This window comes from Lottia gigantea (genome assembly GCF_000327385.1).
Source record: "Lottia gigantea unplaced genomic scaffold LOTGIsca_62, whole genome shotgun sequence".
Classification (NCBI taxonomy): Eukaryota; Metazoa; Mollusca; class Gastropoda; family Lottiidae; genus Lottia; species Lottia gigantea.
Genome location: NW_008710115.1, coordinates 173501 through 317679, shown reverse-complemented (window position 1 = coordinate 317679; position 144179 = coordinate 173501). Strand labels below are relative to the sequence as shown.

General features: G+C 30.5%; 7 protein-coding genes across 7 annotated transcripts in view; 4 read left to right on the top strand and 3 right to left on the bottom strand.

Annotated features, from left to right (window-relative positions):
• Window positions 1-264, bottom strand: part of LOTGIDRAFT_166892 (hypothetical protein) — a gene marked incomplete at both ends in the record, with an annotated part of 1098 nt that extends 834 nt beyond the window's left edge. The window contains one exon of the mRNA XM_009064360.1: window positions 260-264. Coding sequence (XP_009062608.1) covers window positions 260-264 — 5 coding nt within the window. The remainder of the gene's footprint in view (window positions 1-259) is intronic.
• Window positions 265-677: 413 nt separating this feature from the next.
• On the top strand, window positions 678-3652 carry LOTGIDRAFT_166891 (hypothetical protein; the record flags this gene model as incomplete). The annotated part of the gene is made up of 6 exons (XM_009064359.1): window positions 678-741; window positions 1056-1169; window positions 1380-1580; window positions 2360-2698; window positions 2878-3034; window positions 3301-3652. The coding sequence occupies 6 exons, from the start codon at window positions 678-680 to the stop codon at window positions 3650-3652; spliced, it is 1227 nt and encodes a 408-aa protein (XP_009062607.1).
• Window positions 3653-4927: 1275 nt separating this feature from the next.
• On the top strand, window positions 4928-16466 carry LOTGIDRAFT_235252 (hypothetical protein). Its single transcript, XM_009064358.1, has 16 exons — window positions 4928-5155; window positions 5785-5972; window positions 7014-7121; window positions 8478-8614; window positions 8958-9053; window positions 9272-9364; window positions 11019-11093; window positions 11309-11392; window positions 11604-11741; window positions 12163-12276; window positions 12604-12678; window positions 13239-13374; window positions 14239-14319; window positions 14900-14953; window positions 15170-15346; window positions 15706-16466. Exons 1-16 carry the CDS (start codon window positions 5028-5030, stop codon window positions 15732-15734), a joined length of 1713 nt encoding a protein of 570 aa, XP_009062606.1. The 5' UTR covers window positions 4928-5027; the 3' UTR covers window positions 15735-16466.
• A 2893-nt stretch (window positions 16467-19359) lies between these two features.
• LOTGIDRAFT_235251 (hypothetical protein) lies at window positions 19360-21679 on the top strand. The gene has a single exon (XM_009064357.1). The coding sequence runs from the start codon at window positions 19629-19631 to the stop codon at window positions 21477-21479; it is 1851 nt and encodes a 616-aa protein (XP_009062605.1). The 5' UTR covers window positions 19360-19628; the 3' UTR covers window positions 21480-21679.
• Window positions 21680-40672: 18993 nt separating this feature from the next.
• LOTGIDRAFT_128647 (hypothetical protein) lies at window positions 40673-43474 on the top strand (the record flags this gene model as incomplete). Its single annotated transcript, XM_009064356.1, has 9 exons — window positions 40673-40736; window positions 41284-41414; window positions 41593-41713; window positions 41953-42052; window positions 42382-42468; window positions 42644-42727; window positions 42923-43013; window positions 43178-43252; window positions 43403-43474. 9 exons carry the CDS (start codon window positions 40673-40675, stop codon window positions 43472-43474), a joined length of 825 nt encoding a protein of 274 aa, XP_009062604.1.
• A 2625-nt stretch (window positions 43475-46099) lies between these two features.
• LOTGIDRAFT_128725 (hypothetical protein) lies at window positions 46100-47014 on the bottom strand (the record flags this gene model as incomplete). The annotated part of the gene is made up of 3 exons (XM_009064355.1): window positions 46100-46231; window positions 46543-46635; window positions 46931-47014. Coding segments are annotated over 3 exons (309 nt in total), but the record flags the coding sequence as incomplete, so codon positions are not given.
• Window positions 47015-52943: 5929 nt separating this feature from the next.
• On the bottom strand, window positions 52944-115190 carry LOTGIDRAFT_128794 (hypothetical protein; the record flags this gene model as incomplete). Its single annotated transcript, XM_009064354.1, has 31 exons — window positions 52944-53012; window positions 53405-53540; window positions 53862-54016; window positions 54256-54381; window positions 54582-54716; window positions 54867-54943; window positions 55139-55232; window positions 55430-55715; window positions 55929-56083; window positions 56361-56480; window positions 56831-56929; window positions 57240-57538; window positions 57885-58000; window positions 58232-58437; window positions 58815-59003; window positions 59328-59471; window positions 59984-60190; window positions 60400-60488; window positions 62296-62583; window positions 63016-63108; window positions 63447-63641; window positions 63878-64183; window positions 65614-65922; window positions 67318-67602; window positions 70150-70348; window positions 71973-72073; window positions 97074-97361; window positions 98915-99184; window positions 108607-108717; window positions 109116-109292; window positions 114890-115190. Coding segments are annotated over 31 exons (5625 nt in total), but the record flags the coding sequence as incomplete, so codon positions are not given.
• Between the last annotated feature and the right edge of the window lie 28989 nt (window positions 115191-144179).

The window sequence follows — 144179 nt, the reverse complement described above, 5'->3', positions numbered from 1 at the left end:
TTGTCTAAATGGTAAGTGTAATAAATCCGTGTTTGCTAGTTTTGTTACTGATCCTTTCATCCTCTATCATCTCCACCTCCCTTGGTTCGTAATGGTCTCTACCATTCACAAGGTACCCCAGGTCCTTCGTCTATCGGTGACCTTGACCGTTTACTATCTGTCCCAACATTTAATACTCCTTCCCATAAGTTCCTGCTCAATACCCTGAATATCTTCCCCATCCCATTGATCTCTCTTTGTGCTTCACCAGATGTCCCACCCCATCTTTCTTCCTTTTGATATTCTTCTGAAATATCTACAATATAGTCTCCAAATTTAGATAAATTTAATTTGAACCAGGGCCCGTAAAACAGTAACGGGCATCAAAATGATTCATAGAGAGGTCTCAGAATGCAGGTGAGCATATGTTTAACAAAAATAATTCTCTGAGCCCTCATTCATCTAGTTGGCCCTTGTGTGATCGTACAATTTACCAACTATTTACTCAATTGTGCAACAATCAAATAAAGTACTGCCGTTTTTTTTAAAAAGATACTGATACTATTTTAACAACTTATCTCATACATCCTGATGAATTATTATAACACACCTAAGTTGAGAATATCTATAAATTAGCTTTATCTTTAATCATATCTATATTAATAATAATCGCAAATTGATAACATGCCATTAGAAAGATGGCCACCGGTTTGTATTTTATCCTGTCGATTGTTACATGTATTATAAACAACTGTGTCATTGGTAAGTATCTTGTAAGTAACCAAACTAATGGTATGATGCTGCGAGGATGTTTCTGATACATGCACATTTAAGTATAAAAATGTATTCTCCCTGGTGTATAGTGTATGGTTGTTCTTTTATCAAATCTTTTCATAACGTTAACCTCTCAATAAATAAGCAGTTCCACAGAAAAATTAAAATCATTAAATGGGTTTGCTCTTTCTGTGCTTTTCCCTAATTAATGCCAATGGTTCAACAGCTTCTCCGATCAAAGTTTGTTAATACGTGTACTTCTTATGTCGTATGTCAACAAGTACATCCTGGTTCAATTTAAGGTTTGGAAATCTGTGAAGATCATTATGTAAGTTGTCCATCTCAAGACTGTGGTATCTTTCCATTGGAGCCATTATTTAGATTACATTGTATGAAAACTTGCGGAGTTTGTACAGGTGGGAATATTATTCTATACCCTATTTATGAGGAACCCGGTCTGAAAACCTATAAACAATGTCATATGGCAACTTCTTTCTGTCCAAAATGTGTTTGATATTTACCCAGTGGTGTTTCTGTTAGGTCGGAGAGAATAGTCTGTATCCTAATGATTCCTAGAAACGCCATGTACCACGAACAGATGGCAGTGTTTCTTTTTGTCATTGTAGATGTGAACAGAGCATCAAGGAAACCGACAGCTCAAAGCTCTGTTGATGTCAATGGTATGGCTTCTCATGCTGTTGATGGAAATACAGATCTGAATATCTGTAGTAAAACTAACAGTTCTCAACCAGATACTCAATGGTGGTGTTCAGACTTACAACAAGTGTATGAAATTGATGCCATCAAAATATATAGCCCTGTAATTGGTGGGTAATTAAAATAATCAAAAGGGGCATGATGGACCATTTAAACACTTTCGTGTTTTACTTTCCCGCGCTTTTTCAAAAACCTTAATGTACCAATAGGATCTCAAATTTTTGCACGACGACTAGATGCTTCTTTTCAAATGTTCTTATCCAGTGGCCCCTCTGAAATCTTAATGTATTATTGTCTTATCAATAATTGTTAAATCTTTCGTTTCAAAGAACTACATTACTTTCCATTTCAAGCTCAAGAACGTCTGCATGGATTCCAAATAAGTCTTGGATTATCAGGTACATGTGATCAGGCTGGCTTTGAAATGTCAACAACTTGTTACACTGGCCCAAAACAAAGTTCTCAATCTATCTACACCATTACTGGATGCAACAGCGGTTCTACCATACCATTATTTGGCAGATTTGTTTATATCAGCATCCCTTATGAGGAAACAGTGCCGAGACCGCTGGCTTTGTGTGAAGTGGGGATCTTTACAGGTCAGCTGTGGTCTATATATCTATATATGTATGGTAACAGAGGCTCGCCAATGATAACGTACATGTATTTAAAAAATATATATTATAGATTATGTTTTGTAACATTTAGTAATTCAGTCATAACCACTTCGTGATCGAGTCACAGATTAGGATGGTGGTTAGCATTTAACCTATAAAACCTGATCTACTCAGCATTGAGCTTTCAGGCTATAGTAGAGTCAGACAATTTGTTTGTCGGAGATGATCTCTGTCGATAAAGCAGATCTATTCAGTCGTGTTCTCACTTTCAGGGACAAAGTGTAATACAGGTTATTACAGTCAAAGTTCGACATCATGCTCACCATGCGATACGTGTTCAGAAAACTCTTGTGAACCTACAAATGGTATGTGCTGGGATGGGTGTAAACAAGGTTTTAAAGGCGAGACCTGTCGCCAATGTGAGGATGGTCTCTTTGGACCTACTTGTAGATTTGCTTGTAATACAACTAAATGCCAAAGTAACTGTGACAGACTAACTGGTATTTGTTCAGAATGTGATACGGGATATTATGGGAAGAACTGTGAATTAGTTTGTGATAAAGATTGTAGAGAAGGGAAATGTCTTAAAACTGATGGTTCTTGCACAACAGGTTTGTAGTACATTTCGTTTTGAAATTAGTTATCAAATAGATACCAAGGTAAAAATGCTTAATGATGGAGGAACACAAGATAAGAGGTCAAGATAAGCATTCGATGTAACCCACAGTTCATTGTTGTCCCACACTAAGCCAGAGCTGCAAGACAAGTTACTTTGTAGTCTTTATTACAGATGGAAAGGGGTCGGTGGTATCAACTGAACGTGCACCAGTACAACACTACACTGAAAACATTAATAAATATTTAGTTGGTGTTATTGGTACATTTATTGGTATTGTTGTAACCATTCTCCTTGTATTAACGTACAGATGTTTTAAGAAACGCAGAAGGTATCCAGCACTGAGCAGAACAAATAATTTTAATTCAGAAAACTGAAACACTTAAAGTCAGTATATAATATTAGATAAAATATAGTGATATCGTCTGTTCTTTTTTGAACAAACTATCGTACACGTATATAGATATGTCTAAACTATTTGGTGGTAAAGAACATCGTGTCAAGATAAGATATATTGTTGCTTTTTCCAAGAAAAGAAGGGTATGTTTTCAGAAAATCTATTCTTCTCGAACTGAACATTCATTATCTGTATTTCAGTGACACAATCTATGAATTACCGACCAGACCACCGTCAAAGCAGGAACTCGACTTCCCATTGGATCCACAATACATTTCTAGTGGTGTATCAACAACCAGCTCCAGATATACAGAGGTTCATCCCGATTCCGGAAGTAGTCATGGAAGCCATTATTTGGCAAGAAGAAATTTGTCACAATATACACATAAGCTCAGACCACCGGCTGAACTTCCAGAGAATGAAAAGAGAAGACTTCAAGCTGAGATGCGTCAGTCAAAAATCAGTGGCCCAAGAGGAAAATACATGGAGTATCCTAATGATGCATATGATAGGGATGGTTCGGATTATGAGGCAGTGAAAACAGAAATTTGATTATCAGATAATTATATGAATATAATATAAAACTTCTGATCATAAAATGTTTTGTTGAATAATATAGTACATGGTTATTTAATGTCATCTCTTACTCAACCTATAATTTTTAAACTGCAACTGAAAATCGTAAACATGAATATTGGGATTTCAGATATGAACAGCAAGCGGAATACTTGTAATATGGAAATATTATGCCATTATGGCATATCTTATAAATAACAAATAAACTCATTCGCAATATCTAGTTTCTCTGTATTAGAAATTTTACGTGACGACTAATAATTATGCCTTTATAAATAATGTACGTCAGAGGTTAGACTGTATTCCCCATTGTTTTCATTTAAACATGCAATTCGTTGGATCGAAATTGAAAAGTTTTAAATTATACGCTTTTAAATCAAGTGTATACCTTGTATCCTATAATATAATTTATGGGGAGTTTAAAATTATTAGCTTAACATTTTATATTCCACCAAACGGATATTATAAGGGACTTTGGTTGACAAGTCTGAAAATTGGAATGGTACAAATCATTTCATTCTGTGTCTCTGAGTGATATAGCCTACTCATACAAAGTTCAGAAAGCCTCTTTACATTCCCTTTAAGAAGAATGGAAATGGAAGAAGAGCAAAGATTTGACTTTTCCTCGTATCCTCAAACTCTACAGGGCTATAGAGTGGGACTGAAAGCAAAGAATTATATCTATACATCGGGACATGCAAGAAAAAGCTGCTTCGGCTATTAAAGGAGCTGATGACAAGATCAAAATTGTATTTCAATCCATCCGACACATTTCCTCGCCTGGAGTAGAATCTGCAGTTTTTTTTTTTTTTTTTTACATTACACTGGTTTTCATAAACTTAAGTGAAAGCGTCGCTCAATGAGAAAGTTCGTGTTATTAGCGTGTTTTGGCTGATAAACTATTAATGACTTTTTCATTATTGATTACCACTATAGTTTCAAAAGTTTTGAAATAACTGATCTTATCGATTGTAATTTTGCTGTGGTCTGAATTCCAATAACTTAAAAATAAATTAGTTGTGGTCTTAGTCCAAAAATAAGGAGCAGTCGATAAATTAGAAATAGATTTTATTCCTCTGTATCACCAGATTCTGAAAAGAATAACATTATTGTACTGCAGTTCGAAGATGATTATAATTTAATTTTTCATTACATATCATGACCATTGAATTAACTCTACAAATAAATATACAACTAACTATGTATTCTCTGATCACGAATTCAATAAATGGTCTAAACTACTTTTAGGACGTCACGGCAAAAACTTTTCCGGAAGAAAATGTGGACTAAAAACCTTGTTGTTGCTTAAATAACGGTTAATTTGTGTTAGGAATTTTAAGAAAAGTTCAGGATGAAGCCCAAAAATGGAAGAACCAAAAATCAGGATTATGTAAATCTGCTATATTCAGAATCGGATAGTGATGATCCACCAGATCTCAAGCTTCCTTCTTTCAACAACAAACCGAAAAAGTCGAGAAAGTGAGTATTTATTTCGCTATTTTGTAACCATTGTATATTTTGGGAAGTTTACTGTCAAGTTTATTTGTTATAAAAGTTATATTTCAATGGGTCATTAGTCTAGTGGATTACCGTATTTCAAATCTCAATTTCAATCTAGGTCATATTTGTGAATATAACAGGATCATCGTAAACAGTGATGACGTTAGAGTGTGGTTATCTCTCTGCAGTACCGTAGTGTATATAAAGTCAGATCTATCACACAAAACGATCTTCAGTAAGCTTTTATTTGATTCAGATGCATGAGAATCATTTTAAACTTCATTTAAACTTACTGTTGTACCTGCAATGCAAATTATGGAAGGATATGACAGCATAGCATAGCTAAATGTATTTGATTAGCACTGGGAGGGGGGTCTGAATGTTGCTTAATATGAAAATAAATACACTGTTGCTGATGAAAATGATATAACAGCAGGCCTATATTGACCCACATCTAAGTCAAATATGATTTGCTTTTCAGTTGGGAGATTTTGCTAGGAATTAAACTTGGACTACATTTAGCCATATCAATTACTGTACTGAATGTTAATTTGAGCATTTTTTCCATTAAATGAAGCTCTTAAAGTGAAAACATATTTTTTTTTCAGAAAAAGAAGCAGTTTATCTTTAAGATCTTCAACAGATCAAATCAGTGACTTTAAAAGCTCCTGTACAGGCCATTCAATTTTGAAATTTTTTATAGTGATAGTTATATTGTTAGCTTTATCTGTGCTAGGTTTCATGACATTTTGGTTATTAGGCAAAGTAACTGAGCTCAGAGATCAAATAGAAGCTGGTAAGTTATGGGCTATTAAAACTTTCACTTACAGCATAATATAAGCGTACTATTTTGTATCATAATATACTTCAAATAATTTCACCATTAATTGTGGAGTGCACATACAATGGTATGTACGGTCTATTCAGCCGCTTCTAAGAGAGATAACTCGGAATATATTGCCATTTAACTGTCCTTTTTCTTCTCAATCATTGCCAAAATTCCATTTTTGTAAATTGTCGACTAAATTGTCGAATAAGTTAAATTCCTCTTTAGTATTTATAATTTCAAGATTTTTGACTTGATTTGATATATATTTTCTACCTCGGCTACGAAATATCGATCGTGTATTGCTTCTCGCGTCACGATTTATCCATTTCCGGTTCTGTCTGCGAGAGGTTTTGGTTAAAATTTGTGTTGTTTTTGATGAGATTTACTCATTCTAACAAGTTTTCATGACGGCTAACTCATAAATTAATCAAACTGGAGCCGACAACGAAAGTCGATGTCGATTTTAAACCTGGGAAAAGGATGAAAAAACGGCGACAGTTGGATGCATTGGTGAGCAATGGAAAATTGCCAAGAAGAAAAAGTAAAAGTGGACATGAGCTTTTGAGATCCAACGATTCAGATTCATCAGAAATCGAGGAATTTTCGCAAACATTTGAAAAGAAAGGCTGTTTTAGGTAAATAATCATGTTGCTAATCTGCAAATATAAGCTCAGAATTTTTCTCAATTTATAAATTTTAAATACATTTTCACTTTCAGGACACACTCTCACAGACATAAGAAATATGGACAAATTGATCTGACACTGTTCTGAATTGTCGAATTATGAATTCTCTGATTATCAATCACTTATTTTTGGAGTTTATGATACTTGTTTTACATGAAAAATATCAAAAATAGAGGATCCATTGAAATAAGCATATGTGTTTTTCTGATCAAATGCTGTATTTGTGTGATAAGCCTAGTATTTGTCATATTTTTTCACTTGCAAATTGTCTTTTGTTTCAGATCCATCAACTGTTCTAACTGTTCATCATGTTTGATATTAGTTGTCCTGATTACACTAATTGCGTGTATAGTGGCATCAGCTGGATTAATATGGATGCACTTTGAATTAAAGAGAGATTTAGATAATCTACGTGATAGATTGGTATCAGGTAATGTAATGTTAGATGATACAAGATACATTGTTATTTATTGTTATTCATTTCAATCTTTAAATATAACTTTTAATCAAGGTATTTTTTAATAATACCTGAGATATAACTTATTTTTGGTCATTTATTTTTATGTTCTTCGGATATTATATATTCTTAATTGTTATTTGATTTATTTGAACATCTGTAACATGTAAAGAACACAAGGCATATATAATGGTATTACTTTTTTGATAACTGTGCACATAACGCTTCCTCACAAGTTACACTAAGAATGAAGAGTAAAAAGATAGGAGCAGAGATTATTGTCTTGTGTTTGCAAGTCCATATTATATTCCTAGTGTTCTGTATGTTTATGGGAAATGTTATTTTCAACCAATCAAATCACATCAAATATTAGTTCATAGTTCACAATTCCTTTCCTCAATTTTTGTTTCACATCTTGGGTATACATGTATAAACTTAACCATTAAAGAATAAAATTTATTTAGTTAAAATTTATTTATGTTTGTTGTTTATGCCCCATTATTTTTACCTTTTGTTTGTAAGATTAATGTATGGAATGTATTTATAAAATCAATTTTGGTACAATATAGGGCAAAAAAGATTCAAAGAATTTAAAACATTAACAATTGAACTTGAGGTAGAATAAGTAGTTATTGTAATTACATATCGTGGGTGACCACTTGAAACCTTGTATAACGATATCTAACGCGGAATTACTTTTCGAGAAAAATGCAAAAAACTATTTGTACTCGTATTTCATTCTTTGAAAATATATTCCTTGTATAACAATTTGAGATCTCCGGCCTATTGAACCAAAAACTTGTATAATAATATAGTATACAAGGTTTTTCATTTTCATCCGCAGAAAAGGAACATTGAACCTTGTACAATATAATATTTGACGAGGTTTTAAATCTGACTGTTTATATAGGTGTTATTTAATTGGCTCTTTTTGAGTTATTTACAATCAAGCTAAGAATACGATTTGATCACAAGATCACGCGCTTTCGAACGGTACCAAAAAGTCAAAATGACCAAATATGGCATATACGCGGTCACCCACGATATGTCAGATTTAAATTATTCTTACTTAAATACCTTAATATCATGTTAATGTCTTAAATTATTTTCATGTGCACCCAAATATATTTGGTCGAATCTATGCATATTGATTGAGATAGTGATGTTTGAAGGGATTGATGAGTTATTGCCCTTGACCCATAAAAATTGTATTTCTGATGTTATAAAGAAATAAAGGATGTTAAAAACTGTAATGGTCACTATTGATACACAATTTTAATCCATCTTATTTGTAGAAAGTTTATTTGATGTAAAGTTTCATCATTTCAGTTGAGTTTGAGTCAAAAAAAGACAACGAAGAATTCATCAAGATACAGTCAGATGTCAAGTCTTTGAACAAGACTGTACAAATAATCAAACAAGAAAATTTAGTTTTTAAGAAAAATTTATCCCAGCTTGCTTTAAGAGTAAGCCATCTTCTTTATTTTCAGTATCTAACAGAACATTTTATGTTCATTAAGCATGATTTACTTTCATAGATGGTTATACCTCTGAGACCTCTTCTATGATTTTGTGAACTGTAGAAAAAAAAAACTAAGGCTAAGTCAAAGGACTGACATTAGTACACAGCATTTGTTGGTGAATTGAAATACTTAAAGCTGAGGCAAACTCCCAAAAAGCATTTTGAACCTAAGAAACAGGAATATTCTTTCTTTTAAACTTTTCCACTTCACCCAAAAAATTTTAAAACAGCACCTACTGATACTCAGTGATATAATGCAAATTATATATGGTTTTATATCATTTCAGTTTAAAAACATCACAGACCAGTCAAGTAAATTAACAGAAAATTTGAAATCAATCCAAAATCTGAATAAATTGTCACAAATTGACACTTTATCGAATGTAAGTATGGAATTAATTGATTAATTTAGTATCATGTATATTATTCAGAAAGAACCTTCCTGAAAAGATAAATTGAAAAAGAAAGTAGAAAGCCTTTCCAAGCACTTCATTATCAAGGAGATCAAATAGTGCCCTAAAAGATTGATATTCTGTGATATCTACCAGATTAATACAAAAATTCAAAGCACAAAAGATTAGTTTTTTTCTTTTATTTTCAGACTTTTGCAGCCTTAGGAAGTGATTTTAAAACTTTTCAAAAATCTATTTCTCCAACAGTAGATGATTTGAAGAAGAGAGTTGCAGCATTAGAGGTAAAACAGGGCTGATTGGGGTTGAGACTACCTTCAATGCTTCCTCTGGCATTTTTTATACTCCCACATGAATATGTGGTCGTATATTGTCGTCGCCCCTGTCCGTCCGTCCGTCTGTCAACATTTCTTGTGAGCACTATAGAGACTACAGTTTTTATCTGATTTTGATAAAACTTGGTGTGATGCTTTAGATTGATAAGATCTCGGTCAAGTTCGAATTTGACATATTTTCGATAAACGGTTTTTGAGATAATACCCTTGACTTAGAACGCCTTGAAATTTGTTAAAAATAGTTCGTGAGCAGAATTGAAGCTACAGTTTTCAACCGATTCTGATGAAACTTGGTGTGATCATTGGAATTGATAAGATCTGAGACAATTTCGAACTTGACGCATTTTCGATGAACGGTTTTTGAGTTATTGGCCTTGACTTTGTTAAAACGCGTCGAAATTTGTTAAAAATAGTTTGTGAGCAGGATTGAAGCTACAGTTTTCAACCGATTCTGATGAAACTTGGTGTGACCATTTGAATTGATAAGATCTCGGACAAGTTTTAATTTGACTCATTTTCGAAGAACGGTTTTTGAGTTATTGCCCTTGACTTTGTAAAAACACTTCAAAATTTGTTAAAAATAGTTTGTGAGCAGGATTGAAGCTACAGTTTTTAACTAATTCTGATGAAACTTGGTGTGATCATTGAAATTGATAAGATCTCGGACAAGTTCTAACTTGACGCATTATCGATGAACAGTTTTTGAGTTATTGCCCTTGACTTTGTTAAAACGTGTTGAAATTTGTTAAAAATAGTTCGTGAGCAGGATCGAAGCTACAGTTTTCAACCGATTCTGATGAAACTTGGTGTGATCTTTAGAATTGATAAGATCTCGGACAAGTTCTAACTTGACGTATTTTCGATGAACGGTTTTTGAGTTATTGCCCTTGACTTTGTAAAAATGCGACAAAATTTGTTAAAAATAGTTCGTGAGCAAGATTGACGCTACAGTTTTCAACCGATTCTGATGAAACTTGGTGTGATCATTGGAATTGATAAGATCTCGGACAAGTTCTAACTTGACGCATTTTCGATGAAATGTTTTTGAGTTAATGCCATTAACTTACGAAAAACGCGTCTAAATTTGTTTGTGAGCACAATAGAAGCTACAGTTTTCAACCGATTTATTAGTTATTATGAGTTATTGCCCTTGACTTTGTAAACACGCGTCAAAAGTTGTTTTTTGCCCTTGATTAGAGCTGTGTGATTGAATTGTTTGTTGTATTTGGGTTATTGATATTGATTTTAAAAAATTTTGTGGAATTATTCAGCATAAATAATTTCTTCAATATGAGAAAATTTGTACTTTAGTCACTAAAGACTGTTTTATTATTTCTGACAGCTGCCAGTGGGCATATGTTATCTTGCAACGCAAGCTATCTTTTGACTTGATTGTAGACAAACTAGGCCTCAAATTTCAATCTCAAAAGTGAATTCGCTAAATGAGTAGAAGTTGTGAAAACTGTTTAAACAAATATTTAAACTATATCTGTTTATGGTTCAATTCTTGGTTTCTGTGAGATCTTCTCTTATATTTTTTGGTTATGTTGAGATAAGTCATAATGTCAGGATATTGATATTTATATTTTGATAATATTTTTAGAATAAAGGTGGTAGAGAAGTAGATACACCTGTGGACTCAAAAGATGGAGAAAGTAAATTGGTATCTGTCAGACAGGTGAGAAACCTGGATTCCTTTCAGTTGTTTGTCTTCTCAAAACAATTTTCATAAAACTCACAGTATTACATTACAACAGAGCGATATTTTTAGAAAGATAAAATGATAAAACAGTTTAAGAGAGATTTGCTGGCTGGACAAAGCCAATGTTTCCATTTTTGATTTGTAACTTATTTTTTACAGAATCTCACATTTTTTGATGATCTATTTTTCAGACTTTTATAGAATTACATGAAGATATAGATTCTCTTAATAAAACTATACTTAATACAGTCAACAATTTAAAAACTAATATTTCTGTAAGTTCAATTTCTGTGTTTTTCATTAATTTCATCTTTATAAAGGTGTTGAGCTTTTCTTTTATGATTGATTTAATTGGATCATATTGCTTTTGTTGTGTCTGTAAAAAACAGTAACATTAATTTTTGTTTGGAATTGATGTTTTAATCAATAAATAAGATACAGTTCTACACGTTCGGCTACTAGAAACTCTAGAACTTGTTATTTCAGAACCGAGTGAAACTGTTAGAGAATTCAGTGACTAATGTTTTAGAAAATATAAGTTCTAATAAGACAAGTTCAGGCATGCTAGCTTCAGTTCCTACAGACAATATGAAAGAACAAATATCTGCAGTAATAAATGATATGGTGAGAATATTTCCATCTTGTTGATTGTTGTTTTTTTTTCTAAGTTCACATCATATTGCTGATGGTGTATCGGATATAAATATCTCATCAAGATATCTAGACTTTTAGTACAGTTGGCATAAGAATCAGGTGTACTGTGAATCCCGACATCTGAGTAGTAGTGTCCACTGTCTTAATAAACATATCTCCTACTCCTTAACTAACTCCATGTTTGGAACCAAATTGGGTGAACTTACTTATCATGTATGGTACTTAACTTAGCATTCATTAGTAAAACAGTAGTTGGTAAAGAATATGTATCTCACTTTCTTATAAGTTTCATTCTCATATTTAGCATTTTGCAACATTTCTCTGTTGCAAGAAGTTAATGTGATGAAGTAATATACCTGATGATTAGTAAATGATGTTTATTCTATTGTAGATAAAGAAGAAAGAGTTAACCATGTTATCTACTAATAATAATATGACATCACTACAACAACAAGTATCTAATTTAACCTCTATAGTACATGAAATAATGTCCAATCATTCCCAGGTACGTTTAATTGAATTATTTTTTATAAGATTCTCCTACAAAATAGAATGTCTAATTCAATTAGTCTCATCAGTTTGACTACATGCTCAGATTCCCAATTTTCATATTCATTTCACTTTCTTTTAGATGAATTATGTTTATTTTTTACTTATGAGTATAAATTTTCAATGTATGATGATAATGATGTATGTTATTATCATTTGAAGGCTTTTATAAACTTCCTAAAGTAAGGCATAAAAGACCCAAAAGATCAAAAAATCAATTGATCTGTTTTAAACCCAAATATGATTGAGATACCAATGACGAATGTATCTTGTTGTTTTGTAGATTATATCTGATCATTCTAATATGTTTGCCAATAGTCAATCATTAGATATAGAAGATATTGAACATCAGTATCAGGTATTACAACTTGAGTATTTTATTGTGAGCCGTAATTTCATTTAAGAAAGGATATATGTATTGGATTTAATAACTACAGAATTACCCTTTAAGACGTTTTTTATGGTGGCTTAGTGAGTTAAGACACATGCTGGCTAACCTAAAGCTTGAGGGTTCAATCCCGCCATTGGTCAAGATAACACCTGTGATTTTTCAACCCGGTTTCCTCTTGTCTGTACTACAAGTCAGAGTGACTGACATGTCAAAATTTTTTAGTCGTAACGAGTGGACAATAATCGGAGACCCTGTAGCGTCTACAGGTTGAGCACACCTAGATAGTTGAAAATCGAAAAAGAGTAGGCTTATGCCTCTTCCTCCAAATTTCTATTATTGCCCTTTAGTTCTTTAATTAAAGAAAAGTAAAACTCCATTCATTTATTTTCATTTACGTATTTTTGAACTTCGTTGTTAACAGCAATATTGTTGATATACTATGGTTGAGTATCGGCTGTTACTACTTCATGAGTTTCCATGACATGATCAGGATATGTGTATGAGTAAAAGTTTAATATATTTTGTAGATGTTAAATAAAACAGTAATAAAATTACATGATGATGTAGAAGTTTTAACCAGTAAATTAGTTGGTAATACTAATAAGTTACATGTAGTATCTACCACTGTTAATGCTTTGAAACAATATATTGCACATGAAGAAAGTAAGTTATGTTCTATTTAAATGTTTTTTTTAGAAATTACCTTAGTATTGCATGCAAGGTTAAAAATTATTGATTGATACACTGAACTGTGGATATTTTAATCTTTGTGTTAAAGATGTTATGTTTGTGTTAAGTGGTTTGTAAAGAGATATTCTAGCTTTTTTTATGTGTATCAGGACCATAAATGAATTTAATTTTTCTGTCACCTTATAGTTTATGTAATGCTGAATGTAATATGACTTCACTAATGCAAAAATTGTTATCTGAAGGCCAATAGTTATGTCACAAAATACTTAGTTTTAGTGGATGCAAGTACCACAGATGTTTGACGAAAAATTTGAATGGTGCAAATCAGTGTTCCTATGATATATAAAGAGTTAAGAAAAAGTCTTTACAATCCTTTAATTACATGTGTATGAATAGGCATTGTAACAGCGGAACTATATGTGCGCACGTGCAACACGCTATTTACTTTTTACGCCACAGGGTAAAAAAAATTAGGCTGAATTAACATGGCAGTCTATGGCAAGTGTTTGAAAAAGATACAATATAAAGGGTTGAATAAAATTGACAGTTATCCATTTCTCATTAGGAAAGTTGTGGAAAGCAACTTTTCTCAGTTAACAGCGTATATCACCAGTCTGATGATTGTGAATGAAGTAAACCCTTTGTATTTGTAGTTTATTGCCGTTAAAAATCAACATTGTTTACCCCAAGACAGAAGAAGGGAATAAGTGTGTTGCGCATACGCACTTATAGATCTGAATTGGCTTATGCTGTAATTTTTTGTACTTAATGTGCTTCAATATTATTTATAGTATTTTATTTGTTGACATAGTTCAGTTGTATTTGTGTATGTTGTAGATATAAGTTCAGTGTTAAATATGAATGTTTCTAGTTCAGTTAATCCCCTATCAATAACTACTACCCCAACCTCTCATACAGGTCATTGTATTTATTAGTACTGGATAATCATGATTCTTTTCCTGTCTATTTAAATTCAAAATGTAAGGTGTAAGAAGTAAAATAGAAGCCTACAAATAAGAAATAATGTAGGTCTTAGTAAGGTCATTTTCATAATGTCAATCTATTACGAACTGCATATCACAGAAGTTTATAAATGCAGCAATTTGAGTGGGTTGCACACTAGCAAATACAGCCGATCATAGCACCCGATTGCACATTTCTTACTCAGATCTTTAGAATATTTCTGTCGAGGGATCTGGTTGACTGATCCAGTCCAATCGGTCTATTTACAAACTTAAGAAATATAAGAAAGGTGGCTAATGCAGTCAAGGTATTGACATTGTGAAGATAAAGATAAAGGAAAATTGCAGAAAAAACTACCACTCCATATTATGGTGTCTCAATTATGCCAAATTTGTATTTCATCCAAAAAAGTCATGCGGTTTAAAATTACCGATATTTTTCCTAGATTTACTACTGTCTAACTAGTCTATGACTTAATATAACTAAGAGTAAAATTAAAGAATTGATACAATGAATTTTTATTTGTACATTTTAGAAACAAGTACTCAGTTTACACCAGTAGTCATTCCTACAGTGAAATCATATGAAGGTTAGAAAATATTTCATTTTTTTTACCATTATATATATATATATATCAGTCATGGCATTTTCATGATTTTCAAATATATTAATTTGGTTAATCCTTCCATAGAAAGGGACTATCATGAATAGAAAGGTAGCAGTTTGCAGGACATTTTCTCTTAAAATTAAATATATTTTTCCGAAAAGGGAATTGCAAAATTTTGATTGAATTTTGTTATTTTAGATTTAGTAAGTAAATATGAAATGTGGAAATCCAAATCGCCTGATGGTCATGTTGGTGAAAACGAACTCCAGAACTTTATGCATTCAAGTACTATTGAAGCACTAAAACCTTATGATGTAAATGGAAATGGTTTCAGTTTGGAAGAGCTTGTCAAGGCAACAGGCTTGAAAAAATCAGGTATATAAATATGAAATGGGATTATTTCAGCCATTGGTGTTTTAACACATGATTAATAAGAGCTGTCTGTATTCAAATTACAACATCAAACCTTTAACGTTTTATAGACCCACATATTAACATGGTAGAAGAACTTTTCTTTAGGACAACTTTGATCTGATCTGTTTGCGCGGGACCGTTTTGTTTCTTGTTAAACTTTGCAGGGGCAACTAAGCAAGAGTGAATTATTGACCTGTATTTATGTGGAGGCACTTCTTTCTCAATTGTATTACGAGTTGAAAATAGTCAAAATTAGATTCAAAAGTCTTTATCAATTATTTCAGACTATGACTTATTTATTTATGTTGTGTTATTTTCAGATGTTCCGAAAGACCTTCAGAACATGTAACTATCTAGGCCAAATTATACAAGAGAAAACTGAGTTAAGTTAAGTCGAGCAAAGATACAGATGCACATCTAGGTACTATTGAAATATATCAATTATCAGGGGCATATGGCCTCTATCATAGGCCCACAAGGTAAAACATTCAGAGGGTTTGACTAATCCTTGAACTGAATATTAACATTGGAACAAAAATATGTACAAATTGCATTATTTTAATAACATAAATTTAGCATGGTTCATTCTACATTTCTGAATTATAATTTATGAATTGATGATACTGGATATGCATGATTAGCCTTGTTCTATTATAAATTATTTAGTTATCTGAGAATGCCATTTGACTCCTTAACAATTTCAATCAATCCTGCCCTTTTACAAATCCATAATTGTACACTATGAAAAATACAAGCATTTGATGTCACATGCTTATTGATATTAAAATTCCATCCTGCTTCAAAATGGCTGTAAATTAGTTACTAAGAAGTGTGCTTATGGTATTTTTTATAGCATAATCTATCCTGTCTATACCTGGATCATTCCTAAAGCATAATGTTGTGGATTATTGATATAATACTACTTAATTTCAAGTATATTTGTATATAATTTGTGCCATTTATTGTTAAAATCATGATCATCTTTAAGCAATATTTCATCTGAAATAGAGAAATGAAATTATAACTTCGATGCTTTATTCATTTTTATGCCTTTTGCTTCTCAAAGACTTATCCATTTAAGTAGGAGCCATATTTCATGAAAAATGTATCATGATTAAAGTTACATTGTCATATTTTCTACATTATTTATTATCACAAATCAAATTTTGCAATTCTCTGAATCCTGATTTTCTACTATTTTGGTTTGTTTATAATTGGCTCCTGGTATTACAAATTTGTTAACTTCATTTGAAATAATGTCAAATACTCAAAACATAAACCATATTGATATGTACCTTATTATTTCACACAAATATAAAAGGTTATGTACATATTTCTTAAAGAACAAATTATTTTTTGTTAATTTCTTGTATGTGTTCAATTTTCTTATTTATTATTCTTTTTCAACTGTTGTTTAGTTCAGTAGTGAATAATTGTCTTCTTACATCGAATATTATGCTTTTCTTGGTCTGATTTTAACATGTGAATTATTACACTGTTCGAAAGTTACAATGCACATGATGTCTTGAATTATCTGTAAGCAGAGCTTTCTCTAATCTAATTAGAATTAGGCCAAACTTTTGTTCCATTTTTTATTAACTTTATTTTGATATAGCCACTTAAGTTGGGGCCTGATGACTGGTCTCTTGAACATTCATCCATTCAAATTTCTTCCCTCCAACGCTGGGATTTTGGGTTGCAAACAAAAGGTGTAATCAGTTGATAAACTAGTATAATGCTTCTGGGAATACACCTTTTGATTGGGTCACAAAATCCAAGGACAGAAAATTAGGTGTGCTGCTAATTAGACTGAGCTTTCTCTGAATGGAAAAAAATTAATTTTTGACTTTTCAGACAAAGCTTGCCGACTTCAATGAATGGCACAAGTTTACATTTTGTTCTTTTTTTTGCGACATATCATAGTTATTTATTTAGATTATTTAAGTATTTGCTTTGAATTAGAAATTACCATGTAATCAAGCATTTAAAGCCATATATTATTTGTGATATGTATATAGATTTGAGGTTTTACTAATATTGACTGTCAGTAAAGGGTATTGAATAAATCTTTGATGCTCTCTGTACTTTTATTTGAACCTACTGTAGAGTATCATTTCTCTATGATTTTTAAACTAGCTTCAATTTCAAAACATTCTTAAATTTGATGATCAGCTGAATATTTTCATAACTGGTTGTTTGAAAAATAAAAAAGGTTTAAAAACACTTTTGAAAAGATATATATGGACTATTGAATGTTGAACTCTGTTATTTTTCTTAATTTCAATCACAGCTTGATATTGCATATTAAAGGGATAGTAAAGAGGGTTCTCAAACTTTTATATGTATCAGGGACAATGATATCATCGATTTGCACGATGTAAATTTTCAGTCAAACGTTTGTCATCATTGCAATTTGTCGAAAACTTTATGACATAACTAACTCAAAATCGACTATTTATATATAAGAACCTTTGCGATTGTGACGTCATAAATTGCCCAGTTTTAGTATAATTGCAAGAGCCACAGACGTCTTATTAATATTAACATGCTGCAAATTGATGATATCAATGTCCCCAATACATATAATTTTTTTTTAGAAAACCTCTTTACAATACCTTTAGGACCATTTTAGTATTTGAAGAAACATATGTTGTAAAGTCCCTACTATATGTCCTTCAGGTAGACATTAGAGAATTGTAATTAGAAGTAATATTAATTATGAGAATAATTTTATCTTGGTTCAATACTAAAAAAGAAAATTTGAAAATATTGTCACAAAGTGTAAACCAGTGATGTTATGTGTATAGTGTAAATATATAATCTAAATCTTTATATGATGTATAGATTTTATTTAATTAGATTATTGTGTTATAAAATATTTACTATATTCCTCTGAGCTTATTTTAAACTTCAATTAACACATTGAAAGGGCTAACAATTTCATGAAAATTATAAACAGTGTTGCTGGTATACATAATATTTTTCGGTCAAGTATTCAATAATTGCTTTTCTAAGGTCTTGTCCAGAAGGAATTGAATTATTTTAACTAATGTACTTTGTAATATAGTATATTCATGAATATAGACTGTTACTAATATATATGACTAACAAGAGGTTAACTATTTATAACAAGTCACAGTGTTATTTTGTTACTAAAGTTGATGTTCAAAATAAAATTTGAAAATCGCAATTAGTTGTTTTAAATAAAATGATATTACATGTAATGGAATGGGAAATTCTTGTCCAATTTTCCAAACCTTTTTCATTCTCCCAGAAAGGAAAGGTGCCAGAGGACTGATATTAGTGATACATGTATAAGGTCTAGTGATTACATCCAAACAGGATATATCAAAGAGTAGGATCGATTCATGACAAGGCAAGATTTTGATGAAATCGTGAATGAATTCCAGTCGTTAAAGGCTCACATGACCCTCCCCCACCCCGTATGACGAATATTTTTGCTTATCCAGCAACCAGGTTCTAAAACTTTTGAACTTACAAGATTAATAGAATTTTGGTACCCCTTCACCTTCTCACTAATTGTTGGCATGGTTTTTCCCGTATTATAATTGGAGGCAAATGTGTTTTGAATTTTTGGATTATTGGATTGTACTATGGTCTTGAAGGCAAGAGGCACATTTCTATAGGTTTCATTAATTCGAACCCCGGAATTTCTTAACCAACGAAGACTTCCCCCTTTGTTGGCATAAATCAACGACATTAGTCGAAGTGGTCACGTGCATATTTTAACGTGGAAGAGTTCATTTTATTTTGGTGGTGCAGGAAGACCTTTACAAAATAAAACAAATCTTGTTACAGACAGATTGAATAGAAAATATCAATGGATATTGGAAAAGTATGTCAATATACATCAAGAAGAAAGAAAAAGAATGCTGAAATGTATTTAAACATTAACTACCTATAGACATCCTATAGCCCACCTTACATTATTAGTGCCACTTCCGGTGTAAAAAGTAAATATGGCGGTTAGAAATGAATTTCTTCGTCAAAATTGTGAAAATCAAATATTTTGAATAACAGTAATGAATAATTAAATTATGGACTGCACGTTTATATATTTGATTAGTGTGATAGGACACAGTAATATTAGATAGAAACAATAGAGCTTGTGAAGTGTATAGTCTGTCATTGTGAATTTCATCTTAGAAATTTAAAAATAAAAAATGAAAATAATGTTTGGAAGAGATATATATTGGCCTTACTTTGTGTTTTTGGATTGAAAATGGGCCCAATAGAGAATGTGACTTTTCCATATGAAGTTGAAAACCTGACAGTATCAACAGAAATAGATAAAACTTCAGTTCAAGACAAGTTACTCAGTGACCTTCCTTCTCAGATTGGTGTCAACAATGGGTTTAATATTTCAACAAGTGACAACTCAACACAGCTCAAATCTATCTTGTTTCATCAACAAGCAGATTTGGAAAACAAGCTTGTATCTGTTCTCAAAGACCAAAATATTTCTGTGTTTAATTATTTTTCCAAGTTATCTGGATTACCCTCCCATACATTACCTACCACTACAACTGAAAGAATACCTTATACATCAGGTGTTGTCAGTTGGGGCTTTATTACTCCTATAACATTAATTGGTATGTTCCTAATGTTCGTTGCCATCTGTCTTTGCTATCAAAACTGGAAAGAAAAACAGAGATTGAGAAGTTATGTCCCAACAGGACCAGTGCCTATATATTCTAGTGAAATTAGTGCCAGTATAAAACATGATACTGGTTCCAGAGATTCAATTAGATCTAACAACTCAGCAAGATCTATTGGTGCCAGCACGTTTGAAAAATCACAGATACCACCCATTCCAAGAAAAGCACCACTGAAAGTAGGGATAGAAGAGCATTGGAAGGTACTTGGTCCTTCTAGAACTTTATCACCTATTGATGAAAATGACACTATAAATTCAAAAAACACTATTGAGACGAAACCACACAGAGAAAGGTTCTCATCTTATCAGATGAGTTGGTTGACTGAATCTGCGAAAGAAGCTCAGTCATCCAACTGGACAGAACCACAAGGTAATCATGCAGCTGAAAATCCAAATCAGCTTGGAAATGACGAGTATTATGAAGACAATCCAGTAATTCGACAGTCTGAAGAGAAGTCACAGCATTTCCCTCATTACAACACTCCCACTGATGAATTTGATGTGGTATCTGAATGTAGTGATAATTTACGTGGTGGTGATTCAGCAACATCAACTCACATCAATGATAACATCAGTCTACCATCAACTATATATCCGGCTGTTGGAAGAGCTCCACCCTCTCTTACTGGTGGTGCTGATTTATCTTCAATTCATACTTACTTTGATAATAGACCCCCTTCAAGACGAACAGAAGACTACAATATCCCAAGTGAGCACACGTCAGCTACAACCAGCTTTACAGAGAGTGCTAGTGGTACACTCAGTCTACCAAGTAGTATTTCTAGATTCCATGCCAGTCGACTCAACAATACACCAAATTCCGTTTACCCATTAGCTAGCACTCAAAATGGATCTCAAGCAAAACTGAATTTCACTGTTACTAGTAGTGTGGACATGTCGGAGAACAACTCGCAGTATTCTGATAACACCTCCATGTTTCCAAACGTTGGTAGCAGCATCACCTCGTATGGTCCATCTGTTACAAGGTCCAATCCCACATCCTCTTGTAATAGTGAAATAAGTCCTGAATATTATAATGGTGGCACCCGATCTGGAACAGGGCCATCCACAAGACAAAATAGCTTCTCTACGAGTTCCGGTGATGGTCCACCACTTCACACTACAGAAAACAGTCATGTTACTTTAGCCAGAGAGGCAGAGATATTTAGAAATTGGAGTGTAAGCGCGGGTATCAATTCTGGATCATTAGGAAACCTTCCTGGCTTAGCTCCTACACCATTACCAAGTGGTGAATCCTATAGCATTAGTCAGAACAAAGAAGACTCTGGTCAATCTAAATCTGATGGACATATTACATTGAACTCTTACGATTTAAACCACAATCTCTCTCCAAGTGATACAAGGAAGGTTAAATTTAGTGTTCCTGTACTCAACAAAAAGCAGTATTGGGTTTGATCATAATTAAATATTTGATAGTATCCACGGTTAATGAAGAGATAGTTTAGTTTGTATATTGTATATTTATTGCAAAAACGTATTTATTTCGTACGATTTGTGACAATGAAATTAAAATATGCGAAAAAAAGAGAATCAGCTAAAAGACTTATATACCTTATACTGTAGGTTTTCCAAATGTAATTAAATCGAGTGTGTTTCGTCCCATGTTTCTCTTCCTGATTATGTCATTGAAAACTGGTTATATTATTGCCCTTTAATATTTGTACACAATCCAAAAGTCTACACAAAAAAGGAATCAAACTGAAACAAGCTTTATGCGGGCTTTGTGTTCCAAGATTGTATGTCAATGCCTCTGATTGGCCATATTCATGTACAAACTTTCATGATATAAGAAAGGCAGTGCCTGGCTTTCATTTTTTTTTCATCACTTTACATAAAGAAAGAATGACCTGTGGCCCCCCCTTGGAAAATTTTGCTACCCCTGCCCGGCGTCCTCACCTGATGTTTCCTATAGAAATGCTACTGAAGAAAGGCCACTACTGTATAAGTACGAAGTTCGTCATAGTTTGACATTGTGAAGATGGCTTGACACAGGCCTTAAGTCATCATTTAGACGAGAAATTATCATAGTCAAATTCAAGTTCAATTAGAACAAAATAATAAGAATAAACTCGAATTTGAAGAGATAATCTTCTTTATTGTCAAATAATATAAACTGCATTAATTGGCCCTTTGGGACAAGAAAATAGATTATGTTTTCATAGAATAAATAAAACAGAAGAAAAATAGATTTTTAATGCAGCTTGTTAGTGAAATGGTCGATGAAAATTCATTCAGAACTCCATATTTATAGATTAAAAGTTCAACAAATACGTCGTTTAAATAACGATCTGAAAGTGTGTGTAAATTACAGAACTATAACGTTAATTTGCTGCTAATCATTAAAATTAATTGAATTGAGGAAACATTAGGTTATTTACCTAGCCCACATGAAAATACAGTTCAATATTTAAATAAAATAGCATACTACTCTAATTCTTTTATATTTTCATCATTGTTCATTCTCAAATCTACATTTCTATTATACTGTGTACCTTATTTATCATCACCTATTTCAATACCTCTACTTTCGATTTTCTACTTAAATCAATATATAGCCGCATTGTTTGTCAGGAAAATGCTCAATAATTTATGAATGCCAGTGTTTTCAGATAATTTGTAGCTTATAAAGCTGAATTTAAAAGGCTAATGAATTGAAATTGTGTTGATTTAGAGACATAGAAATGTTTATAAAGGATGTAATTAAAGCATCTGCTACCAACAAGTCTGGTCTCATTCGACCTTTGGCTTCATTCAACTTTATTTTGCATAATTATTCTTTTTTAAATCTAGTAAGTATATATGTTTTGTAGAATTGTAATCTATTTCTATGCGCCCCCCCCCCCCTCCCCCCAAAATATAATAATAAACTTAAATACGATTTAAATTTCAATAAAAAAAAAAGTGAAGAATTTAAGCCCTTAAATTCTCAGCACGTTCTGAGCTCCCGTCGTTATACTAAAAACAAACAGAAATCGGATCTAATTTTATTTTTCGAAAAAGCCATCAAAAAGCCTATAGAAGCTTAAAAATATAGATCTAACCTTAGCAATATTGCTAGGTATAAAAAGAAGAAACACCTGTGCCAAAATTCAATATATATTAACAAAAAATATGGTTAATCCTTATTGCAAGTAGATTGATATTTAATTAGGTGAGACAAGGGTCACTACTAATACCTTCATTATTTTATATTTATTGGAGAATTATTTTGATAAAATAACATTCTAATAACGGTATAATTAACACATTACTGATTAAATTTGAATATAAAAACTATTCTGAAGAAACAGCTTATAACTGTATATTTATAGAAAAAACACCCTTTAACTCAATATTTTGTCATCTCTTTAACTCAGTAGCTCTACAGAATAATATGTAAAATCGGTTGGACTAATGATGTAATAAAAAGCTTCTCGATAGTTTTAAATGCAAAACATCGTATCTGATAATGAATGATACAGGCGACATTTAACAACAGGTGTTTATTTTCACTTATTCAACAATTTTGATTGAAGCCGTCTGATCCTAGTCACTTTCCCCGCCAAATTACAAAACGACTTCTGTCACAACGTCAGATCCATCCAGTATTTGAAACGTGAAAAACGAGGATAAGATGAGCCGAACTCTCTTTAAATCGTAATAGTACCTCCATCAACAAATTAAAAGACTTGAACTGCGGCTTACTTTGCTCCTCAATTCACCTCTTTAAATTCTAATCTATCAATCTCGTTACAAACAAATCATGGTTATTTTCTGACATTAATACCATGAAACTTTGACGTTTGAAGCGAAAGTGATAAAAGAAGGTTATATTTGGACAGTGGATTAAAAGTCACAATGTTTAGCATTGATTGTTCGAAATAAATGTGAGCTAGAGCTGCTGGAATATCAAAATGACAACTTTCGTACAACTCCGGCTGCTTTGCGCGAATCAACCAAAACTGTTAGTCCTTAAATGTGTATAGTTATTTACACTGAGCTGAAATTTCACCAGCCCAATAAATTTGTTCTAGTGCTTTTATTGTCCATGTGTCAAATTACAAAGTCCATAAAATAATTCACTATCACGAGTAACATCCGATACGGTACTAAAATTAAAGACAATTGCTTAACTAAATGTATTGTTGTTGTAATGGTCATTGATGCTCTGATGAGGTATAACGATGTACTGTTAAACATAGGTGTTTAAAAATCATCAATGATTCCCTAATTATCTCATTCATTGAATTGATGTGGGTGGTTCTCATTGCAGATCATTATTTTAAAGAGTATAAACTGTTTCAAGTGCGACTATTAGTGTCAGATATGGTTACTTTTCTTGGCAAAGGATGAAAATCCAATGAATATTTAATTAGAGATTTATTAAGCATCAACAAGGATAGATCGCCCTCGAGGTTCCTGATGCACAAGTTTACGACGAAGTGAAATTGCAGAAAATTGTCTTGGCGTAAGATCTTCAAATTGCGTTGGTGATAAAATACTAGCTGGGTTTCTGGGGATCATTCTGTGTCGTGGTTGAGGTCTGTCATCTTTCGTGGGACAAACGTTTCAGACAACATCTTTAAACTTCTGAGTTTATAAGATTGATAAACGCATTCTTTCAAATAAAAGACTATTTTAATCTTGAAAGTGAAGTGGTTTTGATTGGTAAAACTGTCAGGATTAAGGAGCATCTGTCATTAAAATTGACCACGGGACAAGGGAACACATCAATTGCTCATTTATTATCCCCATTTACATATTAATGTTGTTTAATACCCCTTCAAACTGTCCTCTGGTCCAAATAACATCTTACATTTCCTCAAGAATAATTATTTTTAAGAATTTATGTTTTCCTTCTATAAAATGTTGCCTGTTGTCAACAGTTCAAGCAGCCTGCAGTATTCTGAAAAGGTGGCGGAAGTATCAAAACCATTGACTCAATTAGTTTTATGTCGTTAAAGGCGGATTAATAAAACCATTAAAAAGGAGAGAAAAACGTTGTATTTAGAAATGGAGTAGCTGTCAAATGTTTATGTACATTAAGAATTTGATCATGAGGTGAAATTGTTTAGAAATGGAAGAATAATGATAGTATTTGTATTGTTTGTTATTATGTGTGTTCAACTTCAATACTGTAGTAGTTATTCAAAGTCCAGGACAACCAAAAACCTTCACCAACAATGTTACTGTTCTATACAACAGTTCACATAATTACCAAGAACTTAAACCTCCTGATTGTTGAAAAGCTTTTCATATTTATACAGTAGTGTTTAGTATTGATAAACTTACTAGTTTAGAAGTAATAATTATTCTGATAAATATATGTATATTATGAACAAGATCTAAATAAAGTACTTCTTGCCGTGTGGTCGAAATTACCTTTAATCTCAAACAATTAGCAGTATATATTATATTGTAAAATTATTTTCTTCAAAATCCTTTTGATGACTTCTGAGTTTCATCTGAATTTAATGATTGATTTATTACACAATTGATGACTTTATTTCTCGATTTATTCAATCAAAACATTTATTTTGCAGAATCAAACACTAAAGTCGGAACATTTTTGAAAAAACGATAGAAAATAAATTAAAACTTTCAAGAAATTGTTCAGTGCATGGGCGATGAGCAGTATATAAAAAATATATACGTGATAAAAAATGTAAACACACCTGTATAATTACCTTACAGGTATATCAATAACACTGACAGCTTGGAAATATAATACCCTCTTCTCGGGAGGACACCTACCAATCTAATCCACCCTCTAATTTGTCACAATTTGTAATATGCCAAGTAAATATGCGTCTCTATCAATTTCTGGTTTTTATTGTAAGCAAATTGTTATTTAAATCTCCAAAGCTAAAAAAGAATTCCATTCGTATTAAAGTGACATTCCGTAAAAGCAATTTATAATCACAAAATTTGTCAGTGACAATTACTCTTATTTCCATGCGTCTTTCTGTAAATGTAATGAATACACATGGGCGTGGGTTGATTTTCTGCACGACATGGGGTATAATAAACAAACTGTTTTTATTTAAGTTATCTATATTTCATACTTAATATCTTTCTAAAATATCTAAATATTGCGTTAAATCATCTGAGTTCTGTAAAAATATGAGTTTATGTTCACATTCTCTCTTCTCAGAGTAAAATACACTCATTCAACAAATTAAACTTTGCCAAAACAAACTTTCTGAACGAACAAATCTGATATTGCGTCCGTTATAAAAGATAATTTCCTTTGACTTTACAAGCTATTATAATGCACAATATCTTAAATATGCCCAATGTATTTTTTTAGAATTTGTCTATAATTATTTACTTTTGACTATTAACAGTATTTCAATTAAGGCAAGTCAAAATAATGTAATAGTACTATCACTGTGAGGGAACAGATATGGAAAAAAAATGAGAATTGAACTTGTAAATCCTCTACACCTGGAGATGATCGGACAAGGTGTAACTAAAAGATTTACAAGATTAGTCAACTTGGTTAAAAGTAAACAGACTTTATTCAGCTGTGAGTAACAGTCTAATAGTCGAGATAATAGACACTATTTATTTGCTAGTTTATCATTTTAAATAAGACATTTCAACCTGACATTTTAGATTAACTGGATAATTTATGTGATAAATTTGAAAATTGTAAATCCCAGTGCTTTTTTTTAATATATATTTTTAGAGTGTGTATTGAAATGATTAAGATTAAATTTGCAGGTGTGAAATATGGAAATACTTCACAACTTAGGTGAATAATAAGCAGAAGGTTATCTCTTATTTTTTTTTATCGATCAGATCATAGCAAAATGTTTATATTTATTAATCACGACTATATCTAGAGAAATATCTGTATGAAGTATCTGTAAGTTTGGAGACTTGTTTATGTTTAACACATCCCAAGAGTTCCACGAATTATAGGCCAAAACGATATAAAGCCCATACAATGCTTTGCGAGATCTATAAGAGGATTATGAATTCGAATAATTTACTAAAACTGTTCAAACGGTTAGCAAGTTCAAACAGCTGTATACGAGTCTAAAACAGGCGTTCAGACGGTATAAAATATAAAATGATATACAAACAAATTAAAATCTAAAACAGTATAAGGGTTCAAACGGTATACAATTTAAAATAATATAAAGCTTAAAAAAGGAGTCGAGTTCAAATGGTATACAATAATAAAGTTTAAAAAAGGATTCGAGTTCAAATGGTATACAATAATATAAAGTTTAAAAAAGGATTCGAGTTCAAATGGTATACAATAATATAAAGTTTAAAAAAGGATTCAAGTTCAAATGGTATACAATAATATAAAGTTTAAAAAAGGATTCAAGTTCAAATGGTATACAATAATATAAAGTTTAAAAAAGGATTCGAGTTCAAATGGTATACAATAATATAAAGTTTAAAAAAGGATTCAAGTTCAAATGGTATACAATAATATAAAGTTTAAAAAAGGATTCGAGTTCAAATGGTATACAATAATATAAAGTTTAAAAAAGGATTCAAGTTCAAATGGTATACAATAATATAAAGTTTAAAAAAGGATTCGAGTTCAAATGGTATACAATGATATAAGGCTTAAAACAGTATAATATATGGGTTCAGTCTAAAACAGGATACGAGTTCAACTGCTATGGAATTTAATAGTATTTAATTCAATAAAAGAATAACTTAAACAGGTAACGAGTTCAAACGGTACGAATTGTTGTCTACAACAGGATACGAGTTCAAATGGTATGAGTTAAAGTCTATTATAACAGTATACTCGTTCAAGTCTAAAAGTCAGTATTATGCGAATGCAACGTTCGGTATACATGCATTATTACTTGACACTGATAATTTGCAAATATGAGCATGGGTAAATTTAATATTGCACATTTTTAATATTTAAGATTATAAAATGATATTCATGTACTGGGGTATGTATACTATGACTATTTTGAAAAAGTCGACGGTAAAACTGTATATACAAAAATTGAATTTTGTTGCACGGGTTTCATTAACTGGTACTTAACAAGGGTCATCGTTAATCTTATTAGTTAAAAACATTTAATATGGTAACTGCTATCATATCCGTCATTTGGCTAATTAGAAATATATACAGGTATAGCTTAATGGTCAATAGCTAACGAGCTCACGTTATTTAACCATTCATTGGAATGTTCATTACTGGAATAGTGACAGAGCTTTGACAGAAATGAACAATGGTGTCATCTCAATTGTTACAAAGATTTCAAGTTAATCTGAGAAATTTAACTCCTAACACTTGTGTAAATTATTGACCAATGTCACACTATAATGATAGAATCATTGGGATAAATGGTGATATCCGGTATGTAAACGTTAATTCTGATTCAATACAGCTACCCTACCTTAACTTATTGTTTCATGGACTGGGGATTTTAACTACCGTGACTTATATGGACATAGACACACGTGCAAATTGCTTTGTGCTCAGACCCTGTCGATAAATTTCCGACTCATTAATTTAATTGAATGCTAACAAAGTGAGCCTTTCCATCATCTTTACGCTAGAAGTCGTCGTGGAGAGAACAATTTCTCGCTTGCTCTCATTTTGACAGCAGACGACATGGACATAAGAGAAGAACAAAACAATTTGTCATGATAAGAGGACAGAAGACAAAACGTCTCAGCATTATTCTTCATCTTTCAAACAAAACACCCTAGTCCTCTTTACATCATTGAAATCTTTAAATAACTTTCACGATACATTTTAACTATACTACCAAGTTATTGGCCGCTGGTCTTTTGTTCTTCAGAAGTAAATCGTTTTCAAAGCGACAACAAGTAAAAACACACACAATCTGAAATTTATTATAGCAAGATGTCTATTGTCCACACAACATGATAAATTGAGACTGTCACTTCTAAACTGTGAACATAATGAAATGTTCATTGGGCGAGAAAAACGGCTTTAAATTCATGTCAATTTAACTTTCAGTCAAATTTAAAACTCTCTTTTATTCACAGGTTTCAAGGTGTAATATTCTAGGAACAAAGATGAAAGACTTCCACAATGCTGATGAAATCCGCCCATTGAAATATTTGACAAGTGAAGACTTATTTTGAAATTTATAGAGTTTTGGTGAGAACCAGATGTACAATGTATTCAGTGGTTGCTCTGGTTTTATTCATGTTATTATTGAGAGCCGGTAAAGCCTACCCTCAATACCACCCCATTCGCACTGAATTAAGTAGAATTTGATTAACCTTATTGAGAAAATATTCATGAAGGACTTGCAAGCGAAAGTATTGAAATTTCACGACGTTTAATAACTTCGCACACTGGTGGTCGGTTGTTTTTTTTTTTTTTAAATCCAAATATATTTTTTCCATGAACAACATTTAACTGCTAATTAATTCAGATTGGAAACTTGTTTGAAGACTATACGAAGGAATCGTGTTTATTTAGTATAATAACAGTTTTCTTATGAGATAATATTTTTTGATTATGCTCGTCTTCATTCGCTGGAAGCTAGGACATAAAACTCCAGTTCAAGTTTAAATACTAAAAATCCTTTGTGGGATTTGAAATATGATTTAGATAGCATGTCTATCCACTGGTCCATGTCTGTGGTTTCAAGCAGATACTGACCTCACTATCACAAAATGAATATTCGGGCCAAATGGCTCTTGCATAAGTAACTTCGTAATCTGGTCTGAGTTTTTCTGGCATTTCAGGAATCATAGATTCAGACGGTAAATAGGAATCGAGTAGGCATTATAAATAGAAGCTACAAAGTGCAAGAGATAGAAAAGACAATTTTAATCTTTTTTTTTTCATAAAAGGGGCCGAACTGTTTTAGTATATATAGAAACGTGTTCTCATATAGGTGATTTTAACTATTCTTTAACAGAAAATTCAGTAAGATGGACCTTTTCAAGCTATTTATAGTATCACAGGCTATCCCACTTCCCAGCATTCGTAAGAGGATTCCCCACAACGAAAACGAGGCTGGGATTGCCGAAGAGAGTTGGGAGTATCCTGAAGGTATCACAGTTTTAATCCGTTCTATTTCTCAACCATCTTCTCTAAAATATCTTCTAAAATCAAACCAAGGATTAGCAATAAGATTGATTAATCTGATCAAGTTAATATTTACGGTAACCCCCCTACAAATAGAGCAAATTTCCGATTCAAAAAGCAGTCGATTGTGCGCTAAACTTCAACTGAGAGAGATTGTTTACAAATCGCAGGTCAAAACAATCCGTTATCATCCGCTATCTTCTTCGCAATTACTTTAAATGGAATTGTGAGGATTAATCAATTATCATTATTTATTAATTATTGTTAAATTATTTTGATGATTTATCATTTATAAGGTGCGATTTCTGGTTAATTCAGAGATGTTTTTTTTTCTATCTCAAATGTCATTTTATCGCTCTTCAATATTATGCTTGTCTCTGATTGGCTGATAAGATCCATTGATTAATATGAGAGTATTATAGGGTAGACTAGTGGTTGGGGGCAAGTATTATAAATTTGTCACTGGGCAATATGGATTGTTTTTATTTCCAATAGTCAAGTGCCTTCAGGGGAAACAATATTGATCACGCCTACTTAATTGCACAGCATGTTGATAATAAGCATGGATAGTTAAAAGTTGTTTGACAGTCTTACTGTGAACTTTAATTTGTGTGATTACATTTTAATACTTTATTTTGACAAAGCTTTAGGATTTTCATTATAAATTTATTCTATGATTAGGAAGTGATAAAATATTGTGTTGATAATTTCTGACATGGAACACGAAGTGTAAATTCAAGGAATATAAGTCTGCTCCCGTCTTTTGATTCAATGTTTAATTTTGTGTAGAAATGACCAGTTCTCTGGATTTTACTAAAATGTTTCGATTTAACTTTTGGCCCAAACCTTTTTTTCCTCCAACAGGGAACCCTGGTATGGATAATTCTACATTTGTGCCAAACTTAATGGTTTTAGCTCCAACTGGAGAAGGGCACGAAGCTCCACGGTTACCACATCCTTACCCCGGACAGACCATGGATAAAGATTTACAAAATCATTTTAATTCAGCACCATTTACTATGTACAGACCAGGAGAACATTTTCCTCCACCACTCTATGCACCAATGCCACCATTTGTCAGACCATCATTTGAAAGAGGAATTGGTCTTATTTCTCCTCAAGGAGGTGGAGCATTTAGACCTTTGGGGCCAAGTAGTTCAGAAAGTGTGCCTGATTACCAGTCTGCATTTACTCCTGCTAAAAAATCCAAGTTAGATGAAGCTGGAACTAGTTCCCATACTAGAACTGAATCTCCAGATTCAAGAACAAATTCACCAGAACCAAAAATTAAAGATGAACGCCCTTCTAGTATTAGCTCAGCTGGTTATGATACTAATTCTGAAAATTTATCAGAGAATGGTGATACTTATGATAGGGGAACACCAGATTCAGAAGGCCGAACATTAAGAAGTAAGTTTTTTTGATATTTTTAATTTGAAAATAGAGTTTATTGGGTAGGACGAAAAAACAATTGAGGAAAATGTAAATTACTGTATAAATTTGAGTGAGATACGCAATGCCGCAATTTTACAAAATTATTCAAACTTATCATGATATTGGTAAGTCTAAATTTGTTTGTGCCAATATAAGGGGTGCAAATTATGTCATGTGTACAATATTGAAAAATTTTGAGATATCTGACAAAATTTGTGACTCTCATCTTTTAATGCAGCTTGTCATGATAATAGCTTTAATGATTATTGCATAGTTGTCTTTTAGATAAAACCTCTTTTAAGTTTTTCTGTAGACGTGACTAACTATATTTTATTGTGTGGAAAATGACCCCTAAATAAAATTTCAAATGAATAGAATTCTATATTATATTATATTGCAGTGAATGATTTGTCATAGTATAATTTATTTCATTCTTGTGTATTCATAATAAGTATTAGATAAATTAATCAAATCAGATATTTGAACAATCAGATTTGTTTCTGTTAGCTAAATTTATATATAGATGGTAGTGAATCACAAGGGATGAAGGACAATTATTTGAAGTCACAGTAATCTAATGCTCAAATGTCCTCTGAGATTTCCACATTGCACACTGCTTGACATTGCCCATCTTCATTTAGGTTGGGGAGCCGAGGTGGCTCAGAGAGTTAGACATTTGCTTGCTAACCTGAAGGGATCAATATTAATAATACTCATCTAAATATCAAGTTTACAAGCCAATAGAACAAAATTTTAGCTGTTGTGTCACTTTCCAAAATTAAAATGGTTGCCACCTGGTGGGATCCTTGTACTAGAAAGATTTTGAAAAATAGAATTGATTTGGTGCATTCTAACACATATTTTAGTTCTAAAACGTATAAAATTCATACTTTGATAATTAACACACCTCCAAATGAAGTGGGGGTACAAATTACCAACTATTTTTTGAGACGGTAAATACCTCTCCCATCTCTCCTATATCCTCACTGGTGCCACTGAAGTATGGTAAGCAAAATCATGGAACAGTGTCAAGAAGTCAAGTACGAAGTCTAAAATTAATGGAAACTATAGACCAAAATCTTGAAAAATGTCCTAAACCTTATCTAAAAGTTTTAACTAAAAAAATTCGTCCTGTTCATTTTTTTAATTCCAAAACTGTTTAAATGGTCATATTCATCCTGTTGATAATACTATGCAAGCAGAGTGTCAGTTTAAGGTATTTTCTCTTCCTAGAAATGAAGTTTTACATCCTACTGATCTGCTCCTTGCAAACCATGCAGCCAATTGAACCCTGGCCTTTGGGCCAGCGAGCAAGGGTTTAATTCACTGAGCCACCTAGACTCCCTTCTGTTCTTAGAAGAAACAATAAGTTGACCCAATATAACTAAAAAGCAAAGAAAGGAATCTAAAAAGGCACATTCTTTTAAACAACAAATGTCAACACTATAATATTGCTGATTCTTCTTGTGGATAAACTGTCCTTTTGTCCTTCAGCAAATTGAAATACTAGGAACCAACGATGAGTAGAATCAAAGACATCTTGTATAATTTGATTTTGTTTTATCTTTCTCTATTATTGACATGTTTGACTCGAGAGTAGAGAAATTTGACAGTCCTTATTCAACTTCATACATTTTGTAATTAAGTGAAGCTTAGCTCATGATTTGGCCATTAATATTATTCATGTCTTAGAAATCCACATCACAAATACTTTGACAACATCTGAGCCAGAGATGTCAAAATGTGCAGCTATTGGTGCTTATCAAGATTGCCAACTGGTTGAAACTGTCTGTATAGTGTCACCTTAATTGACCTAGTCTTAACTGATATTTAAAAACTTATTCCATTCAGTAATGGAGGGATTTAAGATCATTTAAAGGCACATACCAGTACCAAAAGACACTCATGATAGTAGAGTCTGTTTTTATTAGTCTCAGTTGAAAGAATCTATTGTATATATTTGAAAGCTTGAATCAAATGCCATTTTATGATTGCAGCTTGATCCCAAATTTACCTATTTTGGTTGATTGCAGCAAGAGATAATATCTTAACATTTGTAAATAAATGATTTCACATTTATTGAAAAGTATGTTAATATCCCCTTCTTATTGTGTATTGTAAACAATACAAGATATTTTTCCCTCCAAGATTTATTAGTAGTTGAGTAATTTTTTACATGACATAATTTATTTCATACAAGACATTTTGAATTATTACCAAATCATGACAACTGTATATTATCAACAACTTCCTGATTATATTTCAATGAAAGTCACACTTATCTCCTCCTTTTTGTAAGAAAAAAAAAATTTTTCACTGAAGGAATCCTGTGTAATTCTAGATATGGATAAGTTTTGTTTGTTATTCGTTTTTAGGTATTCATCATCTCAAAACTGCTTTTATTAAAAAAAAACTGTAATAAGAGACCACTCAAGTGAGTAATCCAAACAGTGTATATTATTTACTGGATGAAACTTTTCTCTCAGTGTTCAACTATATATGGGTTTTTGTTCCAATGTGAAGGTAATTTTGTCAGTGCAGAAAACTTTGAATTTAAAAAAAAACAGACACTAGTGGACAAGATATATCAAATACAGTAACAGTCTTTCACAAAGGGAGGTAATCTGAATATTTACAGTCTTAAATTTTGATTACTCATTCTCCCTTTTGATGTGGAAACCTCATTCAATTATGGTAAGATGAGATAAAGAAATTATTCATTTTATCTGTCTTCTCAGATTTTGACTAATTTTGCTAATCCATTCAGTAGAATGTTCAAGTTGCCATTTGGGTATTGTATAAAAATAACTTTGAGCTGTGAGCCATCCCTTTCTATTGGTTTTTCATCAATGTCAATAGAAGAAATACCATAATCTATGTTCAATCAATATTTCATAAAATTCATTCGGCTATAGCTTTGACAAAACAGTTTGATTTTCACTATTGTTACATTATTGATAAAAATCTTTCAAAAGAGACTCTATAGGCACTTTAGGTTACGTTTTTATTCATAGGCACAGATTGTCTTTTGACATTGAAAATAAAAGCATTTGAACAAGAATTAAAGTATAGTAATAGAAATGAGATTATGTTTACCATTTTGTAATAAGATATATATTACAGCATGTTGTATAGTATATTGTTGATCTTTATTAAATTGTAAAGTATTATATCCAAGAAAAGATAAATTATAAAGTAATCAAGAATGATTTAGTAAAGTAGCTGAAATGTTAATGAGTCTTTACAATAAAATAAGACAGTGTAAGTAAAACACAGTATGGGTCTCTATCTAATATCTTTCTTCATTCATTACATTGAATTCAACCAAGTAGAAGACTTTATAGAAATTCTTTCAACAACACTTAATAAAGTGACTCGTAAAAAGTCTTTGGTTATTTTATAAGCTTATTTATGTATATAATCCTTCTATATAAGTCTACTGAATATTTCTAAACCACATTGTCTTCTTATGTAGAAAATTAACACCAGATTATTCAAATCACTTTTCAAAAACTCTATTTTCTTGTCGCTTTACAGACGTAAACTTGAGAATGAACAAATTGACAAGTAAGTTGTCAAATAATGAAGATTAATGATTCAACTCAACACTATGTTTGTGCGATCAGCGATTAAAAAAGACTTCGCTCTTCACTTCAAGTAAATCCACCCATTTTTGGTGAACGGCCATTGAATGGAACAATACATGTTTAAATCACACTTTAGCAGATAACAAAAGATGTTTTGTGAATAACAAATAAGTTTTGACTTTAGTAGTTTCCCTGATCTGTCAGTCTATTGTTCAGTATAAAGCAATAAAGTTTTAAAAGGAACTTCAATTGACAATAGATTGGACCTAGTATTTGAACGTGTTGCTAGGGATGTGTAATAATTTTGCTGAGTATGACTTCATGAGCTGATTTTAATTACTGAAGGCGGGAAAATTACTTCTTTCTATAATAGATACTCATGAAAATAAAATACATTAAAAAAAAATTTTTTTGGTTGACTTCGGAAATAATTTGTAAATTTGAATAGATGTGGCAGGTCATAAGAAATTTAGGATATTAATTGGTTACAAACCACCAACTATAAAAACTACCCACTCAATTCATATAGCTTGTACAAATACATCAATCTTGCAAAACGCAAAATTATATTGCACAGGAGGATATAATATTTCACATTTCTATTTGATTTTGACAAAGGCAGAGTTTGATTGGAGTGTATCAGTCAAACCAGATTGATGGTACTTGGTTTGGCTAATATGAGCATTTTATTCAGTAATTTGCCCCGGGTTCATAGAGTTACAGATTTCTGTCTTTTCTTAACGCAACTCATTTACAAGTTGATGTTTAGTTATCAACCTGTTTGATTGGTGTAGGAATACAAGATTGATGTAGATTAGAGGTGTAATATCTTTACGACTACCACAAATACACAAGTCAAATGTCTAACAACCATTAGGGATCAAGTTGAGATGATTGCTGCTAAAAATGACGAGTTTTATGAGTTCTTTCGACAGTCATAACTTCCTAAACTACACAATTTCTAGTAATCCTTTCATGAATACACAGAGAACCTGTTAAGCTTTTGATTCCCGTCACTTTCTATGTTTGTCAATGTGGCATATTACCGATTTTCTTTTTCTGATAAATGTTGAATTGATGACCATATTATGTTGTATGGTTTGGTTTCATTACTATCTGTGATTTTGGTTTATATTGTTTCCAGTCTGTAGGATCAGTGTGCTAGATATATAATCTCTATAAAGTACAAACAATATTTTATATCTATGTCTGCTGTTTAAAACCTACATTTCTATTTCACGGCCATCTTGAAATATTGTACAGCAGACTATACTACACAATTTTTTTATTTTAAATCTTTTATTATTATAATCTAACTTTATAATTTATCCCCCATTTAAATACCAACGAATTTTTGTATTCAAAACAGCAGAGTTAAAGGGAAATGGCAAACCTGTCCTTTTAAGAACTTGCAAAAAAGGTTGACTGTTTATATTTAGTATAATATTTGTCTGTAATAATAATAAACTCTTATTTCACATGGGTCAGAAACTAAGAATTAGGCCCAGTTCACCAAAGTGACATTCTGCTGAATACATGAATAAACTATTGCAAGACTTAAATATTTGTAATAGAGTATGAATTTTTTTATTTTAGAACAAAGAAAGAAGAGTATATTAGATGGTCAAGCTCTATGTTGTCCTATTTGTGGTCTAACATTACGTCATTCTGATGTTGAAAGTCATCTTCATCTTGAATTAGAAAAAATTGATAAAATTACTAGGTATTTATATTTTAACTTTTATCCGTTCATTTACAATTTGCAACATTATTGTTTGTTTCCCATCTGAATAATTGGAATCTATGCAGTAATGTCTGATATTTCAAACATTTGGTACCTTACCTGGCAAACAATCTCCTTTTTTGTTTTTGCTGTGTTTTTTTCTCTGAAATTTGAATTTATAATGGTTCAATGACTCCAGTATAGACGGGGAATGAACGTAAAGAGGTGTCACATTTTTCGGATGTAAAATAATCAGGGGCATTGTGTCATACTGGCTGTGCACATGAATAATCAATTGGTAGTTTAACAATCAGAATTGAAATGTAGATCTGATTGTTTCGTTTTGTGTTTCGAAAAATCTGGATGTGCATTTCAATCGTGATTGATCAGGCAAATGCAGCGGCAAAATTTTCCACATTATTTACTGCATGGCATTGTCTTTCTTCATTAAGTCAATCATGAAGAATGTAGGATGGAAATTTTCATATTGTGTCAGTCATGTCTTTGACTGTCATGATAGCTATATATGCATGTTTTGATGGTATTTTCTATGATGGCGACCTCCATCAGTTTCAACTGTATTTATAAGTTTATTGTGTCTTATCTTAATAATAAAATAGTCGTGTTGAATTCAAGAGCTTTAAGTGTGAAATCATCTCCGTTTGTAGAAAACTTACAAATTATGATCTTCTTCAAGTTTATTTATTGGCTCTCTTCGATGAGTTTTGAAAGACAAGAATGAAGTTTTATGACTACTTGGCAAGTTTTTCTAATATCAAATATCAGTGTATAAAAGTACTAAGTAGAGTTGGGACTAAGATAAGATATTATTAATTGTTAAATGTAGCAAGTGAAGTAAATAATTTATGATTAACCAAGAGTATGAAATGTTTACCTGACAATTATCCGACTTGGAGATCAAGTTGACAAGTAGGAGAAAACAGTAACTAATTGTAATTTAACGATCAACCAAGCTGACTTGATTAGCTTCACGCTTTCAATTGGTTAAGGGTTGTGAGGATATTGACAGTAAAATGAAGAGATATTTGTAAAAGAATTGTAGATTATTAAATTGTTCAACTCAACTCAACTCTTCTTATCACTTCTTAACATCTGTCACTTTTATTTCTACTTTTACAATCTTGTCAGATATTATATTATATATTTATCTTAAACTATTAGTTATCTGAATTTTAAAGGAAATTTGAGGCATGTTTTTGAATGGTATTTTTGATGATTTGAATGCAATTCTATTTTTTAATGTATAAATTTGTATCATATTTTATTGTCATCTTATATTGATATGATTTCTTCTTTTAAAGTAAAAATTTACAAAAAATTTACCTTTATATTATACTTAAAAGTTAAAAAAATTCATAGCAAATTTTGACAATGTTCAAAGTTCTCCTTTTTGATAGCGATGTTTTGGAAATCATCCTTTAAACAAATGAGATGCTGAAATGAATTGGAATCCAACAAAGTTGAGAGATATTGTCAAATAAAAGTGAAATTAGAATGAGTAATGTTGAGTTAGTCAAGTTGAAGAAAGTAGATTAAAATAATAATTCAATAAAGTGATTTAATAATCTCTACACCCAAGTCATGATTGTGTCATCAGATTGTGCGTATCTTTCTATTCAGGCTGGTGTTAATAATATGAAATCTGGTGAAGATTGAAGGGAATATAATAACTATTACACCAGGGAAACTCTAACTCACTTTAAAATCACTGGTTAATTAAAGATTAATTCTTCACTTTATCATAATAACCGTCAAATACTGGCACAACATTCTCTCCCAATTCTACTCATCTTCTATTTGAAAGTGGCTTTAACAAAGTTTGCAGCAATGGTTGACAGAACACTAGGTTGTTTAGAAAGGCCAATTATTTCACATTAGAAACATTGTATGGTGTAAATTAGATTACGGCACACTACATTAGAAGTAATAGAAGTGTAAATTAAGGATTTGGACATCTCACTAGCTCTATAAATTCATATTAAATGTCGTATTAACGTAAATAAAATCACTTAACTCTCACCTTAATTCACACTTGAACACTTTCTTCAAAACAATTTATTTAAACCTTATCAACACTGGCTTTTTATTTCTTTTATTCAAATCCTATTTATTTTGTTTGTCGCAAAAGGAAAATCCTTTTTTCTTTCATCAGTTTACTTTGAAGATGATAAGACAATGGTCTGATGCTAAACTTTGGGGGTCTTATTTATTTGACAATAAGAATCAATTAGTAAAGAATAGACACACTTAAAAGGATTGTAAAGAGGTTTTCTATGTATATTGGGGACACTGATATTGCTAAAATCCTAATTATCTTGTCATGAAACACATTTTTAGTGGAATTGCAGAAATTACATTTGATTGAAAATTGGAATGGTAAAAATTGATGCTATCAGTGTCCCCAATACATGTATAAATAAAATTTAGAAAATCTCTTTTCAATCCCTTTATTTTTTTTTATACGCCCACACATAAGTATATGTTATGGTTGCCCCTGTCGGTCTGTCGGTCGGTCCGTTCACATTTACCTCGTGCTCACTCTACAGGCTACAATTCTCTATAGATTCTTTTGATCTTTTGTATGTGTGTCAATATCATTATGAAGATGTGCACTATTGAATTTGGTGAGGATCCGATGATTTTCTTGAGAAATATTGCATAAAACTCTGATATCGCGTTTTTAACTTTTTTAGCTCGTGCTCACTCTACAGGCTACGATATAGAGTTTGTTTTACAGTTCACATTTAGCTCTTTATCAAGCCGCTGGTGGGCGTATTCGTTTGCGAGACTTGCCGCAAGCCTATGTTTTATGAAACCTTATGTTGTGAACCATGTTTGTTTATTTTAGATATGGAAGAAAATCCAGAGACACGACACCCCAAGGTAGAAAGGTAAACATCACCATTTATTATAGTAATATATTTAATCACAAGTGAAATTTCTCAGTTTTACTTGTCATTATGAGAAATTTGTAATTGTAGAAAATATTTTATCATAACCATCTTTCTTTAGACAGCTAGCTACACCTCTTCATTAGATTAAATAACTATCCCACCCTGCTATTATTTTACTTGTTTTAATCTATCTTAATCCACTATTTATAATATTATAATATACCTATTATTATGATATTTAATCAAGCGTTGGACGTATAAATAACAATCTTAATTAATGAAGAAGTCATTATCTCATCATTCAAATTGTTGTTTTCAGATTTTGTGTAATAATGATCAAGTAATTTACAATTGAAAACAACAAATTTTCTGAATTTTTTGAAGTTGCAATTTGTGATAAAACAATAATTTTTTTGAAATACAATGTAGTAAGGAAACAAGAGATACTAGATCCAAAGAGTTTGTACAACACATACAAATTCATAGGATGTACATATTTATTTGTTATTTTCAGAACCTGTCGTCCCCATCTGGTTGTCGGAAAGGTAAAGATTCACCATCACCCGAAGTTATATCACAGGCTAGATTTGAGGTATACAATTTACTTTTTACATGACTTTACAATTTTTACAGTCAAGATATTGAGTATGGTCTATATAGCCTATTATATTTTACAACAAATGCAATTTGAATGAAGTTAGGATCAAATGGTAGAACTTTGTATGCTATATATATGTTCTAGCAATGGCTTATTTAATCAGATTACAAATAGCTGGTGAAATAATATGTATCAAAACAACAAGATCTGTATCAGATAGACAGTCATGTTACTATCATGTATTGTTGTAATTGAGATTTGTTGCGTAATTTGCATTTCAATTTAATGAATAATGACGTGTGATATTTTTCAGACATATTTACGTATCAGATGTAACAGACAAGCACGTTTAAGTTGTAAGTAAAAATAGTTGATTAATTTATTTTACCATTAAATCTGATGTTGAAATTAATTACTTGCATCCTGACAAATAATTAAATGAAATTAAGATAACAATGTGAAATATGGTTTGTTAGATTAAGTTGTACACTATATTGTATTAGTTTACATGTTGACGAGTTGTAGAATGTAATGTAGAAGGTGAAGATATTGTCATGTATTATATCAATGTAATGTATCTGGGTTGTATTTATGGTGTGTCATTAATAACATGTAATAGAGTTGTATACTTGTCACTTGCTGTGTGGTATAGCTATATGATACACGTAGTATAGATGATACATAATACAATAAAACATACAATCATTTATGTAATGTTAGGAATTTTAGAAATCCGTAAAACACTGGATTTAGGGATAAGTTGACATTTTTTGGATTAAGAATAATGTTATATTTTTAAAACGTAATATTAATCTTAGATAGTGCGTAAAAAGGATTATTATGATAAGGTACAGGTGCAAAATAAAGCAAATATATACATATATATAAATTGTGTAATTTCAGCCCGAAGTAGAAACAGAAAGAAAAGACCAGGTGAAGATGGAGTTAAAGAAACATCCTGTCCTATTTGTAATGAAAAATTAACAGGAACATCTGAAGAATTAAATTCTCATGTTGAACTTTGTCTTAAAAGAGTAAGTCTTAATTCAGTGCACCATGGTTCTGTATATGTTAATCTGTACTGTTGCAAAGAAATTGAGTTGTCTTTCTACATCTTCCAAAGAGTTTAATACTATTTCTCTTTAAGTGAAAGGTCACTCACTTGGCCTGCTTGCTTCCTATCAAGATATTAAAATCTAGCTTTATTTATAGCGTGGTGATCTAGAAGATGAACCAGTAGATGTTGAAGGAGATGGAGAACAATATGAAGAATATACATGGGCTGGTCAAACACGAATCAGAGCTACTTCTTTATTAGAAGGTGGATTTGCTAGTAAGTATTATAAAGCTCAGGGTTATATTTAGATATTTGTAAGTGAAATTTTCATTTCCATATTAATGTCTCAAATATAAGATTTTGTGAACTCAACTTAGAATTGTAACGGCAACTGATTCATCGTCTTCACAATTTCAAACTGTGTCGAAGTTTGTAATAGCTTGACATTTCTTCGTTTGATTTGAAGAGATTACTTTTTTAGACAACATGTTGAATACTGTATACTGATATTATAGAGTCAGGGTTTCTAACCAGTAATTGTCGTAGAATATCACAAGAAGAAGACGTAGATTTAAATGTGGATGTCGATGATTCAGAAGAATATGGAACTCCTCAGTATCCTTTATCAATATGTTTAGTTGCTGAATATCTATATATGAATTTCTGCATTATCCAAATATAAGAATTACATGCATGATAAATGAATGGTAGAACAAACATCCTCCATAAATAAATGATGTTTTTTGGTGTAATTATCAGAAAAAATATTTCATATATGGATTCCTGATGTTTCAATACATGTAAAAATTTTGATGTTGTGAAATTGGCACTTGAAGTCCTACAGTGGATTGTTGATTTACATGCATCAGATTTGATTCATGGGAAGTAACTCCAAACTTTTTACTGATTATCGAGTTGATCAAATATTTCTTAACCATATCCAGATATAGTGAGGCTGATATAGTTCCTTTAAAATCTGATGAACCAAATGAGAATCAGGAAAGGTTGGCGCTGAGGGGTGCAGTTTTAGGGTAAGTTTATATACAAATATTTCCCTTAAAAAAATGATATTGAGGTGTGATATGTGTTTATAATTGTTTTCAACAAATTGTTTGTCAACACTAAATGTCACTATTTGATAATGATACATACCATAATATATTTACAATGTTGCTCAATTATGTAAAACTGTTTAAATTTTTATAGAAATAGTTCTATGAGTTATGATCCAGGACCATCCAATAGTATATCACAAACAACTAGTAATAGTTATATTAGTAATACTGATAGGTAAGTATATAGATTTTATTTATATATCATACAGGTCTATCAAGCTTTAAACATTGCCAGAAAATTACTTTGTAAAAGCATGAAATACAACAAGCCACCTAAATTTTACCCTGTTTGTCCTGTGAGTTCAGTTTTGATATAGATCCAGTGACTGGTATAAATGTGAATTAATACTTTATCTTCCAGTCCTTACAGTTCCTCTCAAGAATTAATTGATGCGCTAAAAGCCAAATTAAAAGATAAAGAAGATCAACAGAAAAATAAACAAAAATGTCTCATTTGTATGGTAAGTTCTTAAAAGATAATTTCATACCCACCTGGGCATTAAGCAGTGAAATTAAAACAATTGATAGATAGCATTAATAATATGACCACTTTTTAAAACTGTTTTGGTATTAAAATGTTGAGTTTAAACTTTAAGTTTAAATTTATTGTATAATTTTCTTTCAGGATGTTTATAAAGAACCTTTAGCCTCTATACAATGTTGGCATGTTCATTGTGAATCTTGTTGGCTTCAAACTTTGGTAAGTGTTAAATTGGTCTCAATCCAACTGCTGTGATCAGTCACTGCACTTTCCCCTTGGATGGAATAACGTTGGAACAAATTGGAATTTTGCTGTAAGAATTATATTTTAGATGGAATTTAGTAATAAGTAATTTCGTTTATTTTTCAGGGAGCTAAAAAATTGTGCCCACAATGCAACACTATCACCTCATCTTCAGATTTAAGAAGAATCTATTTATAGTATTTTATATTTGTTAACTCTAATTTATAGTATATAAATATTATGACTGGTTTTAATTTGACAGCTACAGATTGACTATCTGATTTCAGAGATAGGTCTAACTTGAGAAGTTAACTCAACTTGATATATTCTGTGTGGTGTAATGGATATTTTAATTATAAAAAAGTGAATCGCCAAATATTTTAAAGTGAAATTGAAGTTTATGAATTTGTCGTAATCATGTGTACAGTTTGAAATATTATTTTGTTCTGTTATTTACGTTTTCTTAAAAATAGAATAAAATCAAATTCGTTTGTGGTTGATGGATAACTTTCTTTCCAAACAACAATTTATTGTTCATGGCTTGAGAACATTGCAATGTTGAAGTAATAGGATGCAAATTATTTATGAGATCTTACAGCAAAATTTTCCAAAGGGTTTTTATGTCATTGCTTTTAAAATGCAAGTTTGGATGGTCTTGATTGTATTAAGCCTATGACAAACCACAACATCCATCATAATTGAATAAAATTGAGCTCACCTACACTAGGTTAATGTAGAGAATTTTATTATAAAACCCATTAAATGATGAAATAACATAACAATTAACAAAGATTAAATGATTAAATGGCATATTCTTGATTTTCAAAGCAAAAAAAAGAAAAATAATGTTACTTGGGAGAAAAAAAGAAAATTAAATGACTTGGGGATTAAAAAAACGCCATTAAAATATGAAATATCAAACAACCAAAAAATGAAGCACAATCTGGTCAGATTCGGAACATAACTATACATTCTAGGTTTCATAGTTTTTACACCCCCACAATAAAGTAGACAGGTAACGTTTTGCTTCTGACCCTGAGGTACACAAATATCTCTCCAGAAGAAAAGGCACATCCCAGAGATGACAGGTGTTTGATGATTGGTACAAACAAAGTATGAATACAAATGTTTAACACTTTATCTGCGTTTAGTTCCACCAAATCCAGATGCTGATCTGGTACCTGTACTACCAGATGACATTGAACTGAAGCCAGAAGACCCAGTACTTCTATGCCCAGATCCAAACCAAGATGAACCGGTGCTTCCATATCCTCTGTTTCCAAACCATGAACCTGTATTACCATATCCTGTGTTTCCAAACCATGATCTTTGTCCATATCCGTTGTTATATCCATTGTTTCGTCCTCCAAATAAATAACCTAGTAAGCCACCAGTAGCAGCTCCTGTCCAGAATCCACCACCAGTACCTGTATTACCACCTAATCCTGATCCTCCCATTCCATTTGTTGTATATGATGAACCTGAACAATAATCTGAAATGAAATAATTAAACTAACATATTAAGAGCTATCCATAAACCAACAGTGCAATATTTTTTATGAATTATACGATTGAAATGCGCTCCTGTTTTGAAAACTAAGAATGGTTTGCTTCTTCGACTGTGTAATATTTCTATAATTTATAATTTAAATTGGTGTGTGTTCTACCAGCCAATGAGCTCTAAACTTACCACTGCCAGGCATATACTCAGATCTAAATCCAGGTGGTGGTGGGCCTTGCGAGTGACCTTGTTGATTATTAGGATATCCTGTAGAGCTCTGTTGATTAGTTTGATGACCAGTTGAAATACATGACTTATAAATGCCATATATTATTAAACCTACAACACCTAGCATAATGATATCACCAAATCCAGATTTCGATTTTCTTTTACTCCTGGATTTAAAAAAAAAAGTTTGATTACATTTAATAATTCTTCATCATAAAGAAAAGCCAAAGTTGTATTACATATAATAATTCTTCACCATAAAAAAAAGCCAAAGTAGTATTTACAAGGAAATATTAGCATAGCAGTAAAAAGAGTACATCTGTTGCAGTCACTTTTTCATAGATTCAAAACTAGGCAGTTAAGAGAAGCCCAATAAGTGAAAAGTTCTTTGTCTTTGAGTCTTTTTTTTTTTTGGCTTAAAAAGAAACAAATATAAAATGTTTTTATTAAGTTACAAGACAGGCCATCAGGAATCTTTCTTGCATTTTAATATCATTTATAATATTTCAGTCAGTTAGAATGAGGAATACATACCCATAATAATCATGAGAGTCGTAATGTTTATTATCATAGTGACTAGAATACTGATTTGAATGACCTCTTTCCTGGTTATATCCTTCTTTTGTTAAATCTAGTTTATATTCCAACTGAAATGAAATAACAATTGTAAATCAAAATGCTGGTCTAGATATGTTTCAATTTGCTTTATTTTTGGTGTCTTCTGCAATTATTTTACAATGTGATGAAGTTGCGCGTATTTTCTCAAATTTTGTCCAAAGCTGACAAAGATTCTACTCTAAAGGGCCTTTTTATTTCAATTCATTGTATAAGAATAAGAATAAGAATTTTTAGTGTCATAGATACAAAGTAAGAAATCCAGATAAAAATCCCATAATAATATTCTGGCTTGTTTTATATTGATTGTTTTTAGATTGATTTTTTTGATATAGCTTCTTGTAATCTGTTTCTATGAATAAATAATCCCCTTTCTTGTTGTATGATGTAGTTTAAGCCTAATAAAAACAATACTTCTATCATATAAAATACAATTACAAGGTCTGTATATGTGAAAATTTATTTTTGATCTGACAATATTATTTGAATAGTATAATTACCCCACAAGATCCTTTTAAAACATACATATCTTCAGGATAATCATAACCTTCACATGTTACTTCTACTTCACCAAATCTATAGGCATTATCCATATCAGTTTTACATTCCCACTATAATACACAGAATACTGTTCAGTTTTAAAATCAAAATTATTTCTGACAAACTTACACTTACACATTTTGTCCACTAAACAATGAACACTTTTGCTATTCTAAACTGTGCTTCAATTTGCACCGTTTCGATTTTCAATCAGGCATCAGTGGTTCCTGCAATTAACCTAAAACTAAGTTTTTAATGATAACTAATCACAAAGGCATTATGTGATATGAGCATATTTCGTGATGAGTGACATCAACAAACACTTAGTTTTAGTTGAATTGCAGGAACCAAAGAAATTTTTAACAAAAACTATGAACTATACCTGTACATCAATACCATCTGATCCTCTATTATAACATTGTACAACTTGTGGTATAAACTTATTACAACCAGCTGTTCCACCAACACATTTTAACTACAAATATTCAATTTCTATTATTATCTTAACTAAAACAGATTGATAAGAACATATTCAAAATATCAATTCTTAACTAATCAATTGCTTATAATGTAAAAGTAAACCAGCCATGATGATGTGAACCTTTGCTCTAAGCATTTCAAAGTATATAAAATGGGAGTTCAATCACTGATAAGATTCAAGGTCAATCTCATTAAGGGACTTCAAGGCAATCCCAAAATAGCCTAGAATATCAAAAGACCATATTTTTTTCTAATTTAAACTGATGACAAAGTTATAAATATAACCCAACCTGTGGTACAGGGGCTGATCTTCTAGAATTTGTATTATAACCATGTTTTAATGTTAATACATTAATATCTGACAATAATACACGATCTTGATGATATCCACCTATAATATTAATATTCTTACTGGGAATCTAGGTTTAATATGTCAATTTTAAGATTAGTAGATTATTGAAGGCTTATTGCTGTCATACATACAATCCAAAATGGAACTCCTGCTTTATTTTCTTCTGCATCTGGATGATGTTTAGTCACATGTGAACACATTTTTGTCTGCTCAATACACGATCACTGTATGTTGAAAGGAGAAATCTTATGTAATGCGACATTAAGGTGACTAAAAAGGTACAGTATTTAACTTACAGGAAGGCATAGAAGAATGAGAACTTACCTAATACTAATGAAACCAAACAAGTTATACTATACAATAACTGATGGACATGTAATATCTCCATTTTATCTTCTTACTTCAGTCTTTATTTACGCAACAGTTTTAATTCTACCAATAAATGATATAGTCTAGATAAAAAGCAATCAATATATATACTAGAATAACTGAATATAAAATCAAATCAATAAAAGTCACAAATATATGACAAGCTCATTTAGATTGTATTTTTACAACAAAGGTCTAGAAGTTACAGAATGTTTTACAAGCTGATCCACCCATCAAGCTGGCCCCCTTACCCTTACCACTGTAACAATTTAACATCCCTACAATTTTTTAGAAACAAACCTTCCCACTCGGTTGACTAAGTTCACAAGGTTTTGTGTCAATCTTTGTTAAGCCTCTGACAGTCCATGGTGTGCATTGCATACAATACATAATAGTGTAATTCTTAAATTGAATTGAGAAACTTTCTGACCATGGAACTGTAAATAGATAGATGTTCTCACCAACGCATATATCCTACACTATAGTACATGATTGAAATTGAAAGTAAGCTAATGTCAATGAGGAAGAGGAATAGTGAAATTTGCCCAAATATTGATAATATATGTTTCTCTAAATCTTCTAAAAATGCCTCAACTTACCAATAACTGGAATAGACAAAATCTTCAAATGCTGATCTGCGTATCTGAAAATACTAATAGATATTTTCAATCCAATCAAATTTCGACCAATTTCATTACAGATTGTTTATTTTTATCTTCACCGGAAGTGATAAAATTAGTCGGGATTAACAGGTCGCTCTTGAAACGATTAACCTAAAACCATTGAGTCTTAAGCAGAAATGAATAGTGAAGTAGTTTGCTACTCTGGACACGTGCCTAAAATACTAGTAAACATCGAAATTCAGCAAAACTGAAAAATACACAAAATCGGACTTTCTTGTAGTTCCATAATGTTTATTCGTAGCTATAAAGTAATAAATATTTATATTTACGTCATAGTTATTAGCCAATGAAAAAACGAACACCTGCAGATTCACTTCAATGCCTTCAATCCTATAATAACTAAATGGGTTTTACTCAAATCACGATGAAAGTTTCATTCCAAATTTCATTTTTTTAATATGTCTAATTCAAATTTTTATGTAACAACCATTAAGAGGTTAAGAGAGTGCCCTTGATTCCCACATTTCTCGATCTTATGAAGACTTGCCAACAAGAATGAATAAAAATATTTGTCAACTATATAGGCCTATATCAATATAGAACTGCAGAGAATCAAAATTATGATTAAATTAAAAAAAAAAGAGATTGTGAAGAGGTTTTCTAAATTTGTTATGGGTATTGGGGACATCAATTTGCACCGTTCCAATTTTAAAACAGACGTCTGTGACTCTGTGGTTCCTGCAGTTTCACTTAATTTTAGCATTTTATGCAATTTCGGTTTGTAAGGTAGCATCGACGTATTGACGTGTCTGGCGTGTTTACTGAATCTCAATTCTGATCATAAACAATGGGAACTTGAGTTGGTTGTCACCAATAAACAGATAAAACCTTGGCATGAAGTTAAAAGAGCAAGTAAAATCTCAGCTATTGATATGTTGTTCATTTTTCATAAAACATCCATCTTTGTGTGTTATATAAATTCAAAATGAGCTTGGGTGGTAATGTTAATTTGATAATCTGGAAAATTAATTGTACTTCAGTACTAAATGATTAAAGTTAGCTTTTTTCCCTGTCTGATTACCTATATATAGTGTAAACATTTTGTGTATTTATCTAATACTTTCTGCTAGTGATTTCTGTTTAATAGTGACTGGTTGTTCTTCCCTAATCTCTCTCAATCCAACTGCCTTAGGTCAAAAATAATACCTCTGGATTTTTTTTACCGGGTTTCCCCCTCAGTGATGCAGGTATGAGGCCGGGCTGGTGTTACTTGTCTTCATTAGCCCAGTGCAGAAAAGGAAGACGTAAAACTTGAAGAGAAAATTTTTTCTGTAGGCTCTGAGGAAAGTCTCCACTAGTTTTTTTTTTATCTCATTTGTCATACAAGACACAAAGAATGAATGTTTTTAAGGAGAGATCCCTTTTTTTAAACAACTATTTTTTCCTCAGAAACATTTTTTGCATGTGAAGAGTATTTTAGTCCATATCTTGTAAGTTCATCAGAAAATATTCTCAGGAAAACATCTTCTTAAAGGAAAGGGGAGTTGTTGAAATCTAATATTTGTAGATAATGTGGTACATAGTTTTGTCACCTTCTCAGGATATTTGTATCAGAACCACCATTTGCTCAATCGGTCTGATGACCAGTGAGACCAGGAAATAATGTAGTTGGTCAGGGGACCACTTTGTGTCCTACTGCCAAGATAAGAAAGCATATATCCCTGTCACTCCCAAAAAATGTCCATACTGCGTTGCAAGGCCAAGAAAAACTGGCTTAGAACAAGTTCAGGTTGGCATAAGAATGAACATGGCGTGTAACAGCAACTTTTTCTGACATTCATTATATCAATTCTTCAAAAGGATGATATAAATATCAATTTACTGAAGATCAAATTGATCTGAAATCTTCCAGCTAAAGCCAAAGTTTTTTTTTTTTCAATTAATGGACTTTCCTAGAGAAGGTTCTGCCATTTGAAATACAAATGGAAAGAAAAACAAATATTTGACATTGATGAATATTGAAATTTTTTACTTTCAAATGATCATGACATATACTTGTACAAAATACAGATTACACATTCATGCAAATTGACTGTAAAATAACTGGCATACCCAGATAAATAAATTTATAAAGACAAAGCTCTCAAACCCAGTCGAAATTGCAGTTATTATACAAAGCAAATGTAGCACATATTGAATATAATTCTTTTATTCTATACTTTGACAATATAAATTTTATCTACATGTTATAATGTATCATTTTGGTTTGGAATATTTTAATTCATATTTTCAAAAGTTCAACAGCCAATTCAAATTTGTTTTCTTAACTCAAAGTAGAGATCTTTTCTTCAACAAAATGATTTGTTGAAATACAATTTGTAATTCACAAGAAAACATCAAAATATTTTTTGTTCAATATATACAACTCAATTCAATACAAAGAAATTTATACAATTTGTTAATATTTAAGAAATATTAATTTGTGTTAAGTTAACAATTGAATAAAGAATTTTACTTAGAATCAAAGAATTAAGCATTGCAACTTTAGTCAAAACATTTTTGGTTTATTTTATCAAATTTGCCATTAATATAACACAAAATATAATGAAGCTTTGCTACTATCTATCAAACAAACATAGAAGTACAGTTATATTATAAGAGTTTTGGCCCCTGTGAATTCAGTTGTTCTAAAAACTAGAGAGAAATACTGATAAAAACTGAGCACACATTCACTAAAAATAACAAGCATACAATATACTTTATAGTTGATGGTGTATAGTAAATTCTAGACAAAATCTAAGATGTTGATAGTAAATATGGTGATAACATATAATGATATTGAGATTTAGTTAGTTTAAAGTCATTTCAATTTGATTTCAGTCATTTCTGTTCATTGTAAACTGTATGTAATACTCATTCCTGATTATAGCACTTTTATCATGGATATTTCATTATCATTACTTGTTCAAATAATTGTTATTTTGATATCATTTATATTAAATATCATTATCAGGTGGGGTGTTTAATATCATTAAGTTAAATATTATGAGAATAATGTTATAATGATGTTACTAATAATAGAATCGATGATTATTGAATGTTTCAACAATAACAATACAGTCACAACGTCACAATATTTTAAAATTGTAATAATGGTATGCTATATCTGTAATAGTGCCTTAATTTGAACTTGTTCAGAAATTTTTCAAATTTATGTAAAGAATACTTAGATATTTTTGTTCACATTTTGCCGCCAAATTATTCAATAACTGTACCGCAGTCAAATAAATTGATATATGTAGCTCAAATGATTCCTACAGAATTGAAGTAGTTATCAAATATCTCAATCGATATAGGCCCTATTGACAGATATAGGTGTACATGATGTAATATATTGGTACATTAAGAACAACGATTAAGAGCAATATTAAGATGGTAAATATGACGATGATGACCAAAGTTATTTAGAGTAAAAAAATGACGTGATGATGTTGTTATTTCTAGAATGATCACGATGGTAAACTAGCTAAACTTTAAGTTACTGAATATTTTGATTATAGAATGTCTTCAAGTCATATTAAGTTTTCTCCATTAAGGTAACCTTAATTTTACTAAATGACTTCCAGCTGTGTAAATCAAGCAAATATCATTATGTAAACATCTTGCTGTAATAGTTATTAGCTTTATTGGTACCAGCATTGTATTTGGGCCTCAATTGCTGACCAAGGTTCTGTATATACCACATTTGTGAAACCCTGTTCTGCTTCTTTTTATCTGATGACTTCCATATTTTGGATTTCTTAACTTATCCGAATAAAATGGCATACATAAAGTGACTTGAAGTATCTAGAAGTACTGTGTCCTTATATTCATCTTTTATATATTGAGAAAAAAATTGCAAAATTATTTGCTGTTGAGTTTAGAACTCAGTATATAAAGTATAAAATAAATAATACCCTCAAAGATTTTAAATCTTAAACAGGCAAACTGTAATAAAATGTGAAAACAATATTTTAGAATTGAGTACCATCAATTTCTTGTGATATTATTGAACTACTACTTGTAGAACTTGACTGTGAAATGATAAAAAATTCAACAATTGAAACATAATGAAATTCCTAACAAATATGAACTCTAAAAACTCAATGTAAACTATTATACACTGTTCATGCAAACTAATAATAATATTTCTGTCTTCAGCACATAATGAGATATTTGACCTCTATATAAAGAGACTAGAGGTGACAAGTTATACAACAATTAGTATATATATATATAATTATATATAGCATTATAATTACTATATCTTTAGTCTCTATTCACAAGTCTTTCCATTTTACTTTATCATCTTTTATTGTGAGCATTATCATCAGATGTTGGTTGCATTGATCCATATACTTTTGATTTGATTATTTAAGCGTGACTGATATTTCGATGGTAATCCATAATCCACAACAATACAATAACGTAGATTGTCGTTTCAGTTGATATTAAGTAGATTATGATGTTATCCGAGATATTCTATGATAAGAAATATAATGAATATGACTAAATTAAGATTCTTGACGGAAACAAACACAATAGAAATGTTTTCTCACAATATTAGCTACACAAATATACAATTTGAGCGAACATTAAGGAGGTTCACTGAACCAATAATTTGTGTAGTAAATGATATTCTGTTAAATAATGGAAGCAGATTTGGGATCAGCGCCCTCTATTTATCACAAGTTACATAACTCTTTATCACTCCATGATTTTGTCATAGTTTAAATTAAAACATTTTGAATTCACAACAAAATCCACAAATTCAGTTTGTCTGAAGGCTCATCGCGAAACAACCTTGCACTTTTATGACAGAAGGTCAACATTAATGTCAAAGGTTAAAGTTTGTTTCACATAGTATCATTTGAAATTCAGGGCTGACTAGAATAATATTCTCTTCACTCCATTTGACTTTCAATTTGCATAATGATCAAAAGATCCCAGATATTCTAGAGCAGCTCTATAACAGAACTGATACTGATCCTGAAATTAGACAAAAAAATTGATAGATTCAAACTCAGGTTTAAAAATAGGCAAATTAAACTGTAATGGGAAAAAGAAGCATCTTTGGAATTATTGATGCTGTATGTTTATAAGAAATCTTCTGAACATTTCCAATACTTCGTAAGCAATGCACACAGTCACATAGATTTCAATATACAAGGATATAACTACATCAAGGCAAATGACGCATATGCCTCATGCCAAATTTGACAGAAAATAAATTTTGTATGAAAAATCAAACATACAAATATGATTTCCACTAATTATATCCTTTACCAAAAGCGTTGTAATGAAAAAAATAACTGGATTATTGTCTCATAGAAAAAAAAAGACCCTAGTTATGTAAATTTATAGAATATTGAAAGTGTTACCTCTGTCTGCACCATTGCTGGTCTCTGTGTACGTAACATTTTGACTGTTTGGAACATATCGACAACACCTTCATATCTCATTCTTTCTAATACTATACTGAGAGTTATAAAACCACCTGTACGACCAACACCAGCACTGTAAAAATAAAAATATTGTTTAATTATCAGCATATAAAAAGCAAGATATTTTGTCCTTTCTATCCAAAGCTAACATGCTTGTGACATTTTTTCCGCATTTCTTACTTTGTACCACAATAAATGGTAAAAAATGTATTCTTTTCTTCCATTAATGAATTCAAAAATCCTTAAAAGTCAAGGCATTAGCCAACTATTGAGTTTTTGCAAAGTCTGATGCATATAGCACCATTGATATCTGTTCCATGTCAGACCCTCATCATTGACAAGGGAATGTAGGAATAAAATCAATAATATTTTTAGCTTAGTATTATTTTCTTACCTGCAATGTACAGTAATTGGTCCTTCCTGCCCAAATTGTTCTTTAGTTTTATGAACCTGACCAATGAAATCAATGAAGCCCTCTCCTGATTTGGGTACACCTTGTTCTGGCCAATCAGTAAACTGAAATTGTCTGATTGTTCTGGATTGACCATCCTGTAAAATAACAAATAAAATTGTTGTGAGATTAAAACCTGATTATGTTATTTTCTTTAATGAAATTGAGCCAAGAGTTGGAAGTCATGACCAAATGGTAGTAAAATTATAAAATGTTGAAGTGGCCTCATGTAGTTTTATCAGAAAATATCATATATGAAATTCATGTTATTAAATGCACTGAGTAATATTTTGTTTCATGAGAATGGCTCATTAATATATTCAGAATATATACTTACTCTGGCGTCAGTGACTTTAAATTCCCGTAATATATATTGTGGCATGTTGTACTCTGTCATAGGATCAACAACAAAATACTGATATCTAGCAGATCGTTCACTGGGCCAATATTGATGACATTTTTCCTGAAAAGTTAATCGGTATATTACCATTCATTCTAATGATGATGAAAAGCCATACTTGTTACAAGAGCTTCCTAACACTAGCTCTAGCTCAAACTTCAAAATGGCTCTTATTGTTCTACAAGAAGCAACTTCAAATATAAGCAATTAAAATCCCAACATCATAAGATTGACCTGAATTAGGTAAATAATCTACTACTTACTCGACCCATTTCTCGTAGTTTAGTCAACATGACTATAATAGTAGAATTATGTTCCCATAACATTCTCCAGAAATCTTCAGTTGTTTCTGCTAGTGGTCCCTGGGTAGCAATATATGCCTTTCTATATCGATACCCCTATAATAGAACAATTACAGCTTTATTTCAAATTTTGAGGATTTTTGACAAAAAAAAAAATTTTATCAAAGGTTCAAGAACTGGCCTATTTGAGGTAGACATGACAGTTTTTTTTTATTGTGAAACGTTATTATGAAAAAAGTAACTTACATCTATAAAGCTTGCATTGATATAATCTGAGCCATCTACACCCCTTATTGGTTGTAAACAAACACGTGTTGATTCATCTGAAAAAAATATTTCAATAGAAATGAATTATAACAATGAAAATGTTCTGAGAAGACAACTAGAACTTAGTGGGATCTGAAATTTCATTCAATTATGCCAACTTTGATACTATAGGATATCAAAATCATACATCATTCAAGTCTTGTGTGAAAACATACCTTTCATAATTGAATTTAAAGTTAAATGGTACTTACATGGTAAAATATTAACAAGTCTATTTTTAAACTTATTAGCAGGTAGATTAGCACTAACAAATCTATTCGGACTAGCTTTCATATTAGCTAAACGCTGTAAATAAAACATATTATACTATTACAATATCAATCATTATAGCCATAATTATCATAGAAAATTCCACAGTTGGTATCTACGACAACCACAAATAACAAAATCAGATATCCTTATCAATTGATCACAAGTGGTTTTAAACACAGAACCTTGTAAACCATTGAAATATATACAGAAATGGAATTAAGGATGCTTACCTTAAATTCTAACTCCATACCAGTAACAGTCTCTCCTGGTTCTGGCTGGGTTAATTTCTGAATGTGAGCAGCTAAATTTCTAGCTGGTACCTCAGTATTACCACATTGTACAGCCTCTAATAGAGCATCATGTATAAAGATATACTGATCTTCTGTCTGTACCATATAATTTCTTTGAGCTCGTAAACAAGTCACATGACCATATATATCCACTGTTTTCTCGTGTTTAATTCGTTCTAACATAGCATCAATAACAATAAATGCACCAGTTCGACCCACTCCAGCACTGTAAATAAAAAATATTTTTTGTAAGAATCTGCAAGTAAACGTCATGAATGGTCATAATTTGAACATTCAACTTACAAGAGATGTGGTATAGTTTTGGACACATATTTAGCAAGTTGGCAAGTTTAACAAGTTTTCAACTGTTGGTTTCTTATTGTGTGTATAGAAGTCTTTATTTAGTGAAATCTCTAAGAAAGGACAAATTCTCAATTACCTGCAATGAACAACCATAGGTCCAGCATCAGGTGGATTACTACATTTAACACGTCTCATAAACATTAATAATGGTGTAGGATGATCTGGTACACCGTGATCAGGCCATGCTGTAAATTGAAATTGTCTTATCTCTCTCTTCTCAGGACATCCATACTAAAATACAATATTTCATATATTCATTTACATAATACTGATGGCTCTGCAGTGATTTCTGCAACATTTGGAGATGACAATTTATCAAAATAACACTTATAACTGTGGGATAAAAAAAATTTAATTCTGGTAGAATCTTTTCCCTACATTTTTATGGTGTATCAATCAAGTGTATGATAAAATTGAATGTACTGAAATTTAATTTCATTGTTATTTTTAACTTGGTAATTTTCTGAGCATCTTAACAGTAACAGTAAAATTAGTATAATATACTTACTCTAGATAGATGGAAAGTTCTCACAGTGTATGTTGACAATTCTGTAACATCTACTAACTGTATATGCATCAAACCATAAGTTTCTGTACCCCGAGATGGCCAGTATTGATCACATTTAATCTGAAAAAAGAAAAATTAAAAGTTTATACACCATGCAGTGTGTGAAAAAGGCAATTTAGCCAAGAAACGTATTCTTTGATTTCCAACTAACTAGGGATCTGCAATATGCACCTCCAAAATTTCAGCGTTGTTTGGTTATGATCTTATCCTATTGACTTTCCTCTCAGCCTCTCCCAGTTGAATCATTGATAGGCAAAACCAGATTGAGAAATCAGAAGGTACACAGAATGGGCCATGGCCACTTCCTTTGGAAATGAAATAAGATCAACGTATGTAAAGTAAATTAGCTATTTGCATCTAGAAGAAATCTATTAATGAATTACTATTAATATTACTGAATGATATCTTACCCTAGATCTCTCTTCTAATTTAGTCATCATAACAACTGTTGTACATCTTTGTTCCCAAACCATTCTCCAGAAATCACCAAATGTTTCTGGTAGTGGACCCTAAAAGAACAACACAGTATTGGTTTATAAAAAAAATCATAGCTATGCAGAATCTTATTTTAATGAACATGGGAAGGCAACATAAAATATATAAAATGCATCAAAAAGTTCTCTGTTATTATTAAGTTACTACTGGTAAGAGTATCTTATCTATCAGCTGGTACTCGGTGAAACCATTGACATTGATCTTTCCTAGATTATCCGTACCACTGGAAAACTCGTTCAAGAAGCCAACCAAGATCAGAACCCATGACCACTATTTGTTCTATGCAGCCAAGCCAATTAGGTAAACAAATGAATAATGAATTACCTGGGTAGCTATATAAGCATTCTGTTTTCTATAACCATCCATATAATTACCATTAATATAGTCACTGCCTGGTACGCCATCTATTGGTTGTAATATGACACGAGAATGATCGTAAGCTATAACATTAGCGTAACGATTCTTTGGTTTATTGACTTCTAGATTAGAGTTATCCCATGTAAATTGTTGTCCAGGTTCTATTGATTCATATTCATGAGAGAATTTAAGGTTGTCGTTATTTTTAAGGTTATCTATATGTTCAGCTAGTCTTTCTATAGGTATTGGTGGATGACTGATCATTCCTGTAATTAATAATATATAATTTTTAGCATTCCACATAGCAATGAGATAATGTTCAACTTAACTTTACAGTGTACTTTATGAATTCTGACTTCTGAGCATTATGACAATCTCAACAACTCAACATCTTTTTGGGACATTATATGGATTATTTCATTCTTGTGTCAGTTAAAAAACCCTTTGAGTAATACAACATTCTCCATAATCTAAAATATTTTTAAATTGTCAGATTTCACTGTAGTTTTTAGTTTCAATATTTGAGAAAATCTTCAAATAAAGAAACTATCAATTTAGCATAAAGTAGCAAGACGACTTTACATACAGTTTAATGTTTAAAAGAAAGTATACCTGGTGTTTGATAATGCTGTCTTCTCATTTCAATTGGATCAACTAGGAATGGTGGAGCATCAATCAACACCTTAGATTCAGGCTCTAACATAGCCCCTTTAGATTTGCCTTTTTTCCTGTAAAATGTGGAATGACAATGTTAAAAATTCAAGCTAATTAATAGAATCTTTATGTCAAATACCAATAAGTTCCAGTAAAATGCTATCATATTGTGACTTAAAAATCAAATTTTTTAGGTCATGTAGAAGTGAATTTCAAGTAAAATGCAGCCATTTTGTTACGTGAAATTCATATTGTTTAGATCGAACATTATATGTAAAAATAATAAAAATCTTCCGTACCTGAACATGAAGAAGATTACTAGGGCACAGAATAATATCAGAAGAACACCACCAGCACAGGCTGGGGCAACAATTAATAACAATGTATTGCCATCATCACTTTCTTCTACAATTCTATTATTATCATTGGAACCTCCTTGCACCACATTAACACCATATTCTATATCTCCTAAACTTAATTTATCAGAATAATCACTGGATGTATATAGTCTCTGAAATAACAAATATTACAGTCAGTTACCATTGTAACCTTAGTAGGGAAGAATGTCATTTCAATGTTTTTTAATTGAACAGGAAGTTGAACTATGTGACCTTCACATTCCAAACAGTTCACATTTCAGTTATTATCAAATACCATTCAATCAAATAATATATTTCAAGTTTCATTATAAATACCTCAACCAATACATAAACAAGGACAGTGTATTACAATTTCTAATCTACACAAGAAAATACTTCGGCATGAGGAAATATTTTTGGCAACATGATCAATCCACAACTATCTTTAATTCATGTTCACACAATTTGATAATTGATAGTTTGACACTCTAATTAACACCACAACATTAAAAAATACACCATAACTTACAGGATCAACAGTATAAGCTCTTAAGAAAACCATGTATTCTGTATCAGGATCTAATCTTCTGTTGAAGAATGCACCATATTCTTGTTCATTACCCAAATCAAATTCATCAGGTAAAGCATCCGAGTCAAATCTAGCAGCTATATAAGGATGAGAGGCTGGTTGATCTACACTTTGTTTCTCTTTTATCAACTATGAAATAAATATTTTACATGTTATACTATAACAGATGAATATCCAACTAGAGTTGAAAGAAGCCCATAGCAACAACCACAGAAAATTCTTTTTTCAAAAGGTTGGTATATAAATCGGAGCTACATTTAGTGATATGAGTAGCTAAGTGTCTTGAAATGACCAGCACTATATAAATAGATTATCATTATTATTAGTCATAAAAGTGCTAACTGTAGCCTAAACAAGTCATTGAAAGTTGTTTTGTATATGCTATGATATTTGCATGATTTTGTTGTAAGATTTCATTTTCTGTTTCTGAAAATCAGACAATAATATACTTACATTATCCATTATAAAATCTTGAGGATATTTAGCTACGCTGTGTTGTTCTGGTACAACTACCACTATATAGTGACTGAGAGGACCATTCTTCTCACTAGCTCTCTGTAATCTTAATGTTATAGTACCACGATATATTCTAGTCACCTGGGGTGTAGCTACCTCTGGTGGTGCTACAAAACAAAACATTAGATTTATGAATTAAAATGGCAGATAAAATGAAGATCTACATCCTATGTTTACAGACAGATATTATGTAAAGGAAGCAAAAGCACTAAGCAGTGTACAGAGGGAAATTTTGCCAAAACAGCTGCATTAGGGTACTCTTTTTTTATTTCAAATTGTCAAAGGAGCCTAGAGCACACAAGGCTCTCATCTAAGTCAAATCGAAACGACACAACATGTAAAATCCACTTTTCAGGGATGTACAATATTCAACCAGGATGAAAAATCGGAGCAAATTTTCATGTACACAGTTTATAACAGTCCCATCTGAACAACACATAAAAGACCCTTTCCAGAGATATGTTATAATCAACCAGAGTGAAATATCAGAAGAATCTTTTACAGGATGCCCCTAGACCAACAATCAAGAACTTAGCTCACTATCTTTCCACCACTCTGAAATATGTCATGCATTCTGTCAAATATTAAAAGACAGTCTTACCTTCAATCAGTGTTTCTGTAGAGATATGTACATCAGGACCAGGTATACCAGGTTCATCATGGAATAATGCTGATATATTGAAATTAAAACGCATCTTTGGTTGAAGATTTTGGAGAGTCCACATAGTTAATTGTCCTGGAATTTGTACTTCTTCTTTATCTTGGAAGATTTGTTTAGTCACACCATTTTCACGATAATTCTTAATTCCTTCATATCGTAGCTTAAAAATTCAAAACAAAATTGTGAATAACTGTGAAAGTTTATGTTAAGAAAATTTGAATGGTTTAATGTTTTAATGGTTTTATTGATTTTGTTGAAAATCTCAATCTCGTTTCAGAACTTCTCCAAACATGATATCAGGTGTCTGTTGAGTTGTCAAATTTGTTAACTTACCAAGTATGTATTAACTCGCTTCTTCTCTGGCGGATCCCAAGATAATTTGACAGTGTTAGGTGTTCGCATGGTAACGCGGAAGTTGCGAACAACATCTTTGCGATCTATGAAATAAGAATCTATTAAATGAAAAAAGAAACAAAATCCGTTGATTATGAGATGAGATGAAATCTATCAACTACTCTACATCTCACACGGGATAGGTTGGTTTATAATCAACATATAGGCAGTGATTAATCATTTTATACAGTTTCTTCATCAATATTTACATCTAAATACAATTTGTGCATGAATGTTTACAACCAAATACATTTAGTTCATCATTGTTTACAACCAAGTAATTTTGTAATCATTGTTGACAAACAACTACTATTTGTATATATATTTGTTTACAACCTAATACATTATGTGATCATTGTTCACAGCCAAGTAAACCTTGTAATCATTATTTACATCCAAGTAAATTTTGACCAAATTAGACACTGAAGTCAAATAAGATATTTTGAAAGAAATACAGTATAAGATTAATCATCTGCTCAAGCAGTATTGTATATTAGTACTATTAGAAGAATGACATGTTAATATTAGTCAAAACACATCTAGTGAAAATATGAAAATTAGTCAATAATTTTAGTTTATTTTGGGTATACTTTGTTGAAGAGGCACATGTCTCATTTACTCAAGCACTACTTTGAACATTTACTGAAATCCATGATCTCTGACGCTACAATACTATCTGATTTTCTCTTCTTTATAAAGTAGACTATACTATATGTATATAACTCTGTACATATATAGGTTATAATGTACAGGATAAGAATCTTCCACCATGATGCATTTTACAAATATTGATAGAGGCTTTAAAACCATTTAATTAGATATAAATCATAAAAGTTTACATCCTTTAAAAAATCAAGATATGGGTCTTTCATTTTTCAATTCTCTCTGATAAAGATCAATCATTTTTCGTTTAAAAGTTTACAATATTTTGTAATAACCCTTATATACAAATGTTTAATTTTGAATTCCCTCTTGTAGAGGTCTATTTAAATTTCCATTCGATTCAGCCTATCATTATTTGTATGAGTTATTAAGCGATATATTACTATAATTACCTGTAGGAACTGGTTTAGTAATTTCAGAATCTGATAGATTACCATATCTACCATCTACAGATTTAGCCTGAACCTTTACAGCATAAACTGTATATGGTACTAGACCAGTTATTTCTGCTACAGTATACGGTCCTGTCTCTACAGATTGCCATACACTCATATCAGGAGTATCAAAAGCATTATAATAAATTCTGTAACCAGCTACTGGGAAGTTAGGTTCATCCCATGTTACTTCTACAGTTGTTTCTGATGTTCTACGAATATTAACATTTCTTGGTGCTGGTGGCACTGTAAAAATATTGTGTTTGAACATTAGTTTTATCCTTAATATAAGATCATATGATTTGGCTCAGCAAAAATGCTGGATTGCTGAAATTGAGCTGGAACATTTTATTCATAACAATTTCCTTCTTATCAATATCAATTCACCTACTATTGCATTACTTCCATCAGATATGATTCAGTGTATAGACTTAGCAACAAATGATATTTCTTGAAGGGATATTTTTTCTTAATTATTTAATTCCCCAGCAAAGAGAGATCTATTTCAAATAGCCATACCATTTGTCAGAATTTAATTTCTACAAAGTCACTTAAAGGTTCTAAATAAGATTCTCAATGGCATTCCTCATTATTCAATAATTGCATGCAAATTCTTTTTTATTTAGGTTTTTTAGGGGAAATTTGGACTTTAATTCTGAAGAGCAATTCAGATGGTTGCAATGGTGCTCATCAATTAACTGGTACAGAGTTTCTGTTGTAAAATATACTGTTGTCTAGTAATACTTACTTCTACCAAATGTTCTAAAATGAAGTCTGTTACTCCAAGGTCCTGAACCACGACTAGTATAAGCTTTAATCTTAAAGATATAATCAGTATTCATCTCTAATCCTTGTATATCCATATAGGTATCAGTAATATTTAAATCTTCCTCATTAACAGGATCTGATAGTTTATGATACGTTATCTGGTACATTCCTATATCACCATTACGAAGATTTCTGGCTGGTAAATCCCAAGTTAATCTTACACTAGTCTCTGATAATCCTATAGCCGTAAAATTCTGAGGGGCACCAGCTGGGGCTGTAACAATAATAATTACAATATGTTAAAGATGCTAGACTATTTTTTTTTTTTTATAAATGATGGATAGTCACTTCCCCCTTAAAACATTTGAGCTTTATCAGAACCCTGTCTAATTCAGAAATTTGCCGAACAATGCAAAATTTAACAAAGAGCAATCAACATTAGAGATTGTATAGATGAGTTTTATATTTCAGTCAGAGCCAGGGCAATTTGATCTCCAGATATAACATTCCAAGTGTCAACTTGTAGATACAAATGATGTATATCAGCACACTTCCACATGTACTTTCAGGTAAGTATGAAATTCTTTTTTTTTATCTCCCTTATAATGTAGACAATATTCTTAAAACAATTTGTCTGAATTTCTGTAATCAATGACGTTACTGATATTCCAAAATTGTGTTTATGCTGAAACTATCAAGAACCTACCTCCATCAGGTGTACTCAGAGTTTCTACAGCTCTCTCTCCATAATCTACATCATTCTTAGCTAATACACGAAATTCATATTTGGTACCCTTATCTGTAAATAAATTTATTTCCATCTCTCAAAACTTAGTGACCTTGGTTTCAAACTTACTGTTTAACCCCTGAAGATCAGTGAGATATTGGGAGTTCCAATAAGCTTGCTGTCAATAGAATTGTCTAATTCTATATTGAACCAAGTACAACCAAGCTGAGAACTGAAGAAAAATTCACGACTAATATCAATAAGCGAAATAATATATGGGTAATATTACTATATGGTTTATACTTGGATATAATGTGGACTAAAATCGCCATCTTAAAAAAAAACATGCTCACAATATAAACTATATAATACATGTACAAACTTGGTATAGAGATGCAACATAATCATACCTAAAGAATAAGTTACAAAAGAATACTTTTCTGCCGGTAGTATTTTCTCGACATATCTTTCCCCGAATCTACCCCATATAACCTTGTAGTTTTCTACATTGCCATGAGTGTCTCGAGGTCGTTGCCAGGTAACCTTAATTCTGGGTGGATCTTCCTGTATCAATTCAAGATGGAGGTTTCTAGGTGGTGTTGGTACTGAAGAGAAAAGAATAAACCATTAAATTGAATGACTAATTGAGTATCAGAAAAGATAGAAAATATAGTGGTACAATAAAAAAAACATGGATTTTTTTGATTATGGAAACATTTGATTTCTTGTATTTCAATCATTAAGGGTTCGTTTTTTAAATGATGAAAAAATTTGTCTTCTCACATATCTAGATCTAGACAAAAACCAGAAAAATACAATATATTTTACAATTATCCTTTACCTGCTCCTTTGGTTGTTATCAATTTAGATCTAGATCTAATACCATCTCCTTTTCTAGTATAGGCTGCTACATTAACCATTATTCTAGTATCAGGATTAAGTCCTGTGATAACAGCCTCACGTTTATCTCCAGAATAGGTATCATAATAGGGAGCAGAAGATATGGGTTCATCATTTCTATTAACTTCTACATAATACACCTGATATCCTCTTATAATACCATTAGCATTAGCTGGTGGCTGCCATTCCACAAATATGGTTGTTGAATTGATGACTTCAATGGTGACTTTCCGTGGTTCTCCAGGAACTATTTTATCATGAAAGAGATTTCAAGGTTAATTCAAAATTCTCAAGATATCAATTTTTTGTAATGTGAAAGAATTGTTTCATGGACAATTCTTTTTTTCCAGAATAATGATTTCACTGTCAAGATACAATTTCTAATTTTTAACTCCAAACCAACATTTCAAATTTTTACACTTTCTTACTTTCAAAACTAGAGATCACAAAAAATTTCAATAAGAGATGCCAAAGACCATTCAAGAAAAATGCGAACTTTGTATTAGACGTGCAAATAAGCAAAGTGAATAGCCTTTTGAAATGTGTATCTTGTCATGGTAAAATCATCAATTTAAGATCCAGATTGGAAGAAAAAGGAAGAGAAATTTGGAGGATCATGCTTTTTATTGAAAATCTCTTTTATTGCAGCCATATGCATAATGGAATTCCAAAAATGGCACAGCCAAATATTATCTTCTTCAAAAAATTCATATCTTGTTTTAAAACAGAAGATAACAAGCATTTCAGATGAAAAAAATCAATTTCTATAGAATCTAAACCAAACATTTGAAAACTCCAATAATGTTATGTTACATTTAGTTTGAATGCTACCATAAGGATTGCAATAGTTTTTTTGATGTTTTTTTTTTTCGTTTTCAGTCTGTAAAATAACAGACAACTGTATTTAGTCTGAACTGTAATATTTTACTACCTAATATATTTACTACTAGAATATTGATATATGACTATATAATCTGAAATGCAAGTTATTAAGAACATGTCTCTGGAATAGAAAGTATTACAGATGAAGAAACAGAGTTAGAAATTTCATGCAACACAATATTGAAATGTAAAAATACAACATGCAGTATTTATACTTACATAGATATATTAACATCTATTAGTTTTGAGTAGTTTAGTAGTTATAACTACTATTGTTAGCGTTTTTATTATGATCAAACAATCAATTCATGATTTATTTTAGTTGATTTTAAGATGATATTAAATGATGAGTGTGAATAACGTCTAAGGGTTTGAAACAATGAAACTAAAAAAAATGGTGGTAGGGAGATTCAACAATAAAAGCCAAACATGTATTAAATTTCGAGATGTTAATTTGGTGCAGAAGGGACTGTTTTATCACACGATTCTAAAGGCGTTATTGCCTGTGAATGTTATAAAACGCTGTCAGTATGCCACTTCAACAACACACTGTTGATAATTAGATAACACAGAAAATATCCCACTGGATGTCAAATCAGCCATTTTGAATTCATTCTGAATACTACAATCACATTCTCAAAGAATTTTCAAGTTTTAATTTCGCAATCCGTAACAGTTTATCATTTGATATATTCCAAACCAATGAAGAATTTTGAAAGCTCAAATGAAGAATTGAATGAAGGAATGAATGTGGATGTAATATTAGAATGAGAACCAGTTTTGATAAAAACCTACCATCCTCATCTGTTTTAACCAGAATAGGTTGTGAGAGGGGACCATCTCCAACTCTTGTATGAGCTCGTACTTGTATTTTATATTCAGTCCAAGTTGATAATTCTTTAATAATATAGGAATCTACGTCTGGTCTTAAACGTTTGACAATGCCGTCTGTTTCAATATTTCCTTCCTCATTCTTCATATAATACAATTTATAGCCTTCAAGTCTACCATTACGTTTATCTCGAGGAGGGGGCTTCCAGCTCACTTCTATCTCATGTGCGTTGAGTGGGCGTCCGCTGACTGCTTGTGGTGAGGCTCCCGGAACTAAAGTGGGGTTAAAATGGGGTGAAAAAATATGTGAAAATAAAAGAAACAAAAGGAACAGAAAAGAAAAATTAACACATGCAGTGTCATGTAACATGCTTTCTGATTGGTCAATTATGACCTAGATGTCTCTACTGTTTCTCTAGATGTTGCACATCAATAGCAGACTAATTTCATGCCGTAATTTTGAATGAATTTAGAATAGATCATCAGATGACTTCCAGGCAATCAAGTGTAAGCATCTATCAAGCACAATGCAATAAACAGAAGAGTTCGAAAAAAGTTATTGAAAATCTGGTTCCAAATGGTTTCTTATTTTGAGAAGACTTCAAAATGAAAATGACGTAAAAACAGAAATCATACACATTTAAAAACTTAATTGAACTCATGGGGGAGACAATATCACATTCACTTTAAAAAAAAAAAATCAAAATGACAACAGTGCTTCGATTCATTGAAAAGTTTAACAAAACCACGTAATCAAATTACATCATGTTTAAACTGTTCATTTTGACCAAAAAGTACTGAGAATCTGATAGATATAAAACTCAATCCTTTACAAAATATGAATACATACTCCATATTGACCATATAATGATCAAGACAAGACACACTTTATTGAAGGCTTGTAACACATTGTGACAGGACAAGAACTGAACACATGAACAAAAGAAATAATCTAATAATGGTGATCATGATGATGATGATAATGAATGATGATGATTTTTTGATTTTACTCACCCCCAAAAAGAAATAAATTTCCAGAAAATTTCATCAGTCTTTTGAACAATTAACAGACTGAGTAGATAGTAACAATATCAAACAAAATATCACAGATATAAATGATACATAGAGATACATGATACACAATGAAAGCCTTCAATGCATACAGCACTGATAACTAGACACAACACTGACAAAATACACTCTCAAAATACATAACACACTTGATATTACAACATCAAATTAATCATCATATCACATATCACAATACAAAACTTTTTTATATCTTTATTACGAAACCTTTTCATTGAGTATTAAATCCCTTTTTATAACAATGGACAGAGTCTTATTTTGGTGAAATCTCGGGATCTATTCGAGTTTGAAGACATCAGTAAGGTATGATCTGCCCTGTATTCAGTTATTTACTCATCATGCTGCCAGTCATCTATTGAAAATGTTCGCCTTCAATCAAATTGTTCAAGATTTTGACCTACTTGCCTATTTGACAAAAACTCATATCATATGCCTAAAAAGTTTGCCCTTGTCATAGTGAACAATGCTGAGAACAAAATATAAATTCTGGAAGCACAACATACATAATCTTACTCAACAGACCAAACAATGAAAAGGTTTCTCTCAACATTATACAATATAACATAAAGCATAACTTACCAAAAGGTTGAGTTTGAGCTTGTACCGTGGGTGTTTTAGGTCCCTCGCCTCGAGCTGATTTAGCTGAGACTTGGATATGATAAACTGTGTCTGGTGTTAGATCAACAAGTTTATATTTCTCTTCTGGTGGAGAAATACTAATACGGATATTTTGTCTCATGTGAGAATCATTATAATATAACTGATAACTATCAATCTTCTCTTTTTCTTGAGGAGCATCCCACATTACCAATATCTCATTAGGTGATATAGCATCAGCTTTTAGATTCAATGGTTGGAATGGCACTGAAAAAATCAAATATCATTAAATAAAGTATGGTTCAACACAATATCTAGATTTTAGAAATTTATTTAGTCAGAAAGTTTTTTGAAGAATAATTTCAAATTGCAGACGAATGCTATATGTTATTTGTTAGTATCATGTTTTTTTAATCATAATTGTAATTGCGAACATTATCACACGCTGCAAAAGCAAAATCGCAAATTCGCAATGGCAATGCAAGCAAGTAATAAGTGGCTTTCTCTTGTTTTTCCTACAAGAAAACAAAATGTTGTGAAATGTTTATTTCTAGGTGCTATTATATGCTTGGTTTGAGCATTACCAAAATGTATTTCAAAATGGCTACCAGTACCATATTCATGTTAATGTGAAAGTGCTTTTAGTAATGATATGTAGAGCAGACTTCTTTGGATATAGTGCTTATCTATAAATACCACCATAGTGACCTAGTGCTTCATCTATACTTGTGATATTTTCATTCTTCAAGGGATTGTAAAGAGGTTTTCTAAACTTTTTATTTGTATTAGAGAACTGATATCAATAATTTGTATTATTTCAATTTTCATTCGGAGGTCTATGAGTCATTCACTTTGACTATAACTAAGCGTGATATAAATACACTTAAGCAAAACCTCTCACTATCCCTTTAATTTCTAAATAATTTCAGCTGAATAATGTAGTGTATGTAACTGATTAATGTTGGATATCTAGTTGTGCTCTATGTCCAAAGAAACCTGTGCTCTGGTAACATAATGTAGGTAGTAAAATGTGGAGCAGAGCTCACCTGGTGGACCAGCTGTTATATTGATGAAATAAAAAAGAAATGTTAATAGATTAGTAAACAAACATTAGTATTATTCTTATAATATACAGCGCGCTAGCAGGCGCTTAGCTCAATAATCGCTTCATTTAGCACAGCAATCAGCCTAAATCAAATGCCCAGTGAACTATAGTCCTGTATCCATGTGACTTAAATAGTTTGATTATTAATTTATAGAAGTGAAGTGAAAGTGATTTTAGAATCAAATTTGATAGAATCAATCATTATGAAAAAATATGAATTTACAATTATAAGGCCTATTGAATTTACAATCTACAATATCAAAAATTGTCCAAAAGTGCAAAAAGTTTTACTGTGTTGACAATAAAACAGTGATAAGAAAAAGTAAAGAGAGTGGGCAATCAGCTACTTCAAAAACGAGCATGTGCGCACTCCTACAACAATTCAAATATAACTACTACGCAGCACACTATACATGTCGCGCTACCATAACAAAATGTTTAAAAGTACAGCCAATGAGGGTCTAACATTCATAGAAGAAAAAGTTAATAGCATGCGTCGCCAGCTTGCTGCTAAATGCTGCGCTAGCTTTAAATCTACTTTTAACGAACACACACAGTCACATATTAAGATGAAATGTCTGTTTTATGAACAGGGAAAATATCTGTAAAAATGGCAAGCAAAAAGAGATGATAGAATGGTTGTAGAAACTGGTTTCTATTGATTCATACATGATATACAATACAATACAGTATCAGTACTGATATAGATAACATGCAGTCCAAGTTGGACATTGAGAGAAATATTGAAAAAATCTGGAAGAAAAATCACACAGTTCCTACAAAAAGAAAATACCTCCTTAAAAATGATCGCTTTCCACCAACTTACCTTCGAATACAGGGTGATTTACTGTAAGAACATTAAAGTTTCAACCAAAAGAAAAATAGTGACCACTCACACAATCAGAAATCACACTCACTCACACACCTTATTCAATCACACCTTAAATTGAAAATTCAATTACACAAAGAACAGAGCGAGATTTTAAAGAAAAACTAAGTTTTCTAGTTAGTAGAGTTTTAAGTTTGTCCAGAAATCAACAGTAACTAAAACTAATTGTAGGGGAATAACTAAGGTAAAATCAAATGAATTCCATCATTGAAACAGAACTTAAAAAATTATAACAGAAATGAAAAGACAGAAAAAGGGAAAAAAATTGAACCAATGTATATCAAGGGAAACAGAAAATAGAAAGTTGCAACAAAATGAACAGAAGATTTGTGTAATTATTATTTTCAATCATTTTTCGCAAAATGCACATGATTCAGAACTTTCATGCATTTAAAATTGTCATCATGCACATGCAAATGAGAAACTGAAAATGCTTTTCTAAAAACTTAGTATTTGACCAAATGGCGGGATGAAATCAATTTGTTAATTTATCTATATTAATGAATATGATTAATTAATAAATCTGGTAATTTCATGCAAAACATGTATATATATTATTATAGATATATAAACAATAATAGCATGCACATATTCAGCTCAAACCATGCATATTGGATTAATGTAATGTTAGATTTAAAACTAAGAACTAAAGTCAAATGCAAGCTTATGGGAGACAACTCCGCAATGATTCTCATGATCTTCAGTAAGGCAAACAGCATTAGTTAGGCGCAGCAGCGTCCCAGTCTGAAATTTGATAAAGAATTCTTGCAATATATATGTTGATGTTGAAACCATGCTAGAAATAGTGTAATATACTTACCACCTTGGGTAGTTAAGACTTGTATTGGATGTGACATTGGACCCTGTCCAATGTTGGAGTAAGCCAAAACAGTGATGGTGTAGGTAACATTTGGTTCTAGGTCACTGATGGTGGTAACCACATTGTTATCGGTAACTTCTTGGTTCTCCCAGAAAAATATAGGTTTCTCTGGTGTGAGTGTATAAAATACTTTATATCCCTATAATATACATCATAATAATTATGTACATGTATACTATACTATTTCATTCCTTTTCCACCTCCAGCTAACATATCTACTTTAACATTACCAACAAATTATCAGTTTTCAGAATATAAGGAATGTCATTTGTGTAACGAAACAGGCAAGTGCTCTGCAAACCACTCCCATTCTAGCCCACTTTGAGAAGGTGGCATCGGAAAAAAAGAACAGTTTACTGAGCATGCCTTATGCATCCTTCACCTCTTCCCGCAAAAATTTGTCAATGATCAGTGCCATTTTTGCTAATATCAACATGTTAATGATTACAATATTCTCAATCATGTTATATAACACTGATTACAATATTCTCAATCATGTTATATATCACTGATTACAATATTCTCAATCATGTTATATAACACTGATTACAATATTCTCTATCATGTTATATATCACTGATTACAATATTCTCAATCATGTTATATAACACTGATTACAATATTCTCAATCATGTTATATAACACTGATTACAATATTCTCAATCATGTTATATATCACTGATTACAATATTCTCAATCATGTTATATATCACTAATTACAATATTCTCAATCATGTTATATAACACTGATTACAATATTCTCTATCATGTTATATAACACTGATTACAATATTCTCAATCATGTTATATAACACTGATTACAATATTCTCAATCATGTTATATATCACTGATTACAATATTCTCTATCATGTTATATAACACTGATTACAATATTCTCTATCATGTTATATAACACTGATTACAATATTCTCAATCATGTTATATAACACTGATTACAATATTATCAATCATGTTATATAACACTGATTACAATATTCTCCATCATGTTATATAACACTGATTACAATATTCTCTATCATGTTATATAACACTGATTACAATATTCTCAATCATGTTATATAACACTGATTACAATATTCTCAATCATGTTATATATCACTAATTACAATATTCTCTATCATGTTATATATCACTGATTACAATATTCTCAATCATGTTATATAACACTGATTACAATATTCTCTATCATGTTATATATCACTGATTACAATATTCTCAATCATGTTATATAACACTGATTACAATATTCTCCATCATGTTATATATCACTGATTACAATATTCTCCATCATGTTATATAACACTGATTACAATATTCTCAATCATGTTATATATCACTGATTACAATATTCTCCATCATGTTATATAACACTGATTACAATATTCTCAATCATGTTATATATCACTGATTACAATATTCTCAATCATGTTATATATCACTGATTACAATATTCTCAATCATGTTATATAACACTGATTACAATATTCTCAATCATGTTATATAACACTGATTACAATATTCTCAATCATGTTATATATCACTGATTACAATATTCTCAATCATGTTATATATCACTAATTACAATATTCTCAATCATGTTATATATCACTGATTACAATATTCTCAATCATGTTATATATCACTGATTACAATATTCTCTATCATGTTATATATCACTGATTACAATATTCTCAATCATGTTATCGATTTTTTTTACTTTTAGAAAACTTAAGATTATTACCTGAATAGCTCCATTAGGTATAGCGGGTGGGTTCCATGATACAACAATAGTAGTTGAACTGGCAGCTCTAGCTCGTACATTTCTGGGTTCACTTCCTGGTGCTGGAATAACAAAAAGATTTTTATTAGATATATATTATCAATTGATTAATATCAGAATTTCATAGGTTATGATAATTAGTAATGTGCATCATATTGTTAGTATTCTATATTAGTAATTAGTAACAGATTAAGAATTACTCAAAAGAGTAAAATCTAAAATAATTTCAATGCAATCTACATAGAATAAGCTTATATGAAAAGAAAAAAGGAAGAAATATCAAGGAGATTCCTTTTTCTTAGGAACCTTTAAGTTTTGACAGTTTCCTATAGTAAGGCAGGGGTAAATGTTAAAATGTAGATAAATATTCAATTATTGAAAGTATCAGTGACTCTCAAAAATAGTTGACATTGTTAGTGACTATTATAAATAGTGTCAGTTGACACTGTTGGTGACTATTATAAATAGTGTCAGTTTACACTGTTGGTGACTATTATAAATAGTGTCAGTTGACATTGTATGTGACTGTTATAAATAGTGTCAGTTTACATTGTTAGTGACTGTTTTAGAGTGTGTTAGTTGATATTGTAAGTGACTGTTATATAGTGTCAGTTGACATTGTTTGTGACTGTTTTAGAGTGTGTTAGTTGATATTGTAAGTGACTGTTATATAGTGTCAGTTGACATTGTTAGTGACTGTTTTAGAGTATGTTAGTTGATATTGTTAGTGACTGTTATATAGTGTCAGTTGACATTGTTAGTGACTGTTTTAGAGTGTGTTAGTTGATATTGTAAGTGACTGTTATATAGTGTCAGTTGACATTGTTTGTGACTGTTTTAGAGTGTGTTAGTTGATATTGTAAGTGACTGTTATATAGTGTCAGTTGACATTGTTTGTGACTGTTTTAGAGTATGTTAGTTGATATTGTAAGTGACTGTTATATAGTGTAAGTGAGGGTATCAGATGAAGACAGTTGTTAAAGGAATGGTATAGGTAAGTATTGACAACTGTTGTAATGATGTTTAAATGATTTATTGTCAGTTGTTATCTAACAGGTTCTATACCTAATATATCTTCATTACTAAATCACTCTTTACCTCATAATGTGGGTGTTCTTAGGTACAAACAAAGTAAAGATAGCTGATGTTATTATGTAGACATGATGCGTATCATTCCTTTTTTTTTCTTGAACTAGGTGGTAAAATTGTGTTCATGAAACGAAATTCTTACTGTGTATTTTGTAACTGTAAGGTACAGCAATAATAACATTTTCAAACTTTTCTATGATTTTAGGACACAGGTCATGTATCATTTTAAAGCTACAACAGAATTTTAATCAAGATATATTTTGAGACAAAATTTTGTTTTCTGACATTTATAAAGATTTCTGGGACCCACTCCTCAAAAAATCTTATGATCATTTAGTCGTAAGTATTGCATTTCTCAATGAAAAATTCTACATTTACCACAAATTCTTAAGGTAAAATTTTTTGTGGAATGTTGCACAGTACCGAACATGTTGTATTTATTATGAAATATATTTCAAGTCTGTCCAATCTACAGTAACAGACTACAATGAAAGACCAGAGTTTGTTTTCAGTAAGAGAAGAGTCAAAGTGCTATAAAGGTGTAGTTTGTTTATTATTATTAGCCATGTTTTATGTGTCTTTCAGAAATCTGGTAAAGTTCCATACATTCTCTCCTCAAAAATAAATAAATAAATAGACATGAGTACTAATTGTACTAGTAAATTTATAACAAAGACAAGTTTTATGGTCTAAATCTTACTATTTCATTGTATTATCAGTACCATTAGACTGGACTAATGTTCAATTCAATTAGGTTTCACACTCTTTTCACTATTACCATTTTTTTAAACATCCATATATGTCCACTTTCCAGCAATGAATTGAGTCAACAAAGTCTAAGTGAAATTGCTTGGTTGTAGTCATGGTACTATGTTTGTTACAAGTACTACTAAGTGAAATGAAAGGTAATTTTCCACTCTACATTACAGGTATGGTACTAATAAAATAAACAGTAATAACCTATGATAAATGTGTCAATAGTGGTATTTTTATGACCTTACACTACACATTATCCTCAAAATATTGTCTGCAATACTGTGGCATTATGTGGCAGATATGATCTATAGGAGTGTTGACTATGGAAATTTATCAATCATTCTTTATCTGGTGTGATTTATTTACAATTGTTTAAAACTTTGACCTCACACAAACCTAAAACATATTAAATAGCTATCTTTATCCAGTCTTTCATCCAATATTTTTCTAGCTCCACTGATTTTTACAGATCTAAATGTCATAAATTTTGTCCATCTTACAGAAGTTAAGATTTTTGTGAATGAAATCTTCCAGAACTACTTCCTTCAAAATAAGAGAAGAGTATTTTTACGAGTGTATAATGAAGATTTCCACTTGGTAAATAATTAGAAATGAAGTGAAATGTAAAAATAATGAAGAAGTTAGAAGGTTGTTAGTCAGAATGAAGAATGATCTTAGGAGTGTATTATTACTCATTAAACCTTCACACAACATTTCACAATTTACTGGTGAACACACTTGAAGTATAAATAACTTGAAATGAATTGAATGGAGTTTTACGTTTATCAAGATGGGTAATGCCGTGCAGTGCGAGATGAGTGGAACTTTGACCATTGACAGGTATTAGCCTATTCTGTTTCAATTTCCAACTGACGTGAGATATTTAACATACACAACCTGTAGAAAGTGGGTCCTTAGTTAATTGTCCCATCCATGTCAGCCCATTTCAATTTGCATCACTGACAGGGGCTCCAGTGAATAACTTGAAGCCTTGATAAAATTTCTACTAATGTTGGAAGCAGCCATTATCAAATCTTGTAAATGAGAGTTGAAGTTCTGGCCATCAAGATAAGACAGTATAGGACTAAATACAGTCGGGTGATATCAGATCAGCAGTCAAACAATCAGACCACCAGATACACAATATGGTTTCTCTTACTCTCAAACTGCCATTACATTCTAATGATATATAGTATATTGACCATAACCTGCTGACAGTTCTAACATCATCAAATTTCAACCATGTTGTTAAACAGTTTTTAATAGACATTATATTTCCAAAATGGCCGACCATTACAGAGAATCTGCTTTGAAGAGAAGAGCATTAGAATTTTTCCTTGTTAATGTTGATTTAATGTTCCCAAACCAAAATCACAACAACCAGAAGGAGATTCAAATTTTACTTCATCAAAAAAGTAACATTGTTGCGTTCAAATGTAATGAAGTAACATATTGTAAATTATTCTAGTTTTGAAATTAAAGATAAACTGAGTTGATTACTCTGTAATTAGAAGTCTACATTCTCTTCTTATCAAATATTTCAACCATCTTGATTTAAATTCCCTCAAATTAATCCTTTCTGCGTGCCTGCCATTTCAAATTATTTGACTTTGATTTGGTCAGCCAGACAGCTGTTGTAAGGTGAGATACAACTGACCATCTTTTGATTAGATTATCAGGTCTCTTACTATACTTACAGCCATTCCAGTACCTTCACTTTGATTCAAAAGAGCAATCAATTTACTGAAATAAAATACAGACTTCAATATTTTGTTCTTCAAATCATTTTGCATATGAAGGTGGAAGAAGCTATCCAGACACATTTGCAAAGAGATAACCTGCATGGAAGATTGGACTGAGATTCTCCCTTGTTTATTATTAAGAAATCACGACATTACAGAAAATAGGATGCAAAACTTTGTATCATTTCAAGAGTTAAGATTAACTCCATAAAGTCTTCATTGATTTTCAGCACTATCGAAGTTGTTTATGATAATAATATATCATTAATTCATGATTCCAGACCACAATATTTTTAATCTTTACATCATAAATAAAGCTGTCTATTACTTTGTTAGCTCTGGTTTTTATCAAATTACTACACACATTTCAACAGCTGTCTTAATCAATGAACCACCATCTTTGTTGAGTCTTGTTTAGAAATGGGAGAAAAGTAGAAAGAGATTACAAGTACACAAAGCATTTCCAAATTGACCAGACATCATCATAAGAAAGTTAGTTGATGGTTCTAAGTCAGGTTTTAAGAATTTTAATGCCCTAGAAGTTGAAAATAAATAAATGAACGTGCTAAACCTTGTGTCAATTGCTTCGTTTTTCAATGTGAATGTTGGAAACATATGTAATTATTAATGGGTTAAGAGAGATAGAGAATCTAGTTACTGGAGTAATTAGTAAAATAAATAAGGGTTAACATATGCCACACAGGATCTAGGTAAAATAATCAGTAGAATGAGCTATAAAGCTATGCTAGGTATGGTGGTATAGAAATCTTACTGTCAGTCACATTTCCACTATTCATTAATAATAATTTTACAACTTTACTACCCTATACTACTACTATTATTATGATCATAACCAGTGCCAAATACTTCATCTAACATAATACTTAATTCACAGATCTTGTTTCAAAATTAATCATACAATCAACAAGCACTTGTTTTCAGGTTTCATTTTAATATTACTTATTAAAACCTATAGTAATAATTTGTAGGATGTATATCTTTCATCAATGGAATATTAACTGAAGCATGTTGTTATTTAGAGTTTCAGATAGTAGTACTTATTCTTGTCTCAGTGACAAATTTAAATTTTTGTTTAAAGAAGTGAGCTAAGGGACATTATCAATAATGATATAAAAGTAATGGCAACATACATTCACCTTTTCAGATGAACATACAAAAATCAACAACTTGTTGGTAATTGTACAATTCATTTCCAATACACTGCCAAATCAGAAATTCAGAAGGCATGAAATCTACAACTGTGATCTGGTCATCATGGCCAACTTAAAATGTACTTACAAGGTTGAGTTGAAATGTGAATCATTAAAGTTACCATGAAATAGAGATGCTAGTCCTTATCTTTATGACTGGAGATGAAGTTGAATATCAACACATGTACCACCATGTTTTAATATCAGACCCTGTACCCATTCACCTAACTTCCTTTATTAGTAATTATAAGATGAAAGATTCATAAATTACATGACTTATTATATTCTACAATTCTTATCAGTAATATTGTTAGTTTTATCTTGGTTCATGAAATGTCTTCAATTTCACCAACTTAATTTCGGATGAAAAAAAGCTCATAAATGTTTAAAATATATGAATTCATTTCAACATGGTGAAATCTAAAGCTAATCAAAATGTAGAGAATGTTTTTATTTTGCCGTAAGATAGAAATTGCTACAAGAGTATACAAAGATTTCCTCTTATAAATTACAAGTTATATGACAAGCAAGGTGTACCGGATGTTCTGTTCTATACCTCACTGCCTACAGGTGTTTATACAATTCATAGATTTTATATCCAAAATATCAAATTCTCACAAATTCTGTTATTTCATTTCGTGGCAAACATGTTCTATACAAACAAGATGTTTGAGTATTTCAATTTAATGATTTAGAATAAAAGTTTATTTTTGATAGAAAGGTGGTTAATTGTTTATTTTTTATTGTCATACTGCTTGTATTCAAATCTGGCACTACTGCAACAAAAACACTGGCAATAGTGCAAATCTCAACTATCACATCTGAACAATATTCAAAATGGCTGACTTCCTGAATAGATGTGAAAATCGCCACCTGGACTAGCAGTAAACTGCTTACATAATTCTATAAAAACAGCAGAAACTCTCATTACAACATTCGGCAAAATGTCAAACAGATTTGCTCAATATGTCGATTATTTAAACCTCGTCTATCTAGTACAATAACTAACAAAGTGAAGAATTAGGGGGTAAAAATGTAATAATATACATAGACCATACCACTGACGGGTAATCTTGAAATCAATACACCAGGTAAAATAAACCTTGTAAATACCTTGTTTACCTCAATTTAGAAAGGTTGTGTAGGTACATCATTTAAACTATGTTAAAAGGAAGGAAGTTGTCATCATTGAGAGATCCAAACAGAAACCTTTTAGTCTTCCACAAAGAGATAAATGATAGAACAGAAGATGTGAAGATACCAAAGTCTTGAAACTGAATACTTTCAACAAGTAACATCAGTATTTTCAAGGTGTGAAATATTCAGATGTTTTCACAATTTTCAACAATGAAAAATTTGGTAATGGATCAGAAAGACCAAAATTCTAAAAAGATCTGCCAAAAGTACAAGAACAACTGAATCAGGCATTTTGAGGTTGAGGAACATTTAAAGACATGTAATTCAGAATAACCACATTCTGTAAAACCAGTTGCCATGCAGTTTTAGATTGAAATTAATGAAATCAAGAAGTAGAAATTTCACAAACCACATGAAGCATGACACAGGAATGAAACATATGTTTTGAAGGTGGTATTAACTTCATGATGATGTTTGTATAAAAATAGACCATTTCATACCATGTTGATATAACCTTTATCAAGTTTTTTAAACTGCATATCAATAGATGTTGCTATCTATTGCGTTGTTGTATCAGAGTGATACCTCAAGGGACATAAATTACTGTCAGACACTCGCTTGGGAGAGCATTCCCAATCTTGTATCATATGGAATTATTCTAGGACAAAATATCAAAGGCTTTTAGACAGATACTTGCAAAAAATCTTCTGTAACATTCAGTATTTTTTCACAATTGTTACTACTTATTATGTTGAAAGAATCAAAACAAAGTAGAATCATATACTGGTAAAAAATTTACTTATCAAATGGTAGAATATCAACAATTAAATTTTGGAGACATGACTATCAGTATTTACTGAGAACCTGGGGTTTTATTTAGTCAGAGTATTTGGTAGAGGTCCCCCCTAGTGTGTCTCATCACCAATATTTAAAGGTAAAGATAGAAGTTATGATGATAATAATCACTTGAAGTAAATGAGCACTAGGATGTTAATACCAGGCTCCAAAACTTCTACTCCATTTACTCCTTATCTTAATCTTTTTATCGCTACCGATGGCAACACACGCTATTCTAAAAGAAAACTTTTGGCAAACTTCTTACAAACTGTTATATTACTGCGGACATTTGAGTGATTTGCTTATCAATAAACCTTACATTAAAGATATCATAATATCTCTTTTTTCATCTCTTAAACCTACTTATTTACCCTCAATATTAACTTGACTTCTGTTTTCATTATTTATTTTTTGAAACCAGATGAACTTAGTTCATATAATAAAGTCAACATCAATTTTCAATGTTTACTAAAATCATATATCCTGAACCTAAAATGCAGTGAATCTACCAAACTTGCAGAAATATCCTGGTTTATTGAATATTTAAAACAGGCTTTACTGTTAATATATCTAAAGAGAAACGCTATTGATAAGATAACATGAATACTGGTATTCTAATCTAACATTATTCTTCAGGGTGTTCATATATCACAATTTCTGATCCACATCAATTCTCATACCTCCTAGTTTTACTTCCATAAAATAAAATTCACGTTTTTTATTTCCTCCTTGAACTTTCATTGATGACAGAAACAGTTAGCCAATCCCCAGGAGTTTTACAAACTGATCAATTTACACAATTAATCAGATATATAAGTCATCATATGATTTGATCCTTACTGAAAACATTCACCAGATGGGAGGTAGCGTCCATGACTCCAACTTCAAGGTAGAGGTCTGTTATCTTGCTTAAAACCTTCATAGCACCGACTGATAATCTTTAGATAATTCAATATTCATAAACAAACTCATGAATGCACATTGGCAATTAGCTATGTCCATCTGCCATGTAATCTATGATAATTCTGTACACCTGATGCACAGTGCACCTGATTTGAAGCATGCAGATGTGCACTTGCGTTACTCTAAATTTTTGAAATTTAACGATCTTAAAGTTTTTATCAATATAAATTATGTCATGGGAACTTGCAAGACGACTGTCTAAAACATGTTATCATTGAATCATACCCTACAGTTTTTATCTTCAATAAGCCATGTGACAAGAGAACTTCTACAAGCTGAGAGACATGTTTATTTATCTGGCTTGTAGATTGAAAATCTGACTAGTTCAAAAACAACTTTAAAACACATTACTATTATCAGTAGAATCACACTCTTCTACAGACACTTCAGATTACAGCAAAAGGGGTGCTCTTATTTCAGATGGAAATTTTCTTTATGCATATTTGCACAGTATGGATGCCACAAAAGTTGTTGTTAAATTATTTTCTGAACATAGTTCAATATATAGTTTCAATATGTATTATGAAGATCAGTTGTTCAACTAAACATGATAAAATGTTGAATATTAATGAAATAAATCATGTCTTTATAACAGATGGTATGCATTCTTTATCAACACAAAGACATCTATACATCATAGAAATAAATATCACATCATAGGAATTTTACTATTCCCAAATATACATAACAGTGAAACAATAGAGACATAGTTCTGTTAAAGAATGTAGGATGTTCAGACAAATATTTCACAAGAAATGTCATGCTTTCTTACAATTTAATCCTTTCATTGTGTAAGTTCAGTAAACTAGCGTCAACATAATAATAAGCTACAAAATTCATAGGCAGGCAAAATAGATCACCTTTATTCAGAATGAAGTCTGTATGCAATATTTACTAGGAATGGCCACTTTCAGGTTTTGCCGGTATATCTACTTTTCTTCAAATAATGACTTACATCTACTGACGACAATGTAAATTTTAAAATCTGTACAGTAGCATATCAGCTGTATTGCCTATTGGGGACAATGTAAAATTGTACTGTAGTATACCTTAAAATTGTGGTAACTTTTTAAATGTGCTCTTCCCTTGAAGTTGGTCCAAGATGCTGCCAGTTGCAAGCAGTTGTTAAAACCCTTGCAAATTTTCCAGTGTCAAGATTGACCCTTCTAGTGGCTTCAAATGTCACTGTATGTAAATATACATTTTTCAATAAGTTAATAATTAAGGAAGTTAACCCATATACATGTATAAAATTTTGGGATTATCAAGCCATTAATAAATTAATTTTCAATATTGGTCACTTTCTATTTTCAAATTAACTTAATATCTGATCTGTGTGAAGAAATAAATTGAGGGAACTGGGAATTCTATTATATACAGAGTTACAATTACAGCTCTTAGTCTGAATGTTGAATAATTCAATTACTGTCAATGACTCATACAAAAATATATAGATATAGTTTGTTTTTACTGTAATCTATAACTCAACAAAACTGTCCATATTTTAACCATGAATGTGGTCATTCGTGTACAAATACGACAACAGAATAATATTTTAATGCATTATTTGTAGCCTCAGATGTGCTGAGCATCCATTATTGAAGCCAACTGAAGTCCCATAGGTCTTTCAGAAATGTTTCAGAAATTTGTTCCTAAAAGCCTAGCTGATGGTCGATTCCATTTCAATGAATTCAAACCTTGCTCCTGATGTAAATTCACAAACTAATTAGTAGGCCTACATTTAGTATACCAGTAAAATGTACATAATGTTTTGATATCCATATTGTGCTAGTAGCTTAACTACCATCCTACCAATTGGATAATACATGAACTTTCCACCTAAAAATCTTTCGTGGATATGCTTAATATGTATGCCAGGGCATACAATGATCAATTCCATCCAGAAGCCTATGTTATATTAGTCAATATATTTTGGTACTGGAATGAAATACACTTAGTATAATGGTATAACAGATCATGATACTGATTGTAAAGGAAATGTATTTCTATTATTAAAAGCTTTCCAGGATCTCATTTCACATGACCTAATATAAAACAAATCTTGTGAATTATTCAAACATGTGATATTAATTGATGGTTGGTAAGTTAAAAGACAATAGAGACAGAGTGGAACCAAATAGTACTAACTAATACTAGTATAATACTCGGTTAGAAGTCATATTAGTACATCATAAAGGTTATTAGTAGAATGGTATGCTACAGTAACCTATGATATGTAATATTTTCAGAGTTCTGGAAATTTTGATGTTTAAGGCAAGAACACATAACAGATCAAACCAAAATAGCATTTAAATAAACATAAAACTTCCTGATTATTTTAACCATTAACAACTTTCCAAAAGGGATACCCAGTTAACAAAAACCAATCCTAGTATAATTTTGGTGGCTTCTTGAGATAATAAAAGCCAGAGCCAACTTTAGGTCTTAAGTTTTCAGTTATTCTTATCAATTTATTAAGATCATAAAATTGTTTTAAATCAATTGGATGCTTGACAAATGCAACACAATATAATGTCTACCTATTATCTTATTCTGACTAATGATTTCAATTCTGGACTAATTTCTAATGTGTTGAGAATAGCCAACAAATTTTTACCGCTAAAATACTACATACACATATTTAGATTAACCATGAGAAAATGTTAAAATTAAGACCAATGTTTTAGACATGAAGTTTGATTCCTTGAACTTTTAATGTTTTAAATTACAGAGGAATGTTTATTAGTTTTTATCTTAAAATCTTTATTTTCCATTTCAATAACATACACAAAAATAACATTTACACATCTTTTCATCATTTGCCAACAAAATAATCTTACTGCATTTTTTTCCCTGCAACACCAGTACATTAATACATTTCTTTATTAAATGAAACTAAGTTTTACATTCTATATAGCTGCACCTGAGTGGACTAAAAAAAAAACCAATGCCATGCAGTATGCGATGAGGTAAATTTTCCCATGATTTCTTTAGTTTTATGTTTTTTTGTGACTTCGTGAATTTAAATGGATTTATTTTTTTCTAACGTTTACATGATTTTATGCTGGTTATAGGTGTTATAGAAGATACTCTCCTATAGAAGCACAGGCCTAGGTTACAAGTTAACTTTCCTAATGTTATTGATTAAAGTGAAGTGAAAATTAAAGTGGATTAGAAATGGTATATTATAATTGACTGTACTAGTAGAGAATATACAGGAGGAATTACATGTCCCTACAGAATCATCTAATTAACTTGAATGAAATAAAAAGTAAGTTAATGTTATAACATATCTAGTGTGTATTTCAAGTGGGTATTGGGAGTAGTCTGTATTGATAATAACAGTTGTAGAATATATCAAAATAGAATCTTTATCAACCTATCATACTTATACAAACTTCTGCTGTTTGGCAAATATCCCACATCACTTGTTCATATCAACTTCATACCAATCTCTCCATCCTTCAAAAACATCTACCATTTTACTATTACATCTTTACCATGTGTTAGTATAGACCAAAACATTACTTATTTACTATGATATATTGACAATTTCAATACCAAAAGGCTTATATGATTTCCTATATCTAAATAGTTACATCAACAATAAACCCATCAGAAGGCAAATACAAATTAATGACTAGTTGATTGGAACAGATCAACAGTTGGGTGAAAGGTTCCAGTGATCTTTGAAATGTAGCACGAAAATAATTCGTAAAAAAAATAGTCTAGGTATGCAAGATCTGTTATGTTTTTGTGTATACATGTAAAGAAAACCCAACTGAAAGGGTGTAAGTCAGTAAGCAAGATTTATAATGTTTCTGTGTGTTAAGATAACCCAAACTTTGTTATTCAAATGGATTTACAACATTGGAAACACAAGTCAGGGAGATAAGTCAGGAGGATAAGGCAAAGCTCTGCCAAGTGCCACTCTGTGATAATGATTTATATGATTATTCAGGTGGTTCAGGGTTAAAGTTATATAGTTAAATTGTTACATTAGAACACACTGGGAGGTGCTCATAAAAAAACTTGAAAATAAACTAATTATTTGAACATAAGAACTATGTTAGCATGTTAAAACAGGTGCAATAAATGATAGATGAACATAGGTGTAATTAATATTATACACAGAGGTAAGATAAATTATATAACTTGGCAGGTATCAAAAATATTCTTAAAAACTTTTCTTATGTTCCTTTGATATTACACACACATTGGAATCCTTTTACTCTGAGAATTTTTATCCAAGTTCGAACAATTTGGCTATGATGACTACAACTTTTCAAGACTTCAAATACATTATTACATCTGCATTTTTAAAAAATACATTCCAGAATTTTATTGATTTTTTTATCACTTACATCTTCAAAACATAATTATCAAACTGTTTTGACATCATGGCACAAATAACCAGCCTTAAATAACCAATAGTAAACTGGAAAATAATCAGCCATTTTGAAAGAGAATGGAGTATTGATCAAGGAAGAGAGAGGAGAAGATTTCCAGATGTCTTAGAGAAATAAACATAAAACTGTTAGGAAGTAAGCAATGATATAACCTTATGTTAAATACAGTTAGTATGTAATATAAACAAACATATTCCATACATTGTGTAGAGTTTAATATTAGACAACATAAAGTCAGCAGAGAATAACAGAGGACTGAACAGAGACTGCATTACAGCCTGCTATCTCTAGAGATTATGATATTATAAACAGAGATAACAAACTTGGATTATAACAGCTAGTAATATTTGTTATATCTCTTTAATCCCAGATCATATAACAATATCATATTTATCATATTCCATATATATAGGTCATTTTAGAAAGGTCAAATTTAAAATATCATGTTAGAATCACCAACATCTCTTTTATACCCTTAATTGCAATATGATGAAAAGTGAGGTCTCGTGTGCAAATACGTTTTGCACATTAAAAATCACTTGACAGATAAAAATCCTAAAAGGATAGAAAAATTGCTTTTCCTGCAAAATTTCCCATGCCCAGTTCATATTAGTTTAATAAGAGTAGATAAGAAGGATGTAAACCTCCAGTTCTATGTGACCATTAGTATTTCTAATTCTTTTTTAAAATGGGATAAATGCCAAAATATTCACATCATAAAATTTACAATTCTACGGGTGATAAAATGTCACAGTATGTGCATTTTAAAACTTGTGAACTTCTGCAGAAGTCATTAGCTTTAGAATTTAACCAACTTGAAAATCAAATGTTTTTATTTACAAAGTTATAAAATGTAATCTGAGAATGGCAAGGTGCTATTTGAGAATGATTTTTAATTCGGAAATAACAACATTTGAAAATTGTATGAGTTTGGGTGGATGTTTTGACTGAATCTAAAAACATGAATTTTTAATGACGTGACCGAATGTGGTGTGATGTATTAAATGGAGTTTAAATGAGCTGAAGATTTGGGTTGAAAACATGAAAGTTATTAGTCCCCTGTTTCTTTAGAAGTGTCAAGTTCTCACCAGAGCCCCCCACCTGCTGTGTGTAGTGAAAGGATATATAGTTTACTGGAACACACATGTATAAACGAGACTTATTTATTATTGCAAGAATCTTTTAGAAAGGAAAACACAACTATTTCCTCAATTATTCTTCGAATTCCACTGTTTTTCATTTTGTCTACAAACAAATAATAATTGGCTCTACAGGGAGTGCAGAATCCTGTCAAGTTCCGAATTGTTAGACAAAATTTTATAAATTTTCAATGCAGAATTTCTTAATCTTAATGATAAAAGATTTCAGTTTAGATTGAATCCTCAAGGGGTCTTCAGAATCAACATGACCCAATTATTTTACGACTAGTTGAAGCAAACACAGACAAAGGCACTGTAAATTTGTTAAACTAATATTTATTTTGACAGTAATAATGTCATATTAAGGAATCAAACCAGTCAATTTGGACATGTTTAAATGGGCTATAAATTTCTGATATCACTAGAAGGCAGAAGACAATGGTGATTGAAGTAATATGGACAGCTGATTTAACTCAGTCCACATCTTTCAACCAAATGTCATTTTCAACATTCTGAGATGTTATTACAGTCAATGATCTACATAGGTATAAAATGAAGACAGAAATTCCCAATAGTTCATGACCCTTGAAACCTTAATTCTGTAGTTGGTCTTTATCAAATGAAGGTGATAGCAATGTGTACATCATAATAATGACAACCCTGTACAGATCTGGCCACATACAAAATAGGTTGAAAATAGGACAATGCTTTGAAACTCCTACAACAACCAAGCTGCTTTCTTTGAAGTGGATAGTCAACTGTTACAATAAAATGTCAGTTTTCTTATGATTAAACAGAGTAATCAATTCTCTTAGGGTCTGATCTATTCCTTTAGTTTAATTCTCACCCACATGCTAACTGCTTACAAACTCAGTGACAGAAGGCAACCAAGAATTCAAATACAGAGCAAGAGCAATACGTTACATACCTCTCAAGAGAGGGAAGACAGAGTGGGAGAAGTTGATCAGTTATAAATACATTAATCAAACCATTGCAATTTGGATCAGATTTTAAAAGGTCAAAGTAAGTAAGAGTGGACAAGAGAATTGTGACAGAATATCAAATTACTACACGAACCAGACTAGACACTGTATTGTATCTTATAGTAATAATAGAAATCATATTCAATCTAATATCACACTTATTATTTAGTCTGATAGTTTCTAATGAATAGATCAGTAAAGGTTAATATCATTTTAATATCAACTGGTCAACTTGATTAATCTAGAAACACCATACTTCTCCCTTGTTTAGTATTAATAACAGAAATAACACCAGAAACTAATCAATCTTCTTCTGTTCAATGAATTTGTATCATTTCAATACTATCAAAATGAAATGAATGGAGTTTTACACCCAATGGGCTAATGGAGACGGCATCATGCAGTGTTCAATGAGCAAAATTTTGCCAGCAGCATAAGCTAAAGGTACCCCGAATGCATTGAATTGACAGTTATTACAGATCCAATCCTTTAATTTCAAATTTTTAGGCTGCAATCAATTTCATTCAAAAATCATTTTAAAATTTAAGTGTGATATAAGATAATTTCTGTTTGACAGCATTTGGAACAAATGGAATTTTCACAACAAGGTGATAAGAATCAATATAATATGATCTAATAATATGAAGTATATAAAGTATAAGAGAAAGTTAATAATGGTCTGTAGTATATTATGTTCAAGTCTAGACTACCTGTTATTGTTTATAATATAACTTTATAATCATATAACTCCACCTTTAATAATACAGATGCTAACCTTTTACAAACCATAACATTTTTATAGACATTTTAGACTTTAACAAACCACAGTATAAGTACTGAATTTCAGACATTGTGCATTTAAAAAGTCCAAAGTTCAAAGCATTCAAGAATCTTCTCCATGAAGTACTTCCAGAAAACCCATGTTGCATCCTAAACAAATTGCCACTTCTATGACTATAACATTTAATAAACTATATTGCATATGGAAGTTAATAAGATTTTCATCTGCAGCTGCAAATTCAAGCAAAATGAACAGAATTGTTGAGATTTTATACCTTCTGAAATCCTTTTTTAAGTTTAAACATCTGAAAAGTAATTGTCAATTTAGTCTGTTATTGTAACCTTTTGATCAACATTTAAAAACCATTCCAAGATTTAATCTGGCAAATATCACAATAGTAATCTAGCCCACGGTCATTACCATTAACAAATACTTTTATCAGATTTTAAATATTATACTAAAAGCTATCTACTATATAGTAATGGTCTAGTTAATTGAAATGTGTAAAATGAGAAAAATTAATAAATATTTATAGGGTATAAAGATGGTGTTTTGGTGGTTAATGGTGTAGGATATTAAAAGTAATTTGTACAGGAAAGAAGTACATCCTGACCAAGAATTGACCAATTCCACTATGTTTATATACAGTATGGATTGAATTATAGCAGGAACTTCCACTATATTTCACTATTGATTTTAAACATATTTCTCGCCAGAATATCTCAAACAAATAATCAAGCATTTAGTTATAAATATTCTTCATAAACAACATTCTTTCTGAGAAACTGATGATCAATATGAATATTAAAATCGTTACAGTGAGAATGTTGTCTGAGACTAATAGATTCATCAATTCACGTAAAGATATAGTAACATAGTACCTCAAATATTTTCTTTTTAAAATTCCTCACAAATTTTTTAGGAGTGAAGAATCGAGTAATTGTTATGTCTTAAGTTATTTGCCAGATTGTTTCACATTAGATGTAGACTACGGTAGACTAGGTGAGAATATGCTGTTATTTTTTTGTATTATGGTTTCGTATCTTACCTAAATCACCGTTTCTGATGTTATCTTATGTCATTATACACAGATCAGTACAGTATCATAGTCATTATTAGTATGATATAGACACAAGATAAATACTATAGGTACTTAACCTTATCTACCCAACAGATACCAATAAACTACTACTACTACTAAATCATAGGTATTATACTATAGTGTAAGAACGTTACAAATTTTAAAATGTAAGAAATTCACATAATGAAAAAAGGAATTCAGTATTTTTCAGATAGTGACACTGATAAAAGTAATTATGTAAAACTTTCAGGCACTTCTCTGAGTTGAAGAATTTGGTGAACATCTAAATGAGACTTTGATACCAAAGAACAGCTATTTCTAGGAACAGTTATTCTTTAAAGACATTTTGCTTATTTCTGTCTATGTGTCTGACACATGCCAAGGCGCCAAAAACAATTCTCAATTTCAATGTAGCTTTTACAAACAATACCAAGACACATTAAAGGTTACACATGCTTTTCTGACAATTGGAAAGGTGAAAGTTTGGTGTCAAACTTTTAATAGAACTTTTTCTATACTAATTCAAAAATTCTTGGTTCTGTTTATCCACATCTGAATCAAAGTCTCTCCTAGATAAAAGATACTATTTCAAAGAAAATAGCTGCAAGTTCTAGAGAATTTGCCTTCATCAAGATAAACCACTGAAAGAAAGAAGATCTAGAAAATGGCTGATTTAAGGTCAATAATTTCACACTTATCAAGTAGATAAAGGAAGGTAAAAAGATCAATGATAGTAGAAAACAAAGTACCTGATCACTGATTTATCTTGTCTAGGGTTTATTTTATGGTCAAGTGGATAAAATATTGTTTCTTCTCACTCAAAATAGATAATCTGAATTCAGATTTCAGATATAGAAAAATTTGATAAGACTTCAATTTTTTTTATTTCTTGCCAGACTTTGTTTTACAATTTGAGCCAAAGTTCTGGGGTATACGTTCTAATAACAGAATTGTACCAAAAGACAGAAATCTAGAAAAGAATATGTGAAGGAAACTAAGCAATAGAAGAAGACAAGCACAGGAATATAGAAGCTTGAAGGCCAGATTCTTTACAAAATCTACAATATAGAAAAGAATCTATAAAGTAATCTAGAAGGTAGAAAAGAATCTGTTGGGAATCTAAAAGACTGAAGGCAATGATCTAGTTAAAATTTACAATGTGGAAAGGATCTATAATGGAAACTAGAAGTTAGAAGGAATCTAGAAGGTTGAAGACTAGGATCTACAAGCCTCGGTCAAGAATCTATACAGGAATCAACAAGGAATATAGAATCTAGACCAGGATCTACAAATCTACATGGAAGAAGAATCTATAAAGGATACATCAAGTATAATATTCCACCAAACTATACAGATAATGATTATATAAATCAGTGATAAAAGACAAGTGATTATAAAGTGATATATTATTATTGATTTGTACCTATTATAGATTTACTATCATCAATAACACCCTATCAATTATACTGTCTTTAAATTCATATCAATTTAACACTACCTGCCGATCATTATTCTAAAACCCTTTCACAGTTCAACCCATCCATTTCTAAATAGTAATAAATTAGTCAATGGTAATTGTTGTGATATATTTAAAAGAGAAATGCTACGCGTCACTTGCAATTAAAAGACAATTTCTATCAAAAATCAACTTTATATTTTTTGCACGCTCATAAAATATGCCCATAGACCTTTCATAGGCAAAACAGATCGAGAAAAAATCATTCAATGAGGCATCAGGTACAGCTGTACCCACCACAAGAGGTGGTATGCAGAAGCTCTAACAAATACAGCACAATCATCTGAATGGCTCAATGCACTTTTGTGTCAGAAAATCTAAGAGAACCATCATCTCCCACTGACCAAAAAGATCACACTTTATGATTTGAGAGTATGTACCTTACTTCTGAGTACTGGCTGTAGCACTGTTGTTTCTTTACTGGTGGATTCTTTACAGAATATCATTGGCTTAGGTTGTCATGGGTTCTTAACTTGGTCTTCATGAGAACAAGATCTTATCACAAACAGTTTTAGTTTTAGAAGATGTTGAACTATCAAGAGATATAGTGAATATTGATTAAGGAATAATGTTATTGTAGTAATGGAAAGGTTCTGCTTTAATAAACATCAGTAATTAAAGACTTGAAGTATATTTGTTTATTGTATAAAATTCCTGTAGTCTATTGTTTTATTCTGTTAATAATTAATATTGCCCTGAAAAAATGTAATAACACAAGACTATAGGGATTAAAAACTAACGATTTCACTATCATTTCTTTTCACATACAGAAACATTCCTAGAAACATCAAAAGAACAACCTTCTAGGATAATCAAATATTCAAAGAAAATGAAGCTGAAGATGCATTAAGATAGTTTTTAAGTTCATACAAAAATTTCAAAAAGATAACATGGTTGCCTTTTCTTGTTTTTTCTAAGAAAAAAAACCTAGAACCCTCATACAAATAAATGAAGCTACTCAACCTCAATTAGATAAGATCCATTAAGCTGCAGTGAGTGCTAATTTGAATACTGAAGACCCCAAAAAAACTCCCCAATTTTCAGTTTAGTTATAATACCAACAAAGGAAACATGAAAGACAATCACTAAACAATTCCTTTAAATGTCAAGAAATTTGATAAAGCCTGCTAATGATTATCATAAAAATATGGCGACTAAAAATAATGATTATAATTTCCTCACATCTGACACCTATCACAAACATTAACAAGTGATTTTAATATTGTATCTAGAATTGTCTAGAACCCCCACATGTATGTCTTATTCATACTGACATCTGATCATCATACAGATCAAAATGACCTGCTCTTCCTAGAAACACAGATTTATGCAAGTTGCTGGAATGATTGTTTCTTTGTATGTGAATTCTTTTTCATTGAAGCGGCTGTAGAACCGTTGACAATTTCATCTTTTGTCTGTAATCAGCCACAGCTTCTAACATACAAATAATCTCCTTACTCAGGATTGGTTTTGGACATGGAGGTAATAGTTTCAAATTTTGCTTTCAGCTATATAAAATGATTCAGGAAAAAACATGATCATTTCTCAAATTGCATTGAAATGAAAACAACAATAAACCTGATTGTCAAGTTATAAAATTCAACAATTTAATCAACTGCACTTTGTGTTGATGATAGAAAATACGAGCCAGACAGGGAGGAGGTGAAAATGACCAAAACCTCAGAAATAAAAGCCATTACTTTACACATATATTCTCACGTCTGCTTTCTTCATTTCACTTCTTCACACAGAATCCATTACTGCCAGTGTGTAAATTGGCTTCAATAATTTGACCAAATCTATAAAAACACCTTGAGATTAACATATGGTTGAAAAGTTGATATGATGATTTATTTACATTTATTTGACTACTCTAGCTTTTTACTTCTTTTTTCTTATCAAGATTGATGTCTTCAGAAATGGACTCAGTCTGAAGTTTCACATCAGTCTTTGATGATTTGGAACCAGTTTATGAGGAGAACTGGAGAAAGTTTGAAAGGAAAGGAAGTGAAATAATATCACTAGATTTCTCAAAAGCTTTATCTACTAAATATGTCTAGATTCAAGTCATTACAGTAAATTTCATCAAAAAGGTAGTGTGTCCTATTTACTTCATTCAGTAAGAATTAAAATTAGAATTTTCTATGTTACTCTTCTGCACTAACCATATACCAGGTAACAACAACACTTCAATGAAAATCACCTAATTTCTAGATGTTAATCTACATGTCTTACAAGATTGTGTACTGAATATTCAATAGGCATTTACTTTATAAACAAAAATTTGGCACCATTTCTACCAGAGTCTGATTATTATTGGCATTAATTGGTTGATTAGCTAAGAATGCAATATTCGTATAGAATATGTTACTTCTTTTCAGTACAATTTATCCACACATAACTTGGTTTTCTTATAATGGTAGAACATTAAAGAGTTCATTTTTTAATGTTTACAATCTTTCAATGAAGCAGAAAATCTAATTTTGGTGCAAGAGTGAATAAATTCATATGTTCGCAACTGATATGTAGCTTCTGACAAAGTAGTTTTGCTTGTCAAGAGATAAGATCTCAACTGTTTTAAAATTTGTAATGCAAAAAACCTCTCTCATGACTATCATGGCCATGTATTTGACCTTCATTTTTTCCATGCCTGAATATCAATGTTGAGTCTGAATATGTTAACCAATAACAATTCAATTCATTATAGGTATGATCTTTTATCACTTCTTGAAGATTTTAACAAAAACATGTTGCCCTTATGAAACTTAAAATTGTCTAAATTAGTAAGGCATGTATAACTGTAAAAAGCAATAAATGCCACGAGTGAATGAAAAATTAATAAATAGATAAACAGTGTATGGAGTTAATTGGAAGTGTTAATGATTAACATAATAGATTAATTAAAGGGTATGGTACAGGTTAATTAATATCACCCCAGTCAATTAATGATGGTAATTTAGTGTAAAACTGGGGACCTGTCAAAGTTGGACAACATTGTTAAGATTAGATGTAATCTTGATAATATAACAATATTCCTTCTCATTAATATTAACAAGCCTTATATAATATCATGATAATTAGTACCATCTGGGATTAACTTTCCCACATCACATCACAGTTAGTAACAGTCTGTCTGCTCCAAGAGCATGCTAAACCAGATATATTCAATGAAATTACTGACTTTGATCATGTATCTAAATATTTGAATATCAACTTCAGTAATAAGGTCAACTTCATCTTATGTTCAAAACACCTGATAGTACTTCTCTAGGAGTATTACACAACTTTTACTCACAAATTTGCTATACTTTGGACAATATTTTTTTTTTTACGGAATTGTCTTGCTTGTATTGAAAATCAAAAGTTATTCTGGTCATTGATTTATACTTTCTCCCACATTTTTGCAAATATGTTCATAATATCCCAGACAGAAATCAGAATGCCTTTGATGTGTTCCAATATTACCAATCAAACAATAACCCACTGGATATTACAGGCTACAAGGATATTAAATAACACAAGACAACAGACAGCCATGTTTTCTAATTAACTATCAAAGAATTAACATCATGTGGTTTGTAGGCCAGTGTTTACTAATCATAACATTGTGTTGTTTATCAACAAATATCTTGTTAATCTTTCTTATCATACTGTCATCTTTAAATAGTCAACATGACAGTTAACAAATTGTTAGAATATTCAGAATGATCAAAAGAGTGTTATTTTTAAGAAAACATTATCACTGAGCACTGTTATTTTGACATAAAGGACATATTTTAATAGAATTTCAGATTGGAACTTTGTCACTAACATATTATAATATTACATAGCCTGTTAGCTATATATATCTATCACTTTGGTGTCATTTGACTTAAAAAATCTTATGGTTGCCTAAGGACAAAACTTAGATAAAAGTCCATCAAAGTCCATTGGATCTTCTGCATGTAATATTCTGTTTTTCACTTCTAACATTTGTGGACCCTGTTATTCAATAAAAACATGACCAGATATGAGGTTACTATGGCAAATGTCATCTTGTATATCTTAAAATTTACAAACATTTCCTTTCATTCATATAAGAATTTAAATTGAAAGATGAAACAGAAAAATTCTGACAGAAGTTTGTAGTAGTAATGAAAATGAATTATATCAATAATTAATATGTGTTAACAATAGACACTCATGGGTGTGAATAAAATTCAAAGAGTTGCTTCATACATCTTAAATTGAAATAACTTAAAAGTTACTTCAAAACCAGTGTCAGTAACACTGATACTTCTTTACCACAAGAATATATCATCAACTACTTACCACCCCCCATTTAGTCAGTCAGTTCAAGACTTGTCATAGTGCTAATATTACATAACAAAGGATATGAAAATCTCAAGATGATCCTATTGTATATTCTACTTAGAAGGTTAATACAAATTGGTGCAGACACCAGTATTTAGGTGATTTAGACAGTACAGATAATATAATACGTGGGTAATAAACTAGAATAATATGAAATGAATAAGTCTGGCCATATTAATATTATATCATACAGAAAGTGTTATCAAGGGAATCCAAGACTTAAATCCTACTCATATATATACTTCAGCTTGAACATTTATTCTGCAAAATTGGTCATCCTTGATTTAGCACAAGGTCATTTTTCCATTTAAATCTAACTCAATACTACTTGCAAGTGATTCGAATATAAGTTTGGAAATGGAGATTGACCTAGGATGTTTAGCATGTGGACAAATTAAACAAAGTAATGTTCTTTGGGGATGTATGTCCTATGTGAATTCCATTTTCCCATTGTTTGATAGAAATTTTTGTTATCATGTTCAGGTATTATGTTTTGAAACCTAGAATTACTCATAAAGTTTAGAGTTAACATTTAAAGCAGTCTTATCAAGTAAAATTTTGGAAAATATTGGATAAATTCTGAACTCTGACATATTTTTGATTTGATTGAAGTATTATTACAGAAGTCAATATGACGATAAATAACCTATCATTATCAGAGTTTCTAGTTTCACAAATAATAATCACTTGTTTCCGTGTACAGAATAATAATTGATCACTGATAGCGAAAGACTGTTTATCAATCCATCTATCTTGTTCACCTTCAATTATCATTTAAAAATCTCCACGGAACATTTCACCATTTAAAATTTTCAAAAGTGAAGTTGACTGAAATTGGACAGTTAGCAAAATCAAATGTAACATCTGCTCATAGATACAATACATTACTGAAAACTTGACTGCTGATTGCCATGATATTTGGGAGATACAGGGATTAAGATTGTCAATATATCAACAGAAGGTGGTTTGATAATGTAATCATCAACCATGAATATTTCAGCTGCAATAATTTTAATTTGAAATTGCAGGATGTCTGGTAATCTTATCATAGTTTGCAGCCCCCGTTTAGTTGTCATCATCACCAATCAATAGGTATATTGAGTAACCTGGTTACCAGAAGATAAATAATACACTAGCAGATTATATTAGATGACAATTTAAGTTTAACATTGAAAAAAAAAATCAATATTAAACATATTAATTATAGATATCAAATCTTTTACTGTTATTAACTTTCTTTTACTGACACAACTATTATACACTTAACCTACATAAAGTCAAAATAATTATCATTGACTTAACTTAGTCGATATATACTATAGTCACAGACTTTATCTAGTCTACATAATTATCATCAACTTTACCTAGTCATGTAATAGTCTATATAATTATCACTGACTTCACCCAGTATACATCTATTCTATAAAACTCTTAAACTGACCTAGTCTACATAATTATCATTAACTTTACTTAGTCTACATCAAACTTTACCTAGTCTACATAATTATCATCAACTTTACTTAGTCTACATAATTATCATCAACTTTACCTAGCCTACCTTATTATTATCAACTTTACCTAGTCTACATAAGTATTATCAACTTTACTTAGTCTATTTCATTATTATCAACTTTACCTATAGTCTACATCACAAACTTCACCTAGTCTACATGATTATCATCAACTTTACCTAGTCTACATAATTATCATCAACTTTACCTAGTCTACATAATTATCATCAACTTTACTTAGTCTACATCAAACTTTACCTAGCCTACCTTATTATTATCAACTTTACCTAGTCTACATAATTATCATCAACTTTACTTAGTCTACATCACAAACTTTACCTAGTCTACATAATTATCATTAACTTTACCTAGTCTACATAATTATCATCAACTTTACCTAGTCTACATAATTATCATCAACTTTACCAAATATATCATAATGCAATTAGAATAAAATATCAGAATTAGGAAAGTCAAGTGGTTAATTATGTGATTAATATAGAAATAATAAATCAATTAATAAAATCTAATCAGTAATTGGCATTACCATTAATCTACATTATTTTTTTAATATTTCATAATTTTTCAACAATAACCCTGTTCTGTTTTTTATTTATTTATTTTAATAAAAAAATTATAATTTTTTTCCAAACCTATCATCCTGGGATGCTTTTCTTCATGAAATCAAAAAGTGTTCACTATTAAAATCAGTTGTCCTTTTCCTTTTATATTTCACACACTTTTATACAATATGTTTTTTGTTGTTGTGAATGGTAATGATCAGATAGATTGTTTGATCATAATTGTCCACAAAACCTAATAAGTAAAGACAAACTCATAATGGAACCCACTGGGGTATCTCAGGGAAAATAAACATAAAATAAGCCCAATACAATCTATATATTGCATCCAGCACTTACACTACACCAATCCCAGTTTTAGCAGCATTGAAACCTTTCCAGAGCATGATTCAATGAATTTTTTATCAATTATGGCATGTATGTAGATAATTAGTTCATGTAGAATAAATCATTAATGTATATGAATTAATTGATATCAAGTATTAACAGGTGTAAAGGGGTGGTAATACATGTAATATATAGGTTTGGCATGTGATATATGGTTTTGTTCATGTAGCTGAAAATCAAATCAAAATTATTGTCTTTATAAGCCTAAAAATATTTGGTCTTGATCTACATTCCACAGTTTAAATTATTCATAAGGGGAACTGTTTTTGTAAAACTGAATCATGCAATAGTAAAATCATGCTGATACTGAACAGTTGTATTCAATATATCAAATTGAAAATGCAATCACTACAAGCAGTATTACTACAAATTTCACTACAATGTATATTGCAGTAACAAAAAAGACTAAACTGTCCTCATTTTTGCAGTCAAAATATAATGAAAAACAAATTAAACAAAAGATAACAGGGAAGAAAGTTGGATTAAGGAGAAAAAAGATAAAGTGCTATCAAAATTTCAGTGTTGAAAATGTAAAATGAAACAGATCTTCTTTTAATTTTTGGAGAAACATTGATATGGTACAAACCTAATTCACCAGTGGTAACTTGGGTGGATTTACTGGGGGAACTTCTGCCTATATCATTCACTGCTACTATTCGTATATTGTAAGTTGTATAGGCTTTCAGATGATTTAAAATATATTCAGTTTGTCCAATATTGGTTTTCTCTTTATATCTATTCCCTTGTTCTGTATTTATTTTATATTGAACAACATATGACAAAACACTTCGAGGGTTGGGGTTTTCCCACATCAATTTTACAGAAGTTGCCGTTATCTCGGAAGCAGTGAGTTGTACAGGCGGGCTGGGAGTTGCTGCAGAGGAACATGGTACCAAGAATATTAGTAATATACTATAAATAACATAAATATTCCATGTGGAAGTGGTGTAGTGGTGCCAACGCGAAAGACTGCTGATGTGGTGCTGAAGAACGGCCATGCTGCTTTATTTTGGCAGAAGGAATAATTATAGCATCCTACTGATAGATGTTTCTAATACAGTGGTGTTGTAGATAGAAGAAATCCAAAAAGTGAGCGATGGAAGTCAAAGAGTTAGTAGCAACTAATAATTGTGTTCGGAGAGTTGAAAATAAAATAATGTCACTACTGCTGTGAATAGATACACACATTAACTATTATCACATGTAAGTCTACTGTTAAAATAATCTCTTATTATGTCACATCCTGTTTGACGGTGCTATAATGGGTGCCAAACATTCACTAATAATCCTATTTCCTATGTAGTTAACACAAATATCAAACAGTACTTGTCAATTCACACAATATTTTCTAGGTTAATTGTAAAAGTTGTAAGATAAATCCCAAGGTAGCCAATATCCTGTCAAAACTATACAGGTAAAAATAATCAATCTATTTTCCACGATACGTTCTCAATAAATTCTCCAATTAAACTGTAATCAATGAGACTTTAGCTAGGTATTATAGAATATCACACTTATTCTCCAGTATTGTATACAGGCAACTGAATTACAACTCTTGTGGTATTAACTTATATTAGAACCTATACAACCAGGCATTAAGAAGCCATATGCAAACTGACTTTACCAGTTCCAACATAGAATGCTATAGAATTACTTATTTTGAAGCCAAGATAAGCATGTAGTCTATTACAGAAAGGAGAGGAGTGTTGATTGGCTGAAGTCATTTTCAATATTTGTATGAGCTATTTTGATTGGTCATTTATGTTGGGTTCAACCATTTGGTTATACCTCCTTTAATATCTGGTAGCTATGGTAACGAATGTAGTATTATCGTGTAAGATGTTATAAGTAGTGTATTTATTTATGTTCATAGTTTTCCTAACTTGCTTTCTGTGTTCAGTCTTTCATCGAAAATGTAAGCAATGCTCGATTCCATAGGGAGAGGGAGATATCAAATAAAATACAATTCAAAGCCAACTGAAGAGAATGTGCAGAAAATGGAAATAAATAGAGAGTTCATGCATGAATTTCTCAAAGGATTAAACTGATATAAAACAGACATGCAAATAAAAAAAAAATGAACTGAATGTGATGACATCATGCAGAGTTAGTAGATAATTAAAATTAATATCATTATCATCACTTTAATTATTAAACATTATCAAAGAAATCATTCATCCAAATGTAGGCTGTGAGTAATCAATGAGAATTGTTCCAGATCTCTATCATCAGTGATAAACTATGACAGTCATTTTACTCTCTCATACAGCCAGTGTATAATTTCACCATGAACAAAAATTACAAAACAAAATACTTAATGTACCTGACAAAATAATTAGCAAGATGCAAATGCCACCATTACAACATGTTCACTTTGATCAAGCATACTCCAAATCCATTGTTACGAAAACAAAAATATTATCTTACCTTCAACAATGACTTTTGCAATGCTTTCAATATTTCCCAGATCAGATGAAGCTACACAAGTATAATTCTTTGATTCCCGCACATCTTCTAACTGAAGAATGTTCCTGCCAATAGGTAGATCTTCCTCTGGTGTCAATTCTTCTGCACCTTGCCTCCACTTGACATAGGGCATAGGTGAGCCAACAGCAACACAGGTCAAATTGACGTCTGCTCCAGGTAAAACTTTGGTATCTTCTGGTGGAATTGAGAAATGAGGTGGGACTCTTCGTACTGAAATGATAAATGACAGAAAATCATATTAACATTGCTCAATTTGCTAATAGAAAGAGTTTGAAAGATAAATGAGAAGTCAAGAACCTGTGTTGAGAAGTCAAGACTTCAGAAACTGTGTTGAGAAGTCAAGACTTCAGAACCTATGTCGAGAAGTCAAGACTTCATTCATACACAAATATTATATGGTTCTTCTTTCTTATTTTAATTCAAGAGGTGAGGATGGATGTTTTTTCATTTATTTGATAAATTGTGACCAGTCCTCAAAGATACCGAACAAATCAACTATTTTAAAGATTCATTTTTTCACTTCATTTTTGGGTAATTATAGAGAGATATTGCAGTAATCTCCAAATGATATCAATGCAGGCTTTTCTGTTTATCACAATTAAATGTGTACATTTTTTTAACTCAGAAATTTTGTGTTTTGATGTACGACGACCAAAACTTAAAAATAATTGCACATATGACTTTGAATTACATATTAGACACATGTGTTAAATTATTTAATAAACCTGGTAGGTGAAGGTCAGGAGATTACCTTCTGTTTATATTAGTTTCTATTAAAATAATAAGATTTTAACCAGTACAGGTATCATTAATCAATATAACATTGGTGTTTATACCACCCACATAGTTTTATAATCTTTACACTTTCAAAATGACTGATTACCCTTTTTTACTTACAAACTTCTTATATTTAAGCTTCTTAAATTATAAACTAATTTCATTCTTAATCCTCATATTCTAATACAAGAACAGTTTTCTTTATTATGGGTTAATAATTAAAAGATTGCATTTAAATAATAACCAAATCTGTATACTTAAAATTTCTATTGAAGGAATATAAGTGGGCTCATATCAATTGGTGATTTTTAGGACAGAATCAAATTTCTTGAATAATAATTTGTTCTCTCTTGCAAATCTGAAATTTGTTTTTATTTTTTTAGATAAGCACTTCCACATTGAAGATTTTCTGGCCTGCATTGATTAGCTGACTGTTTGAGTTGAAGAGAAAGAGGAATTTTTCTAGCATTAAGGCAGGTCGAACTTACAGCACCAAATGAATCAATTGTACTGGATTGTCTGATAAAATAGCAAAACTTGTTAATAGATATCAAAAAATTTTGTTAATGAGAATAGAGTTCCCCTTGGAACATTTACCTCAAGTACCCAGACTTCAACTAAGTACATTAAATATAATATTGTCTGCAAACAATATGGCAACAGACAAAGTAAAATATACCAGACATAAATTCTGGAATATCAAATAGACAAATTTATGATAGGTAAAACAATTTTTGATCATATATTAAGATAAGCGAAGAGTTTAATTAGCAAATCAATTTATCTTATATCTAGACCTCTTCTATTTCATAACACACATCTTCAGATATACAAAAATACCATAACAGGTGAAATTCAAACCTAACCAAATGGTCTGTTAACTGATGACCTTAGATCAGGCAACCACAAAGTTCAACCAAGAAATAGTTATGGCTATTTCAAATAGCAACCTTTTACTCATGATAAAACAAATGCTGTTTCAGTCAAAATTTCTTTGTGGAAAACATAAGCCTCAGATGGCTAGGACCCAGATCAGCTCATGATAGAATTACATTGCAGTTAAATCAGCTCGTCTCAGAACAGTTTTTTTATCTTTGAGAAAATAAAAACCATTCTTGGAACGCTTTATTTTGGAATTCTTGTTAAAGAAATTTATGTCAATTAAAATCCAGTGGGAAACAATTGCAAGTTTAAAAATCAGGCCTTCCCTTTGGAAAATATATAATTTGTAATCTATGTTGTTAAAATGTTGTCTGTAGACACTGATTTGTTTAAAGATAATCTAAGATATTAGATTAGTTGTTCACACTACATAATCTTTATATTGTACATGATTTGAAGTATCATTTTACTTACTAATAACAAACAACGTAAAAATAATATGGAAATCTTCTATTTGAAGGTGATTTAGTTTGTTCTGAATGTAACTTTGCGAAAAGGTCATTCACAAATCGCATTTTTTTTTTCACTGCAATTCAACCACAATCTTAATTATTTTAATATCAGTAATGAAAGAATAATATACATAATAAACCTTAATTACTTTATAAATAATTACATAAACAATTACTAATTGTTATTTAGTTATTAATTTGGCAGGTTGTCAAATGTTGTCATGCTAATTGTCTTGACACCAAGGACTATTTACATGTGTTTATGACCTATTAAGACAAAATCTGTGGGGTACAAGATAAATCCCATGGAGGAAGGTTAGAACTCTCCTGACAGAAGTGGCATGCTTGGTGAAGAGGAAGTGACCTCACCTCCATGACTTATAAGTCATAAATAGTAATTGCATGCTAGTCTGTCCTGCTATGCCATATGAATAGCTAGGCAATAAAACATAAATCAAATCTTAATTCACATAAATTTGAAATTGTAAATCTGAGATGTCAAAAGTTGCATGTGAATTTTTCAATGCATCATGGAATATGTTTAATATTTCCTTGTTATCAAATACAGTTGTGTTTTTCATATCAAAATTATGTCTAAAACCTTAATCAACCTTTATTTTTGAAAACTATATTCATACACCTAGTGAAACGAAAAAAAAGAAACAATATCAAGAAATTTGGTGATCAAATTTAAACATAATTGGGTGTACAGATTACAGATACGCCCACTTTCCTGATACATTTTCAGTATATCAAGGGTGGTCACTAATCTGTGCGTCAAAGGCAATAACTCAAATTCCATTGATTGAAAAATCGTCAAATTCAATCTTGACTAAGATCTCATCATTATATTGTGGGCATATAAAAAAGGTTTCCAAAAAGTTATCAAATTTATTTTTTAGCTGCTACACTAATTGACTTAATGAATTAATTATCAAAGATATAAATTATATTAAAGGTGAAAGTTTAAGTGAAATCTGTTAATTCTTATCATATTTATTACGTTAACTGTATATAACTTCTATTGTTTGATAATCACCAGTTATTTCACACTATATTTCAGTATTTTAACCTCTCACAATGTACCCCTTACACAATTCTACTTATTTTTTCTAGACGCAAAGCTTAGCAAGAATGGTAGACAGCATTACTAAGTAATTTCAATAACATTTTCAACCACCCACATAGAAAATGTGATCAATGCTATACATATTGCATATATATCAAACCAACTATCTCCATTTGAATAACCAGCATTTTATAAAATTGTTATTCAAAATTACAACCATTGTTCATGTTATATATATCTTATCAAAAATATCTTATTGCTTTGAAAAACAGCAATTTACTAATTAACAGATTGAGAAGGGAGGAGAAATAGTAGAGCAAATTTATTCATGCTGGAATGTGTAAGTACAGATAAGGGAAGGGAAGATTTTGGATTAACAATTTGGTTAAGTAATGGTTCTGGGTGGGTGTCCCTAGAAGTCAGTACACTCGTTTGGGCAGCCTTGGTGTCTGACTGTTTTCTGTTTTCCAGTAGACTTACAGGCAGTCTGCTCATTACTAGTATACTAAGCTGAAAGAGTTCAACTTTGAAATATTTGGAATTTGAGTTTGCCCTGACTTCTCTAGTAAGTTCATTAGACAATTAGTTAGTTGATATTTGTAGAAGATTACACTACTGTCTTATCTATTGTGTTAATTTCAAGGGTCATAGATTATTTCAATCTTCAGATTATATAAATTACATATCAAGGTGGAGAACACATGTGCAACAAATGATAAAACTTAATTATACATTGAATTAACTTTCATATTTCACAAGAAAATAATACTGATAGCTTCTATTTTGGATAAATTCACTTTCTACTTTTTTGATATAAAATTTTTACAAAATTTCTTCTAATAGGGAGTATCTAACACCTAGCCCATGCTTTCTATGAGTTAAATTCTCATTTCACTTTAACACCTACTTCTTGTGGAATAGCTAAATTGGTAGCTTCTTGGATTGTCATTTGCCAGGTGACTAAGTGCCAAGGTTTACAAAGTTAACTTGCAATATAAATCATTCAACCTAAGACTTCAAAGTTTCAACTGATTACACCTGCAAGCTTTTGTATTTAAATGAGCACTGCAAACAAGGTATTACTACATGAATATTATGTAGACAAAGAATAAAATGTAGTTAATCACCAAGTAAAAGAATGTGAGGTATTTTAACTAATTAGTTAATCATAATATATACATATTTCTATTGTAAATACAATATTCTATATAATCATTAACCATACTTCTAATTAAAATATTTCATCATTAACTTTACTATATAGTTGAAAAATTGATTAGTACTATTTCACCTACTAATAAACTAAGAATGTCCTCTAAACCTATTGATTTTATTATTTGAAATATAATATAACCTTTTTGTTAATTATTTCAGAAATGACTTATAATGGATAATTAGTGCAGAGTTTGTTAGAAGTCAAAATCATAATTAAGCAAAAAATATGACAAAACTATCAATAATTAAAGAATAATGAAAAAGAAAATCAGTAAATATCGATATATAATAATACAATTAGTACAAAGTGTTAGTTAAGTCACATCTAAATGATGAAATTCTTAAAAGAAATTTTCACTGTCATTGTTAACTTTTTGTGACCGAGGACATTGAAAGACCCACATACTTCAGAATGATTTTAGCATTCAACGCTCAAAAGATTGATAAATTTGAAAAGATGAAACAATGGCAAACTTTTCAAACTACATCCATTTAAGTTATGATTAATTTTTGAGTGAGATTTTCTTATGTCTTTGATGTATAACTTAGTGAAAAAATTGATCAAAATGATTCTTCTTTAATATACTTGAATGAAAATTTGAATGGAAACGAAATTTGTTCCATTCTGTTGCCCTGTGCCTTTTTTTTGGTTCAGTAGTGAAGATATATAGATAAAAGAAATTAAGACTATTGATATCTAAATACCATCTAATTCTTCTGTAGTAACACTTTTCTGTGACTATTTTAGCAATATGGTCAAATCTCACTTTTTAGCTTGCTATTAAAAATGGTACATTGTAACCTCTTTATTTTAGGAATCTGTGCCAATAAGATACATTCTTTTTACCCAAAATAAAAATTGATTAAGATAATAGACTAGGTTGATTTACATACTAGCTGTTACAGTGATAAGAAAATAATCTAGAAAACAAGATGTGCTACTCCAATTTTAATGTTGTCTTAAAAAGAACCAGCTACAAATTGTTCAGTTAACATGATCAGTTTAAAGAATTACAATCAATTCCATGAAAACAGAAAAAATGTCATTTCAGCTAGACACAGTATTTATATAATTTAGTCTTACGCCTGAAAATCTTCACGTGCTATGCTATCAAATTTCCTATTCAAATTCAAATGTTAATCATTTATTGCATGTATACATGTATAATATTATTTCATTGCATAGTATAGTTTAGAAACAAATTCAGGGAAGACAATTTTTACACGGTTCACTGTCATATGAATTTTCTTTTGAATCCAAATCTTCAAATATTAATCTTTTCGTCGCATAAATATTTTTAATCGCTGCATGCATAATTAACTGTAAAAAGAGAGAAGCAAGTGCACATATTCCTGAAATAGTTCTGATCAAAATCTGTTCTGAAAAAATTCCAATAAAACTGCAAGGCGCCTGTAGGTATAATAAATTCTCCATAGTTGAACCATGATAAATTTAATGGAGTTTGAAAAACTTTTGTAGTAAACAAAAACTTAAACTATTAAAAACAGTTAGAGGTATTGTATTGTTGCCAAAACAACCATTCTGATTTCTTTAACATGTTTTAACTTCTACTCTTTAGAATAAATCTTACAATATAGCAAGAGATGATAGTGTTAAGGGGATTGTTGGCAATATTTCTACAATAGTTAATAAATCTGTTAAGGAAAAAGAAAATATAGTGACCACCAACAGTTGTTGTGATTTAACTTAATGTCAAACTAGCTGTTATCTTGTACACTATAACTATTATCAAATAACCACACCTATAGATTGTATTTTAAGCTAGATTTTTGTAATTTTACTACTAATGCAATTTGAGAGTAAGAAAATGAATGGAGTTTGAGATCTTACTTTTCTGCACCTAATGTCATTCAGTGTGAAATAACAGAAATTTTACTCTACTCCTTTACAATTTCAAATTGAGCCCAAATTATCCAAAGGATCCAAACCAGTTTTATACAATCATGGTTAGTTCAGTCAAAACTTTAACTGAACATATATAGCCATGTTTGTTGATTTGCATATCTTTAATAAACAGAACAGATGTGGTTTTGAAAGAGATTTCAACTGAAGAAAAGCTTTTATAAATCTTGAAAAGTCACAAGAAAAGATTGTCATATTTTGGATCCCATGACTGTTACTAATATCCAGAATTTTTTAATGGAAATGACCTCACTGTATCTAACCAAAATTTCTAAATCACACATGAACTTTCAATCTACCAAATTCAATATCTGAGTATAGAATGTAATCATGAATTCAGCCACAATCTTAAAATAAGTTTATCATAAAAAATATGTGGAGGAAAAACTGTCTGATAAACTGATAAAAAAAACCTGATAAATACAACTCAAATTTCATCAAAATCTAAAAATAAATACAGATAGTTCATTTTGAGTGGCAGTTACAATTTTAGGATAGAAAATGATAAATATGACCTAAAAGTCTGAACAAAGGACTTCTACAATCAGCAGACAAATTTTTTTTTCAATTTCATGCCAACCACATTAAATGTTGTATGAATTACATTTAACTACCAAGATTTTAATGGAATGTACTCCATCTTATTGAGATACCTTCTTAATTTAGGTCTGGATGTCAAAGTCTATGTTTTCCAACAGAGTTCTAGAACACAACCCTGTGGAAGCCAAAAGGAATTAGCCAATAGAAAAAATCTCCACTCTCATTTTTATCAAGAATCGTTACCATGCAATGTGATATTAGAAAATTTCAGCTGCATTATCCCAATAAAGCGCAGACCTAAAAAACACAGGGCACTGTCCTATCTGAATGTTTGAAAAACTGGATGAAAAGTCCAAAGATAATATCTTAGTTTATGTCAAAATGGAACCCTGGAGGAAGGAAATCAGTATAAGAATGTTAAAGATATACAATATATAGGTACCGGTATGTGTATTAATATTATTTACAGACTAATGACTATATCATATAGGTACAACTAATCATAGCTTATAGTTCTTACTACTATCATTTCATCACCTTGATATTAATATACCTTCTATCAACAATAATAATATTCTCACATAACATAATCAATTGATTTCTACTGTTCACTGACTTCATTTTACTCTATTTCTATTAATTATGTAGGGAATTAGGTCATACAATGTTTTTCTTAATTAGAATTTGTATAAAAGCATCCTTCCTCCTATATATCACATAGGAAACACCTTACCTAAACTCAAGTTCATATTCTCCCTTTGAAGATTTTTGCAGCCCACAAACTTACCCTTTGAAATAAAAGAAGGCAGCATGATTGATAGTCTGAGAAGATTAACATTATTTAATTGTTATATATTATTGTAAACAACTAGTCAGATATTATTTACTATAACAAGAAACAGTTGTTTGTTTGTCTTAATTAATATTATAAAATAATAACAGATACACCAGTTTCTTATTATCATTCTTTTACTCATAATTTACTTGTCACTTTAAGAGAACTTACAATTAATGATACTGAAACTTAATAATTTATTATATGTCAGTGTGTGTGTACTGGTTAACATAAAACATGTAACAAAAGTTTCGAAAGAATATTATGGTAAACAATTTTTGAAAATAGGACCGTTTTAGTTCCTTTGACCAAAAAAAGAAGAAAGATTTCATAATACAAAAATTGATAAACCTTAATCACAAAATATTATGCTCCCTTCATCTCCTCAGTCTGTATTCTAAAATCATTTTACTTGAATACCTCAGATCATGGCCTATAATTTTTTTTAAAAAACTTTTCAAAATATAGTTCTTGCTTCATAAACTAGGTCTCTGATGTTTTTATGAAAAGTGTCTTATTTTACTTGAATACCTCATGACTAAGGTATATATTTTGGAAGTCACTAATATTCTCATTTCATCTAAACATTAAAGAATTAAACAGGTAGAAAAAGTGTAGATTATACACTAGTTAACACATTCTATCTATCAACACTATTGTAATATAAAAACTGTAATTAGTATTACAGTATATCTACTTGTAGACAGATATTACAGCTTCATTCTTTCTTTATTTCAAAATTACCTTCTTTTAACTCTTGTTTCTGTTTTTTCCTGTGCATCAGATATCTTTGATGTTTGTGAAGTAATTCACTTTGGAGTTGTAGAAAAGAAAAGATTATTTTATTGATGTTAGTCTTGCTTTTTGTGTATTTACAATTAAAATATGGAATAATTTTTTCACTCCAAAAAGATTTTTTTTTTAGTGTTCTTACTGTTTACTAAATTATGTTTTTGTTTACTAAATTTTTGATCTTCAAAATATAGAATACATTTATGTCCTTAACCACTAAGATGTGCACATAAAATACAATTTGAATGAAGTGAACCATTTAAGGGTTAACTCTGGGTATTATTTACAACAACATCTCTTTGCAGCCATTTTGATCAGTCTACCCAGCTATAAATGGATATGGTACTGATTAACTGGCAAATATCAATGACAAGAGGTTTGGCAAAGGATCACATGATAGAAAAGATCTTATGTGAACGGAAGTTGTTATACTGTTAAAAAAACCGTTGCTTCTTTCTTTCTACCTTTTACATGTTGATCTTTGTTTATAACATTTATTTTTTTAAAATGATGAAAAATTTAGAATTTGTAATGACCTAATATGATTGATAGTTAACGCCTAATATACTCAGTGCATGAACACAGCATGTTTTCTTGGTGCACCACAGATTATGTTTGTTTATACTTGTCTTCAAACAAAATATACTGCTTTTCATTTCAAATATTTAAAGAAGATAAATTATAATCATAGTAAGATTATTTATCAGTAATAGAAGTTAATAGTTTTGTCTGTATTTTCATTCTAATGTTTGGATTATTTGGTTTATCAACATATTTTTTTTCACTAGTGCTATGGAATATAAAGAATATAATATAACAGGTGTTAAGATAAGAGTTAACACCAGTCATGTAAATTCATCTTGTCTTATCTCTCAAATATCTTTACCTCTCAACAGATTCACATTTAACTTGGGGAGCCTTATTTTTTTTATACTTTATATAATAATATTGTTTTCTTAGAACATAACAGTTTTGAACTTCTTATATCATAAATCTTATGTTCTGAATATATGCCCGATATATTGATGAGGGCACACAAAATTATTACAAAACTTTGGATGTCCGAAGTTCAAAGTAAATTCTTACCTTTTACATACAGCATAGCAGCATAGGAATAAGCCACACCCACATCATTTTCAGCAACACATTCATATTTCCCTGCATCTTGTTCTTGACTTAATTTAATTTGTAAATAACCTGAAATAGTTTGAAAAATGTTTACATTATATAATCTTCATTAATCTAAGAGCTAGGGAAATATTTCTGTTCATAATAAATCTATATTAGGTATTCTGAGATATATCTCCCGATTCTTCTGGATATTTTCTAGCTATATCGGGCTTTAGGAAGCTCTGTAAATGTTACCATTAAAAGGATTTCTTTGATTCACACTGAATTCACAGCCTTAACACATGTCTGAAGCTACATTCAATGTCAAAATTATTATGAAATGAAATGCAATAAGTCGTAATTGGGCTAATGAAGATTTAGGTATGTAAGGGAAAAGGAAAGCTAAATTAGCCAAAAGTTCTGCTCATATTCGATTCAAGGAGTACAGTATAGTAATGATCTTATAATTGATATATTAAAGTTACCTGAATCTAATAATGTTATTCTAGGATCACTCATATCTACAGGTAGATAGTCCTTTAACCAATATACTGTAGGTTCTGGATTGCCCTCTACTTCACATTTCATTAAAGCATTGTGACCCTTTTCTACAGATTTAAGACTAGGATTAACTACAATACGTGGATAACCAACTGGAATATCTGAAATTTAGATTAAAAATAAGATTACAAAGTTGTTACAAACACAATCCATGCATTTCTTCAAAACAACTTATGTTAAATATATATTGACATTGTATGCAGACATAAAGTTTTCATATTTACATAAAACAGACAGAACACGGTTTGTTTTTAAAAACAAACAATTAAGACAACTTTTCTCTTTACTGAGATTCATTATATACATTACAACCACACTATAATGTATGGTATAGACAATTCAAATGACAAAAGGGAGAAAACTCTATTTAACAAAATTGTAGTTATCTCCCTTTATATAGTTTAAATTCAAACAGAATTATACCAGCAGATATGGAAAGAAAAGGTGCAGAAGACCAAAAGAAACAGAAAAACCTGTACACAAGATAAAGTAAAAATTCCTTAGAAAAAATCAGAATTACAGATATGACAAAATGAAAAACAATTCAATAAAATCTGAAAATCTTTAGCTCTGTTGAAACATTGCCTTGTTCATATATATATATTGAATATCATTAAATGACACAGAATTCTTAAAATTATAACAATTTTCTTTTGTTTAGTATATCAAAAATGTTTTTTAGTAGTGAAGCAAACACTCACTCAAGCGTTTCTATTGGAGTCATGCAATGCTTTAGTTTTTATCTAGCCTTGAGATATAGCTGCAAGTTGTGTTTTCAGCAGGACCAAGATTTGACATAATTGTGTACATATAACTTTGATCAAGCAAGAACAGAAAATTTTGGCTTTTTTTCAGTTTTTTTCTCTCTCTTAAGATCTGCATTGTAAATTCTAGTGGATAATGTAGCCAACCACTCTTTATAAATAATCAGTTTTCTGTTCCAGCTTTATTAAACTAAATATATCTCCAAAAACACACACCGTGGAGAGACCTAGTCATCAACAAGACGACTAATGTAGACAAGGACAAAACAATAACGATTGTTTATAAACAAAAAATACACACAACATTCCAAACAGAATAAGACAAACTAAAACATTAGGAATCTAGGTTGAATTTTAATGTTGTGTTTTAAAGTTTGCCAGGTTAAACAATTTCTGCAGCAAATTAGATAAAAGCGAAACAGGAATAAGGGGTCTACATTGAGGGTTGTAAATTGGGAGCAAAAAGACAAGAAAAATGGGGATCATGTCAAATAAAACACACTGTAATTTTTACCTTCATATTTGACTACCCATGGATTTGAACCTAAATTTTGATAAAATAATACATAAATTTAATGATATATATGTATAACTATTTCTCAAATTGATGATACAAATTGTCATGCATGAAATCCTATTGTTTTTACTCAAACAAAACACAAAAAGACAGCACAACTTTAACATAATAGATCTAGTTACTATCTCTACTGAGCAAAAATAAATGGTGTTGAAGCTCCTCACAGAAAATTGATTTGGTCACTTCAGTTCGACATCACTGCTAAATATATAGGCTACTGAAATCAACAGCTCTTTAATTGAAATATTTAAATTGGAGTTTAGTGTTCCAATGTGTGCAAAGAAATTCGATTCGAAATGTCAAAGTGAAAATAATCTAACATTTAAATGTAGCGCACAAATCTGAATTAAAAAAATGTCCTATAAAAATCTTGAGATAAAACCATATGACTTAGTTCATTCCAATTCTCTACAAGAAATATTCTTAAAAGACTATACATCAAGAGTTATAAGCGTGTCAATTTTTTCTCCAAATACTTATCACTACTTTCATCAGGATATAAAAATTTTTCAAAAACGGTGCTGGTAGTCTGACAATAACTGCAAAATCTTCCAATCACATTTATTTTGATATTCAAATTGAAATAAAAAATAAAGCAATAAAAGACAGTTACACAGGCAGTGCTAATTCTACATAATACTTGTACATAGTAAAGTCGAGCAAAGATATTTTACATCCAAATCCAATTAAAACCATAACACAAGCAGCCTACTTTATTTTTAGGTACTATAAACAGTAATAAACAGAATAAGTTAAGCTTTAGATTCTATTTATTTTGACCAGGAATGAAGTGAACTGCTCATGTTATGTTTTGCACTGAAATATAGATGCAGAACTATATACAGTACATATGATTTTATATTGTGATGTTTATCAGGACATTCAATTAGATATAGATTCTATTAACACGAGATATACAGACAATAGACAATTATCAACATAACATAAAACATACATTATACAAATAACATTGGACAATACACGGATGATGGACAAAGAATGAATGAACACATTGTACATGATAGAATGATATTTTCAACATTTTCTATTATATCATTAGAAAAGACACCTCTTGTCAAATGATACATTTATAATGATTTATCTAGGGTAGTTCCTTGGGAAATATGAATTGTGCTCAAATGTTTTCTAATCAATATGACAGTATAGTACATAAATTATTCAGAGAATTATCATAAAGGTCAGAGTTATTTCCCTTCCACTGCAAGACAAATTTTCAATAAGAATTTTGGAACCTTATTTTCAGCATAAGGCTTGATTTATTCTAATTTCAAAGTTAAAGGATTTAAAAAATGACAAGAGGCAGTGATTGCTGCTTAATTACATTTTATCTTGGAAGTGATTCTATTGCTATCTGATCATAATGTAGGCCTATCATAAATATTTATTTTAAAATGATAGCTATATTTTTGTAGATTTATGGTTGTTTTTGTTTGTGTTTGGTACACATCTTGTGTTATGTCAATAAATAATAGATTCAACCTAGAAAATAAAGGGAAAGTATATTTAATTACAGTATAAGGTCAAATCTGGCTGCAGGAACTGTTCCGAAAAAGCTGTTTTAAATGACAGCATGGTAACCATGGAAACTGATAGAATATTTCCACAAGATCAATATAAGATATTCCAGTTGACTGGCTGTTGCTATTGACAACCCACCATGTTAAATAATGCCTGTTTCTTCAAGTTGGGACCAAAATATTTTCTACTCCTGTCTTGTCATCTATGAACATTGATTTCTCGTCAATTTTTGATTTGTAATATGACAGAGATTCAAATTGTTACAAAACTATGACATTTTTCTGTATCTGCTACTTAAAAATAATCATGCATTTAGAACATCCAATACAACCAAGTCTATTTCTTTACAAGAGATCTTCATTAACAAGTCTGACTTATATCCTGAATTTAACCTATGCATAATGTAAGCATATGACACGAAATATCACAATCCTATCCATCTCATGCATTATGTATCTATCAACTGGTTGAATGTGCCAAAAGTAGAAAAAAAAAGACTACAAAAGAGATATGTATCATTGTATCTTTATCCTTGCTTTACAATGTAAGCACAGATCAAAAATATCTATATAGCTCCAAGATCAAATAATAACTTTACTATGTAATGTGCAATATTGATATCTTATTTATCAATTCTCCATGAAATTTTTAGACTCAAAATTTAATTCAGTAGAAGCTGCTATAGATTCAATCATAAATTCCTCAGTTTTGTATGAAAATGGAGTTACAGATAAAGTCAACATACTTTATAAATTAAAATTTGCAAGTGTTGCTGTAGAAGATTTACTAAATATGTTTTTGTATTTGTAAGGTGTAAGATTTAAAACTAGTAATGGTTAGGAACACAGAAAAACCAAATCAGTTATAACCGATCAATACTAAATTTAGTTTTATTTGAAAATAAGAGACTTGTTGCTGCACTAAAACACAGTGGTTTCCTAATAATAACTACTATCATTATTATTCTATGATATAACATAGTATTTATGGTAATGAACTAGTTAAGATCACCTTTCATACAATACTAGGCCAATCTTATTGATTTTCTCTTGTCTTTGATTCCACATAATTAGATAACTCTTTGCAGTGGTATTTTTCTGGCTCAAAGAATTCAACTACATACAATTTATTATTTAGAATTACTCATAGCACTGATCGAGACAGACTCTCTAGTTTTAGAAAATATATATGGTGGTCAAATTCTCATTAACTTTTAATGTTAAAAAACTTCCAACAGAATGAAAATAAAAGAGCCATTAAACTAAGATCTAACTTAGATGAAAAGCTAATCTTGTGAATTTCTAGAATATAAAGAATATTAGGAGTAGTTTGAGTTTCCTGACTTGTAGCCGCAGATTGAATAGAAATTATGTAAATTGAAATGTGATAGAGAACAATATCGTTGAATTCACCCAACATTGCCACGTTGTGGGAACTATTGATTTTCTGCCTTCTAGAGAAAAGACAGAAGTGAGAAGGTAGAATTAGTCATGAAAATTAAACACTTATTTTACTACAACACTCACACAGTCTGTCTTACATAAATAAATAACAAATATTGACTGGTAACAATCTTTACTAATGTAATAACTTGCACTGGTAACAATCTTTACTAATGTAATAACTTGCACTGGTAACAATCTTTACTAATGTAATAACTTGCACTGGTAACAATCAATAATTTCTGCTGCTAACAATCTTTACTAATGTAATAATATGACACCAATGCTGATAAGTAATAATCTTTACTAGTGTAATCATTTGAGACAAATACTAACTTTACTACTGTAATCACTAGTGCTGGTATCAATCTTTACTTCTGTAATAACTTGAGATATATACTGACTGGTAACAATCTTTACTAATGTAATAATTTGAGACAAATGCTGATTAGTAATAATCTTTACTACTGTAATCACTAGCGCTGGTATCAATCTTTACTTCTGTAATAACTTGAGATATATACTGACTGGTAACAATCATTACTAATGTAATAATTTGAGACAAATGCTGATTAGAAAAAAATCTTTACTAGTGTAATCATTCGAGACAAATACTGACTGGTAATAATCTTTACTATTGTAATCACTAGTGCTGGTATCAATCTTTACTTCTGTAATAACTTGAGATATATACTGACTGGTAACAATCTTTACTAATGTAATAATTTGAGACAAATGCTGATTAGTAATAATCTTTACTACTGTAATCACTAGCGCTGGTATCAATCTTTACTTCTGTAATAACTTGAGATATATACTGACTGGTAACAATCATTACTAATGTAATAATTTGAGACAAATGCTGATTAGAAAAAAATCTTTACTAGTGTAATCATTCGAGACAAATACTGACTGGTAATAATCTTTACTATTGTAATCACTAGTGCTGGTATCAATCTTTACTTCTGTCATAACTTTAGATATATACTGACTGGTAACAATCATTACTAGTGTAATAACTTGTGCTGGTAACAATCTTCACTAGTGTAATAACTTGAGACAAATACTGACCAGTAACAATCTTTACTAAAGTAATAACTGGTAAATACTGGTAAGATGTTGTCAAAGGTTGCTTACAGGATATTTCTTTTTATGTACTAGCATAAAATTTAATTGGTTTATATATTCCAAACACTGGTGAGAATCTTAACAATCACATTCCAAGATAAAATGTTTTATTTCATGTGCCTTGCATCTCCAACTATAGTAAGAGGAAGCAATCATGAGGATGCTTACATATTGTGTAAATGATTTACTAGCATTATGACATGAATTCCTGATAATAACAAAATAGTAATAAATGAAATGAGACTCACCTGTGTCTGCCATTTTTCTAAAAACTTGTAAGGTTGCATTAGCCCTGGCTTCCCCAAGACCATTATCAGCCACGCATGTAAACACGGCATCGTCTTTTTTGGATTTGACAGGATCTATCCTTAACACAGTTAAATGTGGACTTTCTTCTATAATATATCTGTTTCTACGTGGATTTATTTTTCTGTTCCCTTTCTCCCAATGGAATGATGGCGCTGGGTTTCCTGATGCTTTACAGAAGAATGAAACTTTTTCATCTTCTAAAACTTTTTGATTCTTTGGTTGTTGGGTTATTCGTGGAGGATCTACAAAATAAAGAAAAATATTCTCAAAAACAGTTCAAAAAAAGTCTCAAGCAAGTTACACAGGGCCTCTTAAATATAATTATAGAATAAAGAGAGAAGTCACATCAAAGGGGTAAAAGAGCAGCTACAAAATTAAATTTACTAAAATAACAACTAAATAAATCAAAAGTAACAAGTGCCAGTAACTAGGGAAAAGTAACAAGTACCGGTAACTAATTACAATGGAATCAACTGAAAGTATTCAAAAATGAAATGAAATATTAGAAGGGAATAACACATGAACACCAAAAAGACTAAATAACCTCTGAAAGAGAAAACAATAAATTAGATAGTAAAATTTGAATGTCAGTACCCGATATCACTTGCACCAGGTTCATAACCTTTAAACAACTATAATTGTCAAATTTAAACATCAAATTGTCTAAATATATCAAATGTTATACGACACTTTTCATTTTAACAGAGATTATCTAACCTTTAATATTTTCAAAATATTTATCAGGGAACAAACAAAATAAATAACAACAAAAGAGAGCAGGGCACAAACAGTTCCAATTTTTTTTACGAATTTCTACCACAAATAATTTTTGCGTGGTTATTTCAGGCCCCAGGGCCACAAAATATTTTTCTTGCTGAGCTTAGTTTTTAGTCAAATTCATGATGTACCTCGCATCAAGATATGGTAAAATTTTAAGATTAATGTGATAATGCCAGAAACATTATGTTCTAAGGAATAAATTTATATATTTTTTTGCTTTAATTTCATCAGTAAATAACCTGTAAACTCCTTCCAATTTGAGTAAAATCTTAGTTAGCTAAGTATGAAAAAAGGTTTGTAGCCCTGGGACCTGGACAAAGTGACATGCATTCTTTTAATTTTTAATTTAATGGATTGGGTTGTATTTCTAGAACAAAACAACAGTTATCATTTCAATGACATAATCCAGGTAATTTCAATATTCAAATTTTAAATTTCGTTTCACATGAAGTTAATTCAAATTTATAAATAAAATAAGGAAATATGATGATCAAAACATTTAATAACCATCGCAAAATCACGTAATCTCAATAGTTCATTTTCCCACAGTTTTGTTTACATTTTTTTTAACCTTTATTAGTTTTAAAAATGATGAATGTTTTATCAACTTCAAATAACTTCCTAAATTAAATAATAAACTTCAAATAGTTTGTCAACTGATTTTGAATATCATAACTTACTCTCTACATAGTCGATGTAGCGATAATTCAACGTTCTATTGGTCGGAACTGAAAAATGATTTTTATTGTTTAGCTAATGGTGATAAATAATGAATTAATAGTTTAAAGATTTAAATTTGTCCTTCCTAGTTCAAGGTCATAAGAATTACTGGATCATTGTTATACGTTTTAGGCTTTAAATTTCAAAACTGAAAATAAAGAAATCTCAGCAACATGAGAAATTCAAAAGACATATCACTTTATTCAAGTCAAATCAATTGCTTGTCATCTCTTCAAAGAATGTTTTTGTGTAAATTTATAAAACCATGCGGGAATGAAACTAACAATATTTTACTTTAATTGCTTCAATTTCTTTATCTACAATAGTTCTCTAAAAAGGTTTATATATTAATTCTATAATATTCTATATATTGTTAATACTTAACAATAAGACCTGTTTCACTTGGAAAAACATATTTAAACAAATTATTGTTGAATACTTATATTCATTTCATTACAAAACTTCTTGACTTATGCAGCATGTAATGTTCATGACATTTGAATACTGAAATTTATATTGTCCATAATATTTCTACAGATTCAGAACAAATACTTGAAAATTGACATCTATTGTCTAATCCATTTTGTAAAGATCTAAATGATAACTATCCAAAATAAAATATGTGGTAAAAAACTTTCCAGGTTTACAACAAAGTTTTGATGTAAAAAATGTAAAATATGAATCAATATGCATGTTAATTGTGAATAACAAGACAAACAAACAAACACTGAAGTCAAAAATGTCATGGTATGTTAGTTTGGGCAGAACAAACATGTACACTAACATAAAGAATTGAATATGAAACATGTCGAACATAAATCAAGTAATCAATCAAAGTCAGATCAGGTTTCATATCAACCAATCAATCAATATCATAAAGTCAATAAAGAATGTCAGTTCCTGATAATATTTTATACTTCAATCAAAATGACTCAACATTTCAGGTACAAAACCAAAAAACCAAACAAACCTTGCAAACTATCTCTATTACATTTTATTTTCAGGTTTCATTAGATCAAAGTTTAGAACTTTATTTTAATTTTGATAACTACTTATGGACAATGACGTCAATGGCATACTCAGTTGGTATTTTGATTGTGTTTATGCTTTGCATTTGACTAGATGTGCAAAGAAATGCAACAGTTTGAAGCAAGACCTTACTTTAAATTGCATGCATATTGGAAAACAAAATTGGAGCATCTGAGAAAAGATCTAACATCATGATCTATCAATGTTAAATTTTGTTCCCCTGAAGGCAAATTTAACAAAAACATAAACCAATATTAATTAAAATCTTAATCAATATTTATATTACATTTTAACATAATATTCTAATCTTTGTGGATTTGTTGTAACTAATTAATATGCATGATTGAAATATAATCCTAATTCAGTCAATGACAGATAAAATCATTTTAAACCAAATACAAATGTCACCTATAGGTTAGCCCAATGTTATTTCTCTGACTTAGACATTCCACAAAAGATTAATGCTAGATTTCCTACATTTAGCTCCATACCATCATAGAGCATACCGTGAACCAAGAGCATTCCATGGCTGGTTTCAAGAGCATAGCATGGCTGGTATCAAGAAGATACCATGGGACTATCATGACTGACTCCAAAAGCACATCGTGACTGGCATTAAGAACATATCAAGAGCATACAATGGCCGACTCCAAGAGCATACTATTGCTGGTAAACCATGGCAGGTACCAACAGCACAGCTGCCACCAAGAGCATACCAAAGCTGACTCCAAGAGCATACTAATGCTGGTAAACTATGGCAGGTACCAAGAACACAGCTGGCACCAGAAGCATACCATAGCTGGTACAAAAGTATATTGTGGCTGGTACAAAGAACAAATTGAATCGCTTTTCATGCCACAACATAGCAAGACCTAAGAACAGTCCATCTTCAAAACAATTACTAATATTAGACAAGCTGGTACTGCTATTTCACCATGATATTTGATACAAGAGTGTGTCTGCCCAATTTAAACTGTTTATTATATTCAAATTTCTATTGTGTGTAGTATTCTCATGTATTATGATAGCATATCAAATTTCAAATCAAGTTTAGACTAATACAAGATAAATTTGATTAGAAGATGACATTAATATTGTGTACTAATGGACCCATCAGAAAGCACTAGGACTGCATTATATTGACAGTGTGTAGAGTAATTTTACAACACGGGTGGTATGATAGTAAGAATATTAGTGCTAGAGTATAATGAAGAAATTCAATAGGGATAATATAATAGATAAATATTTAATTAGATTGATGAGACAGAAGTTAATAACTATTAACATCAATTACTCTAGTCTATTCTTTATTGTCATAATCTCTTTTTATTCTGTATTTTTTCACATTATTCACATTTCCTGTAAAATCTGAAGCTAAGGGCATGAGAGTGTATTTTTTTTCTACTTATTGCTGAAAATTTACAATTCACTCACAAAAATTCCTACGATGAACCCTTCAAGATCGTGACTAAAAATTTCGCCAGTGAATTTGATTGACATGTACAGGCGAAAATTAAGGCTTAGGTTCCCCTTGCATAACTGTTCTATTTCAAATTCTGATATCTAACCATCCATTCCGACAAATTTTTACATATAATTTATAGATAAAAAATATGGAATTCTCCGGTTAAAAGACCTTCCCAGAAAGTTTCAACACAAGAGGCGCTTTAAAATGAGTTATGGACATAAAATATTAAAGTAACCCCTTACATACTTGAGAAAAGTTATTTCAGACATAAAATTCTCTAAACAAAGAAAATAATTTCTATTTTGGTAACAATTTTTTTATATCTACGCATTATGAAACAGGAGTAATTCTTAAACCATGCGTAAAATTACGGTGAAATTAGGGTAAAATAAGGATAAATAATCCATCCTCTCCCACTATAATTATATTCAAACAATAAAACGTAAATCATGTGATAATTGTTAAATGTATAAAGACTGAGAATTTTCCTGTGATATTCAAACTGAATATTTTCTTTTCAGGCAAAACATAACAGTCAACTCATGAGATAACGAGAACCCAATCATCATTGGTTAAACTTTTTTTTAAGTGAAAAACTAATGGGTAAGAATTCCATAATCATGTGACATTTTGAATGACAGCTAGCTTTAGGTTCTAAGTAAGAACAGTGCTTCCTCCATCTTCTTTTATGAAAATATTAATTTATATGATCTCGGTCTTCAGTGATACGTACTGCAAATTTTTAATCCCTTAGAATCATGCAGAATAAACAAAATAGAAATTATCCTTATGGTCAAATGCAATAAGTGAAAAAATGAAGTTGATTTTCATGAATAGATATGTTGAAAGGATAGTTGACCTTTGTTATTATGGACACATGAACTTGTCAGAGGTCTGCCTAGTTTATGATGTTTGACATCAGCTTCTGTAAGTTAAAGAATGTGAAGAGATACAGATTGGAGGTTATTAAAGTGTTAAAGATTCTATTCCATCCCCTGTATTAAATATCACTGTAAAAGGAAATGAGTGTTTAATACAAAACAATAAGTGGAAACAATGTCCACATTTATAATAGCTTCTAGCAAATTATCATATCATATTCTTTATGGCTAAGGTCAGCTAGGGGTTAAACCCCCCAGATTAATTTCATATTTCACTAACAGGTACTTCAGCATGTTTATACACATATAAAACATATTTTATATTCAGATGAGATTTTAATATGGTCTATACATTGTTTTGGTTGGCTATATAGTGTACTGTAACTTTTTACTCTTCAACAATGAAATCTTATAACCTACTAAAATAACTATAATTACAAATTCTCAGTGAAGTGAAATTCAACTTGCTGGAGTGCAGAGCATGCATAAATATTGCTTGCTTTTTAATGCTAAGTCTCAAGAATTTAATGGAAAAGACCGTTGTTTAATCTATAGTCACACCTCAATATGAAAATTTGGATAAAAAGGTCCATAAGCTGGTTAGAAATATAACCCCAGAGATACCGGGTGTGGTCTGCAAACAAGACCTGTCTGGACACCTTTTTCTACTATTATACCTTAAATCGCTGGGCAATGGCAGTTCCTGGAGGTTATCTGAGTTTTACAGTACATGTAAGCTAAATGTTTTAAATATCAAAGTGTTTAGAAGGTTGAGAAGAGTTATTGAGTAAAAATTCCTCAGAATGTTGACAAGTATTGAAAGTAAAAGATTTAAGTCTGTAAGGTGACATATTGTAAGGTCATCACGAGACAAGTCTCAATGTTTCTCTCTCAATCCTCCATCTCTAGTGAATTAAACTGTCAACTTTACATCAACATACTATTATAGAATATAGTTTCACAAATGAAAAGGAAAAATCTTGAGATAAGAAGAATTTCTTAATGAAAACTTTCACTCAAACAAGAGAATATTTTAAGAGGAGACTAAGGAATCTATTTAATGTAAATGTCTTGTCAAAGTGAAATGTGCTGACAGCCCGCAGGATGAATACAAGACAATATGAATAATAATATTGTTAATCAATTGGATCTGTAGAGGTCTTTTTGACATCTTAACTTATTCATCTGCAGTGGACAGTTGTGTTAAATTTTCAAACGTCACATTTAACATACAGAATTCTCAGCCTTAAAATAAAAAAAGTTTTAATCAGATTTCTCACTCATGTTAATGATAAAGTCTTACAATGGACTAATAAATCAAATGACATACAGAAAATTGTTGACTTTGCTATTTTAGATTGACAATGACCTACCTATTGTGAAGCTATTTATATGTAAAAGACATAACAGAATAACAGAGAAGATACCTTAATGTCTTATTGTTTAAGTGGTAAAATTTGATTTCAAAGAGTGTCATTATAAGACATCCTGGCACCTAGTCATTTTCAATACTTTGTTTTCAAGGATTTTAAGCATGTCAGCACTTTGTCTTAGACTTTTTGACTGGGAAATTCTATTTGATACAACTGAAATGACATATTCTCACTGCTAAACGGTACTGGACAATTGCTTATTTTGTTTGATACAAAGTTAAAGACCAATGTTATTTCACAATGTTGGTGTCAATTGGTCTTTCTGACCTGAATATATTGTGTTCTACTGATAGTGTTCAAGCTGTGGATCAAAACAGGAGAGATGGAACAATGGAGAACAGCAGTGGATCAAAAAATGTAATAATAACAGAATAAAAGACAATAGAGGTAAAAGTGAACAGAAGACTAGATATGTAGAGTGAAATTGAAATGTGTTAGAAAGAGAATAGAAATTAGTAGAGAAGAGAAAGAAAACCCTAGGGAGATAGAAAAGGTCAAATAGTATGAAATATAATACAAGACAACTAATCATATTTCACCTATCTTAATGTCAAAAACTAAATAATTCCAAACATTGCTATCAGTCCCATATGGTATTAGTGACTATTTATTAGTATGTATTGTAACCAAATACTAATTCATCCTGGTACTCTATCTCACAAAATACCAATTCTGGCATCCATTTTTAACATTATCTTTATGGTTTATCAGGAAATTTGGACCAAATGTTATATTTAGTATGTAAACAATGTTAGTGACATGAAATGACTAAATTCTGATCATATTTACTAACAACTGTTTAACACATAATTTATAAATGACCAGCTAGATATTCAGGATTTAAATTTCTCTTTCTGAAATTAGTCAAGGTCTTACAAGTCATCACAAGTTTGGGCTGATAAAATGAAAATGGAGATTTACGTCCTAATTGTCTGCATCTAATGGGCTAATAAAGAAAGATGGGCTGATAGAAACTAGTATAAATGTGCAGTGTGCAATGGGACAAATTTTGTCATGACCAAAGCATTGGCTTTTAACTGATTGCCATATCATTGAGACATGCACAAAAAGGGCACATTTCTATTTTCTGAATGCCTTGACTCATTTCCATTTGAACCCCTCAAAACTGTATCTATAATACCAGAGGCCATTTGTCAAATGCTGAGAAGGATCAGCTTATGTGTGACCTTTGTAATATGTTAATATATAAGATCTACAGCAATGTTTGTTTTTGCAGATTTAATTACATTCAGGTTAATATAAGCATACTGTATATTGCTGTAAGCTATATGAATACATGGTAGAATTATAATCTAAGTTATAATCATTAATTATAATATTTATAAGTTCTCATTGTCTCTATCTTATATAATATTATAATGACTAGACATCAAAGGTAGAATGATATAATGATTAGTATTGTAGTCTGATTTCATAATAATAATCTGTAGCACAATAATATTATATCATATCATAGAGAAAATCTTTTATCATAGAAATCAATAATCTATTCAACGGAGAAACAACAAATTCAAATATTTCCACGACTGTTAATAGAGTGTTGTGGGTGTATTTAAATAATTTAAAGCATGTAATGACTCAGTGATCAAATTTAACTTCTTTGATGCTCTTTGGTTTCCTAACATTGCTGTATAGAAAAATTCCAATGAATACAAGCAACACTAAGCAGTCTGAATAAAGCTAAAAAGCACCTCTTGTCTTTTCAATCTTCATCTATCTTGGTTAAAGTATTAACATCTTATATCATACATAGCCTCAAAATTTCTTTGTTGACATATTTGACCATGTAAAAGCTTTTTTGATATTCAGACATGCATCACTGACATTAGAAATTGGGCTGAAAAATCTGAATGCATTATTTTTAGGTCTTTCATAGTTAGTGGTAAAGAGATAAGCTCTCTCAACTACCGTAAGTCCCCCAGGTGGAACAACAAGCACTACTAGGTATTGATCTGTGATTGATATGACCCATAGTAAATCAGAATAAAAGAATGAAAAGAAAGTGATAATATCAGAAGTGTAGAAAATCAATAATCTATCCTAATGTTTGATTTGGTATTCATTACTACTAAATTATAGATAAAATACTGACAGTTACAACCTGTTCTTAACTACAAACATAAACTACAAATATCCTACACCAGCTGGTCTTTGTAATCTAGGTAAACAGTAGAATCAGCAATCCTTATCAGTACCTAATACCTGTCAACATTCAGTCTGACTCTTTGTATGCGTACACATTGTGAAATCGCTGCTTTCCATTTACTGAACTTGTGGTACAACTAAAAAAAAATACTGTAACTAAAAGTAAGAGATTGTTGCATGCAAAGAACCAGTAATAACAACCTTGTACCCAAAACAAGGTCTTAGTCAGGCATTGATCAACAGCTGTGAAAGAGAATCAAATAACTCTTCACAATCCAGAGATGTTTAAGTAATCAGTTGAAACCATGCCATTTCAGTCAAAAGATACAAGCATCATCATCTGACAAAGACAACAAATCACTGTTATTATAGAACATTTGCATATTGAAATTATTAAGTCATCAACATTTGTTAAGATAATCAATGTGGATTGATATTGGATTATCAACTATGATTAATTAAGAAATAAGGATTTAGAGGATCATTTAACATGGCTAGTCATATCATCCCTCAATGATTTTGATTATAACATAGCTATTGTCATGTAGAGATCTGGACCAAGATATTACCATATAGACAACGGGATAGTGAGTCATAGAACAGATTGTCCAAGTTACTAGATGATTTAGTCAACTAGATCAAATATTGATCATAAACACAGATAGTAGAGATAATAACATAACTCAATGTACTGTGACTTATTCACTAACAATATTTTATCTTTTATAATATCTTTTATATTACATGTACGGTACTCTAACTTTTTTATTAGTATAAAAAGCATATGGACTACTTTTGTTTAATAAGATCACAGTCTAGAAAAACTTAAAATCAAATCCAAAGCATCTAAATAAGACCCAGGCAGATGTTGCTTAAATAGAATTTCAAAGACTGTTTCTGATTAGTTCTAATCAATGACAGAATTTAGTCAACCTGAGTTCACCAACAACCGAAACGTCTTAATTGCCACTAGTTGCTCACTTTCTACACTGGCAAAACTCAGATCTTGTTATCAACTTTGTGTTCTACATCTTAGCCCGTTTGGTTGATCATAGATGCTTTTAGTCATTTAATTCTTTTCAGGTTTTTGCACATTTTGACTGCTGCAGATCTCGTGAGATCTTTTGGAGCACTAGTGGGACGAAATTGGACTTACAATATTGGTTTACCAAGGCACCTTCTATCAGTTTGGGATCTTTGAGTGAAAGGTTACACTTGGAAATGATTGTTCCCATCCGAAATAAATTAGACAAACTTGTATTTTTATTTTAACTACTTATGCAATGATATCATATACCAGTACAATCACTGTCTGAAGGTTTATGGAGTCATAATGATCTACACAGAACAACAATTGGGTACAAATTGAAGCAACTGATATTTTTACAATAGACAACCTGGATGTACTGAATAAAAATGTCACATTTCAATTATAAAATTTGAGTGTAAAATTGGACGGGTGATCTGAATGAAAAATAATAATGCCCTCCACTCCTATATAAATTATATATCTATGTTCAGTTTATTAAATTTAATCATGCAAATTACTGATCATTGAAGTATATTTATTCAAGAGAGTACTATTTTACCTAAACTCTATCATTAATGATAATAATTTATTTTAAGTCATGTAGAACACTAGTCAAAATAATAACTTTATTCAGAATTGATCAGCTGGAATAATAATTTTCAAAATATTACATTATCTTTATTCATAAATTATCATCCACATCAATTATCACATGGAATGTCTACTTCTTAAATATTATTCAGACACTTTCATTTCAACCTAATAATTCATAAGGCTTGTTAAAAAATTTCATGAAATCTTTGTATATCAGTTTTCAAAACAAATAACCACCTTCCCAGTAAATACTTAACATTTTGTCATAATATTTTAAGTTTATAACTTTCATATATTTTATGATAATTTATCAAGCCTCAGGCAATAAAATTCAAATTTTTGACAATGAATGATGCATTTATTTTGTATTCAAATCTTTTTAATAGCTTAAACTAAACATACTTTTCATGATCTTTTTCACTAAGAAAATTTAATTGAAACTTTGAAAAAGGTATAACCATGTTAAAATTTGAGAGAGTTCAATGAATGATACAGTGTCAAAATACTGACATTAACTTGACATGGACTAGTCAAACAAGTTAAAATGACTAGTGAAATATTTCAGCTGAGTAAGGTAGAGATGGGACTGAAGGGCTAAGAGTTGAAAAAGAAGAACATCAACCTAACAGCAGGTATCTGTTTCATAATAACACTGTTATGTGATATGTTCTTTTCATAAAACATTCCTTTGACTCGACACATCAATGTGAATGTTGTAGGGCAGATACATACATAAGTCTTTTTCAATCAGTAAGCCTTTCATATACAGATTTGGCTTTAGAAGTTTTTACTTCAGAAAATGATATTGCTTATACAATAAATGGATACATATCTCTTCATTTTATATCATCAAAGAAATCTATTCTTTTTATAATGAACTGTCTACAAATCTAAGAATTGCTATACATGGAAATATGTCCATAATGCACATCTTTGTTTACTTGGAATTAAATTTCGGGAGAGTGCAGATCATTAGCTTTCTGGGTTTCATTGTGAGGCATCAAAGATCAAGATAAACAACACAGGCAAGACAGCTGGAAATATGACATACCAGCAAATATTTGAGTAATGTTATCATGCTTTGAATTTTTGAGTAAAAGCCTTGGATCATTCTTGATATTGCTGACACTATACCCATTAATTTGTATTTATAAAAGGCACAAGTTTATAAAGAAATATTTTTAAATCAGAAACATATAGAAATAAGGTGGTGTGATAATTCATTTCAAACCTCATCACCTGAAAAGAAAATTGCTGTAAACCTGGAAAGTTATATAAACAAACATATAAATATTAAAAATTATTAAGGAAGAGAATCATCTCATTAATTAATTATCTTTCCTTAATAAGAAACAAAATAAAATTTGTAACTCAAGTTAAGTTTGTGTTCAATTCAAGTTTTGAGCATTATGTAAGCTTAAGTTATTGAATGGCATTAGCCATAGTGAGTACATTTATAGACGCAGCTTTATGGAACAACAATTGCTGGATTATGTAAGGTAATATACTAATTTTGGTTAAAGATCTAGATAAAAGCTGGTTTGCTGATAAAGCAAACAAGAAATATACGCAGTACATAATAATAAACGCACAAAAAGCTGCAGGGTTGGAAAGAAAAAATAGATGACTATCCTTTTATGTAGGATCAGACTGACATTTCATTGTTTTTCTCTTATATATTTATTATACTTTGATCTTTATTTATAATATTTGATAATATATTATATTTTTCTCTGATTAAAGTATATCTATCAGCATGATGCATCTAATCTTAACTTTCTATTTAAATAAAAGTAAAAATAGACCTAATCTATCTAGAGGTAGACCTTGAATATATATGCCTTTCAGCATTTTAAAGTATTTCCAGTAAATTTTTTCTACGCACATTTTATTGAAGGTTAGAAATAACTTTCAACAGTTAATATTAGCCCTATGTAATCAGCTTGTAGCGTTAAACTCTATTTTTGTCTAATATTGTTCTGCGATTTTAAAAATTTTCATTGACTGAATCAAAATAAGCAAATAAAATTTCAGTTAACTAGTCAAGGAATTTTCAAGAAGTAAAATTATAAACTTCAAAATTTATTCATTACCATTGTCTGCTAAAAGTTTATTTGAAAAAAGCAGACATAGAGTCAAACAAAGATATTACTGTACTGTTTATCGTGGTTGATTTCAAAACTAAAACACAAGCAGTTCACTGTAATATTAGGTAGTTTGAGTAATTAGTAATAGAAACTAAATACTTATATTGTCTTTACTATTGAACTACCTTAAAATAAATTGGGTGGGTCATGGTTATGTTTTAAAATGAACAAGTATGTGCATCAATATTACTACACAATCCATTAAATTATAAACAGTTTTCTGTATCTGGCAACAATATGGTCAACAATTTCAATGCAGATTAACACACAACTATAATCTAATAAAAGATGGGAAATAGATTTTAAGTAGATAAAAGTAAAGTGTCCATGTTTGACCTTAGGGACAGAGAATTTAATCAGTATACAGTAGCCAGTATAAAACTAGTGAGTGGAGGTTGAGAGAGTAATAGATATTTACGATTATCTCTGCTCTATCTCACGTCTAGAGTCTTGACTCATACTGTACATCAGGGAATAGACCACCATAATCTCAATACAATACAATCACTTTCTTTAATCACCTAGAAATAGGAGAATTTCCGACTGCTTTCTACCATGTCAACATAGGTCATATAAATCTTAGATTCTAGAAACAACATGGCTGTTATATCTTGATATTATATAATTGAATTTTTAAACGAAGACTGGTTGTTTAGCCACAGTTTGGTATAAAATCATATTTTATCACTGAACAGCAATGCCTAAAACACTAATTACATTAATTAGTCCCTCTTATTTCTGGTCTGTCCCTTTGAAAGTTACTATACCCAACTTCAACTAGTTTGTACTTGACTCAATGGTGAACTCAAGATGGTCACCACATTTAAATATTTAACCTTTAAAACTTCAATTTGAAGATAAAACATGATCAAGATATGTCATTGCTATTGTCTCTTATAGTGTTTAGATTTGAGGAAATGTAAGTTCAGATTTCAAAAGCACTTAAGTTTGGTTTTTCTAATTTCAAAAGGACTGGTTTCATAATGAAACACTACAATATTTTAATGTTTTTTTCCAGATTTCTTCAGATCATAGGCTTAGATACTGGTAATGTATGATAATGTCAAGCAATATCCAACGTTATTTATAAAAACTTTAAAGTGGAATTCACATTCACATGGATATTTCTAAACAAAAAACAGAGTTAAAACATTATGGTGAATTTCTTTTTAAAAAATTAGATCAAAAGTTATAACCAAATAAGTTTAAAAATTTGGTACTGTCCTTACATTTGGAAGGAAGTTTAGCCATATCTATGGCAACTTGCCTCAAGGCCCCTATTAAATACAAAGACAAGATGTTTAATAATATTGAACTGATGTTAAGTAAGGAAGTAAAAAAAGAATGTTGCCTGAAGTTTTCATTACATCATTGACTGATTTTACTACCTAATGTTTTCTACTAGTGACATTATATTGATCTCAATTTCTACCATTTTCACAGATCCATGCTAATGTTTATCTTTCAAAATAATGGTATTTTATACTCTAAAATCTATTTGACACGTTTCTAACATAAAGGTTACTCAAACTCGGACAGCCATGCTTTTCTTTTAAGACATGTTTTGTGTCCAAGGTTCAATTTACGAGTCAAAATCACCCCTTTTAAGATTATTTTTTCCAAAATTTTTCATAGCCAAAATTTTAATTGATCTCAACGATCTGCAAATCAATTTAGGCTTATATCATACAATGGAAAGATGATTTTTGTTAAGCTCAATATCAATCAATCGTTATCTTCAGGTGGTTATGGGTAAAAAAGACGCTTGGGTTTTCAAATACGACAAATGAACAGTTCATAATTCAAATTAGGGTAGTCAATCAAAACCTTCATAAATAATCATACAGGCCCATTACTCCTTGAACTCTGATTAGTCCATCATAAACAGACTGACCAATCAGATACCTTAAAAGTATGAATATCTAGAGTTATATTAATTTCTTCTCAAGTTCAAAATTCTTCATCTGAAATCATTGATCAACCAATTATATATTTTGCAACATCACACACAATCATCATTTGATTTAGAATGTGTACAGATTTTGTCAGTTTTCTCAAGGTTTATTGAGTGATTACCATCAAACAGACGGATGTTTTACAACTCTAATACTACCAAGCTACAGATAATGATTTCAATTTCCACACAATTATTCACCAACATATCTGACATAGTAATACAGAGTTTATGTTGAGGAAAACCGGCACCAAATTAAAGACGAATAAAACAGAGAAAATTGGAATTGAAATTGAGAAAGTCAATTGATTTTTCTACAGTGTACAGTATGTTGAAGATAATGTTAAAATAAATGAGATGTCAATATGAATGATAATCAAAGAGTACTGAATTGATCAAGCGGGTAGATTGCGGGTGTATAATAAGTAAATCTAGCCGGGTGGTGCTCTGTTAATACAATAACTAGTTAATTCCTAATATCTTCATTATTAAATTTACTAATACTTTAGACTAAAAGCAGGTATAATGGTGTCTGATGATTGATCATATAGTCTGTTAGAACTACAATCAGTGCTATTGTTATCAAATTTCAATCAAACTTGGTGGAAGTAAAACCTAGTCAATATAACTCACATATAACATATTTAAAATATGTTAGTCTGCAAGATATGACAACAAATATGCATGAAAATTGTACAATTTCATTGATAAGATATTTATTGATCACTGAGCAATAACGTTGATTGTATATATTTAGGAATTTATGGCTTTCTGGGGGATGCAAAGAATCCAAAAATTAGGGAACCAGTTTTTAAGTTTTATGAACATAGGGTGGTGAACAAGATTGGGACCATGAGTCTGAATTTCAAGTCAATTGAACATGAGAATATTTGTTATATTTATTGTTGTCAGTTGTTGAAAAAATAATTGAATTTAAGAAAAACAAAATGGAAATTTGGTGAGAAGAAATAAAAATGTCAGAAAGACAATAGAATGATTTTCTTGTTGACAATTTCCAGTGACAAAGTAATGAATATTCAATGTGATAAGGATATCAATATGTTAATTCAATCAGTGATCTGGAAAACTTTCTCCTTGTATTCCAATCAGACAATCAACATGTCTTCAAATCTCCAATATCATTGCAGACGGCATTTCTTATATATCAACATTTACTTACACTTAAACATTGATTTTCTTCATTTAAATTGACCTTTCCACAGAAAATCTAAATTGTACTTTCAGAAGTGTAAATTGTTGACCAGAATTTACCAAAGTGAAATGTTATTTTTTTAATTTTCCAAAATTTGAGTACTTTTTGAGCCAGAAGTATAAATTTTCAAGCAGAATTTTTGAAGGTGAAATTGCACCATCTTGATTTTCCATGTACAAAAGTAAAATTTGAGTACTTTTTGAGCAGGTGTTTCAAAGGTGAAACTGCTGTGTCTCGATTTTCTACTTCTTTTCATGCCAAGGAATATCAAACTGCGAAATCCTATACAGCACATGCATAGGGTATCATGTTTAACAAATCTAGAATGTCTTTGTTACCAAGGTTGTTTTAATTCACACTGCACCCTGGTAGTCTTATTTCACATTTGTTAGCAGATCTTTTTCTTTTCAGAGATGATACATTGAGATTTGGTTAAGAGATAATGATATTAAATTGTGTCTAGTTTATAATATTATAAAATGTAGGGGTACAGACTAAACGACTTAATATCCTGTACATTCTGACAACCTCAATCCCGTCAACAAACACAGAAATCGTGTTCAAATATCTACCAGTCTTGTCTCTAACAATAGTCTGTTGACTTTTAACAATGGCGTATGGTCAGGGGGACAAAATACAATCATCTTAGGGTGAATACTAATCAAATTTTCATTTGATCTTATTGAGTTTCCAGAAAATAGTGAAAGTTACTATATATTAATTATCATAGATATAAATTCAATGTATTTCATCTCAAATTTTCTTGTGCAAGGATGTTAAAGAACTTGACAAATAAACTACTCTTATTAATAAAGCATGTTACTCAATATATGAAATTTAGATGCTCAAATCTTGAAGAGAACATAAACTTAGGATAAATTGGATGAAAAGAAAAGAAAGAACAGTAATCTTACCTGTAGTGGCGTATATACAACAGGGTACCATAATAATGGTCAGCAATACATGGCTTAAAATCGTCATCATAAAATCTTTATTACCGGTGATTACACCTTACCTGAAATTTGTATTGAAATAAATAATATGCATCCATAAAAGAAATTACTCCCTGAGTTAAGAAATATCCATGTCCATTGAGATATTCCAGGCTTCTACAACTTTACATACACCAGACGGCAAAATTGTTACAATTCAAAAGTTTTATCCACATTTTGGCAGTTTTAATAAAGGAAAATGTTGATATTCCAAATATTTCTCAATTAGTAGAAAGTTAGAGGTACTAAATAATGAGTGGGTTATAATAGTTTTTCACAAAAAGTTAATCCTCCACCATTAATCCTAATCCTTAATCCACACTAATACAGGAGTGAGCTAGAAATGGCTAATCTCATGACACAGTGGGTGAGTAAAATTTCTTGTTGAAATGTGAATAAAGGTTACAATAGTGAGAGAATGAAGTATTGTTAGTCTAGAGGAGTGACAGATGGTTGTATTTAGAAATAGTTTTACTGTCATTCATTTATTTATTCCAATCAATATCCTGATAATTCAATACGTTCACATTCCTATTTCATATTCTCTTACTTTCCTCTCAAACAATTCCTTTCAACTCTTATCAAAATAGTTTTCTATTGAAATTTCTCAGTTTTTGATGATATTTAAATGATCATGTTTTGTTTATTGAAGTCTGAGATTATTGTTTGTTTGTTTACTCTATCTATATGATAAATATTTATCACTATTTTATTTTATCTTTAAGAGAATATTCAGCTTATAGAAACTGTTCAAACAAACAAGGATGATGTGTTATATCTGTCACAAACTGCACACCAGTGTTATTATGTTATAATTTCTGATGCTGTGATAAAACAGACTGTTACAGCAGGACACAGAGACAGCAGAATGCCACACTTTTAATCTTCCACAATTCAATTATTATTCAAATAGAAAAAAGGTTTTAAAAGAAACACATAGTGTTGAATAATTAGAATGGTTTAAATGTTCACACATCATTACATCATTCAATCTGTTCGGCTTTCTGTACCCTTTAATTAAAGAAAGGCTGGGGTTATTGTTACGGTAAGACACTATTCTGAACCCCAAACTATTGTCCACAGTAAATCAACTAGTCTGACAATAGATATCATTTAACTTTTAATTATTATTACACCAAATAGCCTTTAGATTTGTCACATTTACAACCCAGAAGTAAATACCTTCTTGTTTTCCTCCCTACCCCCAGGGCTACAGACCCTCTATAAGGAAACTAAGTGATGGAGGTTTGGAATGACATCTCTACTTAAACTTAACATGATATTGGTGGGTAACAATATTTGAAATAAATTTTTCAAGCTATTTTGAATAATATTCAGATTAGAAGTCTTTCTGAGTCATCTGGGCACCATGCTTATTCTTTGTTCTGGATTTTTCTGTTCTGAATAATTTATTCCACCAAGAGCCATGATAATTATCTTGTCAAAATGAAAAATTCTTATAGAAAATGTCACTTATTACAGGCTGGCAAATTTTTAAAAACAAATTGAAGTAAAAGGAGACAATTTTGTGTAGAAAGGGTTAGGTTATGATAAGGTTGTCATGTTTAACATAATATATGAGGTTTCGTAAAGTAGAGGACTAGAACTTAAAATATTTTCATTGTATGTTCTCTTATCAAAAGATTTAGCTCAGAAGTGTACTTTAAAACCTGTATAGAACATTACTCTTTTAAAACTATTTCAAAATTACAAAGGCAAAGTCAATTTTTTTTGTACTTTTTGAACAATTTTTTTTATCTTTTCTCATAGAAATATTTATCTGAATAGATTTGAAAGAGTATCGAAATGTTAAACAGCAACATTATTTATAAGTTTTTGTTAGAAGTGATATTATAAAAGTATTAGTATAAGGTATATGAAGCTATGTATATTATTTATATAAAGGGTTAGAATAGGTGATTATCTATATTAGTGAATATAAAAAACGACCCAACACCTGGTTATTAGTCTACATAAACAATATATTTCACCTACTATCTTACAAGCTACACTCTTCACGAATGCCCAATAATCCAAAATAAACAGATTACACAGTAATCCACATGGTACACCAAATTTAATATTGACACACTCCTAAGTTTCATAACATCCAAGAAATTGTGAGGCTTGTCCACATTTTAAATTCTAATATTACTCCAAAGATATGTTGACCTGTATGAAGCCAAAGTGTTTATAAAGATGGCCCTGTACACCTGCAGTCAACTTTACTTAAAATGTCACTATTCAGACACTATAAAGTTGAAACATTGACACTTTCTACATTTATATATAGAAATTACTCCAATAGGACACAGACTACCACTACATATACATATTTCTCCTGAATTTCAAATTTTGATTTCAAAAGTAGAGTTTCTGTGTGTACATTAAGTCCTTTCAAACACGGGAGTTTGTCCTATCCAGGTTTCATATAATACCCATGTGACCACTAGAGCATTACAATCACATAGCCAATCAAAACCACTGTTACAAACTACAAGAGGTGAACACAGTATTGTTAAGGTATTTTACTATATAGAGTTTAAACCTGAACTTTTGACAAATATAGTAGAATTTGAAAAGCTGTGCAGTGTATGTTTAATGATACTAGAGTTTAGAGCATACTAATTCTGACGATAGGTATCATATGTCACGAGAAGTAATATTGATGTTTCACTGGTCATTATAGTCAAATCATTGATTTCTCTAATGAAAAGGTTTTATCATGTGGAGAAATTCATTCATTCTCTTCATCACACTCATTATATTTAATAGAAAAAATAACATGAATAAAAAATGTTTAACAACTTTCTCTGTATTCAGATGCCAATGATCAACAGTTGACTGTAGTGTTTAGATTACTCATTTCATACTCTTTAATTCTACTCCTAGTTTTATTTTATTACAATTCCATTTCATTTTGCTATAACAGTTTATTTTTATGCAATTAATTATTACTCATTTTGCTAATTTAAACAATTAATTTTACTAAACATAATTTTAACATGAATATTTTGATGTATAGATTTGATTTCTATTCTTATACATATAAATTTTACACAACTGAATTTTACTCATGTAAGTTTCAATTTTACTAGTAAACTATACAACTGAATTTTACTCATGTAAGTTTCAATTTTACTCATGTAAGTTTCAGTTATACTTTTGAACATACAACTGAATTTTACCCATGTAAGTTTCAATTTTACTAATAAAACTGAATTTTACTCATGTGTAGAAATGAATTGAATTCTACTAACATACAAATGTTTTTCATTAACAGAAGTAAATTAAATGACATTTGACTATTGAATTCTACTCATACCTAAGTATATCTTTGTAATTGAAATTTACTCACAAATAATATGAATTTTCCAAAATGGCCCAAGCCGTATTTAAAAATAACACATAATATATAATTTAAGTTTATTTTGTGTATCACTCTTTGAGAGGAAATACATTTCCTAAAATATAGTTGAAAGTGACTATAAAATGTCAATATGAAGACGACTAGGTATGAAATAGTGTTTTACTTCCTACTTATCTATTACTAAGATAGCTAAAGCTAACTTAATACAGAAATTCTATATTACACAATATCACTTACAGCACTTAAAAATATATAATATATGTTTACATTTTAAATTTTTTTGCAACTAAAATGGGCACATATCTCATTCAGACTACAATTAATACATGTAGTTATGTACAGTTGATTACAGCTTTAAGCATTCTTCTAAGATATTTAGAGGGTGTAGCTTAAATTAAGAACAAACTATTTTTTGAGGACAGAATGTATGATAGAATTTCCACATTTCAGTTTAATGTATTGTCACTAAATGATTAAAGGGACTACCTAAAGAGATTGTAAAGAGGTTTTTTAATTTTTTTTTTTTCGTGTATATGGGACACTGATAGTATCATTTGCACCATTCCAATTTTCATCAGACGTCTGTGGTTCTTATAATTCCACTAAAACTAAGTGATTGAAAAGTGATAATTTCCGATAAGTGACACCCCAAACACTTGTTTTTAAATATTTAGAATTGCAGGAACCACAGACGTGCCTGATACAAATAAAATTTTTAGAAAACCTCTTTACAATTCCTTTATAGATGGTTTTCCTTATTTTTTTAGTGTCAAATTAAGCAAACTATTTGATTAATTGGTGTTTCAAATGAATTATCATGTATTCTTAATCATATAATTTATGTTCTTATTGCATATAATTAAGAGATTTAACCAATCATAAATGTCCATGTATGTACATTGTACAGGGTGGATAAACAAAAAAAAAACTTTTTTTGACCTTTCTTGATCGGTCACTCATTTGAACTCTGCTGAAAATCTCTTCTAATTTAGCTAATTATGAATTAATTATGGACATGTGAGACAACCTGGTATTTTTCCAAGTCATAAAACAACTTTACTTTCTATTCATATAAGTATTAGCATTTTAATTTTCAGAAATGCAAATAGGTGAACCCACTTTTAAGCTAATTGTGTACATTTCAATTATTCAAGTTTAATTTTGTTTGACATTTTAATTTCAGTCTGAAGACCAGGTGAATGATTTTATACTAAGATAATAAATATGTAAATGTTCCCCTCTTCAATTAAGAAGGTATAAATAATCTATTGAATAAATGAGAATGTCCATTTATATTTAATTGAGTTTAAATTTTATCTGAAATTAATTCGACTGTGACAAAACTCCCTATTTCAATCTGATACATTGATCAATTTCTTCTAACCTTAAAGAAACTCTGTCAAACAGACCCTGAAGGAAAAAGATTGGATCAGTTAGTCAATGATCTGATTTTGTTATGGACAATGCTTGAAAAATGAGTGGTGAATGAAGGCATGGTATTGTGACTCCTGCTTTGGATTACATTTAAAAAGTATTTATTACGTATATTTAACTTATATATAATAGTACAAGCAAGCAGACCATTTGTTTTCGAAACCCCTGATGGTACTTCTTTTTTTAGAGGAGTCCTTTACTATACAACATTGCCATTGTTTGAGCTAGATTTTGATGAATGGAATTGTCTTGCTTGTAAACATTGTTATTATAGATAATGTAAATAATCCTTTTGTAACATTTAGGGGTAGAGATCGCATTAAATAACAGACACAATTTTGTGCTATACTACTCCTTAGTTTTATTGCACACTACATTTCAAGTGACACCTGTTGAAATGTAGTGTGTAATAAAACTAAAGAGTAGTATACCATAAAATTGTGTCTGTTATTTAATATAGATAATGTAGTATTTTAGTCTTCATATCTCCTTAATGATTTTTATGCTTTATCAACTTATCTAGATCAGCTTAAGATATTATTTGATTTTAGACCAATAAAATTAAGGCAGAGAGCACCTGTAAAGGATAACAGCAAAACTAGATGGTAAATGTTGCATCACCAGATAAGTCAAAATACAGAATCAGATATAAGACATCTTGGTACTGATCAAGCTATTCTAGACTAGTTATATACCATGTAGTCCATGAGTTTTCATGAAAGGGGGTAATTTTGAAATTTTTTTGAGAGAAATGAGGTACTTTGTTATCTAGCATTAAATTTTTGCATAATTATTATTTTGGTCGTTCTTTTCAGTCAGCCTATATTCACCGACATTCTGACAAAATAGTTCAGATTTATTTAGGGGAAAGGGTTAATAGTAAGGATTTATAGGGGAATGGGGTTAATAGAAGGATTCTGAAAGGGGTATTATTAGATGCTGGATTTCATGATAAATGGATAAAATTTTCTCTTCAGGATGATGATGATCTATTTTGATTTCAGACTAACCAAACTTGTCCAGTTACCCAGTAAAGTTTGAACTGTTGTTAATATTATCAATCTTGTTTTAAACATGTCTAGACAATTCATTTCTTTATTCTCTCCAGTCATTTCAATCAAACTTTAATTTAGTGTATTGTTTTAAAGATCAATTCCTGAACATTCAGAGAGAAATCAAACACAGATTGTTGTTTTCAGTGGTTCCAATGTTTCAAAGTGAGAATTGACAACTAAGCAAACTTCTATTAACTGGATGGTTGATGATTTCAACTGCTGAGGTTGAGGATCAGATCCATAAATAAGAAAATGAACAACTGATGGAATCTGCAATTGTGATTGTCCTAGAAAACTAAAGTTGCTATTGTTATTAAATTTCTCTCAGTCACAAGGTCAAGGCTCTCTTTAAGTGCATTGTGGTACACAATCCTGACTTGGGACATAAACTTAAGTAAAAACAGATACTAAATTGAATATTCAACACTATGTGGTCTTAGGAAAGTCTGTCTTTTGCATCCCACTTGAGAGATTTTATGTTTTTGATGACAGCTTTTAAAACTTGCTTACTAGAGCAAATGGAAAGACCATTCTGTATTATAAACTCTGAATCACTAAGCTCCTATGTAACTTATGGAGCTCATTGGGTATCTTCATTGGAAGGTTTTCCCACAATACAGTATATTACAATTCAAAAGATAAATCTAGCATCTTTATTAACACCGAGATGAGTTAAAGATTAGTTTAATATTGACACATTGAGTCATACAGTAGATGAGGGTGGTTTATTATTATTCTGTATATATAGATAAACATCCTGACACTATCACATCCCACAAATTATCTCCCTTTATTTCAGGTGTGTCACCACTTCTCTCTATTTTATCACAAGTTAGACATGGTTCAATATACACATTGAGAGGCTTTTATAAATACAGAGTGGGAATTCTTACAATGAAATGTGCTATGTATGGAAACCATTGAACAGTTTAACATCTGAAACAACTTATAATTTATTGAAATATCAGAGGTCAAGTGTTTGCTTCCCTAAAATCAAACAGAGAGTAAAAATACCATAACAATGCACATGAAGGTTTTCATTAGGTATATACTTCAAGATATATGACAATTTTCATAGAAAAACAAGTGGTGTTTTGCTATTGAAGTCCAACATATCAAGAGAATTTGGATCTGATAGTACCAAGCAATATGATATAAATGGAGTTTTACATTTTTTTTTCTGCATCTGATTGGGATAATGATGACAGGCAACACCATAGAGTGTGCAAAGGGGGAATTTTGTCAAGTAAGCAGCATAAGAGTGCTCTTTTTCGATTTCCAACTGTCCCCATCTCAATGCCTGGATGCTTTTCTCCCCTGAACTGCCTCACTGACTGGAAACTGGGTGGTAGTGACAAGCAGTAAAATACTTAAGGTCTTTTGAGCTGAGTGTTAACAATATTGTTCCTTTAGTTATTTTTCACCAGTCACACAAAGGATTCTACCTAAATGAAAGTATTGGCCAAAGTCACAATAAAAGCAATTTAATTTGAAAACCAAGTAATTAAAATAATTCAAAATAGGCAGATTATAACTGTTATTGATTGATGGTGTGGAAGGAAGTGATATGGGTTGTTTACTATCCAGAAGGCCTGTATCAAAATTTGACCACAAAAGTAAGATATTTAGTTAATCATAGGTATTTTCAATCAGAACTTTCCTAATGGATATCTTATAATAACACCATAGTTTAATTAAGACACATACGAAGTAAATCAAGTGAAAAAACTATTGATTTTAGACTTGACCACTACTAATTCCGGGTTTCAACATACAGTAATTTTATTAACTTCAATGAAATAAGATACTTCAACAAATCAGACCTACAAAACCAGAAAATCTTCTATGATGTCTATTAGTAAGAAACATTCTATAGACATATTGATTCTATTGAGAACTATTTCAACCATTAAAACAACTGACATAGACAAAGTCATTTCGTCACATTTCTGTCATAAAAACAATAGTAATATAGGAATTTGTAAAGGCATAGTGAATTGAATCAGTTACACACAATGACTGGCGTAAAATGAAATGAATGGAGGTTTAAGTCCTACTTTTCTGCAGCATGTGGGCTTCTGAAGACGAGCTATGCCATGCAGGATGCAATGTGTGAAATTTTACCAGGGCAGCCGGCTCTTTTTCGATTTCCAACTGTTGAAGGATCTTCACAATGGCATAGGAGCCCAAAATTTCTAATTTTTTATAAGGCTATGTGATCATAAAACCATCCATGTTTTTCTTAGATTTTCAGGTCTGTGCCCAAATATATGTGTTGCCAAAGTCAAATATTTGGCATGTCATTTTTCGACACATTATTCGGTAAATGTAGATGTGACTTCATTAATATACAACCATCTTAAATATCTTCTTATAAACGAAAGTGGCTTTGCTCTAGAGGTTGTTTCATGTACATTTAAAGGGATTGGCGATTAGTGATGTCATCAAACACTTAGTTAAATGGAATTGCAGGAACCAAACACGTCTGATTAAAAATAAGAATGGTGAAAAGTTATGCTAATCAATGTCTCAGATACAAATAAAACATTAAGAAAACCTCTTTAAAATTGCTTTAATGTTATATTCAAATTCTAACAGAAAATTGAAAACATTTCAAGTGCATGTTTTGCAAGAAGAAAGATTAAGTCAAAGAAAACTTGAAAGTTCATGTCACCTTGCACATGTGACATTTGAAACATGTTTTCAAATATACCATTGACCTTCAGTGTGATAATGTTAAATATCAACCTGTAGACAAAATAAACAACATACAATATGGTAGGAATCTTAAACTACTTCCTTCAAGACAACATTATAATGTTTGTATTATAGGTCATATACAAATTGTCACAAACTTATATTCTTTCATATTCTCTTTTCGAGACACCTGATAACACTTTTATTATCATCTTGTAGCTTTCAATGGATATAGTCATCTAAATGTCTATTGCTTTTGCTTTTAACTTGACTCCCTTGCCTTATTTGGCTTAACAGACAAGCATCGGTTAGACTTGACAAATGTGTACTAGATCAAATGATGATACAAGCCCTATTTAGAATGAAAATTTGACAACCAATTCATCCCCAGAATAGTTACTGGTTCAATGTGTCCAATGTCCAAGTCAATTTCAGACTTTTCCTATGATACACAGCAGTTTGTGTCATTGCCTTGCTAAGAAATCACTTGTTTATTGGATTTACCAAGCATAAAACAGATTGCTTGTGAAATCAGAATGTATACAAATAATAACATGTTATCTTTAGATCCTTATCACCTGTCAAACTAGTCAAATAATTTGATCATTTGGGGAGAAATTAAAGATGTGTTTTAGCGACTCCCTGCTGGTATTTCTAAGGACCCTGTCTACGTAAGGTCTATAATTTAATGGTTTTATAAATATAAAGAAAGAAAAGGGTAAAATACATGATATATAAGTTGTTTATTCCTATTAACCAATTATTTGATATAACAATAAGATTTGTTTGGAATGTGAAGGAGACAAAACTCTGGACAGCATAAACTGTGGCCCATTGTGTACTGATTTGGTAACATTTTAATTTTGTAATGTTGACAGTTGACCATGTGCAATCATTGTGGAACCAACTTCCAAGATTTCCAACCACAGACAGATCAGGGATCCAATGTGTTGCTAGACAGATCGGGGATCCATGCGTTACTAGACAGATCAGGTATCCAATGTGTTAACAGACAGATCAGGGATCCAATGTGTTAACAGACAGATCAGGGATCCAATGCATTACTCATCAGATCAGGGATACAATGTGTTACTAGACAGATCAGGGATACAATGTGTTACTAGACAGATCAGGGAAACAATGTGTTACTAGACAGATCAAGGATACAATGTTTTACTAGACAGATCAGGGATACAATGTGTTACTAGACAGATCAAGGATACAATGTATTACTAGACAGATCAGGGATACAATGTATTACTAGACAGATCAGGGATACAATGTATTACTAGACAGATCAGGGTCTCAATGCATAACTAGACAGATCAGGGATCAAATGTGTTACTTGACAGATCTGGGATCTAATGGTTAATTGACAGATCAGGGATCCAATGTGTTAATTGACAGATCAGGGGATCCAATGCATTATTTGACAGATCTGGGATCTAATGGTTAATTGACAGATGAGGGATCCAATGCATTATTTGACAGATCTGGGATCTAATGGTTAATTGACAGATCAGACATCATGGATAAAATTTCATCTACAAAAATTTCAGCAAGTTTTCAACCAGAAATGTCATAATATAGTACATTAATAAAATCTTTTCACAGATATCTTGAAGCATTTTCCATTTTGAAAATCAGCACGAGACATGGTTTGATATTTCCAAATAAAAATTATCAATAAGCCATTGCTTTGACATAAAGAAAGAAGAAATGTTCTGGGATGTCTTTACAATGTAGATAATATGAAGACCACAGTATTGAATTGAAAACAGACAATGGCAAGAAGAAATCAAGATGGCTACAGTATAATGGTATTGTGACTAAGTGGATGTGAATTTTATTCAATAGTTTTGTATGTAGAACATCAACATTCATGGAATAAATGAAGAAAAGAGCTGGTGGAATTTTTCTGGTATAAATGTGATATGGTAATGAGAGAGAATGCTAGAAGCTAGAGAATCGATTGATTGCCTGTAGGAAATAAGGACTGAGTCAAGTCAGTGTTATCAGCCTCATCTAATATCTAATGGCTAAATTATAGGAAACTTTACTAATAACATAATGATTCACAAATAATGTCTTCTTATTGATACTTTCTTTTTCATCTGACTTCAATCAATACAAAAATACTTCTTCATTCTATAACACATCAGTACTATTCAATATTGAAATACATGTAGATTCTATAACATCAATACTATTCAATATTGAAATACATGTAGATATTCTATAACATCAATACTATTCAATATTGAAATACATGTAGATATTCTATAACATCAATACTATTCAATGTTGGAATACATGTAGATATTCTATAACATCAGAACTATTCAATATTGAAATACATGTAGATATTCTATAACATCAATACTATTCAATATTGAAATACATGTAGATATTCTATAACACCAGTACTATTCCATATTGAAATACATGTAGATATTCTATAACATCAATACTATTCAATATTGAAATACATGTAGATATTCTATAACATCAGTACTATTCCATATTGAAATACATGTAGATATTCTATAACATCAATACTATTCAATATTGAAATACATGTAGATATTCTATAACACCAGTACTATTCCATATTGAAATACATGTAGATATTCTATAACATCAATACTATTCAATATTGAAATACATGTAGATATTCTATAACACCAGTACTATTCCATATTGAAATACATGTAGATATTCTATAACATCAATACTATTCAATATTGAAATACATGTAGATATTCTATAACACCAGTACTATTCCATATTGAAATACATGTAGATATTCTATAACATCAATACTATTCAATATTGAAATACATGTAGATATTCTATAACATCAATACTATTCAATATTGAAATACATGTAGATATTCTATATCATCAGTACTATTACATATTGAAATACATGTATACATCAATAACATCAATACTGTTCACTATTGAAATACATGTATATATTCTAAAACATCAATACTATTCAATATTGAAATACATGTAGATATTCTTTAACATCAATACTATTCAATATTGAAATACATGTAGATATTCTATAACATCAATACTATTCAATACTGAAATACATGTAGATTCTATAACATCAATACTATTCAATATTGAAATACATGTATATATTCTAAAACATCAATACTATTCAATATTGAAATACATGTAGATATTCTATAACATCAATACTATTCAATATTGAAATACATGTAGATATTCTATAACATCAGTACTATTCAATATTGAAATACATGTAGATTCTATAACATCAATACTATTCAATATTGAAATACATGTAGATATTCTATAACATCAGTACTATTCAATATTGAAATACATGTAGATTCTATAACATCAATACTATTCAATATTGAAATACATGTAGATATTCTATAACATCAGTACTATTCAATATTGAAATACCTGTAGATATTCTATAACATCAATACTATTCAATATTGAAATACATGTAGATTCCATAATACCAAAACTATTCAATATTGAAATACATGTAGATACTCTATAACATTAGTACTATTCAATATTGAAATACATGTAGATTCCATAATACCAAAACTATTCAATATTGAAATACATGTAGATACTCTATAACATTCTATAACATCAGTACTATTCAATATTGAAATACATGTAGATTCCATAATACCAAAACTATTCAATATTGAAATGCATGTAGATATTCTATAACATCACTACTATTCAATATTTAAATATATGTAGATATTATAAAACACCATGGTGTACTGCAGTACTATTTAATATTGAAATACATGTAGATATTCTATAACATCAGAACTATTCAATATTGAAATACATGTAGATATTCTATAACATCAGTACTATTCAATATTGAAATACATGTAGATATTCTATAACACCAGTACTATTCCATATTGAAATACATGTAGATATTCTATAACATAAATACTATTCAATATTGAAATACATGTAGATATTCTATAACATCAATACTATTACATATTGAAATACATGTAGATATTCTATAACATCAGTACTATTCAATATTGAAATACATGTAGATATTCTATAACATCAATACTATTACATATTGAAATACATGTAGATATTCTATAACATCAATACTATTCAATATTGAAATACATGTAGATATTCTATAACACCAGTACTATTCCATATTGAAATACATGTAGATATTCTATAACACCAGTACTATTCCATATTGAAATACATGTAGAT

Coding starts and splice junctions, on each gene's coding strand:
- LOTGIDRAFT_235252 (XM_009064358.1), top strand. CDS start 5,028: ATGAAGCCCAAAAATGGAAGAACCAAAAATCAGGATTATGTAAATCTG. Junction 11,094..11,308: donor AATTGGTATCTGTCAGACAG/GTGAGAAACCTG, acceptor TCTATTTTTCAG/ACTTTTATAGAATTACATGA. Junction 14,320..14,899: donor TACCCCAACCTCTCATACAG/GTCATTGTATTT, acceptor TGTACATTTTAG/AAACAAGTACTCAGTTTACA.
- LOTGIDRAFT_235251 (XM_009064357.1), top strand. CDS start 19,629: ATGGGCCCAATAGAGAATGTGACTTTTCCATATGAAGTTGAAAACCTG.